This window comes from Homalodisca vitripennis, chromosome X (genome assembly GCF_021130785.1).
Source record: "Homalodisca vitripennis isolate AUS2020 chromosome X, UT_GWSS_2.1, whole genome shotgun sequence".
NCBI lineage: Eukaryota > Metazoa > Arthropoda > Insecta > Hemiptera > Cicadellidae > Homalodisca > Homalodisca vitripennis.
Genome location: NC_060215.1, coordinates 73,275,072 through 73,419,250, shown reverse-complemented (window position 1 = coordinate 73,419,250; position 144,179 = coordinate 73,275,072). Strand labels below are relative to the sequence as shown.

Sequence of the window (144,179 nt, the reverse complement as noted above, 5' to 3'; positions counted from 1 at the left end):
TAAATAATCTTTTTTGTCCGGACCAATTTGGTTTTTTCCCATGTTTAAACACAGTAAAAGTGGTTGAAACTGTAACAGAACAGGTTATTCTGAATTTTGAAAACAAAATGATGACATCTACTACCTTAATTGACTTAAGTAAAGCTTTTGATTGTATTCCTCATGACCTGCTTGTAAAAAAGCTACATTTTTATGGCATAAAAAATAATGAATTAAGTTTATTTTCATCATATTTACAAAATAGAAGGCAGATGGTTTCACAAAATAAAGATGTATCTGGTTTCCAAAATGTTTTACAAGGAGTACCACAAGGCTCAGTACTTGGTCCTTTTCTGTTTATAGTAGCAATAAATGATTTTTCATTTAATATGCCTTGTAGGTCTGTTCTATATGCAGATGATACAACTATTTTAAATAGCAATAAACATCTGGAAACTTTAATTTTAGAACAGGAGCAGGCAATGACTGAAGCTATTAAGTGGTTTAAAGCCAACCTTCTGGTGGTAAATAATAGTAAAACAGAAAATTTAATTTTTACTCTTGATGGAAACTGTGTCTTTGATAGTAAGTACACAGAACCTATTAGGCTATTAGGAATATACATGGATAATCGGTTAAATTGGGATGCACATGTAAGTTTTCTTTGTAAAAAATTAGCTAGGGTTACATACCTTATCAGGAAACTAAAGTATAGTATCAGTAGTGAAATGTTAATCACAGCATATTATGCCTTTTTCCATTCCCAGCTCAGATATGGTGTAACACTTTGGGGGAATAGTACTAGTGCTAAAACTGCTTTCATTTGGCAAAAGAAAGTAATTAGAATTATTGCAAATGTTGGCAATAGAGTTTCTTGTGTCCCAATTTTTAAAAAATTTAGAATTATGACCCTTCCATCCCTGTATATTTATTGTACTTTACTTAGTATCAAAGAACAATTAGACAGTTTTATTAGTAGACAAGAAATACACTTCTACTGTACAAGAAAAAAATATACGCTTGAACAGATGAATGTTCGATTGGAGAAAACCAAAGGCACTTTTATCTATATGAAGATTAAACTTTTTAATAAACTTCCTGAAAAAGCATGGAATATGTCCATTAGTAGATTTAAAAGTGTTGTGAGTAATTGGCTTGTTGATAATACATTTTATTCTTTAAATGACTACTTAACCTGTGGTATTAGTACTTGAATTTTTTAATAGTTATGTTTTTGTTAATAGTTATATCTATTGTTATTTATTTATTGTTGTTAAACCTATTTTATTGTAAATTTCTATTTGTTGCATTGTTATCTATTTATTGTTACTTTTTATTTGTTTTATTGTTATATATTTATTGTTTTATTTACTATTTAATTTATTGTATATATAATGTTTTAGATATGTTTTATATTTAACGAGATGCTGCTAAAACCATTTTTACTTTTATTTTCTTTTTAATGACCAAATTGTGGCGTTATTCACATCTACCATGTACATATAACATTTACTTTAACTTACTGTCTAATCATTACACTTGTATTATGGGATTTTAAAGGTGTGATAGGAGTAGGCCTTTTAGATATAAGAAAAAGTGACGTTGTCCATTGCATTGTCAAGTGCTTAAAGACAATAAAGATTTCTTGATTCTTGAATGATATTAATAAGTGTTATAGGGCAAATATTTTTTGTTGCTATGAAAGCGGTGCTGATACACCATGGCTTGACACACATAGGCTACAAACAAAAAGGAAAGGCACGCTTCTAAACGTCTAGTCTCAGCATCTGTAATAGACTGGAGATTTTTTGAGGTTATATTATACTCAGATTTTATTTTCAAATAATCGACATCCGTAAGAGGTTAAGTATAACCAATTTAAGCAATTTTTTAATGATCTCTATTGAAGATATTAGGCTAATAGAATAGAATTCAATTTGAATGAGGTTTAAACAAAACAAAAAAGGCTACGATTTAGTAATGTTAGTATGGCTTAATTAGCTGTTTAAATATAAAATGACGTTAAAATTAACTTATTTAAAAAAACCACAATACTATTTAATTTAATTTTTGATTGAGAAAAGACTTTTATATCATACTTTTACAGTTTTATTTTCTCAATAAACGGTTTTTAATCAAATCTCTTCCCAAAAATATTTTCATTATAAAGGTCTTAAATATTTTAACACCAATATATTTATTAACTTAAATATTGATTCTGGAGGTTCAAGGATTATAGAAAGTCAGACTGTGTTTAGATAAGTATTATTGAAATTCCCACTGAACACCAATGACATTAATAAGTGCTATAGAGTAAATATTTTTGCTAAAAGGTTTGATGAGCTTTTAACATTTCTACTAAGAACATTTTCATCGCGCCTTAACCCTTTAACAGTCTCTCCGGTTGAAAAATCAACCACCTAATTTGCCTTTGTATGGGCAAGGAAATTTTATTACTTTTGCGGGAACAGTCTCCGGTTAAAAATTCAACCATTTTACAATATGGTTCATAATTCGGAGGCAGAGCATGCAGTTGTCGTTCTTGTTGTTTCCAGTAGCTTGGTAGGTTGTATGGAAGCTTACTAATTTTGTTCAGCTTGCCTGTTGCTTCCTGTTGTCAGTTTTAATCTGAAGAGTGGCAAATGGTTGATTTATCAACCAGAGACCTTTCCAGCTCGCGAACCAAGCAGCAGTTTGGTGTGATAGCGAGTTAATATCAAATTTATCTCCTGACTGGTAAATATGAAGTTCTTTGTAATAACTTAATTTTATTTACAATGCTTTAGGCATTTGATTTATCAGTCATTCATCGTTGTCACCGTCACTTGAAGTTATTTAACTACAATTTTGTCTTTGCTTCTACACTTAACCTAAAAATCATGACATTGGAAAATATTTATAAAAAAATATATATAGTCCTCAGAGTTTTACATACATTAGTATAACACTTTAAATTATGACAAAAGATAAATTAGGGCGTTTTAAGATATAAATAATCAGTGCAGGCAAGATATTAGGCCAAAAGTACAATAATATGGTATTTACATGATAGCAAAATTTTACAAACTGTTATAATTTTCCACCATTACATAATTTTTCTGTTTGGAAAGGTATTTTATGCTAATAGCTACCAAAACAAATAGACCTATGAAATAGTAGATATTTCTGTAACAAATAAAAATTATTTTGTCTAAAAAATGTATAATTTATAGAATACTTCACTGTTAGCTGACTTTATAAAATGAAGAACTAAAAGGGGTGAAAAAGTTAAAGTTAAATGCCCTCAAGCTGTGGCCGATTATAATCTGTACATGGGTGGTGTAGATCATTTTGATCATTTACTGTCTAGCTATAGTATTGCCCAAAAGTCTAGGAAATGGTGGATTAAAATATTCTACTTTCTGTTTGGATTCTGTTATGGTAAATTCGTTTATTTTGTACAGATATATAGCTAAACAAAACAAACAAAACTGATGAAACAACTGATGTTTCGAAGAAAACTTGGTGCAGAGTTTTTAATTGGAAATTTTACCAGCCGGAAAACAACAAACTCGCCAGCGGTTTGTAAGAGAGGAAAGAAAGTTGGTGGAAGAATAGGAAAAAAACCGTCAACATTAGAAATGTGGGTGAACATTTTCCTGTTGCTACATCAAGTAGAAGATATGCCAGATGTAGTACTACAGCCAAGCACGAAAGATCAAGTATAGAATGTTCCACTTGCAAGGTTGCACTATGTAAGGCGTGTTTTGCCCCGTTCCATAGTACTGATTAGTTGTTCCAAAATAGTAACATTAGGATATCGTGACACAGAAGCATACGTATTATTTGGAGGACTTTTTAATTTTTTACTAAGTGTCATTTATACTTGTATTTTATTATCTAACTAATTGTTATATTTGTTTTTTCCTTTTTTACATAGGTACATTCATATATAAATATGGCCAATTTTTTAAATATGTTTTTAAAGGTGTAAATATGTACCACTGACAAGATTTTGTATCACAATATTGTGCAATTTTCAATTCTGTATAAATAAAAGGCAGTTTTAAAAATGTATTGCTAAATCTATTGTTTTAATTTTTCCTTCAATTTCATAAGTTTTCTAAGTGGTTGATTTTTAAACCGGCAAACACATACATAGTTCATTTGCGGGGACGCTCTCCGGTTGAAAAATTCAACCGCCCTCTAAAAAATTAAATAAACATAAAAAAAATTATTTAGTGATCTGTAATGTCTAGTGTTAGCATTTACAGTGAAACAAAATCGTTAAAAATGTAAAACATGGTAAAAAAGTGGTTGGTCATTTCAAGATTTTCAGGGTGGTTGATTTTTCGACCGGAGAGCCTTTCCAGCAAAATGGGAAAAATATTGTTTGCCCTATAAAGGGTTAAACCCTGATGTGGCATGTAATGTAGAAGGGACAGTTAGGGGAAGTTATCTATTGAACTATTAGGAAAAATCCATGTGCAGTTTTACACTGATTCTTTCTTTTGGAAATGTAAAGATAAATGTTAATTTAGCTAAATGCCAATACCTTAGGTAAGGCTCCCTAAAAACCCAGGTTTAAATTTTCAACAAAATCAATGTCAAGAAAATCACACAAAGTTCAATATATTTAAACCGGTTAATATTAACAACATTAAATCTACCTACAATTAAAATGTATTTATCAGTACATACTAGGGTAGCTGAAAATACTAACCTCCTTTTCAACCCTTCCAGTAATTTTATATTTGATTTTAGTAAACATTTTCTGTTCATCTGTATTGTTATCATGATCGACCTCCATTATTTCTTCGGTTATTGGTAATACCGACATGATTTATTAGGAATATACACTACATTGAAACCTTAAATAATACTTCATACTTGATCACAATCACAATATTCATACTGATTTGAGGGATTTAGTTCGTTTTCTTCTCACTCAAAAACCTCGCAAACCAGCGTTGCTTAGCAAATTTGCAAACAGAAGTATTTCACAAAACCTGAAATTTCCCTCAGAAATACAAACTATTCTCATTTTAAACCATTTAAACAATTATTGACTATGTTTTGATTATAAATCTTGTTTCATAACTCTTAATGAATATTTTAGTAGATTGGTCCATATATCAAAAGAAATATAAAATATCATATAATAATACTTATATGTATGGCGGAACATACTCTACTAGTAGAATTTTTGATTCCACTACTATATATAACTTAACTTTGGTCAATATAATACTTTCTGAACGTGTTGATAATGGAAGTAAGTGTATTTACTTTATTTATGTAACCTGTTGCACCACACACATTAATCCGCGATATTACAACAATTAATTAACTGTATTTTATTTTGAATGATCTGGACAATGATTACATTAGTTTCGTATGTTTCGCATATAAAAATTACGTTGAACACTGATGCAGTGAAACGTACTATATACCTACGTTAACATTTATCTTTTTGTATGCAAATTGTGAGTACAGACGTTTCGCAAAAGCGTAAGACTTTTTAACTACCGTTTGATTCAATAGCAATAAGCCCATATTTATAACATTCGTTAATTTTTTATAATTTCCTTTCACGGATTGGGTTACATGTATCTAACATAACTTACCCTTAACATAATGAATGCAATTCAAGTCTAGCATGTTAATAGCCCCGTTAAGTAAAATAATATTATGGTTCTTTCTGCTTGTAATTGCTGTTAGTACTATTTGAAGAGATTGTAGGCTACAAAAGTTATAAATCAATATAATAATTAGACAAAAACAGAACTAAATGAGTCCTATATTTGTACACCTGGGTTAGAAAAAATTCGAACTGATTTAATGTTTATATTCTTAAGTAACTTTAGTTCCAACTAGTGCTTTTAACTACTACTCACAAATCTGAATTTTTTCAGATTACTCTTTACGTTAATGACATAATTTATCACTTCGGTCACCAGTTTTCTTATAAAACCTCGTTTAAAAATTTTACAGATATTGTACAATACTTATAATGTGAATAAGGATTATTCACATAATGATGTCAATAGAATACAATGAAACCGAAATTTTTACAGCGTAGCTGAGTGAAGGTCCTGTATAAAGACGACCTTTGTGATACTGTATTTTGGCCTATCTGTAAGCCAGCAAAAGAACAGTTTCTTCAATGCTGAAAGTGAACTTTCTTTGACATTTTGTAAAAGCAGATTGAAATGATTCATTTCAGCATAACATAGCTTCTTTGAGAAGAAAAAACAAAATTGTGTAGTTGGGCATATTAAAATTACCATCAAGTTTTATGTTGTAGTTATGAAGATCAAGTATATAGACTGAGTCAGCAGTTAGAAATTCAGGGCTTCGAAACCCCTCTCTATAACTTTGCTTTGGTTGAAGACTAATCACAGACCAAATTGCACGTGTTTGAAGGACTAATTCCCGCCGTGAGTTTTCCTGCGATGGCCCATCCCATAATATTATATTGTATCTAAGATAATATCTAAAGAGAGTGCAGTTATAGTTATAGCATTCTTGTTGTTTCAGACATATCAATTATTATTTCACGCACTAAAAAGACTAACTGCTGGTTCTAGTGTAGTTTATCATGGAGAATAATCCCTAAGTGATTGATTGAAGTTTTTAGAAACACCGATGAATTCATCATTAATTTTTCTAGGATTAACTGTGTTTTTATTCATTGAAGAGGGGGTTGTTATAATGATTGTGGTCTTGTGAAATATCTACCCTCGTCTCACCTATTCTCTTCAATATGTACACATCTGACCTATTCCGTTGTGTGCAACATTGTACATACGTTCTATATGCATATGATTGTTAGTTAATATTTTATATAAAATTGAAAATAAGGAGCTTGCGGTTACTGATATCAATTCTGATCTGGACAAGATGGTCTGAAAGGAACGGCCTCAAGTTGAACACCAACAAGTGTTCCGTTCTGCATATAGCTCCATAACAAGAGATACAGTCCCTAAGCCAGCGTGGGGTGCAGGTGATGCTTGAAAGCCAGGCCCTGGTGGTTTGTGACAAGATGAAAACACTTGGCTCTTAACAAAGAGCTCAAATTTTCTGATCACGTCACCCACGCCATCCATCAAGAAGGGGTACATCCTTATTATCTATCCCAATTCATCGAACAACTACCTTTAGTGAGACGTTTACGGTTTTTGCCAGTTGATTGAGGAATGCTTTACCTGTAAACATCAGTGCCATTAATAAGCGCGCTCGTTTTGGGGCGGAGGTCAGGGCCTTGATGGTGGGGGCTCAGGGGGTATAGCGGTTGGTGGTTTTGGAGTGTGTTACTTAGGGCAATATAATGCAAGTTGAACGAATGCTAGTCTGCCTTGTTATAGTAGTGTAAATATGTATAAAGTTACATTAATTATTGATGCTTGTTTTTGAAACTAAGGTTCATTATATAATTTAAATAAATGGATTTATCTTTAGTTATAAATGTGTGTGTGTGTGTGTGTGTTAGATTAAGTTTTTATGAGGTTAGGTGGTACAGAGGACTTTACAGTCATAGTTTCACCTGTAATAAAGACATTTTTCATTTTATTTCATCGATCCCAAGGAAAACTGAGGGGATTATATAGGTATAGAAACCTGTTACCGTAATCCACCAAACATCAGCTCATGTAGTCAGCCTTTTTTTAATATTTTATTACTGTTATCCAGAATATGGGAATAGCTTCTCAAGGGAGCATGTGAAGGATTCAAAAGTTGCAAAAGATTGCAATAAGTTTCATATACTGCCTCTCACCTTTGTAGCCTAAAGGAACTCACGAGGCTGCTCACCTGCTTCCTGTGGAAGTCTTCTGCAGGATGATGACGTGCTGCATGGTTCACCAAGTATTGTCTGTAAAGGAATCACAGCACCTGAGTTAGAGACTTCGTTCCCAGGACGAGATTGGTGAACGATGCGTCCGTTAGCGTGGAAGGCTGCACTTTCCCAGAGTTAGACAAGATACTGGCCGGAAAACTATCCCTAATTTGGGACTTCTCTTTATAATGATCTTCACATTAAATTTGTTGTAGCTTGTAAAGCCAAATTTAAAACAAATATTATACCACTGTAATAGTTTTTAAATTGTTTAGCTGTTTAAATACTTTATTAGTTGTAATTTAGTTATTAGTTAAGCTAAGTTAGTTTTAATGTTACTTGTAACTACAGTAATTTATGAAAAGAGTTCTAAAAAACGTTTATAAACGAGAAACGCTCTTAGATAAAGACAGTTTTATTTATTCTCCGGCAACCTGGCCTGCTCTCTTCAGAGGGAGATTTGAATATGTTTTATAGCGCTGTAGCAGCTGGTTACGGACTACTGATCATCAAACCGGGGGTTAACCTTCCTGGACAACATTGGCTTTGAGAAATATAACGCCCATTTGGAGGCATTAGCTGGAGATGTCATAGACTACAACCGTTATCTTCCGTCTAGGTCTAGGGATCTCCTTCGGTTACTAGGACCTTTCCGAGAACTGAAAAGTTCATGGCCAAGAAGGATTCTATGTATGTCATGGACCTGATTGAAAAACCCTGGACTGTCGACCAAGGACTGAAGACTCATTGGCAACAAGGAGGATGATCGCCACTCTCCTGTGTTATCCATTCACGAACTGTTTGCACAGGTAAAGGATCAGAGTGCTAGGCGGTCCTAATGAAAAAAATCTTACACGCTAATTTGCAGGATTCTAAAGTTCTTAATGCTGTGCTTTGTAGAGGAAGCGGTTGATTGATCACTGATTCAAGAGCCCAGGGTCAGTAACAAAGGAATCACTAGGTTTGGCGCCTAGAGCACACCAGTGATTGCAGCTGCAGGTCCTAGAACGTGTATTCTGGTTAGTTGTAGACTAAAAAGTGCATCTGTTCTAAATTTTTGTTCTAGAAACCTTACTACAGTTAAAGTTTGTTGTAAGCATACTGGGAGACAACTTCAACTCGACGATAGATGATGCTAGGAATAACAGTCCAGCAGTGATAAGTAAACCGGATAAAAACGCAGCCAATCACTATCTTACCTTCGTTCTTGGCTGCAACTCCAACTCCTATAACGTCACCTAGGACAACAAGGACACCAATATAAGGGGCAAGCATCTCTTAGAATATATTAAATCCCCAAATTTATTGATTTGAGTTTGGGTGAAAAATGACCCTAGATTTTCAAATTGGCGGACAGAGGATAAATAGAGGAATACATGACTACCATGTTTCCTCCGAGCACCCCGATCGGTTCACATAAACACATTTACTTCAGGTTGTTTGAATTCTAACTTGATGTGCTCACCTACAGGAACCCCAGAAGGCAGACTGGAGATTGTATTAAGACCACTAAGGAATAGAACAGAATCATGTCTCATAAGATTCACTCCACTGGAAACCTGGACGTGTTGGATGATAACGTCAAAGGGCTATAGTCTCCTCCTGTGAGGGGTGAGGTCCTTTGTCGGTGAACAAGCACGGAAGTTTGATCTGGTGTTCTGATGACCTTGCCTCAATGATGAAAAGGGTTAGGACCCTCTTCAGGAGAGCTAAGGTTAGTGAGGAAAACAGATTTAGAACATTTGCCATCTTTATATGGTACATGAGGTATAACATAACGTTTCGAGGATTGAAATCTATCCTCTTCGTCAGGCGGGGGAGGTATTAATACATACAAAAATAAAGAACAGAAAGAAGGATATAAGGGAAAGAAATGGTTCAAACATACCCAAAAGCTGCTTGGAGTCTAGGCATTGTCACTACATACGATATGAGTCTCAAGCATAATTCACGAGTACGAGAGTCTAAGGCACAATCTACGAGTACTAAGGTTAGTATGGTGTCTGGAACACCTACATGGGGAGCAGACCCAGTATAATAAAGGAGAGTATCCTCAGGAAGCGATAATACTCTTAGTTATTACTCACTTTCCTGATTCTATTGCGGCTGACTTACTGCTCCTGCCGCATTGATGAAGAACGGAAAGAACACACATGCAACATCATCCAGATAGATGAAAGACAGCCCCGTATCGTCATCTTTAGTATGATAAGTTAGGTGATAAACACTTTCGGTCCTCTGAAATCTCCGTGTGCAGATGATGTAAATCATAACAGATCGTCTCAGGGTATAGACTCTCTTCTACCCATGGTATGTAAATTGTTCAGGGTTGGTTTGGCCTTGAGACACATTCCAATTGGAACCTGCCACGTTTAGCCATGCATACGGATCATAAATCATTCTTATCGATCTCCTTGTCATCTTATCTTCTGAAATCTCTGGAGATCTTGCTCAGGCACACCAGGGAAGGAGCCTTGAGAGTTATCAAAAGGAGCCTACACATCAGGTACATCCTGTGAGAGCTCTTCATCAATTGGTAAGTAGAATTGAGGAAGCGATTGAGAACAAGCAGGTGACTCTCCGCTCCTTCTTGGAAATTCAGGTGGCCTTTTACAACACTCATACCGCATCCATCACTAAAGTAGCTAAGACACATGGGTTGGATAAAATCTTCTGCGGATTGGCTGCTTCATACCAGGTATGTCATTGCATTTATTCATGATGCGAGTATTGTCATTATTTCCACCAGGGAATTTTCGCAGGGACGGGTTATTTTTCCATTGCTGTGGAACGTTGTTGTCGACGATATGCTCTAATGACTTGCTCGAGGTTATGCAAGTGATTTAGTGATCCACGATGTGGGTAGGCACAATAGGGTAGTCACAGATCTAACCCTATCCTTGGCATGAAAGGCCGCTGGTAGTCTAGGGCTGGTCTTTCTGTGAATCCTTCCAAAGTGACCACCGTTTCTTTTGTTAGGAGGAAGAATAAGGAAGGCATTGTATCCTTGACGGAGCAAGGAATAAATGTTCCATTGCAAACTCAGGTGAAGTATCTCTGGGTTACTCAGACTTCGTTGGAGCCAATACCTTAATAAGGTATTAGGACTGTAGTAAGTGAGGTCTTCTAATGTGCAAGGTCTTTTGAGGTCAATGTTGCTGCTGTGGCTGTTTACCTTTGTGGTCAGACTGGCGATGATGCATGGTACTGTAGTGCGGATGCCCAAAACGGAGATCATCCTGTCATGCAGAAAACTTGCCAGTTTACATCCATCTATTGGCTATTCATCACGGGTGCTGTTGGCAGCTGTCTCGGAGATGCCCAGGACTGTCTGTTGGATTTCGGCCAATGGACCTTTACATTCAAGTGGTGGCTATGCATAGTACATATCATATCAAATGTGAGAAGCTCGGGTGTGCCAGGAGCTCATTGTCACACCATAATCACTTTTTAGGTAAGTGGTAATGGTGTCTACAATATACCATCGGATCATATGAGAACCAGATATTCCTTCTGCAGACCATTTGAGATAAGTTCCCTCACAATTGATGAATGACTCACTGTCACAGGAAGTTTTTTCCACTAGTATCTTGAGTGGTATACAGTGACGGATCTAAGACTAAAAGGAGAAATGTTACGGGGATTCAAGAAGAAAGCTCTGATGTGAGGTTCTATATCTTCCTATGATTGAATACCCTATTGCATTCCAGGCGGAAGTCACAGTTGTAATGGAGAGTGTGCTTGTGAGAAGTGTCAAGGGCATGAAATTTGGCTATTTACATACAGCCAGGTGGTCCTCAAGGACCTGTCCTCTAGACAGTTCAGGTCAAGAATTGTATGGGACTGTTACATTTCTGTTCCCAAGCTGGGTAGACTCAGAAATCTCACTCTGTGTTGGGTTCCAATACGCACTGCTGTTAGAGGTCATTACCATCTCATTAGATAGCTGATGCATTGGCAAATAATGCATTATAATTAATTGAAGTTCATGGGACCTCAGCTGTTTTGTAGTATCCAGGAGTTATGCATGTCAGGTAGTAATCAAGTCCTGGTCAAAGGACAAGCATCGTGGTAGATAGGCCATCACGCTGAAATTTGGGATGAGTAAGCTTGTTTTAATCTCTTCTTCCTGAGTGGTTGCCCACTAGAATTACAGTTGGAGAGGCGTGTATTGCTACAGATAATAGTGCTTTTTATAGAGTACTGTCATCTGAGAAAACACCTTCCCAAGATGGTTGTCTTCGGAGACCCTGTGTGTAAGATATGTGGAGCACACGGTTTTTGACTGTGATGAGTGGGTGGGTGAGGGGGTACAGGCCTCTGGAACACTTGGTCAAAGGGCAGGTGATATCTCACAGGCAGCTCATTGGTAAGTTACAGCACTTCATTAATCTTCTTGGATGGCTTGGAATATACTGAATTTTTCTTTTTACTTAATGCAGAGCGAAAAAAGCCCTTGTATCTGGCTGATACTCTTAGGATTTTAGGTCCGTCCCTTTGGAATGAATAAATGCTGTTTCCTTTTCTTTGAAATAACAATTGTTTGAGGCATCCAGTACTTCACAAAAATATTGTGCATTGATCGCGCAGAAAATCAACATGAAAACACCTTGCCAATCAAAAAATATTATTGTCTTTGTTTTCACCAGTGCCCCCTCACCACTCTTCTTCACTCCATATTCGCGACTTTTGACTCAGGTGTGTAATGGTGTACACGAGTCTGAACACAGGAAACAATGTGATTTATATAGACTTCACCTTATTGGTGGAATCGATTCAAGAGCCGCCGTGAAACCCCCGATTGATGTCGCTTCATCCAATAACATATGATCATTCAATAACAGGAGTGGAAACCACATGGTGGACACTTTTTGATATCCCAAGTCTTCGGTTACGATCCGTTGGGGATTTCTGTAACTGATATTGAGTTCTTCATTTATTTCAAAGGTAGTTATGTGCCGATGTTTTTCAAAGAGATTTTGGACTGCATCAACGTTCACTTCGGCTACACCTGTCCTTGGGCAACAATCGTGGTTCTCGTTCTCAAACTTTCCACCCAGTTCAGAAAATTTATTGTACCAGGCAAACACTCGGATACTTGACAAGGTATTGTCCCAAAACTGTGCCCGTAATCGCCGTAAAAGTTTGGTTGGGCTCATTACTTCCTTGGCAAAAAATGTGAAATAATCCACTGCTTCACAGAGCCGTGCACTTCCTGTTCACTCATGATCTGTTTCAGTATTGAAGGGATCCGAGAGAGTTTCGGTCGGTTTCGTCTTCCCCTGTGATTGTTAGTACAGACTATCTAAAAATCAACTGATTGTAGGTAAATGACTCCTTCAGAATTTGTTACATAACATGATCCAATTATATTTGATACCAGAGCCGCAGCTACATATTTTTCCAGGGGGAGCAAGCCCTAAATTTGCCGCCCTTTTCCACCACTCAACATCAGCTGTAAAAATAAAATGTTTACTGCTTCTAAATCAGCATGTAAATAATCCAGAAGTACTTAAAATTATTATAATATTTGTTACTAGCAGTTACCTGCGGCTTCGCACGCAATTTTCAAGATCTAAGAGCGTCCTTCTTAGTGAAATCATTTACGATGTAATATGATGGAATCTTATGACAATTTTTTTCACTCAAATGTAGGCATATATCTGGTAGTTAGTATTTTAATGACCGTGGTTGAGATTTAAAAGTCAATTACAATTTTTACTGATTAATTTCAGGTTTTGCGCGTGTCGAAGTATATATTTTTGCTTTAATTAAATTACATTTCTGACCCCACAGTTTACTCCCTTTCCTAATATCCCAATCAAACAAATACAAACAGGTCTTAGAAACCTGCTTTTGTCAAAAACATATACTTCCGGCCCTTTTAATTGACATCCATTGAAAGATATCTCCAGTGTTTGCTGAGTTTGTCTTATTGTTCCATTAAGAAAATGTATATACCTACGAAGGAGTTAAAATATGGTCTACAGCCTTTTTACAACGAACGGTCTAAAAGCGCCTATTCCCACCGTGCATACAGTCTAATACGGTGCCACAGTTAAGTTTGCCTTGTCCTTATAAACAAAATATATAGCCTACACATGTTGGTTTTCAAGCCCTGCTTTTGTCAAAACGTGTACTACTGATCCTTGTAATCTATTTCCGGTCTTAGATACTTCAAATGCTATAATTGGGTTTACCTTTTTACTACGACGAAGAAAATAAATACGTAAGTAGTAAGGTTGAAAATTTACTGTGGTTAAATGTATTTATTTCAGCTGTTTTAACTCATTACTTGTCTAATTTATTCACAGTTTCATAGTTGAGTTTGCGTTGTTGCACCCATCACCGAACATTTGTACACATGTAGGTTTCGGAAGATAACATACATAAAATGCGTCTATTTCCGGTCTACAATAATTCTGGTAGTATATTTGATTTTTTTTTACCCCGATCAATGAAATATATGCATACAAAAGCTTAAAAAAGCTACTTTGGTCGCATGTGTTCTTCTTCCGGTATAAGGGTATAATATACATTGTTTCAACTATGTTAATTTCAAATTTCTAAATAATCGTTCATAACAAGCTATGCGGGATAGAATTTTTGATCTTTTTCAGATTGCAGTCTAGAAAAAAATGAGTCATTGAGGCATGTGTATATCCATTCCCCTGTTTTCCTTATATCGCAGTAAAAATATCATATACTAAGCCAAGTCAAAGGAACCAACCAGTTTCGATTATTTTACGTGCCAACATTCACAGCTTTGTTCATTAATGTGGCATTTATAATAACATTGAAAAAGTTTGTCCTATACATTAGATATTTTAATTGGTCACAGGTGAAATTTGTAATAAAAATTAGATAGTAACTTTGCCTTTCCAATCTACATAATACTGCTAGCACTGTATAGTTAGTATTTTCTAAAATTTGAGTAAAAACAAATGTTTCTGTCTGTTTGTTAACCTTTAGCTAAAGGTGTTTACTGTTAGTTAAATTTGGATTGTATTTGGTAAATATTATAATCATTATTCCAAATTGGAATAAAGTATTCCAGAAATTTGTTCCGATTTTCTCTCCATAAAAACCTTTATCGGCTCCAACGAATATTGTAAAAAAGAATTAGCCTTATTGGCCCAGTCATTTTCGAGAATAGCGCTTAGGAACACATTTAACGATTCATTTTTATCTATAAGATTAGAAAGATGAAAACAAACGAAAAGTTAAAAAAAATGCTATTTAAATTTCTTTCCCCATCCCGATATCCTCCCGCTGGCTACTGTTTGAGAACCGCTCAAATATAAAATTTACCATTGACATCTTTCAATGCATTAAAACTGGTGTTAATTTCAGAGTTGGCCTCCTCTTACATATCCCGAATATCCTGTCACTCACTGCATAAGAAAGCGTAAACATCCCATTAGGACTAATTGTAATGAGAGGTTTCTCAGCGTTTTGTGAAGAAAATTAATTTGAATGTTTGTTTGTTGAAAGGGATGTTTGTTCCCTTATTTTTATTGCCCAGGGTGGTGTTGCTGTTAGTCTGGCGATTTGTACCTTCAAAATGAGTAGGCGCCCGCCGCGGGAAATAAACAAAACCTTGAACTCTGTGTTAAAAATTAAACGTTTGAAATAGCGATTTACAAAATTACAAGCCTGTGATAATAACTTTAAGAGCTCGATTTAACGTGATCAGACTCTTTTGAACCGGTCGGTCAAGAGTAAAAGTTGATATGGTATTTTAATAACAAACGTTTTCATATGTCTAAAATTACGTACTAAAACAGTACATTTGTACCTATCTTGTATGAAAATTTGGTCTTAATTGGGAGATCTCAAATTTCCGAGTTATGAAATTTTAAAGTTATAATTTTGTTGATAACCACCAAAAAACGTCACTGGCACAACTGGAATATTATTCGTAAATAATTTATTTTATATGTATAAATGCAGAAATAAACAATCTAAATTTGTATTAATTCCCGCAATTGTAGTTCTGCTAGTTATTTTTTTATTAACTTTCAAACACGATTATCTTTATTTTTGACCCGATAGTAAAGCAATTCGCGCATAGATTAACCAAATTATGCGTAAACACCAGTTGCAGTGCAACGACTGGACCTTCTATAATTTTGCCGCCAGGGGCACACGATCCCCCCTGCCATCCCCACCCTAGCTGCGGCTCTGTTTGATACACCCTAGTATTTTTATCATATTAGATGATAATAATTAAGTTTTGGTCTTAGAGATGTTAATCTCTTTATTTGTTAAGACTTAAAAAAAAACACTGCTCTGAGCCAGTATAGAACTAAGTATTATTTTGTTTATGTTAGTAAAAAGAGGTTATGGCTTGTGTAGAGAAATTGTCAATTCTTGAGATGATTCTTTTTTTTATTCTGATAATTTAGTTATCTGTTGATGATCCCCCATTCCGTATTTTAACCTAGATGGCAAAATATTCATGCCTAAAATGAAAATGGTTAAAACTGATTAATTAAACAACAGTAAGCGCTTTCTGCAAAATAACAACTTGTGCTTGAAAATGGTGCATGTTTTTCAGTCTAACTTCTAGGTACAATGCCAACTAAATCTTTACTTGTCATTGATCACTAACAATTGAATTACATATGAGGTTATGAACAAATTAAATCATTTACCTGTGAATTTATGAAGAAGATATAACTTTTAATTGACACATTACTATCAAATTCTATCAAAGGCAGCATTTAGTTCATTCAAGTGCACATTCCTTATCCTAAAGGAAACAATGACAATCTTTAGGCAATGTTTTCAATTTAGTCTGCTTAACTTCTTGCTTTAAATTTTCATTCTATCATGTTTTGAAGTGAAATAAATTTAATAGAAAGATTTGAAGATGCTTGTCGCTTATTATAAAGCTTTTTCAGTTCGTCCCCTTCATACAGTACTCCGGCACACACATAAAGTCTGGGACTTATAAGAACCTTTGTATTCTTTTTTTATTGTAAATGAATATTAATGTTCAACTATCAAAAAAATGTAACAAGTTCAGATAAATAAAATACACCCTTTTATAAAAAGAAAACGATTTTAACAAAATATTGAAAGCATGACATTAAGGAGAACATAAACATTCTCTTGTTGTGTAAAACATTTTAATTTGTCAAAGAAAGAAATAATTAATCGTAATCAAATTTAAAACAAGTGTCCACTCATTGCATTTTACACAGACTTTCAACTAAAAATGTATCTTCTGCATGCAATCAGATGCCAATTTATGACTTGTATATAAGAGTGGCACATTCCCAGTTAAATATCACAGTAACTTATTCCTGACTAATTCTCTATGACCACTTATCTCACTCTGCTGTCACTTTCTGTGGTTAGTAGATCTTGTTAATGCAGGAATTTACTTTGTCTTGAAATTATTGGTAGTGGAGGATATAAAAACTGTATCTTCAGGGAGCATGGTTATAATGTGATGCAGACATTCTTGGAAATATACCAACAAGTTTTACCAATCAAATGTCATTTGAACAAAACTATGAACAACTATTCCAATTTCATTTATGTAGTACAATTATTTATTGAATATATCCTACTCATATATGGGAAAACATTCAAGAGGAGTTACATTTTAGTTCTACTTCAAAGTCACTGATTATTTGTCAATAATTGTGGGGAGAATTTTTCTCAAGCATCTATATTTTTCTGAAGGAATCTATTATAACTGTCACTTACAAGACTCAATCAACTTTATGCATAAATAACTTATTAAGAGAATTCAAAATACTTAGGGAAGTGTATATTTTGACTAGGCTATGTATTTCTGTGGCATATCTTGTGGCTGAAAATCTATTCTATTGTACTTCAATATTAATCAATACTATATAATTTTATTTAAATTTGTTGTGGTTGTAAATGTAACTCCAGCAATGAAATGTATATCGATCAGTGCGAATGACAAGAAGAAGTTTTATAACGGACAGCATAAAAAGGCTGTATAATCCAAAAGTTAAATAACTCACATTCCATCACAGTAAATCTGATTCTGATGTGTTTACATGGTAAGTGTGTACCAAAACATTGATTGGCGCTTATTCGTTCCATCCTATTTATATAATAATCGTCCCATGACCAAGCCAGATAATCTGTACGTCTGAATATCCGGGGATCTATTGTACTATACTTTCTGAACATTTTTTATTAGTAAGTTTTATATAAAGTAATTGAAACTAAATTCGTCAGAGTCATATTTTATGGCAAAGGTTCAGCCTTAAATGCTTGAGCCATTGCAGGACATTCTACAACTAATACCAAGGTTTTAATATGATTTTAACTCACTGGATGATAGGTACATTAAGTTATATAGAACTTACCTGTACATTATATGACTTCCGAGCTACTACTCATTATTTGGCGAGTTAAATAATCAAATTTGCCCCATGATTTTATTTACAACTATTTGATTGGTTATAATAAACAATTTTGCAAAATTATCTCCATAAAATCATAACATTGCTAGATGACACAGTTGGTGAAAGCCTCAATTCTACCAAACATCAATACAAACGGTATGATTTGTTGGACTGGTCTTGCGTAAACAAGGAAACTAAGAAAACTAATGTAGCCCTAAAGAACATTTGCGATGGTTTCAGTAATGTCACTCTTGTGGAAGCCAGCAAAGCCACTAGGGACCTCCACACAAGGCATGGTATGCACCTAAATCGTACGGGAAAGCTGTGGTTGGTGAGCAAGATATGTGAGGCGGCGAAAGAGAAAGCTGATTCACCGTCACCCCCATCTGAGGAACCGAGCAACAGCGAGCAGCCTGCAACAGTAGACAACACACCAGGAAGCCCTCAGCAGTCAGCAGTACCTGGATCTACAGCGGGAAACTTACCAATGGCAGTCCAACACCTGATGACCTAGTGTGCAACAAGAGTGATGATGTAAATTCTGTATATAATTTTAAGTCTAGTTTAAGTCACAAACTGGTTAATTTGAAATCAAATAACACCAAAACTGTACGCATCATGCATTTAAATATCCAGTCAATAAGGAACAAGTTAAATGAGTTAGCTGTTATTTTAGATGAAGCCAATTGCGACATTGTCCTTATTAATGAGCACTGGCTGCACAAAATGGAAGTCTCCTTGTATGTTCCTGTAGGTTTTAGTTTAGCTGCTGCCTTTTGCAGAGAAAATGCTTATGGAGGTGCTTCTATTCTTGTTAATGACAATATTGCTTTTGAGGTGATTGATATCGCCCATTTAACCCAAATTGGTTTACTTGAAGCTGTTTGTATACATGTAAATATTTGGAATGTAATTTTTATATCTGTATATAGGACTCCTAGCTCTATGTGCCAAATGTTTTTGGCTAATCTTGATAATCTCTTATGCTTTATTCAAAGAAAAAAGCCTAAATGTAAAATTGTATTAGGGGGGGATTTTAATATTGACATTCTAAAGAGTGGAGAGCAAGACACTGTAATGTTTATAAACCTTCTAAAATCATTCAATCTTTACTGCGTAAATAAACTCCCAACAAGAAATAACAGTTGTATTGACAATATAGCTACAGACTTAGATAATAATTTGTATAAAAACCGCTTATGGAAGGAGAGAATCTCAGACCATTCTATTGTTTATTTTGAATTCACTGCTCCACTTACTGTTCCCCAAACTGTTAAAATCTCTTACAGGAAGCTAAGTGATGAAACATTGCAAGAGTTCACAGAAATAAGTTCTTTATTAAATTGGAACTTGTTGTATAACATAGAAGATGTAGATATTGCATATGATTATTTTTTAAGTAAATTATCAATAGTATACAATAACAGTTGTCCAAGAAAAACTAAAAATGTTAAACAGAGAAATCAAAGTAAGAATAATACTTCTTGGTTTGACAGTGGCTTAAGAAAAATGAGAAGCACGGTAATTATGTTACAGGATTTGCTAAAAATTTCTCATTACAAAAACAATATATTACTTAAGAAGTGTTACATTGCCAAAAAGAAGTTTTACAGGAGTAAAATTAAAGAAGCAAAAATCTTGCATAATGAGAACATATTAAAAAATTCAAAGAATAAATGTTCAGCCGCATGGAAAATAATAAAGTCTGAGGCTGGTAGTTACTATAAACGGGAAAATCCAATACCACCTATTACAGCTGAAGAATTTAATAACTATTATATTGGCATTGGGAAAAATGTAGTTGATAGTGCTAAGGCAATTAATAAGAATAATATTAGTCATTTTTCCTTTCTAAGTAATGTTGAACAGCCTCCAGGAAACTTTTACTTGAAATATGTCAGCGAGCTTGATGTACTTAAGGTAATAAGATCATTAAAACCCTCTAACAGTGAAGATGTGTTTGGTTTTAGTAACAAAGTTATCAAACTTATTGCTGATGCTATTGTTAAGCCATTAACATTTTTGATCAATCTTTCATTTCACTGTTCTAAATTTCCAGATTGCTTAAAAAAGTCTAGGAGTATACCTCTTTTTAAGAAAGGTAATGAATCATGTATTGACAACTATAGAACAATATGTATTGTATCTGTGTTTTCAAAAATAATGGAGTCATGCGTTAAGAACCAACTGTTAGAATTCTTTGATCTATATAACATTTTAAGTAATAGCCAATTTGGCTTTCGTCCTGGTCGATCTACAACTAAAGCTCTAAATGAAGTTGTAACTAATATCATAAATAGCTTTGAGAACTGTGAATATGTTAATATGACTCTTGTGGATCTCAGTAAGGCCTTTGATAGTATATCACATGAAACTCTACTGAGTAAACTGAAATACTATGGTATTGATGATAAACCGTTGCACTTCCTTAAAACTTATCTTTGTGGCAGATTACACAAAGTCTCAGTGGCCGGTTCAGAATCCTCATTTCAGGAGGTCCTTGCTGGGGTTCCACAGGGGTCAGTTTTGGGCCCACTCTTGTTTATTATGTATATAAATGATCTGCCATCCAATATTCCATGTAAGACTATTCTATATGCAGATGACACTTCTTTTTTAGTTACTGGCAAAGTTTTCCAAGAAGTGGAAGCACAAAATGACCGAGTGATGGAAATTGCAAACTCGTGGTTTGATGTCAACCATCTTAAAGTCAATGGGGATAAAACTGAAACAATTTATTTCACATTAAAAAAGTTGCACATAGCAGAGAGCTGTATTAAGCCAGTGAAATTACTTGGAGTAACATTAGATCAAAAACTATCATGGGAAGCTCAAACTAACTCAGTAATTTCTAAACTATCTAAGGCTTGTTTTCTGTTACGTAAATTACAAAACTGTGTTGGTAGAAATATGTTGCTCTCTTCTTATTTCAGTGACTTTCACTCACACTTACTTTATGCCTCAATGCTCTGGGGTAACAGTAGTGGTGCCAGTCAAGTTTTTGCGTGGCAAAGAAAGGCAGTAAGAATTTTAGCCAATTTGGGTTATCAAGATGATTGTAAACAATGCTTTATTGACTACAATGTAATGACTGTTCCTGGCATTTTCATATTTCAAAATGTAATATATGTAAAGGAGAATTTTGAAGACTTTATCTGCTTTGATGAAATTCATGATTATGACACTAGGGGAGCTCGGGATATTGTTGCACCTTCCTCTAGACTTAGGAAAACATTAGTTAGCCATAAATATTTACAAATTAAATGTTTTAACAAATTACCTCAAACGTTTAGAAGCTTAGAACTTCAACCATTTGCAGCTAAACTGTCGAACTGGCTTATAAGTAAGGCATTTTATTCCCTTGAAGAATTTTTTGCTACGAATTGTTACCTTCCTTAGGCCTGGAATGGAGTTGTTGATTAGTTGTAATTTAATTCATTGTTTCAACTATTTATTTTGTTATGTATTTACTAATACTACAGTTACATTTTTTAAATTGACAAATACACTGTACGAATTAGTTCAATATATTATATCAGTTAATGACATTCAAATAAACTAAGTAGCCTTATAATATTTTTATTTATTATATTAGTTAAATTGACGTTGTCTATAGCAATTGTAATATTGACAAATGACAATAAAGATATTCTGATTCTGATTCTGATTCTGAAACGCTGAATGAATTATATTTTCAAACAAACGCCTGAGTAAGGAAAGACTGATTCTTCTTAATATACTGCTTATAATACTGCTATTCTTGGAAATTGTGGTGGGCGTTGAAGTGCCTTGTTTATACATTCTGGAAGACTATATGTGGAAGATTTATTTACTAAATAATGTGAAAGTATTTATACCCTTTTCTACAACTTTGTTTTATTAAAGTGTTCATCATAAGCCAATAGTTTTCCTGATAGTTAGTTCTACCTATAAATATTTATGGGTACGATAATAGCATAAAATATAAAATGATTGTATAAAGTTTTTTTTTAATATCAGACATATCATTTGGCTTACTAACTGTTTTGTATAACAATAATTTACAATAAACTTTTGAAATAGACATTAATATAAATTTTAACACGTTCAAGTCCAGTTAAATCATTAACTTCTAGTACCAATGATGCCACATGTATGTCAAATAGATGTCTTTGTTTATGTGGCAGAATATTTTACCATTTAAATACTATAATTTACTCACTGCTACGAATCTTATTCATTTAAATTACTAAAACATCAAGCTGACTTTGATTCTTATAAATTTGTGTCCAAATTAATGTAGTTTTTCATTAATTTTGTTTTGAATTTCACACTATAAATGGGCTATTCTGATCGGCTGACTCAGATTTCCATGTTTCTCAAATGTTTCATTCTAAATTGAGCAAATAGTAAGGAGTAAACTGTAACAATGTGCATTTTATTTGTCCTGATACAAAACAGTACAGCTAGATAGATGAATTGATTATTATCACACCCTGTTAATACATATGATACCATACATGTCATGTACATGTTTACATCTAAAAATGATTTATCAATTATAATACTAAATGAACATAATACATTTTACGTTAATAGTTTTATCACAAATTAGAATCTGATTGTTAGTAACAACTGTTAAAAACTTTCACTCTCACCGATTGTCCTTTGGATTGATTTAAAACTATGAAATTTATTTTAAGCTATGGAACATTTTTGTTTCGTTTTCAGCAAAAATCCCAAGAAAACTCAAGGCTGAATTATATACTGGCAAATAAACACAATTTTAATGAACAGCGTTTTGTATGTTCTTGAATACATTTAGTATATTATTGAGTTTTATATTTTAACCAGGATTATTATCAGGATGTTATGTTGGATTTTTATGAACATTAAAAGAGTATAATAATTTAAATAATTTTAACAAATAATAAAACAATTTGAAAATGCACATTTTATGGATTAATAGATCAAATAATTAAACTTAAACTAACATCATAATTTAGAAACTTAATTTTCTAAATTACAGACACAGTTAGCACACTATACTGGCTATTAAACCTTTCAGTTTTATAAAGTTATAATACAAAACAGAAGGTAACAAAATACAAGAATTATTATACAGAGAGGCCGCGCTAATACAAAATATTTGCTTACTCAAAACGTTCTGGATCATTAAAATGTTCCGATTACTGAGGAAATACTATTAAAACATCATTAATTTTAGTGTGCATAGTAACTTACGCATGTATTTCAGGTTGTGACATGAAATTCTAAAATTACTAATTGATTGCGACTGAAAGTCATCCGGACTAGCACAGTGTTCGAATTGCTGCGAGTTTGGATCAATGCAGCCAGTCTGTATATGTTGGTATTAAAAAAAACCTATAAAACATTTATAATAAATCAATGCAATATTTAACCACTATATACTTAACATATTCTTTACCTTGTAAAAACTAATTTTATTATTTCTCAATCTTGTCCCATTACGCATCCTATTATTAAAAAAGTATCATCACATTAAAAATTGTACAGAAAGTAACTTAAACAACATGTAATTTCAGTTCAACTTGTAATTTTTCTTGCTAAGTTGGAAGTAAGTTCAATTAAATCATTGTATAATAACATAAAACTAACACATGTGAAGAGAACCAGAAAATACACAAGTCTGTGTCTTTTTATTGCAATAATGATAACAGGATTAACATGACAAGGTGTTACATACATATCATTAGACACAAAATATTTCTCCACAACCTCTTAATCTTCCAGATGTCAAAATTGTTCTAAGAATTTTTTACATGCGTTTCTTCCACAACTTTAGTTCCATAAATCAGCCCTTTGCATGTGATCTCTACAGTATTACATTATTTTTAAATGGCTAGCCGATGCACCGTTGTGTCTCCGTAGACATAGTAACTTTGATAAAAAATCTATAAGATCATTGATAACAGACTGACACATTAAAATTTTACCAAGCAATTAAAAAAACATAGGATTCAGATGAAATACTTCCTGGTTTTCTTTTTCATTAAAATCTTTTAAATATTTATTACTTGCTTTAACATCTATTTTAATACATTGAGAAATTCCACCTCTAATCCCTTTTTCAAGGATTAAATACATACTGTAATTGTGAATCAATTGTAAAACTATTTTGGTTAATTTTAACATTGCATCCCAAGATAGATTTGGAGCAGTTAAATAATGTACTGGATCCAATTTATAACAACTTAAGCACATTGATCTACAATTTTCAGTTAGTATTATTGTAGATCAATATATACATCTTGAATATTGTATAAGTCTGAATAATTTCCTAGATTTTTAATTTGTTCGATGGACACAAATAATGTTAATACTCTTTTTCACAACTGTTCTCATATATTAAAATTGAATGAAAATTTGACATTTTTATTCTTTGGTATGATTACGTTTTTAAATATTATTGTTAAATTCATAAGGGAACATTCCTTTATCCAAAAGAATTTTAAAGATTTCTTCTTCATCATTTGGATTTTTTTCTAATATTTCATATGAGGAGAGGAGTGCTAATGACCAAGCAATTTAAGACGCTACACTTTGGATCTGAGTTAGAGATAGTGCAGGATGAATTTTGCCTGTGACCATTGCACTGGCACCATCGACTTTGTACTGTATCGAATCTCTCCCTTATTCTGTTTGATAATATCCTTTCACATGCCAATGGCCCATAAAGACAGGCAGAATAATGCTTAAAAGGGACTTAATATGGGCTCTCCTTTTTTTTTAAAAAAAAAGGCCATGGAAAGTAAACATGTTTGTTAGAGTATATTATACACAGCATCATAGAAGATAGGGATATACCTTTATGCACTTCTTAAGTATGCGATGAAGAGATATAATGATAGAAGAAGCTGTTTTGATAAATGAGTGATGAGTTCTGGGTTACCAATTTCATTTACCGAATCAAACTTTAGTCCATATTTTTAAAACTGTATCTTTAATACATAATACTTAAAAAAGACAAGGTTGATTTTATAAGATAATCACTGAAATATGAGATGATGAGTTTGAACCACACAAACTCAGGTTCTGGGTATACTACTGGGATTTAGGGAAATGTGATATTATTTTCAAAATGGTTGATTAAAAATGCTTTTTATAGCTTGCATGAATTTTATAAATTTACAATGGATGAATTTACATAGTAACAACTTATGCTAGACACAATGCTACAAACCTACAATTGCATTACATAGATAATTTAGTTTTACAATTATAGAATTAATATACATTTTTAATATTATTAAAGAGTATTTTTTATAACATTTGTCACTGCTCATTGTAGTTGTTTTGTTATTTCATGGCAGTTTAGCATTAGTATTTGAAAGCTTAATGTGTCATAAATACAATTGGGATAGTTTAAATTCAGGTTACTGATATATAACCACTAATAATGTACATGATAAAAATGGCACCTCTTCTTGGATGAATAAGTGTTAAATGCCCCTAAACTAAAATGAAATTTTAAAATAAGTACTTTAGAGTATGAAACTGAGATTCATTTAAGCACGCCTGATTGATGATTCACTACAAGAACCTTAGAACTATGAGCTCTACAGATTAATGCAAACAATGTATACATAATAATTGTATACCTCACTAGGGACGGCTATTCTATCCTAGAAAACACTTTGAATATGACAACATATACAAGATTTCGATAACGTTAAAAATTGTATCAGATCTTCTACAGTTCTTTGGAAAAAGGGTAGAGGAATGATACATGGTAACCCAATTCAAGAGTAAAAATAACAATGGTTACAAAGAGTATTTAAGGCCTCAGTCATAACTTCCTACCCTCAACTTTAAGTTCTTTAGAATACATTATAAATAAAGGAATGTTATATAGGAATATAACAAATAAACAAAAATTGCAATTTGTCTAAGTGCTGATTATCAACCATCGACTGTCTTTAAATAATATTATGAAAATTGATCTTCTGTTTTCTCACATCACTACTACAACTAAATCTCCCAAAACAGAAAAATAATAAATCACCAAACAACATCTTCATATTATAACTCGAAGTATCAAACAATGAGAGGCATGAACATTATCTTCACAGTATATACAGTACATGCTGTGAATAGTTACATATGTTACTTTACACATCTTCAATTAAAGGATATTTAAAAATAAAGCTAGCCAAAGAGAAAACTGATCATTTCTTCACTGAGTCTATAATCATGAGATCCTCTTCAGAGTCGCTGTTGTCATCATATTCTATGTCACTCTCATCATGGTAAGCATGTGTAACTAGTTTCCTGCTCTCACTCAAACCTGTTCCAAATTATATTTACTTTAATACAATACAAAATACATGTTCAGAAATCTATAAATAAGTCAGTATCAATAAAAACTGCTTTTGAATATATAAACACTGTTAAAAGTGGCCAACAATGTAAACCAGCGATGAGACTGGAACATTTTATACAAGCTTTACATAACATGTTCCTTATAACTCCATACATTGAATGTTCCAAAAGGGTTATTCAATACAAGAAAAAGGCTACCATATTATCTCTTAAATAAACAAGAGTTGACAAACAGTATGTTGAGAGGAATGCCTAACAAGCCATTTTGAATTAATATAAATACACATTGACAATTCATTATTAATACAACAAAATACAGATTGTAAAACAATGCTTACATAATGTAACAAATATTACTTGTGTATTTTAATCAATAGAAATTGTGTTTGTTTTGATTACCTCACTAGATAATGGGTTATATAATGGTTTTTGTTTGTTGTTTTTTCTTTACAAATACAAGGTAAAACATGTGTTTTTGGACTGATCCATTATTATATAAAAATACTATGATACCATACACTACCACTTAATTCAACCACCCCTAAATTGAATTATTGGGAGGGTCCTATTCATGTTGGACCCTCCCCCAACTTTTCCACAGATTATTGCCTAGAGCGGGAATTAGACCCACTCTCTAGAGAATCTCATTGGTCAAATAAGCTTTAGACTACTCAGGTATAAGCTTAAAAAAAGATATTAAGGGTTACAAAATATCTACTACAAAGATTTTTCTAGGTAGTAGAATATAGTATTAAGGAGCGTTAAATAATTCTAAACCAATCATCAGTTAGAAATATATTAAAATTAATGGAAAATTCTAATGAAAGAAAAAGCAAACTAGATTTTCCATACTATTTATCACAATTCCGATATACTTCTGTACAAGAGCATAAAATTTCAGAATTTTAATACAATTGTAACTTGTTTTACAGCAGTGTTAATGAAATACAGTGAATTAAAACTGAGTACCAGTTTTAGACATTGCTTCATCACCAGTTTTATCACCAATAAGGAGTGTGGTTTGGCTTCAGTTATTGCAATGACTCTAATATGAGAATACCTAATCTATGTATTTCTTTGGTTTGTGTTTCTAACTATCTATGTCTCGTTTTTTATACTTCTGATTTAAACTTCTATGTACATTTCAATACATACTGAAATTTGCAGTGATTTTAAACCTCACTTTGTGAGTAGATAACTTACTACCTTAAAAGATATTTACTCACTTAGAGTAAATAATCCTTTAAATAATTTACCTCCAAGTGGAGTTTTGAATAATTCCTTTTCTTCATCATCGTCGAAAAATGAATTGCGTTGAGATAAGAGTGAAAACCCATCCTCAGAGAGTTTACGTCTTTTGCAGACTAAGTAACAGCCCAGGAATATACCAAGAAACATCATTCCCACCATTCCTAGAACATAAAATAAGGAAAATTTGTCATTATAACTATCCGTGTAATCATCATAGAAATATATTGACATGGATTGATGTGACAGAATAGTATATAAATATCATATTCTTTAAATTAGTATTGGATTTATTTATTTGCAGTCATTATATAAACTGTTTGAAAAGTGTAACTGTTTTTTATTGGCATGCTTATATTTACTTGTATTTGCCATCATTAAGTGAAACAAAAATCAGTAACACTACGTTTTGAGATCTGCAATCTGATCTCTTCTTCAGGTAAATAACTCAGGCATAGGTGGTTGGTCGACGAATGCAGACATACTGTGACCTGTATTCTGTAGTTCAGTTTTAATAATTAGTGTTATGTTTAGTATTTCTATTAAGTGCTTGTTTTAGAGTTAGTGAAGTTGACACACAACATGGTGGTTGTGATTCCTGACATAGGCACATCACAATGCTCTGGTATTATTTGTTTATTTTAACCTAGTTTGTTATTATGTATTAGATTAGTTATTTACCTGAAGAAGAGATCACATTGCAGATCTCAAAATGTAGTGTTACTGATTTTTTGTTTCACTTAACAATGGCAAATGTCCGGAAAAATCCTGTTTCCTTCACAATCCTTCCATTGTCAAAAATAAACTTCAAACATAGTATTTGTATTTGTAACACAATTTCACAACGAAATGTTGATTTTTACAAAGGCTTTGCACGTTAACAAATTTCAAATAGACATATTAACCATTTGTAAGGTATGTTTCTTTCCAAATTATATACTATTAGTTTTTGCTACAGAACTCTTGATTCTTAAGTCCAGAAAGAAGTAGTATATAAATTGGAAGAATTAAACAATTTCAAATTATTAATGTTCTAAGATATGGTGCACAGAGTGTGCTTTTGTTACAAAGACATACAACATTAAATATATACGTGTACTTGTCAATAAAGAGATTATTAATTGGAAGAGTTACAATCAAAATTTGGAATTTAAAAGGTAAAGCAAATGTAAAGAATATCTTATTTCACTACGTGAAGAAAGCCTATAAAACACACACACACAAACATATATACATATATGAGAAAGCACACTCACCCGGCAAATGAGAGACCGGGTTTGAGTCCCGGAAGAGCAATACTATTTTTTATTCAATGTTTATTGAAATAAAATTAGGCTATTGCCACTTATACAAACTTAATGAATATATATATATATATATATATATATATATATATATATATATATATATATATAGTTATCAAATAAAGATTATGTCAAATCAATGTTGAAGTGATTAATAACTATAAAACTCATGTTCTATTTCATTTGTTGTAAACTTAATGTGTTCCAAAATCATGTAATCAGTAGTTCTTTTCTTCTTTAAATAATAATAAAATATATTTATAAAATGAGACTGAGTCAGATAGTGCATATTTACAGTAATAATTAAAGTTACATGGTGAAGCCCTAGCATCAGACCTCAAAACTAATTGAAATAATTGCCTGGACCACAGCACACCTCATCCGTATGAATGATTTTTCTCCTGTGTAACTAGTACAATCAAAGGTAGTTTTTTTCAAAACATTCTCATAACACAAACTTGGTTAACTACTTATAAGAACACATACTTATTAATTGATAAAATTATAAACACTAGTTCAATCTCAATAACACTTACGATTAAGCACAGTGAGAAATACACAATGGCAAATATGGGTCATGTGATAAATAGTGTCAGCATGGCATGTTGTTTTTGTTTGTTCAGAGACAAAATTCAATAATGCTGGGCTCAAATATAGACAGAAACAAAGAAGATATAGTCCTGCATCTAAAAAACAATATGACTACTCGAGTGTTCAAATACTAGCCCCTAGAATGCAGCAGTTTACGAGCTTGCTGACGGTTATATATAGCACAATATGACTACTCGAGTGTTCAAATACTAGCCCCTAGAATGCAGCAGTTTACGAGCTTGCTGACGGTTATATATAGCACAATATGACCGAAAAGGGTTAATACATAGATTTTGAGAATATGAAATGTAATTTTTCAGGTGATTAAACACTCATAAACGTTTTTTTTTATAAACCTTTAATATTTTTTGTTGTTAAATATTTGTTTATTATTTTTGATATACAAAAATTATTGACTACTATTATTGTTTGTTTATTGTTGTTCAGTCTTTTTTTTAACACTTTACATCTATATTTTTGTTAAATATTACATAGTTTTACCTCAGGTTATAATTATTTGTTATTATAACAAAAGGTATTTTATGCTTACCTATTAATGGCTTTAAAGGTTAATTTAAAAACTGTATGTACCTAAAAATAGTACAAGATTTTACTACTTTTAGTATTAGGATTTATATATTTGTTGACAACAAAAACCACTCTTACAGATTAAAGTAATATACACTTTTGAAATAATATTTTGTTCATGTCCCTTGTTTTCCTGCACAGTTCTTCATGTCTTTAAATCATGATAGAAATGAGGTGTACAAACAAAAAATATTTGTTGTGTTATATGAATACATAACCTATGACAATGATATTGTTTGAACTGAAAGAAGTTGGTACCTGCTAAAAATATGAAGACCAGTCTGGGCAAACCCATGACTTGTTGATCTCGAGTCAGCTTGAAGACAACTTTACTTGCAGCATGAGACATAACTGACACCAGTTTCGTGACACTGTTATAGCCTTCTGCCTCAGCATGTACAGTGTATTCACCTTAAAAAATGTATGATTGTATATATGTATACACATATATATATTTTATTATCTAGTTCTATAAATTGAGTACTACATATACATTTAATTAATTAATAATGTATTTAAAGATGATCTAATTGGATAGTCTTAATTTATGAATGTCATGAACAAACAGTTGTAAGGTATTTACTACACATAAATAACAAATATGTTGGTACTAATATAGTAATATTACAGTATTGTAGCAGCTAGTAACTCAGGTGTACAACCTGATCCTAAATACAGATTTTGATTTAGTATAGCGCAAAGTGTCAAAGGTTGCAGATTTTTTATATTGTTGTATTTCAATAATTTGTAAACATTTTCAGTTGTTTTCCTACAAATAAAAAATTTTTATTTTGTTTACTTGTCTTGTAATAATAAACAGTGACACACTTTGTATAAGTAATACCAAAATAAACTTCTAATTTAAAAATAAATTTCACTGTTAGACTTTCATCTCAGTATATTCTGAACCATCATTCACATGTGAGCTAATAATTCAGTTTCTCTAAGAAATTTATTTTTGACATACTCAAATTATGGTTGACTGAAACCATTCTACCCAACTAGATAACTAGTAATGTCGGCGATTTATACAGTGTATTTTGAAGATACAATAAGAGTGTGAATTCTCTGAATCTACATAAGAAAGAGTTACAACAATGTGATTTACTTTTCGTTAAAAGTTCTTTCTGGATATTTGCAACCAAAGCTTCAGTATATTTTCAATTACACAAACTTAAAAAGTATGTCCCATTAGGAATAATGCAGAAAAATATTTTATTTTCTAACTTTAAAAGACAGATTATTAAAAGCTGTGGTTGATCCTTAAAACGTGTATTGGTCTGAATTATCATGGTGGAAATCAGTGACATCAACACTCTCATTTTTTAGTCTAATCCTCAATGGATGTACAGTACAGTTTGAAAGTTTTATAATATGCAATAAAATTGACAAAACCCCACATGTGACTTTTTTAATTTGGAAAAGGTTTGTCTGGTCAAAATTTACAGGCATATTTAATTTCATACAGAAAAAGGTTGTTGGAAATTCAAGAAAGGGTAGATTAATGCAAACTACCAAAAAAATAGAAGGTTGGCTGAAGCTGTGAACATTCATTCATTCTTAAACTATTTTGTAACTGAAGTTTTGAGCATCATGTTATTGTAAACCTCAATGCCTTTAGTGTAAATCTTAATTAGACAAGGTTTTCATCCAAAAGCAGATCCCACCGCATATCTCACACTTACTGGAATCATCAATTTTGTCACACATTTTAAGTCCCACAGTTTAACAATAAATGTCTGTAGGCAATCATTTGGCAGACTTTTTAAATAGTTGTACTTTACAGATGATAATCTACTTCCATTTTACAGTTTAACATGAATATATTTATTACCTTGAGCCAAGGGTATCCAGAAAAACCCCTCCGTATCTGAAGATCCAGAGGTATTTTGGACTTTAACATTTGCATTTGGAACTGGGTGACTACCAGAGTCTATGACATATCCTATAACAAAGTAACATTTTGTTTTAAATTGAAAATTTAAATGTTTAGTATCATTTAAAAATAACATAAGAAAGAAAACAAACATAAACAAGACCAGATAGAGAAATAAATTAGGCTTGGGGTTGATAATAAGGCGGTGATAGTCTTATTATTTGAAATCAAAGCTGCAGCTACAAAATTTTCTGTATATCAATTGTAGAATGTGATTTGGAATATTCAAAGTGTTTTGGCCATGTGGTATTTTTGTGAGTATTTATTTCATATGTTTATCATATAAACTACAAATCTGAACCCAGAAAGTTATTACAAATGTAATTTGTAGTCATTTTTATTACAATGTATTTCCCTGAGATGTATCATTATGTCAGTGGATTTACTTCTCTTTACACATATAATATTACTTATGAAGTTTACACAAAGTAATACAAAGTGCAGTAGCACTTTAAAAATACTGAAGGAAGTTTTGTTGTACAAATAAATATTACTGGAACATTGACCAACAAAGACAGATATAAACCTTAATTTCTTTTCAAAAGGCCTGAAATATAAACTGGTCTATTGTTAGTACATTTGAGTTACCTAAATAACAGCAGGTCAATAATTAGTTCTACCATGATTATTACTTATTATATATCACAATAGTATTTTATTTGAATCACCAACCAATTGATGAATGATAGTACTATATAGAACGGGTCAAGTGTAAAAATAATACAAGTATTAACAAAAGAAAAGGAAAAAAAAAACGTTACTTACCACTAATACCAGTCAATTTTAAAGGTGTTTGGATGTCAGAGCTGTACACATTAACAGGCAGTCTTTTCATAACAACTGTGTATTCCAGCATCACCTTGGGTGTGACCACGACATCAACTAATGCTACCTCGTGATGTCTGCAAGTGAACTGAAAGCCACAATTCAATTTTCAAAACTAGAATATTCAAGGTAGTGAGAAAGAACAAAATCAAAACAAAACTAACTAACTCAAAGTTGGAAAGGATAACAGGATTTCAAACATTTGCTATCGTTATATGTTAAAAAAATTGTAACATTACGTTTTGAGGATTGAATTCTACCCTCTTCCTCAGGTGTCAAAAACCTAATATATAAACATATACTTAAAACCTAAAAAGCATGGCAATGGACTGCCACTTAAAAACATTAACATAACAAACTGTAATAACAATAATCAAAGTAAAATAAAAATGAAACTTGTTTATTAGCTTATCAAAATGGTGATGTTATGATAATGAAATAAGTTTCTAGGGTATAGATCTGTCTGTTTAACTGCATTTTAACCCTAGATTAGCCAGAGTATCTGTCAGACAAATATTTTGCTACTTCACACCACAATTGCACAACTTCCCTAGAAATTAAAAAGAACTGTTTTTATCTTTTAGATAAGGCTTAAAGAACATGTTTGTAATGACATGATGTTGTACTGCATCTGTAAGGGGTTTTTACATGACTCTGGATGACATTTAATTTAGAATTAGTTATTTGTACACGGGTTAATGAGGAAAATATTGTTGATTAAAAATATGTAGACTACCTCAGAAAAGCTTTACTATAAAACATTATTTTTATATAAACTCACCTGAAGCTGGTATGAACCAGGAGGTAGAATGATATTGTAATAAGCTAGGTTAGAAGTGACTCTATACTCATGTAAGGAGCTGTTGACCTGAATCCTGGCTTCTCTCATTACTTCCCCTCGATCATCAATCACACGCCCCTTCACACCTGGAAAAAGTAAAATTTACACTATGTCTACTAGTGTTTAGACTTTACTCTTCACACTGACCAATTCCTTCATTATAGTTTAGTACATCTGAATATTGTTTAGTAAATACTTAACACATATTCTATAAAGTATATACCTTTGATAGGTAAACACTTTAAATGTAAACATAGATAAGTTGCTCCTAATTTAAAAGTATTCAATAAAGCAACAATAATGATATGACAAACACGGAATTTGAATTAGACTGAAAAAGATGGTGGCCATTTAAAGATTTTGAAAATTAGACACAAAGCAAATAATTGTGCTTAGGAATTTTCAACACTTGAGATGGATTAAAAGTATTAAAAATAAATTAGACTAGGGAGAGCTATAAAACTATAGAGAAATTTTCTAATAATTAATTTAGGTTATAATCTCAATTTTAAAAACATAACAAAAATATGTGTTCATGAATAACAACAAATTCTATACCTACAATTTTGTTAATATAAATTAGTGCTATAAACCTAGGTTGTAGGACCAATCAAAGTAGTAAATGGATTTTGTTATTAATATGCTGCTTCATGATTCATGTGGAACTAAAGTGGAATACCTTGAGTGAAAGAGGAGAGCAGGCCCATTAAGGATGAGAGGGAAGACATCCAGAGATCCGGGACATCATGAATAGGAACAAAATGACAACAGCTCAATCTAGCTGACATCTGCATTAACAAAGTGTCAAAATCAATCCAAACTTAATTTATATCACCATTATAGTTATTAGTAGTAGTTGTCAAAGCTGATGATTAATTATAATAATAAAATTTATATAATAACATAAAGTAATTAATAATAAAAATAGTATGTAATAATCATTTAAGTGACAAATTAAAGCAAAATAAGAATTAATTTACAACCTAAAGAAAAAGTAAAGTAACGGATGTCTTATTTTGTCAGGCAAAATTAGGACAGGAGAGTGTGTTGAATATCAAATTGCTGCTTTTAGTTCTTTAGTCTTGAAAATGTATAATTACACAGAAAATTGTGTAGTTATATTACCAAAATACCAATCATAATAATAAAGTCTTGTATAAGAAGTGAAATTAAATCTGAAGAGCACAATGTATAACTTAAAAATATAATGCATAGTTATACATTATAGTTATACAATACACACAGATTAGGTTTTAACACAAAAATAAGTTACCACTTACTTACAAATTATTTTAATTAGTTATAATTATTATAAGCTACTTCAGCCATCTCAGTAGTGAGGATCTCTATTGAGAGGCCATAATATTTTAAGATTTAAATTGTGTTACCAATGTTTCAACATAGTGTGAGCCGGAAAATACACCGAAGATGGATATAACACAGATGGGATACACTGTCCCATGGAACATTTTTGAACTTAAGCATGTATTAAATGCACTAAGCAACCAGTAGATGATGTCAGATTTAAATTAAGATATAATATAATTTATATAAATCTGTATGATATTAACAGGTTCATAATTATAGGGAAAGTGAGTTCTGACCAAATAATGAAGGGCAGTCTAATTACAATGACCAATATTAGTTCAACGGGCAAGCCTGTGTGTCAAATGTCTGTAACTGATTGTCGCACTCCTGGAGGTTTTCATGCCAGTTTTAGGGAGGACAATATAAATCTATCACTACTAAATTTAAATGCCTCCCTTCTTAAGGCATCAAACTCATTTACAGTCTACCTGAAACACTAAATTTAGAAACCAATTCAAAAAAATTTTAAACCCAATTAAAACACTACCTGGTGTCTCGTGCTTTTTACTCAGTTGGCAAGTTCATGTAGCACACTCAGGATTGATATTCGTGGTAGTGGTGCAATCCTGGGAGTTGATCCCACAAATTTTGTATGTTTGTGTGTGTATGAATGTGTGCCTGTGTGGAACGGTTTGTAAGATAAATACCATGAAAAATTGGTATTATTGACTATGGCAATACAATTTAATATATATTGTCAACACAATAAATATATTCTACTCTATTCTAAATAATAATTTGGTTTTTATTTGAGTTTTTAAAACAGTGAAGGCCTAATTTACACACAAAACAATTCACACATTTTGCATATAGCTGAGGGGATGAAAACTTATTGCCTGCTTACAAAACATACAGGAAATTTAAAATTCTTGAAAATAGTTGTGAACAAGAAATTATACAAACCCAAAATGGAACGACGCTAAAATTAAAGCTCAAAAAGATCTTTTAGAAATAAATGCCAATTTCATGAAGTATCAAAAGCGACTACATGCTTCTAGACTTATATCCATAGTTGTAATAATCACCTTAATTTGTGTTTTAATTGTGTCTGTAGAGAAAATAAATTGTTACAAGTTTTACGACATTTTCAATCTTCACATACAGTTGCACACAAAACACTATTACTTTATTTGACTTGTTTATTTATTGTTGTTATAATTTCTTGTTATTAGAATTGATATATGTATATTGTTATTATTTTTATAAACACTTATGTACTTATTTATTTATTAGCTTGTGAATGTACGTGTATGTAGGCTTATCAATATGGTTTTAATATATTAAACTTGGATCTGGTATGAGCTGGGAGTCTGTTGTTGGCATACAGTTTAGTTTCATATTGTATAAACTATATACTAAATAAACACTTATAACACAAATAACAGTAATAACAAGATTTAATATATTCAGCATGTTATTTTGATTGGTAGTTGTGTTGTTTGTAAATTATATAACAAGTATGCTTTAGTTTAGGTAAGGAATAATAGTTATTCAACTATTTGAATAAACAAAGAGAAAAATTTGATTGTTAATATAATGTGCTGCAGCCGACCAAAGTACATAGAAAATTTTATGTTATAAGTGAACAAATTTTTTTATACGTGCTTACTGCACTTGACAATATAAAATTCCTCTAATATATGATGGAAATAAAGATTTTTTAACTGTGAACATTAGATACTCTATAATCTTGTTTAATTGAATTGCCTCTCTTCAACTAACTAAATCACTCTCAACAACTAATGTATTTTATATTTTTTATGCCCTCTACACTAATCTCTGTTCTCTTTCTTTAAATTCTCGTTGGAGAATTTTATTCTCCAACATTTTTAATATTTAAGACTTGGATCACTGATTGGCTGCTCCACACTGATATTGACCCCGAGACGTTGAGCTTGCCTGGCTGGGGGAAGACCTGACTAGAACCCCCCTCCCTTCACTATTTGCTAGTTTCGGGGTATATTCCATTATAATATATTTGCTGTCCATACTGTTGAGTTGATCATATCCACATCATAATAATTTTTGGCTTGTAACTCAATCATAATAAAAAATTAATCTTTCACACATAGTTAAATTTTCTTTTTCTTACTTTTATTGACAACATTTCAAACAACTCATGCCCGTGCATAGGCTATGCTGCCCATGTAGGCATTCCTTCAAATATAAGTTTTGTCAATAATGTTGTCATATTATATAATATAAAGTTCTCCTGTCTTATTTAAATATCTGATCTTATGTTTAGTTTATTGTGTTCATTGTGATGTAATGCTAATGAAGGAAGAAATGTATTTTATATGAGTTAATAAGACAAGCATGACAAAAGAACAACATATACAAAAATATACTTACAATAATTGATCTAGTCTGAATGTAGAGATTATTCAATAAACTTAATTTCCAATCCTTGCTTGAATCCATAGAACATTCATCTGAAGGCTGTAACAGCAACATATTGTAATAAGTATCATGAATATGTTTAAATTTAGGAAAACTCATACACATATCAGAAACTACAAAACCATTCACATTTGTCATCTAATAAAATTTATCTATATGATTTATTAATTTTATTTTAGTTCTCAGCTGCTTACACAATGAACTTGCTGTTCACTAAATTAGTTTAATTACTAAGTAAAATAAATAACTGCTGTTTGTGACTACAAAATCTGATACGGAAGTTAAATAAAACAACTTCATATATAATATCTTCGAACATCTGCAGTCTGAAATATTCTTTTGATGGAAGCATATAATATTTACAATTACAACATGCTGGGAGTGGATAAAGTACAGGAAGAAATAAACGTTAGTAATTTTACTATTTGTCGTTTGTGGTTAACATTAAAAGGTGAGAAGTAATATTAAGCCTATATAATATGAATTTAACTTTCCAAAATATATTACATTACCCTTATCTACAAATATATTGGGATGCAACCTTTTTCAAGAAAAGTGTTACTGTAGGTATAAGATTTCTACAATATTTGAAAAAAGTTCCAGTTGTACTGATAATCTTGCACTAATAAAACCCAAATTTATGATAAAGGTGCAACTTTAGTTTAAAAGACTGCAGGTTTCCCATAGTGACTTACCAGATGTTGACACTGTTTTTCTAGGCTGAAAACTTATTGTGATAATTGTTCATACATAGGTGGTGGTGGAATTAAGTGTTAAGAAGCGATTTCTGCTGGGGTACTTTAGCACAAACTGATTTAAAATTAAACAAAATGTTTTGATCAATTGATAATTGACAATTACAATCAATAATAATAAAACAAACAAAAATTATATATTAGAAAATGTTGAATTTGTTTATACTAGTGATAGTACGATAAACCTTTTTTCCAATGCTCCAAGATTCTACATTTACAATGTTGTTTAATTTAATTTTGTAATGTTTAATTTACTATAGTTTAAAATGTTTCTTGTGCCACTTATTAGCAAATTGAAATAGTGCTTGCTAAATATAAGACATTATAGTAAGTTACCATTTTTAATCTCTTTATCTCATTTGTTAGAGTTAATATAACTTTTGTTTGTGTATCTGAAGGATTTAACTGCAACAAACTAAAATATATTTTTGTACTCCTTCCAGTGCTTACCCATGTTGACCTCCACCAAAACTAGCTTGGCAGATGAAGAGTTCCTTTTTAAAAAGCTTTGTCTACCAAATTCATAAAAAATTTGGTTATTTTCTTTTACGGTTAAAATTGGCTTTCACCTCCTGGAAAATTTTAATATTTATACTGATACAATTATTCACTAAAACTAAAATTACTTACTTGGAAAGGAATCTCATTTGTACCAGAGACGAAGGCATGAGTGAACATTTCGTATACTTTTTGTGTGACTGAGTCAATTGGCTTTGGTGACCTATAAAAGGAGTTATACTTTGAAAATCTGTTTCTGGAAACTAATAAAACACATTTCAAAAATCAAATAAAATTATTTTAAACTAAAATAAACCAATACACCGGATTATGAAACGACATGACAGAATATAATGAAAGAGTTATCGCACAGTTGGACAGAGAAACAGAGGGACTGCCTTTTGACCCCAAAATCAGTAATTTCTTTCTCCAACCAAGAGGAATATATGTACCAAGTTTCAAGTCTCTGAAACCTTTCTATCAAAAGTTTTTACACATACAGACGGATGACTTGATTTTAAAAAAGCTCTGTTGGATCCTTAATAATTTAAATATTATACCCACTAAGAACCTCTATTTGCAGTAGGTTTAACAATTGGTTTTGGTTTGATATTGTATTGTAAAGAACACTAAATAATAATAATATTGTTAGAGAGTAGTAGAAAATCTATCAAAGTTTACATGCTCTCACACAAGCATTCCTGTGCATTTCTGTTCAAATGAGATGGCTTTTGAGTATTAACGCAAACATAAGTTTCGGGAGCTGGCAATAATGTTGGCATATCTCAAGATTATAAATAAATAAACCATGCTTTTTAGCAGAAGGATACCTGCAACGTAACAATACAATATAAGTGCGGTCAATATGTTATATAAATCAGGCAAGGATGACATCTGTGTCACTGACACTTACATTACATTCATATTACTTACTTACTAACATAGTAAGTGGAGTGCTGATGTTAATGGTTTAAACAACATAATTTTAGGCAGGTAATGGACAACCAATTTCCATCAACCCTAATTTGGTTTGCATCATAGAGCATTGGCTTAGGAATGAGGAAGAATTGTTTGCCTTTCCATCTGGATATCATTGTGCCAGTGCATACAGTAGAAATAATCATATTGGGGGGACTCACTCGTGTTTGTTCACAACTCATTAGAGTCAAGAGCCTGCGATCAATAGTTTCTGCTATGAATTCCATTTTGAAGTATCTGCTAACTTCATAGATGAATTAAGCATAATAGCAAAGATCCCACAATTTTCCTTAAATCTTTAGAAGATTTATTGAACTACTTTTCAAATTGGAGCAACTACACTATAGTGATGGGAGGCGATCTAAACTACAAATTTGATGTAACAAACGATAACGAAACTGCTCTTGCTCTCCAAAATCTTTTAAGACAATATAATTATTATTACCTGAATCACAGCCCTACAAGGCGTTTTAATTGCCTGGTCAATATCTCTGCAAATAACAGAATTTGTTTAGGTTATCCTACCGGACAAATTTTAGATTTTCCCTTCTCAGATCACAATAGTATTCTTGTGAATCTGGGGAGTATCACCAATTTCAAAATCCAAGAAAGTCAGTTACATATGACTATTAGCCTGAAAGCTGTTCTTCATAAACACTCACTGAATGAGCTTAGCACAAAATTGGCCTCTTATGACTGGGACAATTTAATTTACTGAAACAACCATAGTTCACACACATTTTTCAACAAATTTGGTCTGAGCTTAACAACACTTTATTATATTTTAAAAGACTGACAAAATCTGACTCAAACAAATAAAAAAATAAGAAAATGAATGGTATAACCATGATTTGGCTAAAATGAAGGCAAATCTTTTGTATTACCAAAGTATACAAAAAAATGATGTTAAGACAGCACTTAAAAACAAGTACAGAGAAGTTATTGCTTCAGCTAATCGCCAACATAATGAAAATTATATAAATCAGAGCAATACTAAGTGTAAAGCTGCGTGGAAAATTGTCAACAGCAACACTCGTCTTTCAGGTACCAATTGCAATAGTATCAACATTACTCCTGATATTTTTAATAATTTTTTCATTAACTCTGTCTTAGAAATTAAAGACCCTTTGGGAAATTCCTCTCATGTTGCAAAAGAATGCTTGCAAAAATTTAATATTAAACTACCACTAGAAACCTTTGAATGGACAGATATCAGACCCGAGGATATAATCGAATCTGTTAAAAACCTAAGCAACTCTGACAGCAGTGACATATACAACATGTCCAATATTGTTTAAAACAAAAAAGTATTATAAGAATTGTTGTCCCTATTACAATATGTTTTAATCTATTTTTAAATGAGAGCTATTTTCTTGAGGAACTTAAAATTTCAAGAGTTTGTCCAATGTTTAAGATGGGTTCAAAAAATAACCTGAAAGTTATTGCCCCATCTCTATAGTTCCGATTGTTGGTACACTCATTGAAATTCTGGTTTATAAGCAAATTTTTTAAACAAACAACCTTCTAAATTCTAGGCAATTCGGTTTTAGGAAAAATAAATCTACCTTTCAAGCCCTAGACAAATTAGTTAGCTGTCTCACAAGCCTTTGAAGAAAAGGCAATTACTCAGGCCACTTTCTGTAACCTTTATGTGTATACTATGGGTTGGGCTGTTTACCTCTCTCATTTCTAGAATCCTATCTAAGCAATAGAAAGCAAAAGGTTTATAACAATGGTAACTGGTCTCAGGAAGTAAACGTCACATATGGCGCCCCCCAGGGATCCATACTAGGTCCTTTGTTATTCTCGGTCTGTATTACTGACTTGCTGTCGTCAGTCTCTGCCAAAACAGTCTTGTAAGCAGACGACTCAACATCTTTAATTACAGGCAATAGCAGTGAGGAACTGAACATTCTAACACAAAATACTTTATTAGAAGCTACAAGCTGGTTTAAAAATAATGGTTTCCATCTACAAGTATCTAAAACTCAAAATATCCTGTTCAGTTTACGAAAATCTGTAAACTCTCAAAGCAATCTGTCTAATCATGCTAAATTCTTGGGAATCTTTACTGACAGAAATTTAAATTGGGATGATCATATTAATTATCTTTCAACTAAGTTGTCTAGAGTAATTTATCTTCTCAGACAGCTTACAATCTGTGTTAATACAAATTATGTGAGAACGGCTTATTTTGCCTTTTTTTTAATCCATTATAAGGTATGGACTAGTAGTATGGGGCAATGCAAGTAAGATTAATAATATTCTTATCCTTTAAAAAATCTATAAGAATTATTACTAACTCATAGCCACTTGAACATTGTAAACCTCTTTTTACTATTTGTAAAATTCAGACTATAATAAACCTGCATCTCTTTAATCTTATGAAATATATCTTTCTAAATCGTCAATTAGTAAAGCCCAGCAGTATAAAACACTCTCACAATACCAGGAATAAAATGCTGCTTCTATTAATTTTAATAGATTGAGCAAAACTCTTGAAAGCCATTATGTTATTGTAGTGAGGGTATACAACCACTTGTTACCCTTAGTCCTAAAGTACAATAAAAAAATATTTTTTAATAAATATTACTTATGGCTGTTAGATAACCTATTTTATGCACTGAGTGAGTTCTTCCGATTAAAAAACCTTTTATTTTAAATTCCCCAATGCTACTGGCTGTATTTGAGTATTGTATTTGTGTGTTTGCATATAAAATATAGATAATATAAGATTTATGACTGACTTGGCTATATTTATAATGAAAGCTGTAATGAGACTTTGTCAATGATCTTTATTTTATGGCAATACAAAATTGTTTATTGATTGTTGATTGATTGAACAATCGAAGTCACTCTGTCTCAAAAATAAATGTTGAGACCGTAATTGTTTTTAAATGTTTACAGAATCTGTGATGTTGTAAAATGAAGTTCAAGAGAGTTTAGTTTTATATCTGAGTTGTTTAGGGGAATCACCACTAGTATTTTGCATGATAGCCCTATTAACATGTTCACTATGACGTTTACCCCATTGGGTACACGCGATCTTTCACAACTGCAGTCATGTACCCGATCAGGTACACACCAGGCTTTCGTAAATTGTGTTGTGCACCCGAAGGGGTACACATTGCCATGAATTTGCTTATTATGTTTTTATTATTTGCCTGTCTTGGTGGTTTGTCAAATATGATCCAGCGCTTAAATAAATACCTTAGACTATCGTGTACGCCGTCAGGTGCACAATTGCTCAATTTTTAAGGTAAATTAATTTTTTAGGTACCATTTGGAAGTACACAAAAACCATTGAAATAATTTGTTTGCGCAAAATTGCTAAGCCTGTATACATTTCTCGTATACTTAGATATTTAACGTAAAAAAACGATTTTTTGCCATTATTATTGAAAAATTCAATGGCAAATAAAATAGTCAGGAAATAAGCCGTCATTATGATTGTGTTAACTTAAGAAAGTGTAATAAGACACCTACTGAAACCACAAAGCCTTCAGAAGTTCAGGTAGTTTGTCTAGCTATCCCATGTGTGGAAGTTTAACAGATTGTAAAACAGTCAGTATTGTGGATAATAGTGCCCTTCCAGGATACCATTGCCTGTTTTCACCCTATTTTCTTAGAATTTGTTTTAATTTTCATGGCTGGCAACTTAAGATATAAAACTATATTTGAAAAACTTAGATGCTATGACAATTTTGTTTATAACAATTATCGGTATAAAAGTGGTTTGAGTTCACTTAAGTTTGTATAATCTTATTCATGGGGCATTAAAAAAACAAAACACTTACACTATAGTAGTTGGCCCTCCACCTTCCAAGATGACTATTACATCAAACTTCTCTGCGTTGAGAATAGAAAGGAATAGGTTAGCATATTGGTTCTTGATTGTTTGATTTGAGAGTATTGCAGAACCAACTTTGTTGAGGGAAGCATCCATTAGACATTTCATGTTATGTTGAAGAGATGTATGTATCTCATCAATCTGAAAAAAAAACAACAGAAAAATAAAAACAAAGCTGATAAGAAAACTAACTGTACACTATAAGTTTCAAACGTAAATTAGACACAATACCTTGTACTGAAAATATTTGAAGTGTACAGAAACTGCATTTTACACAAATACAAAAAAAAAAAAAAAACACACACACAACAAAATGTATAAATTCAATACACACTAACCTCAGGGTACAAGTGTATGACAGAAGAGTTGAGTAGCTGAACAATGTGTGGAGGACTGTCCTCAAATCCTCTCACCAAGTGCCTAGCTAGGCGTATGCTCAACTCTCGACCTATTGGCTCTGTTGAAAACATTCCACCAATCACAGCAATCTTCACTTTCCATTCAGAAGGGCCTCCTACCTATCAAAACATACAAAAAAGATATGGGCAAACATACATAACAAGAAATCTCAGTTCATAAGCCAAATACTAAACTTATGACTCTTCATAGACAAGACATTAGGCCACATAAATACATAAAAAGAATCTTGTTTGGTCTAGGTTTGATTACAAATTATGTATTGGTCTACACAGGTGCAAAGGATTTATGTTTAAAAGGAAAACTACAAAATAAATCTTAAAATAAAAATATAATGAAATAGACTATGAGAAGCACTAAGAGATAACACGTTTAAAGATAGTATTGCTATGTACAATCCCTAGTTATCACTGAATGTTCATGTAATTTCAGAGTGGTTTGTGTGCCAAATGGAGTTTTGTAGAAAGCATTAATTTTTCAATGGTCATCTAGCTAATATTTTATCTACCCAGTATGTTGCTATTATCTAAATGTCAAAAACATTACGGATTTACTACTTAGAACTATTAGGGATGCTTTTAACGACTATATCTGGAGGAAATATAACTGCTGAACACATTCTGAAAAGTTGCTCAATTATTCTGGATTAAGCAAGTAGTTCAAGGTGGTATAATTCAATTAAGAATTGTTTTTTGTCCTTATAGTCTTATATTATCAATTGCAGGAAAACTATAACTGTTGAAAAATCTGTAACCTATATGAAGTTGTTGAAAATGAAATCTTATAAGGTCTCTTTTCTTCAGCCTGTCCTTATTCATATGAGGGTGAAACAAATATTAACTGGACTTTTCTTTAAAAAACTTGACAGATGAAGTGAGTGGTGCAATATCTTTATCTATGTTGGGTGAAGATATGTGAGGTGGGAAGGGGGCAGTATGGCTATTAGTAGCATCATGTCTGAGTAAGAGGTACACACATCTGTTGAACAACACATTACTGTCAAATTTTAGTTATGGGAGGGCATAACATCTGCTGATTAATTGTATCTTTACAGTTTGCTAAAATAAACGCTTTTGAGGACAAACAATTTTGCAATGGCCAAGAGTCAATGGAAAACTACAGCCATGCATGTTGACCTCAGAGCCAAACCCCAGAAAGCTGCCAGATTTTTGGGACTACACAGGCGTACGGCTCATTGATATTCTTCTTGAACTGTGTACAATTAACAATGCTTTCTATTGCCAAATGTTTGATACTGTGAAACTAAACTATTTCACAACAAAAAACGCAAGATGTGCATATTCAGAATGCAATTCTGCTTCATGACAGCACTTGACCACACTTAGCTGCACTGACTCTTAAAAAAAGTAAACTATATTCAATGGGAAACAATTGAACATGCACTCTACAATGCTGATATGTTGCACTTGTAATTTCCACACCTTTGGATGACTTACTGAAGAATTCAAAAGTCCCACTTTGATGATGATAAAGGAGTGGTGACACACGTGCCATCTACATTCTTTGATAATAGTTTTAAAAAACTTCTAATTTTGATTCTTTGGTGGGAAAAAATATGTCAATAAAAGAGGAGATTTGTGATATGTCCAAAAATAAGATGTGTTAAAAATTGTATTTTGAAGGAAAAAAGGATTTTTCCAGACATTACTGGAGAAAATTAGAAGAGTATGTAGAAAATACAACATTAGAAACGCTTTTAAAGCACACAAGTCTCGTAAAAACAAAACCAAAAAATGGCACACAGGATTCTAAAAACTGTGTTTACAGTATAAAATGTAGTTGCAATAGGGAATACATAGGCGAGACAAAAAGACCACTAAACGTAAGGATAAAAGAGCACAAAGAAAACATGAGGAAGGGTCCCACAGAAAAGTAAAAAATTGCAAACCATTGTTGGTCCGAAGACCATCATATGAATTGGGATGAAGCCAACATAATACACCGGGAACCACATTTCTTTAAAAGGAAATTAATAGAGGCAACATACATTAAATTGGCAGACCAACCAATCAGTAGAGATCAGTCGAGATTAGGCCGCTCTGGTTACAAATACTAAAAAATGAACTAAAAAGAAAACCAAAAGTATCAAACACATTAGATATTTGTAATAAACCAATGCGGAGTCACAGTATGGTTTCAAGAAGTTCATCTAGCATGAACCAATAATAAAAAAAGGGCCGATCCCTGTCTCCCTTCCTTTTTATTGCCACCATCTTGTTTCTGCTGTGACGACTGCCATTTGCTATTGGCCTTCGGTCAGTTGTAGGTGGTTGATTGACGAATGCACATGTATTGTGACCTGTATTCTGTAGTTCAGTTTAATAATTAGTGTTGTGTTTAGTTTTTTATTAAGTGCATGTTTTTAGAGTTAGTGAAGTTGACACACAACATGGTGTTTGTGATTCCTGACTTAGGCTTGTCACAATGCTCTGGTATGATTTGTTTATTTTAGACTAGTTTGTAATTAGTATGTGTTAGATTAGTTATTTACCTGGAGAAGAGATCAGATTGTAGATCTTGAATCGTAGTGTTACTGATTTTTTGTTTCACTGAACGATGGCAAATGTACGGAAAAATCCTTTTTCCTTCACAATCCTTCCATCGTCAAAAATAAACTTCAAACAAAGAAATTGTGTTTGCTCTACCAATAAATGTTCTAAAATAAAAGTCTGGTTAGTATAAAGTCTGGTACTGACCCTCGTACAAGTAACCCACCTACCTGTGTAAGCTTCATGTAATGTACATGTAGATGATGTAACTACAACCTTCACTCATCAAAGGATGACTATAAAATAGCATCTGCATGATGATCTTTTATAAATAGCAGATAGGTTCTCAACAATAGGATTAGTATTGATTTTCAACAAAATTTAAGTAATGAATTTATAAGAATAAAAAAAAGTAATGGTAAATACTACCACTACCTTTGCATATAAATATGAAGAAATTATAAATTACCTGATGAGAAACTTTGAGAGAAGGAATGCCGATGCCTGCAAAGTCACCAGTTCTATAGTACTGAGCTACCCGGGGCTGTGTCTGCTCTAGACGCTCCAACTCAGCAAGTATCTCTTCATCTCTTAGGTAATGGTCAGTAGCAAATACATTTTGTGTGATGCCAAAGTCATATGCGATTGCCCAACTGCGTGGATCATTACGGTCCAAAGTGAAGTTGAGTGAGACTCCTACAGTGTCGTTCAAAATCGTCACTCTCTGAGTATGGCTCAGATAGCTGTAATATACATTTCGTTGTCACAGTGTAATTGAACATTAACTCTTGCTACTTTACTTATGACTAATACTGACTGAATTTAATGTGTCCAAATATTGGTTACATATTCAAAACCACTTGCCAGCTCCAAACAGGATTAGGCAAATCTGATTGGATGTCTTAGATGTCGGACTGGGGTCTACCATGACCAAGGACCATGACAATCAGTGTTGTTGGGATATCAATCAGAGTGAGATTAATTTGAACCTCATTTCCTTGTTTCAGCCTTGTGTTATGTGCGTGACAAGATTTATAGCAGGCAATATATCTTTTTTTCTTGAGATTCTGATAGTAGCTGAGCTGGGATTCTGAGCTATACACATTCTAAATTGCTCAGAATATTGTTGAAATATAATTAATTTTCTTTATATAATTAATTACATTTTTTTGCTTTAATCCAAGTATTTTAAATTGTAATAATTGTGTTCTAGGCATCAAAATCTTAGAAATATCAAGACTAATTTGAAGTATGAAATATAAATGCAAACACTGACTGAGGATCTGGTACGTTATGGAATTGGACACTAAGAAGATGACAGCATCAAAACTTCTTCTAGCTATTCAGGATATATTAATGAAAGGATTATTAAGGTTCTAGAGTTTCATAATAAGAGGTAGCATGGCAGGGTCCTTGGAGGCAACTAGGAGCATCATTGGATGTGACACCAATCCCTACCACTTGGTGTGGATATTAACCATAGGTAAGAGTGTCTGCGAATACAATTCTAGTGATAACATGATGTAATAACACCCGTCTAAAATGAAACCTTGAAAACCTTTAGAAATATTATTCAAGAGCATACATAACATGTGCACAAATGACACAGAACCATCTTTTTATGATCACAATCATACTGTACTGTTTGACATTGAAACAACTGACCTTAGCATGATATTGAGTAGAGTTTCACAACTTATATACCAATTGGATGTTGTATCAAAAAGATCTACAGGTTTGTTTGGAAAATCAGGATTTGGCTGTTTGGTCTTATACAGTCTTAAACAAATGGTCGATAGCCAAAGGGATGGTGCTATCGTTTAAGTGATAAAAGCTGCCTTCCAAAGCAACAAATGGCCAAGCCAAGTGTGCCTTAATGAAACAACAATTTCAAATCTTTGGGAACAAGAGCAAGAAGGTTCTTTAACAAAAACAAGATACTTTCTTGGATACAAAGACAAAGAGGATATGGAGGGACTTTTGCAGCAGGATAAAAGACTCAAAAACCTTATTGTATTCTTAGACCAGTTGACCAGTTCATAAAGTCTTACTCTTTATGAGAAGCAGTGATGTCATAAGTGCCAGGAGCTAGAATACGCCAGTAGTCTCCATCCTTGGCTGTAGTCACTTTGTGATCAATTCCAAGGGCGGTTATGCTTGCATTTGCGATTGCATTTCCTTCCGTGCTTCGTACGAACCCGTGAACACCACGATGAATCTAAACATCAAATTATTTTACTAAGGTATCTAACAAATTTCTCAATTCTTTGGAAATCTTCTTAACTATGTGAAGATTTACTAGAAAGAGTGTAGTGACTAGGGAAATTAGTACTTATGTTTACACATAGCATCAGCATAAATTGCAATGGGTTCATCGATTCAATGATATACCAAACAGAAGTCTAATAAGGATCCTAATCAAGAATAGAATTCTTTTGACATTTCATGTTATTAAATAAATTACATTGGGCACAAAATTTAATTCGTACCATGTTTATAGTATTTTGTAGTTATTGGTGCTTTAATAGTCAAGATAAATCATGTTTTTAAAAGTTTGACTATTTTTATTTGATATAGTAAGGTGGATTTAGATGTTCACAGCTGTCTGTAGTTGGTATAAAACAAACAATTGTGGCTGTTTATTTTTAAATTTGTATTCTATTGGAATAAAATGGTTTTGTAGGCTCAAATAAGGGAGCCAAATGTCATAGGAGTAATAGAAAAAGATTTTAAAAATCTGTTATCTTTTCCAGAGGGCCGATATCCAGTGTGTTTACCCTAACATAATTGCAATTGGGCCGTATCCAATTTTGTATTAAGGCCACCAATACTGTAAACATACAGAATAGTTTAAAGTTATTTTTAACATTAATTTTTGTTTATAATCATAAAGAATACATTACAACAAATTATTACTTGCATTGTAGTATTGTATTTTGTTAGAGAATATAATTCTGAATATTTTAGTAACAGAAAAATAGTAATACCTTAAATAGGACCTGAAAAATAATTTGCTTTATACAAAATCAAACATAAACAAAGCGTTTTGCATGTGGTAGTATTGTAGACTTCAGCAGTTTTAAGAAATAATATTATTTTATTCAGGGTTTAACGGGTTGATCTATTGGTGTGGTATTTTATTAAGTCTAAAAGTCTGGAGGCATCAATCAATTTTGATAAAAACGAGAGTTTTGTACACCTTCACAATTTTTTTTGGTTGTTTTTAAAAGAACAATAAAATAAGAAACATTAAAAAATAATTACTCCACTATATTATTATAAAAGCTTGAAGAAAAATAACCAGCTATAAGGGGGCTTTAAAAATAATTTTGTAGAAAAAAGAAACAAAATTTAAAAGTAAAATATTGCTTTTGTAACACATATTATAAAAATCTACATAAAATTAACAATGATACAATTGTAAATGTTATTTTTTTTTTGTAATAATTTTTACTTGAAGTAAAATAGCTAAACATGCTATATGATTACATACAATTAAAACAAACTGAAATCAGAGATTAATGAATTAAACAGACAATAAGTAAAATGCAGAGCAATCAATATAAAAATTAGATTAACTAATCTCACAATATAGGTCTGCCCTAAAAAGTATCCGACCTCCGACCAGTAGGCGGCCGCGGCGTAACCGACCGGCTCGAATCGGTTATTGGAGGGGAGGGGCGAGCCTACTCCTTCCCATATTAGGCATTGGATATGATCCGGTCACTCAGTGAGTCACAGCGCTCTGTTCCATACTATTTCCGTGTGTGTGTCGCATTTCAGTATGACTGAACATGTTGAGCAGCGCATTTGCATTAAATTTTGCCAAAAACTTGGCCATTCAGCATCAGAGACAATTACTATGATACAAAAAGTTTATGGTGACGTGTCTATGGGTGATACACAAATGAAAGAGTGGTTTAGGCGGTTTAAAAATGGCTGCATATCAGTGGAGAGTGATGATCGATCTGGCAGGCCTTCATCGGCCAGAAACGCTGAAAATGTTGTACGTGTTCGTGCAGCAATTAATGAAAACCGTCGATTGACTGTCCGAGAGCTGGAAGAAGATTTAGGAATACCAAAATCGTCAGTTTGTAACATTTTACACAAAGATTTAAAAATGAACCGTGTTTCAGCAAAATTTGTTCCTCGGCTGCTGACAGAAGACCAAAAGAACTGTCGACTTGAAATCGCACAGGACAATCTGGATTTGATAAAAAGTGGCCCAGGGCTATTTAAAAAAGTTATTACTGCTGACAGTTTTTTTTTACCAGGACGGCGTTGTTCATCACGAATATGCTCCAAGAGGCCAGACAGTGAATAAAGAGTATTATCTTGAGGTCCTAAGGCGGCTACGAGATGCAGTGCAAAGGAAACGACCTGAACTGTGGACAAGCCGCGACTGGATCCTGTACCACGACAACGCGCCAGCTCATTCTTCAAATCTTATTCAGCGTCTTTTGGTCAAACACGACATCAACCAACTACGACAGCCTCCCTACAGTCCTGACATAGCTCCTTGTGACTTCTGGCTATTTCCGAAATTAAAAATTCCTTTGAAAGGTAAAAGATTTGACGATGTTGAAACAAATAAAACAAAATGCGACGAAGGACCTGTTAGCCATTCTGCAAAATGAATTTAAGGAGTGTTTCCGGAAGTGGGAGGAGCGTTGGAATAAGGTAGTGGCTTGTGGAGGGGAGTACTTTGAAGGGGACCAGATTGCCATTGCTGCCGAGTAACGTCAGTTCATGCCAGACGTCAAGGTCCGATACTTTTTGGACACATCTCATATCTTGGTTAGTTGTTATGCATTTACTTGATGTGCGTTCAGTACAGTAACATGTGCAGACCATGTAACCAACATGTAAAACCAACATTTGAGAGTTTGTTGTTGGTATTCAATTCTTGTTATGCACCCGTAACCAGTATGTATGGGGTTTGACAGAAAAGTACCCGATTGTGACTTTTCACAAGAACATGAGTCATTAAGCACTAACAGCAACCCGATTCCCTTTAAAATATTCCCTTCCATGAGAAACTACCGTTGTCCAATGCTCTTCAAACTTCCAGAAACATTCCTTGAATTCATTTTTTGGATTAGCTAACACGAATTTTTTCTTCATAGCCCTCATCAAATTTTGTCTGAATTTGTTGTACAACCTCAAATTTTGATCCTTTGTAGAGGAGTTTTCAATTTTGGGAACAGCCATAAATCTTATGAGAACTGAAGGGAGATGTCAAAGTTGTTTGATATCATGTTTCACTAAAAAGAGCTGAGTAAATCTTTATTATGAGCTGGTGCATTGTTGTGATGCATGACCAACTCACAGTTCAGTCCGATTCCTTTGCATTGAATATTATCGTATCCACCTTATGACACTAAAAATGATTTTAGTTGGCTGTCTATTTATGTTGATTGCTGCTGGAACACATCACATGTTTACAGCATTTATGATTGCTGCAGACCTGTTAGATCACTCTGCATTGAAATGAAACCATGTTTGAGTCACAAAAACCGCTCTTTTATATGTGTCATGCACAGACTCGTCACCAAAAGCTTTGAGTATAACGAACATTGTCTCTGAAGCAGAATGAACAAGTCTCTGACAAAACGTAATGCAAATTCTGTGCTCAAGATGTTCCGTCATAGTGAAATGTGGTGCAAGCACATGTAATAACGTAATAAACAAAGCGTTGTGGCACAGAGAATGTCTGACGGCGGTCTTGTAAGGGTTCCCCCCCTCTACTCCCATATTTGGTCTGAGATGATTGGTTGCATATCAGTCAGCCAGCACATGGAGGTCGGATACTTTTCAGACAAATCTTGTATATAACCCAATATATTAAGGAGATTCATCTGCTTCACCATAAACAAATTAAGACCATGTAAGACCATTATACAAATTTTATCGTAATCAAATTAAAGATTCTGTAAAAGACATGTATGCCATACCAACCTATAAATATGTTGTTAGAAATTTGTTCCTATACAGTTTTAGAAACCTGAAAGAATAATTAAGCACCTGTTCCATAAATCTAAGAAGAGGTTCTCTGTTGTCCATCCAGTACTTAGCGAGTTCTGTGTGGTTTGGGTACTTGAAACATCCCACTTCCAGAGTTATCTCAAGACAGTTGGAATGTTGGTAATTGTAATCTTGCATGCCACCTGACACGACATACCACTTTGCACCATTCACTATGCCGTCATGAAACCGTTCATTGGGTAATCCAGGGCATGGTTCACCCAAGTGCATTGTGGGATGTGCCTATTGAGAAAGATTTTGTTAGTTTAGCATAAGACAAATATACTAATAAATTTAAGTATATATACTGCCGAAGCAATTATATGAACATATAGTTATAGTAATGTATAATAAAATGTAATTAGTAATAATTTAAATTTATAACATACTTTATACTATTTGATAATTATTAAACATCTACTTGTCAGCCATATTTTTTCAACAGACATATATATGACATAATTTTCAAGCACCAGCAATTTTTTCAGACAGTGTTCTAGTAGTAAATATTGAGAAAAAATTCTCAGATGTTCTTTGAGAAAATAAAATGAAAATATTGAAACTTATATTTTTATAAATTGTAATTGTATTGAACAGCTTGAGAATGGCAAATTTTTAATATTAATTCTAAACTCTTATATTAATCTTAGCTAGGATAAATATATTTATAAAACAATTTGTATAATTAATTCGGGCTATATGCACTAAACCACATCTAACTGTTTGTGAGCAACCAGATTTTATAATAATTTTTAACGTTCACATTCAATTTCATATATTATCTGTGAATATGGAGCCAGCCACATCTTTTCAAACCCTTGATAGAATTCTCATTAAATAAATATAGTAGTAAGAATAACGTACAATTTAGAACAAGACAATTCTGTAAAATAGTATTTCTCAAACCTACACATTTTTACAGTGTATGGTTTATATATTTTAGAATATATTAAAGAATATAATTTTTGTTTCAAATTGTATGATAAGCTACATCCAAGGAAAAACAATTTTTACAGAAACCCCATGTACTCGGGAACAAAAATTAAAAAAACACACATACATTCATAAATGCCTAAATTTAGAAAAACAATGAAAGATTCTATTATTGGTAAAATTGTTGTTAGTTATTGTTGTGCAAAAATGAATGAAGATTGCTGTCTAATGTCTAGTACTCTGGGTATATTGATATTTAATTATTGTGAAATAAAGCCTTTTTCCTTTAAATTTTATTCATTGTTAAATAATATTTTATTATACTTTAGGTTATAAGTTTGGATTTTGTTAATAATCATTGTAGCTTTATTTTATATTAATATCATTATCACATCAAAATTACATTACAAACAGGTTAAAATCATTTTGACATCAAACTTGTGGGTTTTCCTTTCAATATTCTGTCATTATTTGGAAATCACAATTAGAGTTTGAATTATGATAATTTTTTATTTTTATCAATCAAAATTTCATGTATCACACATAAATTTATATCTATGTGTGATACCAAGAACAATAATTGGATTGCGTCAGATACAATGTACATGCCCAATTTAAAACCAGTTTCGTGAAAATCAATTAACTGATTTCCTGTTCCACCCAACAAATCATGTCAAAACATAATAATACTAAGAGCAACAAACAAATAATACCCCTCAATTGTGAATGTTGGGCAGTCCCAGTTTATACAAGTGTATCTTTAAAGTGGTTGTGCTCGCTTATGCGTTAATGGGTTTCATTGGAAAAAGACATGTTGGAATTGTAATGAAATTGTTAAAATAGTTGGTGTCTAGTTAATTTTTTATGACTATACTGGTTTTTTTGTTTTGTTATTTAACTTTTAAAATTTTCAATAGGCGGGTTTGTAATGAAATTGTTAAAATAGTTGGTGTCTAGTTAATTTTTTATGACTATACTGGTTTTTTTGTTTTGTTATTTAACTTTTAAAATTTTCAATAGGCGGGGTTTTGTTAATTTTAAAGAAAATAACACAATTTTTATTTTTTATTTTCCTTTTATCCATTCAAACCTATGCGCCAAATTTGGTTTCTTTAGCTTGAATAGTTTTAGAGACAATAATTTTTAATAAAAAAACAAAAGGCGACTAGTAGCTAAACGAGACATTTATCAACCTGTAATTATATGACATTTTTTGTTTCAGATGATGAGTACTATCAGCCACAGAAGTTTGTGACACCCTTTTGTGAACACTCTACATATTTTACAAGTAAACTTACATCAGAGTAGGTTCTGGCAAGCAATACAAAAACATCGTTATCAGGACTAAGATTTTCAATACCATTCCTCATCTCTGGATTATCATCATAAGGATAATTAGCAACTAAAGCACCACCATGTAAATTTGCTGATAACACGAATGGGTACTGGTGCAACCAATCCATGATAGCCTTAGTTTCAGGCTGCTTTAGTTTTTCAACCTGAAACATTTTAACAACTCAGAATCAATTTGCAGACATACAGGTAGACAGTATATTAGTAAACAATTGAATTGCCAAATACAATACAACAACTTAAATATTTTAAAACTAAAACATACTGCAATAATCCAACACCAGATCAATAAAATAATTTTATTAAAACTTGCTGAAGTCATTATCAATAAAATCTAAACATTTTTTTGTTACAACCTTTTCAAATGTAATATGTTTAGGTATTAAAGTGCTTTAGTTGCAGTGCTTTGTCTGTAGCAGTTCTTAAAATATGGGCAGTAAAGTAGGTTGCTTTCCCATCAGACTTCTCCCCTCCCCCCAAGTTGTTGACCACAATAGGGGAGAGGTGGGTTATCAGACTTTCAGTACATACTGGTACTCAATCCCTGTTGTCTCCCGGACTAGTCATTCAAGACTCCACAATATCAGGAAATATTCCAAAAATTAAAGAGGAATTGTTTATATCAACAAGAGGTTTAAAATAGAATTAATTGGTTTTGTAACAATATCAAATGATATATCATCATGTCCCATAGAAAACTGTCTGGTAGATACATTTTGAACTAAATTAAATATATTGTGTAATATACTATGTAATAAATTAAAAAATGTATTTTGGCTGGAGATAAACATAAATGTATTACAAAAGATATAATTTAAAACAAATTCAGTAACTTATTAAAAGTGGATAAAATATCATACTTGGTAGTTTCCAATTACAGTCACATATGATTCTCAGGCAGCCATAGATAACTTCACCACTAATATAGATTGTACAAAATGAAATCGATCATGTATCATAATTAAAATATCAGACATGATGCTCAACTCTTAGAATTTTCAGAATTAAAGTTTAATGATCCAAGTAATAGAAAACTATGTAGAAATTTTACTTTAAAAACACTGAAACATTTTAAGAGATATAGTAAGGGAGACATGGATATAAGTTAAGTAAACACAGACTTGTGTACAACATCAATGTTCACTGGAGAATACACACTTCTTGGTCGTCCTGTTGGTTTCTTCTTGATGGCAGACCAATCTCTTCAGAGTTATTAATCAAATATTTTATTGTGTGTTTCGACGGAACTGCATCATGGCATCCTAAATTATAAAAGCATTGAAGCTCCCTCTGCGGCGCTACCAAACTATCATTGTTTTGATAAAACATTTTTATGGATAAAGTACGCTGTTGTTCCTTCCACTGATACATTATTACTGAAATGGCATTTACTCTTTAAATGTCATGAACCCGCAGAGCTACCGCCTGCCCATGGCTGCCACTTCTCATTTAAAACATTCCTATTATTCTGTGCCACTTTGTAGTAGAGCATCTTGATGTTATCGTTGGTTAAATCATTTATTCATGCAAAGTACTCTTAATTTTATTGCAAAGCAAACTATTATGAAAATTTGGTAGATGCTAAAACTAATCAATAGCATAAAACATTTTCTAATTATTTGTAAAAGACCCTTTGCAGTTTATGAAATACTTACTTTTACAGGGGATTCATCCAAATACTGGTCTGGAAAATCTCTGTTCAGATCTACTTTGTTTGCGTTGTTTCGACCAGTCAAACTAGTTGCATCTCCTAAAAAACAACAACAGAAAATGGAAGAATTTATCGATTTATTAAAAAATATTTACCCGCAACACATGATACAATTAACCTGCACAATAAAAGAACATAGAAATTTTACAATGATATAAGAACATTGATTCAGCCACTTCAAACTTTCGAAATATATTCTATTGCTATTGTTACAGAGGTTTTTTGAAAGTGAACAACAAGCCGCATGGCACTTTTTATCACCACATAATTTCATAGAAAGAAATATAAATAGAAAAAAAACTTAGTACTCAATTATATTGCACTTAACCCTACTTTTATATAAGTAGAATTGTTTTTTGTTATTTATCATAAGTTAATTAATACAGTTGGTACCAAATACTTTAGCTATTTGTTTATAACTTTTTTGAACTTCTTAATTTTTAAATCTATTTGATTACAAGTAATTTGTGGACAAATGTTAAAGATTGTATTCACCTAGGGCTGCATATATTTATCTGTAATGGGCTGTATGAGAAATGGTCAAAACATATAATCTTTAACATTCATGTACAACAAATTTACCCTCTAACCAATTAGTTTCTTTCAAGTCCTAATATACCTTTTACTGACTTTTTGTCTATCTCTAAACTAAAACCTTCTTTTAGAGAAAAGAAGGTTACCAGATGAATGTTTCATATGAAAAACAACATATAAAGACAGAGCATTTGTTGAATATAGTAACTTATTTTATAGATTTAGCACATCATTAATAGCTAACTACAAGGGTAATAACTTTAGTTTCATAATGTTACTATTAATATCAATACTACACAATATACTGCATAATAAACATACATAATGCTACATTACATTTCCAGGTTTTTAATTTTTTCAGTTCTTTAATTCTCCTTTGTTTCGCACCCACTGAAACAGTTGGGTTCTCTGGTATACCACAGAGAGGATTTTATCCTAATGATGAGGTTGGTGATAAAAAAGGAATCAGAATAGGAGAGGAGAGAAAAAAGTGAGAGTATTGGCACTGAGGGTTGGAGTTATCCACACATTAAGAAAGGTACTTGTAATATTAAAGAAAAAACTTACCATGTTTAATCCTCAAATGTAAGCTAAAAAATGATTACAGTGTTACAACTTTATTATTACAATATTTAGTTGTTTTGTCAGTAAATTATGAACAAATAGATTTTTTTATGATAATAAGTATAACTAGAGGAAAATCCAGAGGTTGATCCTAAATTAACATTTAGCATAACCTGGCATAACAAGACTTTCTAAACCATTGACTGCCATTAACCTTTGATAATTATCTACAAGATAATGATTTTCCAAAATATTTATGTTAATGTCGCCTACAACTAAAAAACTTTTTTCCTTCTTAAAACCATCTAAAATATTAGTAAACTCTTTAATAAACGAATCTATTGTATATGAATATAATCTATATAGAGCCAAAATACAAAGGTCAAAGTTACATAATTTTAATGATATTTTTAATGCGTCAGCTGTTTGCATTTCTACTATTGTTGAATTTATAACAGTTATTGAATTTTTAACATAAATGATAACGCCACCAGCTCTGTAGGTATCATTACAGTTTGAATATAAAACATAATTTGGTATTTCATAAAAATTTATTTCTTTACTGTTGATCCATATTTCAGATAAAATAATTATATCGGGAAAAGTATTTCTCTGTTCAATTTCAAGTATAAAAAGATCAAAGTTTTTACGAAGGCTTCTTATGTTTTGATGGATTATTTTTACAGAATGTTGATTAGTCATAATTAAAGATTTTATGTTTATATTTACTTAATACTGAATACAAAATAACTAGTATACTTTATTCATTTTGTAGCAAAGGTGACCTACATAATATAATAATAAAATAAAAAATAACACTTAATATATTAACATACAAAAGAAATAGATACTGGTACTGAGTTTAACCTTCATACATAAGCTATTTATTTACATTTACCTTTGGCAGGTCAGCCTGGCAAGTTACATGAATAACTTTAGAAGCCTCCTCTTTTCGTAAAAAGATCCTTCCATCCCGCACCCAAACGAACTGATAATTGTTCTCACGCTTAAACTTCCGTGCCTCTGCCATGAGCTTCCTCTTCATCGGTGTCAGGGATTCGTTGATATAGACCGGCTTGTCCATTTCCAGGTTCATGTACCGCGTCGAGAAGTTACTTTTGACACGTCTTTTTCTTAGCAGCTCTTCTTTATCTAGTCGGCTTACAAACTTCAGCACTATTCCAGGCGGAGGACTGTTGGGCCCGGATCTTTTTCCCAGACGATGACAGGCATCAATCATTGTATTGGATATATTGAAGTCCAACGCTTTTCCCACCTCCTTTACGACAGACACGTCTTCATTTTTTTCCTGTGGGATACCATGGATTTCAACAGTGTTCCTTCTTGAATACTGCTCCTGCTCCTCGATGCGTGCTTCCAGAGAACTGATTTTCTCCCTGAGTATTTTATTCTCAGTTACTAGGCCATCAACTATTGCGAGGCATTTTTCCACTTCCTCAGTTTGTATCTTGACGGCTTCGGTACTCTCGTCGATTTTACTGTAGAGTGTTTCATACGACTTATTGAAGTTTTTCTCCATTTCTTTTTGGCTTTCTGCCACTTCAATAATCTTCTTCATAACGTCTTCTATAGTAAGTTTCCCCTCCGTTGCTTGAGACTCGAACCTCATACTCTTTCGCCGTTCTGAAGCACAAGGTTGGCATCTCCACACTAGGTTATCCGCTGTCACACACTCTACATCAGCCTTGCTCATTTTCAGACAACTTGCGTGAAAATCCTTAACACAGTCTTTGCACGACAACCTTATCTGCTTAACCGTAATTGTTTTCAGGCACATCCCACACATAGACATTTAAAAAAATTTAATTATGTGGCAGTCACCAAAATAAAACTCTCCAAATTAATTTGATGATGTACAATTAATTCTTGGCCTTTGGCCTAGTATTATTTCTTCGGTTTTCTCTAGGAATTGTTAGTTCCGACTGTTGTTTTGATGCTTTCACATCAGAATAAGACACACTAAACCTGCTCCTAGTTCAGGCTGAGTAATGACTGTGTAGATATTTTAAGCCGTACAGGTGGCTAATACAGTGATGTTTGTGTCCTCTTTGATTGTGGCTATGTTATATCTCAAAACAGTAGGTGAGAGTCATACTCATTTATTGCCTCTAGTCAAAGGCAAGTTTCTTAGTAGTTTATGACTGGTGAAATTCAAATTTATGTTTTATTACTATATAAAACTCAACTGGTTTTCTGTCTCTTATCTTATCTGTTATTTTATTTTAGTCAGTCATAGTTTGAGCCAAGTCATCACCTTTAGCCAAGTCTTACTCTATGTGTGAGGGAAGCACATATTGTAGTCAAATATCTGTGGTTCTTGTGTTGGTCATACACATCTTAAATCTCTTGAATTCATGTAAGTCAAATATGAGTATTTTAAACCTAGAATTTACAACTATTGTAAGTGTTCTGAGCATTCAAGGCCTTGGAATGATAAAATTCCAGTATGTAGTATAAATTAATCCTCTAGTCTTGCTGAAAAACCTGGTGGCTTTTCTGTGGGTTCTGACACTAATACTTGTATCTGAGTTTATTTTCACCACTGATGTGATTTGTATTTAAAGAATGGCAATATCCTAAAGACTTTTGATATGGAGTTTAAGAAAATTCAATCCAATGTAGCAAGACATATTAAAGATGACATTTACTTGAAGACCTAGTTTAGTGAGCTGAACTATCTTATTTCCTCCAGCTGACTTTCTGTTTCAATAAGTCTCCGTATGCAATTAAAGTCTGCAGAGACATTTTTGACTATATCATATTGAGTGTCAAAAATGTTTTTTCAGGAGATTCTTTCGCTTTATGTTAATGCCCTTGACACATTTCAAACTGTTTTTGAGGAAAGGTGATTTAATTAAAAATGACATTTTAATGATTGGTAACTTCAGTGCTCCAAGTTAAGACTGGATGAGCACTCTTTTCCCATGGATGTATTTTATTCCAAAATTAGAAAATATCTCTTTTAAGATTTATAGATTTTTAATTGTGTCACAGCTCCATCAAAGTCAGAATATCCAGGACCTTTTCATTACAACCTACAATCTAGCTAACGCCTACCCTGGTGTTGTTGCACTCATCAAGGAAAATATGGGCATCCTCCTCTTGAAATTTACATCCATGATGTCAGTTGGCTGAGGAATTCTGACACTGAAAACTACCAATTTCCATCTGGGGATTATTTAGGTTTATACTGCCAAGTTTCATCTTATGAGTCAGCTGATATGTTTCTCTCTTCTTCTATTAATTAAGGACATTCTCGATCAACATGAATGGTTGAAGTTTTATGAATAAATAAAATGCCTTTTATTGACAAGTAATTTTAATCTACATCTGGTTTTAAAAATAACTTCTAGTCATTAACTTAATAAATAACAAAACTAACCTATTACAATAAAATATTAAACACATGCACTCTACTTATTCTTATGACAGCTATTCAGGCGTTATACAATAATTAAACATTTTCTTAAATGCATTACAGGAGTTAACAAGGTCAAAGGGGAGGTTGTTTTACAGTTTTGGGCAAATAACCAAACCCTTCCTCCTTAACTCTAATAAGACCTTAGAGAAGTACAGCTTCCCACTCTGCCGGGTAGTTAATTCTTGTTATTTAATTATTAATAGTATTTCTTATTCTTATTAAAACTACAATGATATTATTCACTGTACCCATTGAAAAATACGTAAACATGTCAAAGTGTGATAAGTGCAGTATCAAGTTCTGTTTAGGCGAGGTCACACAGAAGTATGTGGTTTGAGATGACACATTTCATCTGGCTTACATACATGTTAGTGACATGCAAAATCTAATGAAAACTAAAACCAAATGTTTGAAATTTGACAGCTGCAAACAGATTCAGCCTTCATGCAAAGCAATGAATATTTAAGGAAAGAGAAAATCCATTCTTGATGCCCTGAATATAGTAACACTAGAAATTAATTCCAACGCCAAAGTGGGATGTATGGGGTCATGTCACATTTAACATCGGAGGAAGATCAGTATAAGCTGAAGGTGGTATGTAACATGAGTGGGAACAGGAATAAGCTGTAATGTTTTACTTGTTGCTTATAACCGCTTATAAAAATTCATACATAAAAAATACAGAAAATAAACTAAAAAGTAGCTAAGTCAGCAAGGAATATCATAACAAAATAATTCTAACAAATAAGAGTCTTTCTTTTTAAAGTTTTTACTACTTTATAAATATAAACTAAGAACAGGAAAAACCAAGTATTTTTATTTAATACACACTTCTCCAAGGACTATATTATTTACTGCCTGTAATGCTGTTACCTTCAGATGATACTTCAAAGCCATCAGGATTCATGGAGGGCATGAGATGTATACGAACTGAGCTGACAAGTCGAGTGACTCGAGGATCTGTCTGGTAGTTCTGGCATAAGTATTGAGCCAGAAGTAGTAGCAGTTCCCGTCCCACAGCTTCATTTCCGTGCATGTTGGCTATGTACTTGAACTCTGGCTTTCCTGCAGGGAATCAAATATGACATTATTCAATTTTTCAAATTTCTCTTTATCAAGCATTATTGAAAACCATTTACAGGCTTCAAGGATTCAAAGAATTCACGGTACCTTCAACATGTTGAAAGAAACATTTTTCTCAGCATTTTTAAACATCCTTTCTGTCACATTTTTCGACTCAATATTTTTAGAAGAAAATTACTAGTAATGTCGAGAACACAAAGTCCTCTTTATCTCAGATATAAAATGAGATATAAAGGAACTGTACTTAATTTAGTTTATAATTTTTAACATTTTAAGAAAAATTATACTCAAAACTTTGTTCATTATTGTGATTGTTAGTAATATTTCTGTGTTTCAGTGTGTATACACACTTTAGGTATAGCCTACAAGGTATCCTCATAGCTTCAAGTAGTGAATTAAGTATTTGTAATTGAATCTGGAGTGCATAACATTTAAAAGAACTAAGTACCATTCTTACATGGGACTAAGTAATATGTCTATTAGAGTCAAAAAATCTATGTAGCAGTCACTTTTATAGTAAATAAAACAATCTTTCAGAGATAGTGCTAATGGATCTTAAGGTCTCTCTGTGAAGGTAGAGAGCTAAGTGTCACACAGACTGTTGTTTGTGCCGTATGTACTGCCTTGCATGATAAACATGATATCGTATTTTATTTAGTTTTCTTTGTATAGGCAGAACCTTAACTTACTAGCTTGTACTACATTCTAGCTCATCTTTACGAGTAACGGTGGTATGCTTTCGCTTACTCGCCATAAGAATCAGCTCTCACATTTTCATTACGCACATAATCACAACAGTGGAATCGATGTTTGCTCGCGACCACTGCAGACTACAGCGCAATGTGCAGCTGTTCTATGAGTCAGTGTGTGTATTTTTGGTGTGCCGAGAGAGAGGGAGTAGTCTGGTGGACATGTCCATTGTGAGCTGTAAAGGTGAATTACGGTATACTGTAACTTACTAACTGTGCTTAGTATTCGCAGTCCAACACAATTTGTCGCATTAAATACTGTAAAACAGTCCAAAAACGTGTTTTAATAAACAATGTTGACAATTCTATAACCAAATAGACCCATTCTCACGCTTAAAACAGTGTTTTTCTGTCATTCCGGCTAATCCCAATTAGGTTCGGATCCAATTAGTTCAGATTAGCGGGACTTAACTGTATATATTTTGAACTATTTTATCATAAACTATTTTAAGTATTGAAATGAAATGAAGGATACATTTTTGGAATTTTCACATAGTACTTTTTTCTGAAATTCAAACCAGATTACGAAAAGTAAAGAATTAGTTCAATTGTGGTACAAATAAGTTTTTGGCACACATCTCCATTAACTCTTAATACACCTTTCATTTCTGAATTTCTCAAAACTAAAAATAAAGAAGAGATAATCAAACGTCATTCACTATACGTAGAAATATTATTACAAGTATATATTTTCCATTGCATGAATGCATCTTTTTATCATAAATAAGCATGTTTAATTATGAAATCATATCATTTGTTCAGAGTATGTGATATTCTCAACCCGGGACAATTTAGATTTAGGAAAAACAGGTCGACTATAGATGCAATTACATATCTTATAGAATCGGTTGTCAATGGCCTGGACAGGCGGGAACATGTGCTAAGCATATTTCTTGACATGTCAAAAGCTTTTGACTGTGTGCATCATGAGACACTGCTGCTCCAGTTAGCTTGCATGGCTCTCGTCTTATTTCAAAGACAGGGATCAGAGTGTTCATATTGGAATGTCATAACAAAAAAGGTTGATATGCCTTACGTTTTCCCTCAGGGATCAATCCTAGGGGCCAGTTTTGTTTTTGATATATGTAAACAATTCAAAATCGCCGATCCAAACTAGACGAATGGTTAAGTACTGTGATGATACAACTCTCTGTATTTCATCTAAAACTTTTCAGGATTTGGAAATAGATTCTGTTATAGAAATGAATTCTTCCATTCAAAATCTTTCCGAAATTAATCTGAAGACAAACAAATCAAAATCATAAGTTATCAAGTTCACTCTAAACCAACAGGAAAATTCAAAAGAACCTTGTGTGTTTGTGGAAGATGTTGTCCTCGAAGTTACAGACTCCACAACATTCCTAGGAATGTACCTTGATCAAGGTCTGACTAGGAATGATCACGTTGACAAAGTTTGTGCTAAGGTAACGTCAGGTATTCATGCATTGGGCATCCGGACGGGCATCTTGTCTGGAAGTCTTACGAATGGCCTATTTTGGCCTTGTTTATTCTCACATTTCATAAGGAATTTAACTTTGGGGAAGCTGTTCCCAACAACAATTTTCAGAGTATTTAGACTTCAGAAGAAAGCGGCCAGAATTCTTTCTGGGTTAAACTACAGAGATGCTTGAGTGTAGAGATGCTTTCACAGAGCTTGGGTTGCTGACATTACCCTGCCTCTATATTCATGAAGTGGTATTATACTGTATCTCATGGTGCACTTTAATGCAGGGCAGGGAGGTCCACAATTATGTGACTAGAGGCAGGGATATCTTACGTCTTCAGCAACACACAACTGTTTCTTTTGTGAACCTTCCCAAACAAGTTGGCGTCAAATTAATTAACAGGCTCCTTGAAGAGCTAAAACACACTCAACATTTTTATAATTACAAAGCTCAGTTGAAACACCTTTTGGTGTCAAATGCGTTTTATTCAGTCGATGACTTCCTGACATGCCACTGGGATAATTAGTCTCTAATTTCTGTGCGGGTGTGACGGTCCTAATATTACTGAATGAGAGAATAAATGATCACTTATGTATGTTTGAATGTATGTGTGAATGCCTTAGCTATAGGAGTTAAAACAAATGATGATTGCAATACAATGTAAATATTATCAAACTGCAATAAAGATTATTATTATTTCACACAGAATCAATATAAGTACTTAAGTACAGGCCTGAAACACATAAGAAACAATTCAGAAAAAATTTGCCAGTATCGTTCGATCTGTGCATCAACTGGTGGATATTTATGATTTTCACTAACAAGTAAAAAATAAATTTAATCTCAAATAAAACGAAGATGCTAATTTTGTACCCTTTTGACACTATAATTTTTTATGTAAGTTATCTAAAACTACCAAGGCACATTTCTTTAAAAAATGCAAATTGTCACATAAATAAAACTTTTAGTATAATTCAATACATTGTTTAATATTTAATAAGCTCAAAGTTATTTTAAGTCATTAAGATTACTTTATTTAAAAAAATAATCTTTTGATATGTTCAACTATAAATTGTACATAGAACAAATAGATTAATTAATTGAAATTACTACATGTCAATTACTTTTTAATGAAAATCTTTAATTTTTTTATTAAATTTACCTAAACAGGCTTTTTAACAATAAAAATGTATGAGTTATTTATATTATATTTATATTTAAACATTTAAATATAAATATAATATATTTAATGTCAATGATTTACTTAATATCTGTATATGGAGGGAAAAATATGAGCCCATTTCAAATTACTTTGTTGTGTTATTAGGTTGTATTTTAACATGCTTAGGCAAATTTAAGGTCAATTGTTTCAATCCTTGAAACACATAGGAGGTATTGGGATTATTGTATGGGAGTGCCAATGACCGAGTGGTCTAAGACATTGGACTTTGAGTCTGTGTTAGAGATAGCGCAGGTTGAATCCTGTCTGAGACCCTTGCACTTTTTATCAGTACCATCGACCTTGTACTGTATCAACTATCCCCCTTATTCTGTTTGATAAGATCCTCGCACAGGATCATGAGGACAGGCAGAATAAGGCTTAAAAGGGGATCGGCTTCTCATCTGAAAAAAGAATTATGGACTTATACGTACAGGCTTATGTGCTGCCAACAATATATACAAAATGCAAATACCACAAAAGTATTTTTGCTGAAAATCATACACATTGCAACAACCACAAACCTAGTTTCCATGTAAAATTGTCAATATTTAGTTTGATTCATGAAATTTCTAAATATCTGGATGGTAAGAAGTAAAAAAGAAATAAAGCCAGCAGTCGGATTAAATTTTAATTTGCAATTGAAATCAAACTGGAATGTTCATTATATTACAATAATTAGTTAAATATATTTACACCTGTAAGGGTTTCAAATCATAATTCTGCAATATAGCCATTTAGTTCAAGGAATACACAAACACATTACAGAGGGAGAGGTCACTCTTTTCTTAGCCTTATTCTGCTTTTCTCTATGCAGGCCTATGTGAGTTAGAGAGTACTGTGCAGAACAAGGTTGACAGCATTGACAAAATGTGATCATATCAAATGTAAGAAATGATTCTACACCATTCATCTTGGAATTCATCATAGTCTAAGTGTTTTTAGCGCTTGAGCATCAAATGTTCTGTATTAATGAAGCCAATGATAATAATGTGGAAATAATGTATAACATCATGTGACTCACCAACAACCTGATGAGTTTGAGGAACAGATGTAAAACCCCAGTCATTTTGCTTGTAACATGGTTTGCACATTAGTTATAGTTGTATATTTAGGATTTTTTTCACACTTCCAGTTCATAATACCATAAAAACTTAACAATCTTTTCAGTAATAATGTATTTTAAACAAAAACAATCTTAGACTGTATGTGCTATGTTTGATTAATTAATAATTAGTTTAATGTCAAAACAGTCTGTTCTACAGACTCCCTAATTGTCTTCATCCCATCAACACTAAAATGTCCTTTGTACATTCAAAATGTATGCTTAAGATCTTACATAAGCAGCCATAAAGAACAAAAATTGGTTTTCCAGTGCCTTATCACTAATGTTATCCAAATAAAATGCGAACCTGGTTGATGGACACCGGGACGGTCAGATATCTCCAGCACATAGAGTTGTCTATGTTGCACACTCTCACCAATAGAGTAGAGCCGAGTGATACTTGGATACTCCTCAGCCAAGTTCTGCAGTTCCTTCTCCAGAGCTGCATAGTGATGATGTGCAAATGTCTGTGGTATCACGAAACCAAACTGGTCTGTTCTGTTCCTGATGAGATGCTCCAGCTTTACCTCTAGAATAAACCATCCACGCTTTAAACATCATAGAACAATCATGAGTTGCAAAAAATCCTTAAAGTACAGAAAGATTTAGCAAGTTAGTTTTAAAACAGTTTCGTATTTTGCGATCTATTTGAAGTAGATCCAAGTTAATTCAAATAACCTAATTAAATAAAATATACATATATATGCAATATATATATATATAATAATTGAATAAAAATTGTTAATATTTGCAATAATAAATTACATTAATTCCAAAATAGAACCAAAGTGCATACATAACATAGTATGGGAAACTAAAAATAAAACATAGTATGTTGAAGTAAACAGGAGGTTGGAATCCTTCGATGTAAAGTAAAGATGTCTTATTTTACCAGGCAAAGTTAGGGCTAAGAAGCCCTAACACTTAACCTGACGTATCAAATTATAAAATCATAAATGAACAAAACTTGCTATATTGTCGGTGGCACTATGTCAAAGAAAGTATCTCTTTTTTTCATATATGGATGAAATAAGGATTTCAACTCATCCTAACTTACATGAGGAAATGTTTGTCTTTCAAATAATTTTTGACCGGAAGCTGATCATGCAACTAGCTGAGTCTGTTTTTGTAACTCCTTCAAACAACTAGTGTGTGTTTCAAGTTATCCACGTGATCAGCTTTCATCCTAGCACATGTGCCAGGGATTGTATTTTCGAACTAACTGTTCTTCTCTATCACTAGTATAGCATGTACTCACCCTGCTGAGTTCGGCATCCGAATTCTGTTACTACTACAGAGCTTGTGCGCAATCTGTTTATATTTAATTAGACCAATACTGAACTATATCGAATAAAGCTCCAAAACATAACAAATGTATAGATCTACCCTGTACCTTAGAGGCTGGTGGAATAATGTAGCAGATAACCACAGCAGCTGAAATCGGCGTGAAGAAGGGAAACATTTGCGCATGTCTGAGTCACAGGCGGCTCATGTCACACATGAGAACTAAGTATGTAAGCTCATGTGCCACCCGTGACTCATACTTAATAATACACTTCATTGTAATAATATAAAATATAATTATTGCCACTGATTAATCTGTTGAAAAATATATACTCACAAAATAGAGTAGGTTAGGTGAAATCTGGTAGGGTGACTTTGATTTCTCTTTCAATTGTAATATACTCTTGTCATAAAATTATCTTATTTCATCAGTAATTCTGTTCTACCAAGCCTTTTACTTTCTCTTAAATGTTGCAAATTCATTGAACTATATATGATACTCTGTTGAAAATGTTTGTAGAAATTCTTTAAATTTTCTTTTTAATGTAGTTTATATGAATGTTATTTTTGTTTAGGGAACTTTCCTTTACGCTCTATAGATATTTTTTTTCCTTTTCTACAAAAGTATTTTAATTTACAAAATTCAATGTACGAATATATAATCCACCTAAATACAAAAATAACTACATATAGTGGCAAATTTGTTAAAGCTAAAAATTGTTCTACTGTAAAAACATTCCAATACCTATGTTGTATCTCTGAAATTATAACCTTATTTCAAGTACGTTGCTTTGAGTAAAACACATTGTCTGATGACAAATTCAAAGGAATCTTAGTTCTTTGACTTTAATAGCCGGTGTAATGATTATCTTCGGTGTTTGGTTCACACTGAGTGAAAACATTGCTTATGTAATCAAAATCTTGAAATAATTTGGCCTTGATACGGAGAGCTATATTCTGTCAGGATATGTTAAGCTAAAACTGGCTGAGTGAACCATGCCATTTGCTTATAAGGATTTACAGGCAAAAGACTGGATTTTATAAAGGGTGTAAAGAGGATATTACCCACATCCACCAATTAATGCCCCAATTCCAGTTCATCTATTGCCCTTTTGGGGGCTCAGCATCTCCTGAGGTAAAAAATGTCACCACCTCTATTACACAGACACTCAGCCAGTTTTGGTCTATAACTGATATTGCTTTAATACACACATACTTATTGATTTTTTTTTTTAAAAAACCTGAAAGAAGATGGAATGTGTACCAAATCTAATGTCACAACTACAATAACAAAAGTGGACACAGTCCCGCAAGGTATATAAAAAAGAGCAGAAGTACATTTATTTAATTCAGTTTAAACAATAAAAACATAAATTTAAATAACTATTAAATTTGGTTGATTTGTAATTATTTTTATGTTATACCATATTACACATGATATTAAGATAGGAACTTGAGAAAATTTAATTCGAACTTAAAGCATTTCTAAATCCTTTAGTAAAGAGTGTTTATTTAAAATAATAAAAAACCAGGCTGCCAGAATTTTACTTGTTCAGACCACCAACATTTTAAGACAAAGGGTTTTCAATTTCAGACTAAATTTTTCCAATTGGCTGTAAATAAAATAGCTTCAAGAGTTATTTTTTAGGGTTTTATATTTCTAATGATTTTTGTGATCTTATATAATTTGTCTCATTATAACAAAAGTTGTTAACCGTAAAAGTTAGCAGCATAAAATCCCACTTGGTGATTGAGATACCCATAGATTTTTATGAGAAAAACCTAATTTATAATATTAACTATGGTCAGACACCAAATTTTGTGGTGTCCCATTAATGAAAATTACTTTGTTCTAATTAATTAAAATTAGTTTCATATGTTCCATTAAAGAGCTCAAGCTCCAAAAGGAAGCATCTGTGAATCCATATTTACATTAAATTTATTTCTTTGTCTTCTACAATTTATATCTGACAATTTATTTATTTATGTTTTATATGAATTTAAGAACACACAGTATAAAGGAAATGTTATTAACAACTTACTGTCCAAATCATTTCAATGATATGGCTAGAGATATTCCTTCTCTGTAGATATAAATCTGTGGTCGCTTTTAGTGACTGACTGTTCAGTAATCACTTCTTCAATTTAACATTGTTTTTTAAGTTTAATTGTTACTTTATTGTAAAAGTTATATTATTATTTAAATAAATAAGAATTTGCAACATAATAACACCAACAGGAACACAAGGCTTTGGCAAGTACAATCTTGAACTGGCAAAAAATAGACTATACCTACTATAATATTTGCAACTCTTGACTTCATTTTAAGGAGTGCAGTGGAATCAAGGCCAATAATAAGAGCCAAATTAGCCAATTGATGGGTCTGTCATGTCATAGTGCTGTAGCTGAAGTAAGCCTTAATAGACTAATACTAAACAATCACGTGAAAATGCAAGAGGACTACAAATAATGATTCAAATGTCATGGTGAACCTGGAATTTCTAGATCTATTCTTGAGAAAGTAAACTGCCTACTGACAATGAGACAGGACTTGTAATATTGACAATCTATAAAGTTTCATGTAGATAAATATGTTACATTACTGAAGGAAATAAATCATAATTATGAATAAAACAAGCAGCTGAAAAAGGAGTTCAAAGTAATAAAGAAAGGAAGGTAAACTGAAAAGATTTTCTGGATCAGCAACCTGTGAGAATTTAAGATCTTGGCCAACACGCAGCAGGGGAAAAGTGAGACACTACTTAAAACAAGCTGAATGCAAGAATAAGTCACACAGATTCAGATAAATACATGGTATACATGGGATTCAGATAAATGAGGTATCCTAAACTAGAAGAAATCATTAAGAATACTCTACAGTAAGTTTCAATATTACCTTTGTTAAACAGGCGATAAACCAAGCACATCAGCTATAGAAGAGAGGCAACAGGGAATTATCAATGAGTATCATCAGGTTTTTTTCAATGAAAACTGTGACAAATGACTCAGAGCTGGAAGGGAGACTATACCTATACTTCAATTAGAACCTATGTAATTATTACTTAGAAGCTTCGGAATGACATTTAACTAGATACAATTTACAAATTACAAATTACAAATACAAATACAAATACAATTACAAATTACAAATATACAAATTAGAGCTCATACCTACTCCTGTGTTTGATGGGATGGAAGAATAGTAATGATAAGGAGGAGAGAAGGTAATTAATAGGTATCAAAACTAAGCGTGATTTAAGCAAAATTGGTAATCACAAAGTTAGAGAATATCGATGCTCACTCTAATATTAACTAAAACTATATTACTATCTTTAATAATAAAAAACGTAAAGGAAAAATAAACTGCTGTACTTTCTTCACAATACTTTGTACTATTTACTTAGGTATCAAAGACACTTAATATAACCTACATCCTTGTTTTAATTATATAAAGACAAAGATGATGTATACTCAGTTTATCAAGACTATGAGTATATCAGGCCATTATACTATTTAATACAGTTTATAACCTTATTACATATTTATTATTAATTTTCAGAGATCATTCATCATTTGTATTATTCTAGCAGATAATAATTTGGATTTTAAACAATCGAGATTTGACTTTATGATAATCTTAACACTGGACATTGTTGCTTGTCTTCAGATGGCACAGAAACTGTAAATCAGTTATTTACATTTAAACAACGTTTGTACATAAGCATTGGAACAATTTTAAATTACAATTATTGATTCTTAATTAGAATTTTGGTATTATTATATTTGCAGAATTATTCCACATAGTTAGAGAATTAAATAAGTATGATATTGACATACGTATATGATAAATTGTATAATCTTAGATTCACTTAAGAAGGAGGAGGCTTACTATTATTCTTTGACAGAAGTAAATTAATGTGAGCCCCAATATATACAGGGTGTTCACAAAAGGGTGTCACAAACTTCTGTGGCTGAGAGTACTCATTATTCCAAACTAATAGCTGATGCTGCCTCTCAACTGTAACATGTTTATTTCTCCCAGCTTGTGCAAGAGTACCTTTAAAGTGGTTGTGTTTGCTTATGCGTTGATGGATTTTATTAGAAAAGTACCATTGGAATTGCTATAAAAATTTCAAAATACTTACCACTTTGTACATTTTTTATAACTGATACAAAACAGCTAATACCTTTCAACTGACAAAATCTTTGTTGCTTCTGGCTTGTGCAAGCATACCTCTAAAGTGATCTTGTTCATTTATGCATTGATAAATTTCGTTTGAGAAAAGTACTGTTGGAACGATAATAAAAATGACAAAATAGATGGTGTCTTGTATATTTTTTATAACTAAACTGGGTTTTTGTTTGACTTTAACAATTTTCAAGAGGAGCCATTTTGTTAATATCAAAGCAAATCAAACCACTATTTGTTTAATTTTTCTCTTATTATTATTTCCTATGTGCAAAGTTTGGTATCTATAGCTTTACTAGTCCTTGAATTTTTATTTTTTTAACAAAAAATACGAAATGGCAGATAGCACACACTTCTCGACTTATTATGTCTATGAATGATGAGTACTATCAGCTAGTTTTTGACACCCTTTTATGAATACTCTATATATAACTATGAAACTGTTGCTGTCATAAATATTTCATGCCAGCCACAACTATCCAGGCATAGTGGTAACAGATCTGTATGTTCATATGTATATATCACCGCAACCCCAATCTCAATCCAATAAAATACCTATTTCTGAAGTTTGAAATGAAAACGTAATTAAAATATGGTTTTTATCAATCATACAATCATAAACACAATTAATTAGAAAAATGCTAATGTAAGAAATATAAAACTATGCATATTTTGGTTGAAAGAGAGAAATATGAGGTTTAAGGGAGAGATATGAATGAAAATTCTATCTCACACTTATATCAAATATATTTACGGAAAAACTTGTAGAAGATATTCAAACAAACCGATTATATTAACTTTCGGTGTTAACCTTGTTTTCTTGGAAACGTAACTATTTTGTCTACGGACAGGCTAAGATGAAAGAGTGGTAATTGGATATTACACTGTACTATTAACTTTGCAGTTACTATTTAGTCTATTCATTGTTTGGTTGAATTTTGTTGTTTCTCTTGCGAATAGGCTGCTTGTTATATATGAGGTCTGTCCAAAAAGTATTCGACCGCCGACCAGTAGGCGGTCGCGGCGTAACCGACCGGCTCGAACCGGTTGTTCCTTACAGTTCTGCCGAGTGTGCGTTGCATTTCAATATGACTGAACGTGTTGAGCAGCGCATTTGCATTAAATTTTGCTAAAAACTTGGCCATTCAACATCAGAGACGATTACTATGATACGGAAAGTTTATGGTGACGTGTCTATGGACAATACACAAATAAAAGAGTGGTTTAGACAGTTTAAAAATGGCTGCATATCAGTGGAGAGTGATGACCGATCTGGCAGGCCTTCAACGGCCAGAAACGCTGAAAATGTTGAACGTGTTCGAGCAGTAATTAATGAAAACCGTCGATTGACTGTCAGAGAGCTGAAAGAAGATTTAGGAATACCAAAATCGTCAGTTTGTAACATTTTACATGAAGATTTAAAAATGAACCGTGTTTCGGCAAAATTTGTTCCTCGGCTGCTGACAGAAGACCAAAAGAACTGTCGACTTGAAATCGCACAGGACAATCTGGATTTGATAATAAGTGACCCAGGGCTATTTAAAAAAGTTATTACTGGTGATGAGTCATGGATTTATGGCTACGACTCTGAAACAAAGGCTCAATCTTCACAGTGGAAAACTCGCAAAGAGCAATTGCCGAAAAAAGCAAGACAAAGTCGAAGCAATGTCAAGACAATGCTGACAGTTTTTTTTTTACCAGGATGGCGTTATTCATCACGAATATGCTTCAAGAGGCCAAACAGTGAATAAGGAGTATTATCTTGAGGTCCTAAGGCGGCTACGAGATGCAGTGCAAAGGAAACGACCTGAACTGTGGACAAGCCGTGACTGGATCCTGCACCACGACAACGTGCCAGCTCATTCCTCAAATCTTATTCAGCGTTCCTCCCTACAGTCCTGACATAGCTTCTTGTGACTTCTGGCTATTTCCGAAATTAAAAATTCCTTTGAAAGGAAAAAGATTTGACGATATTGAACAAATACAACAAAATGCGACGAAGGGCCTGTTAGCCATTCCGCAAAATGAATTTAAGGAGTGTTTCCGGAAGTGGGAGGAGTGTTGGAATAAGGTAGTGGCTTGTGGAGGGGAGTACTTTGAAGGGGACCAGATTGCCGTTGCCACGGCAAGGTTGGTTGGTCAAGGTCAAGGTTGGATACTTTTTGGACACACCTTGTAGTCTCAAATTACTTGTTAGCTGTATGACACTTTATTATTAATTATACTGTTAGTGAATGTATTTTTTTCTCTATTTTGAAGAATAGAGATCTTAATGTCATGTACTTTGTACTTGGCAAAGTCAAAAGATCTGTTAAAATTATAAATAAATAAAACAACAAAATTCTGATAGTAATTTATACTAAGGAGAACCCTAAAATTCAATAATTTCTCTGAGATGTTTACAATTCTCTGAAAAATTAATTATTGTAATAAGTAAATGTAAAAATGCTATGATCATAAGAACAGATCCTCCCCCATAAATGCACTTTCTCATTATAAACCTTATCATGTATCAGATTACCAACCCATGTCAACTCTTGTTTCCTTGAATTTTCTCAAATGAATCAATCTGAGTGCTGAATTCATTCACAGAATATATTTTCCTTATTATTTTAGCATTTAAGCTTAATTATGTTTTTGAATTATTAATTAACTGTGTTGTAACAGCATTTTATGAGCACTTTCTTAGTCTTTGATGGATTCGAGGCTTTGTACTGGTATAGTTCTTCTCAACCCATGATATTACAGGCTGATGTGTGACCAGCCACCAGTCACTTACACCATCTTGCTTCTAGCCTATGCACTTTTTTCAGTAGATCATGTGTTAATTGGTGGTGGTTGTTGTTCAAGAATAACTTGATGTTCGAATGCTGCTCAAAAGAATACACATCAAAGTTTCTTAAATAAACACATCCTTTTCATAGAGATAATCTAAAAACCATGGTAAGTGGAATATTCCCTTCAGGCAATCTCTATTTGAATACAGTTAAAAAGTTAAAAGAGTGAACTGGTAACCGGGTGTAAAAACTTTGGATCTGAATTAAGAAATAGTGCAATTCAAATCCAATCCATGACCATAGAACATTCTATCAGTAATGTAGATATAGTACTGTACTGACTCTCCCTCCCCAATCCTGTTTGATAAGATCTTTGCACAGACCAGATACATATGGGGATAAATGAAGTAATGCTGAAATGGAGGCTGGCCTGTCCATATTCCAATAAAAAATCGTTTCGGGAATTATTAAAATCTATATCATATAAATAAATTTGTGATAACACAGTCGATGATGTTGAAAGCATCTCAATATGATAAACAGCCTCAAATGTATTGCTAATATTTGCTTAGTGATTCACACAGCCCCACTGTATGAAGTATGAGGACGGAGATGCTGTCTTGCTTGATTGTTGTCTGATAGTAAATGACAAGAATTAAAACATGTTGCCATGATAGATAGAAAACTTTCTTCTTGAAGTCATCTGATATTCACCTACAAGCATGTATTGGGCAGGCAATAAGCATAATAACTGACGTGTTAGATAAGATTAACCCTAAAAATTCTGACATAACTGGAGACATTACCATAAACAATCTGATTGACTCAAGAGATAGGAGAGCCTTCTCAGAAATTCTGGCAACCTAGGATGTTTCAAGAATTGAACTGCCACTAACCAGAATGACTGCTAATAGTGCAGCATCAATTGATATTTTTGTGCAAACATTGATACAGCTGGAGTTTCTATGGAGATTCTCAATACAGGAATATCAGATCACAAAGGCCAGTATTGTACCTTGCACATGAATGATACATACAACTCATCAAGAAAATATGTATCTTATTTAACCCATTGGAACTTCAATCACATGGAAAGAATAAGGCAAGACTTGACAGGAAAAAACTGAAAGAGAGTGCTGCAATCTGGAAAGGCAGATGAAGCATACAATAACTTTTTTGACATCCTGACTATGATAATGAATCACATATGTCCATTTAAAAAGGCCCAAAATAATTTAAACCACAAGACAAAACCTTTCTCTGACAAAGAAGCTACAGATTTAAAAATGAATTTGCTTAAAGCTCATGAGACGTATATTTTATCAGGCAAAGATGAAGACAAGCAGAAAGCTTTTTCACTTAAAAGACAATATGGTCAGAAGTTAAAAACACTTAGATGTGAAGTAAATGCAGATCATGTAAATAAGTCTGATAACCAAACCAAAGCAATATGGGATGTGATAAATGGCGAGAGAAAATCAACCAACAAACATTGTAGAGATATCTTCTATTAAAGTAAGAGAAGAAAAGATAAAGGAACCTATTTAAATTGCTACACTATTTAACAACTTTTTTCAACAGTCGCTGAAGAAACTTTAAAAAGCACTCAGACTTTTCACACAAGTGAGGAACATTCAACCATCAAATATCATAATGGCTCTGGATTCTTTTCCTAGGTCTACATCAAAAGATATAAAAAATAATAGGTTCTATTAAAGCCAAGCCTTACTCGTCTAGATGGGATTCCTTCAAAATTGATAAAAATTGGTAAAATGAACTTGTTATCCCCCTTCTGTACATTGTGAATACTTCACTCCAAAAAGGCCAAATTCCACAAAAAATGAAAATTTCCAAAGTCATTCCTCTCCATAAAAAGGGTAAAAAACTACCTAAACAATTACAGACCAATCACTTGGTATTCTAGCCACAGTATTAAAATGGATTAATAGTTACTTGATTGGACGAAGTCAACTGGTTGAAATAAAACAATCTGATAGAGAGATGATAAGTAACACGAGTTCTGACCTCCTACCAGTGACAAGAGGTGTACCTCAGGGGTCTGTTCTGGGGCTGGTTTTATTTGCTTTATTTACAAATGACCTTCCAACTTTCATTAATCAATTCAGTCATACAATAATGTATGCTGATGACACAGTACTTCTCTCTGCAAATAAATGCTTGAAACTGTTAGAAATTAATGCTTAGATTGGCGTCAATGTAGCCCTTGAGTACTGCAACAACGACGACCTTGTTTTCAATAAACAGAAAACAAACGGATGTCATTTGGTAGGAGGAAAGAGGATGTATCTGACATTCCTGGACCACAGTCTGTGACAGAATTTAAGTATCTGGGAGTTGTTATTGATAAAGATCTTTCATGGAAAAGTCACATTAATACACTTTGCAACAAGTTAGCAGTGCTTTGTTTGCAATTAGAAGAACAAAAGCAATCAGTACTGTAGAGGCAACTAGAACTGCATATTATACCCTTTTTAAAAGCCAAATTAGGTATGTAATTACTGTTTGGGGTGCCTCAGCAAATAAGAATTTAGAATGTGTTCTGATACTACAGAAGAAAGTAGTAAGAATAATGGCCAACTTGAATGGGCAGGAATGCTGCAGAGAGGTTTTCAAGGAATGTAGACTAATGACAGTTATAAATTTATATGTACTAAAAACCAGTCTTAGCCAACTCCAAAAACCTTCAGCAAAATGGTGATCATCATACCTACAAAACAAGATAAGCAGAGAACTTCAGCCTCCCAACTCACATAAAGAAGCTGTTTGATAAGAAACTTTCTTAAGCTGGTGCCAAGTTTTTCAATCGACTGCCAGGAGACATCAAGAGTAACGACCCGAAGATGCTGAAGCATAGACTGCTGAATTGGCTTCTGGACAGACCATTCTACACTATCAATGAGTTCCTCAACTGGGGAACACTGGAATGACTAATTGAATTTAATTTTTGTACTCATGATTGTATTTTTTATTGATTGTTATAACGCCATTTCAAATCTTGACAATTTCAAAATAAAGATTCTCTCTCTAACTTGAGCTGATGATGACCATGTGCATGATTTTCACTTACGGTATGGTCCACAAAGTTTTTAAAGAGCCAGAGTATTAGTAGAGGGTCTTATATGTGAATGAAAAACATTTGTCATACTTCGGCTCATTAAGGACTTGTTGCTCAAAAACATTTCTTCCAACATCATAGTTTGTACTATGTATTGGGCATTTTTTCTATTATACAAGCATGTGAATGACCTGTGATTAGATTAAAGTATTTAACAAATCAAAATAGTAATAAATTATTCTTTAAGTATTTACGACAGTACGAATAAGTCTCTCGAAGGGTAAGGGAAATCTAGTTGTTTCTATTTTTTACCTATATTAATTTTATTCCTTTTAAAAATGTAGTATAATAGATGTTTTTACAAAACAACAAGATTGTACTCACAAGTGTTATTGTCACATTGTCAAATGTTCGTATCAATCTTGTATCTCTAAAATTAATTGTTTAATCTTGATTTACTGCTTAAATCAGTTAATAGGTTTTTGTATCAATATCCACCCACAACAAACTATAAAGTCCAGTGATTAAAAAATACCTGGAAGTGAACTATTCTATTAAAAAAGCACACCATGAAGTATGACGCAACAAGCACAACTGTCAGTATTTTTTAAATGAAAACCTTAACAAGTTAATTGTTTAAAGGAAACACATTTTTCAGAAGATGAACATGCTGTCAACTTATGCAACTGTCAGTATTGCAATCAAGGAAAAACGTTTTGTTAATAACCAACTGTTCACTTAAAAAATGTTTTTTTTCTGACAAATGACATTTTTTTAATGGTGCTATAAATTACATACTGTTGGTCAATCACAATTTCCAATGTCTTCGCTTACTAAACATACACAACGAATTTATACAAGGTATGAGGTCCATCAAATGTGATTATTAGCAAACTAACTCATATTATAGTTCTGTCATAGTTAGTCACATAACACATTTTTAAAATACTGTAGGTGCAACATTATTATCCTTATTTGACTGATTTAGCCCCCCTTTTGAGCTAAACAGTAATTACGAAAAACCTGCTATGTGATCAACCATGCACTTAGCTGATATGCTTATGTAATGTATCAGTCTAATTGCATTCAGTTGCAAATAATTAAATACCTCAGATCTTCAAAGTAACCAAAAGTCTTAAAAAGATTTTCTTTCCAACTTTTGCCAGTTCTTTCAATGAAACGGCACAACAAAAAGACTTAAACTGGTTTTTTTGTTACAGGTTTTAGATTAATAACTTAAAAAAAAACAAGTTTCTAATATATGAGGCCTATCAAGAAAGTAGATTTCATTTCGTTCTGTAGTAGCTAGAGGCGGGCTATTTTGATGTCAGGGCATTTCTCCGTTTCCAGCCATGCTAGTGAAAGGTTACTGTCACTCCTTGTTGTTTTAAAATAGCAGTTTAAATGTGTCATACAATAGAAAATCCCACACGTTGTGAAGTGCAGTCAGTAATATGGTTTTTGTTGGCCAACTCTGTGAAGTTTATAGAAACAATGTGATTACTGAAGGTGGAGTGTGTCAGTGGTACATTAAGATTTAAAAATCATGGCACAACCATAAATACTGAGAGATATTGTGAAAACTGGCAAAAGTTAAGAAGAGCAATACAAAACAAGCACAGAGGAAAGTTAAGTTTGAAAATGTTGTGTTTGCACGACAACGCCTGACCACATACAGCAAATCGGACTCGAGAAGTCCTGGATGATTTTAAGTGGGAGGTGTTTCCACATCCGCCTTACAATCCGGACCTTGGATCCAGTAACTACCACCTGTTTCTAGCAATGAGGAGCTGGGTTGCAATGCAGTGCTTTAATGACATGAAACTGCGGGAGGGTGTGACTACCTAGTTGAAGTCTCTGGTAGCAGAATCTTATAAACACTGGAAGTTCACCGCTATGATAAATGCCTACATTTGTATGGTGACTAATTAAAAAAAAAAGTATTTTTAGTGTCACTTTATAATGTATACAAACCAATTTTTTTCTTGTATTTTGTTTTTGTTTATATCAAAACATAATCTACTTTATACATAGCTTTTGTACTTGAAAGTAATTGGTTAAACACAGTGGTTTCAATAATTTCCTCTTTCAGGTTGTTGACTATCACCTTGCAATCGGGTACAGGTCAACCAGTATATCCATAGTGGCCATCTATCCTTTCTTTTCAATTTGTATTGACCATATTTCTAATATTTCATAATTTTATGTATTAAGTTTAACAGTGACCCACTTCAAACAAAATCAGACAAATATTACTAGAAGGTAATTTTAAGTATCTGATCTTGTCTCTATACAATAAAATACACACATTTCAAATACATTTAGTATTATAATTACTGCCATTTAACACTGCAATGTATGCATTTTAAATGGAAAACTAAAAAAATTAAACACTGAACAAATGTTTTGTGATGTACTTAATTGTGTAGATATATTACTGAATTTGTTATATGTACATGCTGTTTAGATACAAGCAATAGACTCAGGTAAAACGCACAGAAACTGTGGACTAGTTGTAAAAGTTGAGTAACCATTAAATGTGTCCTACCTGTGCTTTGTGTGTGAATCTAATACAATTATTAGAGCTGAAAAAAGCAATTCTGTGATAACTAAACACCCTCCTGGAAGGCCTTACAGTCTCCAGGCTTCTGAGGTAACAAATAGTAATTAAAACAAATGTTTAAACTTGAAGTATGATGATTTTTGAAAAGTAGCTAATAGTTAACTTGCTCTATTGAGAAAACTTTTGTACAGCTATTGTGCCACCAACACCAGTGCTTCTGAAAAGCGCCCTTCTACAGAATTGATATTGCATTAAAGCCAAAGTGTTTTAGATCTGCAATACCCACAGAAGATCACACCATTTCACAGCCAAACCTCAATAAAGCGTATAAAAACCAGTTTAAAAGCGTGGGTACCAATATAAGTGTTACTTGAGGCATTCCCATGATGATCTTGTTAAAATAATGATTGAAAATGACCGAACTGTTATGTGTATTATAATCTTAACATACCACAAAGGTCAGTCAAAATATTTTGATTTATATTATGTGCATGAGTACATTAAATATTTTCAGCTACAACTAAGTCACTTTTATAATTAAAGTAATGTAGGTTTCATACCATTGTCATTGTGCAAAAATTTTTGACATGAATAAAATGCATTTTGAATTAAACAATCTTTTAAATTCAGTTTAAACTTCTTGACCTCTTCAATACTTGTTATTGTTTTTGGAACTGATTTCAGAGATTTTATTCCAGCATAACAATTTTGTTTGTAAAAATGCAGGCAGTTTAAGAAAATTGAGCAAGTGTAGAACTAATAGTACTACAATAGTAAATGTTTAAAATGAAAGTGCACAGAAAACAAATTATTTTATTATGCTGATTTTTGAAAGGGTAATTTATTATTGATCAATTATGGAATCAGCTGAGATTTGTACTAGTGAATTTTGTTGAATTTTTAAAAACTACTTTGGTATTTTTGGTTGGTGTAAGTTTCTAGTTTATGGTCAGGATTATAAAAACATAACATGAAATAAAGAAACATGTTCTACACGATAAATGGTTTATTGTTGCAAATGGCACATATAATTCAGTTACAAAAATATTTTTCCATACAACTATTACATCTTATAACACAGACAATGCTGAATGAATGGTAACCTACCAACAGTTATAATATGTGGTAACTCCAGTAAAAAATGAGTTATTCATGCATGATTAAAATGGAAAACTACAAAGTTAAAACAACTCAGAATTTAAAATAAGTTGAACTACTTTTTCACAACCATGTTGGTTTAAATATTGTCAAAAAGGCATTTGTACATTGCAGCAGGCACAGATAATGCATAATGTTTGTGCTACTCAATATTTAGAATTATTTGTTCAGTTGAAGTAAAACACCAAAAAAGCCAATCCTTAAAAGCAGAAACACTATCAAAAATGAAACAAATAAATTATTACATGTATGATATACCATAACCGCAAGAAGAAAAGAAGTGCTGATTTATGCAAGAAAACTTACTAAGTATAGAAGTAGCAAATAAATCCATATAAAGATTTTATTAACTTAAAAATGAGATACATTGGATATATAAAATATTGTATAATTTTTATAACTGCAGTCTTTATATAATCAACAATGTGCATGTCGATTTGAACACAATGTTAAAATTTAAAACATTAAATATACATATGGCATTGACTTTTAAAATTATTAATATTAATATTTTAAATTACAACATAAGTAAAAAGTACATTCACACAATATTTTTAATTATAAAATTACCTTAAGAAACCAGTATATACTTTGAACTAACAAGCATTTTCCCGGGATACAACTAATTCTATTGACAAATGCTGTAGTAATAATAAAAAGTGTAATAGGAGTAGTATTGTTACATAATCTATAAATAATCAACACATTTTTGTAATTGGGATATGATTCTAGATATAAAAACTAATGAATATTTTTTCTTAGTTATATATGACCGTAATCATATCATATTATGTACTTCATCCAGTCAATCTTTATTGTGTAAATATGTCAAATTTTTAAAATTATTCAACATCCTTAGCTGAAACTTGGCAATGTTGTTAATCAGGCTTCAACAGTTTTGACATTCACACCCATAAAATAAACTCACAATGTCAAAATGGTGGATATTGTTAAGGTAAATATTGTATACATTTCAGTGATTTTATAACATCCACTATTTTGAAACTGTTTAGAGATGATGTTTACAATGGTAATCAAGTTTTGACAGTTAAGTAAGCTTAACAATCCTACCAAGTTTCAACTTCATACCTCAGACAGAACATAAATTATTACTAACAGAGCAGTATGCTGAACATTACAGATATTAAACTCAACTGTATTGGATAAGGTGTTTCAGTTTTATGTCTAAAAGTCATATACCATCCTGACAATTTATTAACCCTAGCTTATTTATATTAGTATCTTTGTACTGTTTGAATAACTGGGAAATAACAAAAATAATTATAACAGCGTAGTTCTATGTTTTATATAATAATGTGATGTAATAAAGTGAATAATTTGTAGGAGAATGTACAGTTGTTAACATATGTACATTAAAGAACTGTAAGATTATTATGCAATTTAATGTTGCTTAACTCAGTATGCAAGACGATTCACTGTTGAATGAAAACTTACATTTTTGTACTACTCATTAAACTTAACTTGTAACTTATATCTCATGTATGTCTAGTCTTTTATGTAAATTATGAGTTTAATTGTAATTTTTTTAAATCATACGGTACATACCGATTTTATATATTCTTGCAAAAAAGAGGTGCACTAAAAGAATTCAAAAAAACTTAAATTAATCATTTGAGTTTCCAAAAAGTTCACACTTATATTTTCATCATAACTAGAAGACACTATTTATAAAAAAAGTAGCAATGCTTATATATGAGAGCCAGATTACCAGAATTTAACAGATTAGTGCTTCAGATCTTGGTCTCTTAATTGTATTATTTATTTATAAGTTTTGATACTTATGTATAATATAAGTACTTACACTACTAACTAATATAAAATGTCATTGCTATAAAACCCTTTAGCCTAAATAAAATATAAACAGCTGTTATAATGCTGCTTACCATAAATCTACTTTTATTTTAAAATACATATATTTTTTTATTCAAATCTTATATCTGTCTTTCTTTCAGGATTTATGCTTGATATAGCAACAGTCTTCTACAGCCCATGTAAAGGCGTTGAAATCCATACGGATACACCTCATAAGAAAAATAGCACAAAATAATGATGACCAGAACAGCTATAGACAATATTGCGTTCAGCAGCCAATTTGCATTCTCATTAGTACGATTATTTACTGGAAAAGAATAAAAACTTTTGACTTACATGCTTAATAATAATTAACACTGTAGAAAGTTACAATATAAAGTACGAGTAATATTAAGATAAATGCTATATGAAATTAAATGTTAAAAAATAAAATAAAATGTAATATTTGGTAAATTTTAAGACATGAAGTTCATAATTCCAATTGATTTTTAACAAACTTCCAATAGTAAAATTGGTTAAAGTACACAGATTATAGAGATAAGCCAATCATACCACAAAGCTCAACTACTTCCTTTCCACCTTGTTACTTATATTAACTGCCAATTAATTCAAAGGCAAATCAAGAGACAGATTAACCAGGAAACACAGAATATGGTCACATCAAATCTCTCTGAACAAAGTTAAGATAGCATTTACCAGTAGTAAACACAGTCTAACATTTTTCAAATACCTTGAAAACTGAACTAAACGACTCCTGATCAATGAAGAAAATTAGAAATAAAACAACGAAACTTCGAAACTACAGTGACACAGTAGTATATAATATAAAAGATGCTTTTCTACACACTCGAAAAAATACAAAATATCTGGAGAACTTGCTGATTAACGAAATAAGATGGATAAGACAGGCATCAAAAGCAAAACAAGTAAATAAAGCTGAAAACGCATCAGGAGCAATTTGAAAAATTATTAATCTAATTGTGAAAAGCAACAATAGAAAAGTAATCAATCCACATTAATATTAATGATAAAATAATAAAACCCCAGCAAACACAGCACACGAATTGAATAAATAAATTCCAAGCAATGCTGAAGACACAACAGAAACCACCAGCAAAAATTTATATGCCTATTAACATACTTCAAAACATCTAGATATTCAGCTGTAAATACCCTAACTCTCCTTCCCATCAATAAGGTGGCCAGATGATATTACCTAAAATAGAGGACTAACCAGATGTCTTAGCAACTACCTTAACAGAGTAAGTCTCTCAAATATAGCACTTTACCTCCTGGTCTCAGTAAGGTTTACTCAAACATTCAGGAGCTTGAACAAAATTAGGCAGCTATAGAACCATCTCTGTCATACCAAAGATATCAAAAGTAATCAAGAAGATAGCCCTCCAGAGGCCATTATACAATCTAAATGAAAACATGGTGATATTTAAGTCAACATAAGTTTCTCAAAGGAACAGCACAACCACTTTTGTGATAGAGCTTGTTAACTCAAATGAGCTTGTTGTATAAATGAACTCAAGTATCATAAATTCACAACAACCACTATGCTTTATTTCAGCAAAGCTTTCAATTCCATTGGACATGAGATAATCCTAACAAAACTGGACAAACTGAGAATACGATAAACTGCTAAAAACTGGTTCAGAAGCTACCTGGAGGAACAAACACTGGTAGAACAACCCCACACAAAAATGGTAATATGTAGAAGATCCAATCAAACCTTTACCTACTAAAAGAGTGCCTCAAGTCTTCTGCACCCCAGTGCTGCTTATTTTAATGACCTACAACTACATGCTATAAAGCTTATTTTATATTAACATGTTCACCACTGTTTGTTACAAATACACATTGTGCCCCACTTGTGGGTTACACAATGATGGTTTTATAATACTCTCTGAATATTATCCGCACACTATTAATTACTCCAGAACATGTTTATTAAAAAAATGACCTGTATTTTTAATTTTTGGTCAAAATTACATCATAACTTTAAAAATATGATAATATTAGCCGTCGTGAACGTGTTTAGGACTACAGCACTGCTAATGTGTGCAGATAACACTATACCTCTGTTACAAGTGAAGTCACCAGACGTTTAAAGTATTGATACATACATTGCCCTCTGTTATGTGACTTCTGATCCTTAAATTGCCTAGTGGCAACCCAGCATAAACAAAATAGGTGAACTTTGCAGAAGAGAAAGAGTCAAATACCAACTCTTCCACAGGTCACAGCAGAGAAATATGCCACTTTTCAGATAATCATCCTTGATTTAAACCTGCTATGGGACATACACATTTAGCGCCTTTTGCAGAATTCTGAGGTCCATTGATACTATTGCGAGATTAAAACACATCTGCAATACCACATTGGCTGGCAGCCAACTCTACTCTTATTGAATCCAATATATTGATAAAGTACTTGCTAGTATGTAGAATAGCACATTAAAAAGACAACCTTACAAGATTACTCATGATCTAGAAAGTAGTTATCAGGTTGTTGGCCTATCTCGAAAACAAAAATTAGACATAAAAATACTAAAAAATAGTTTACTGTATATTAAGCAGCCTACCTGATGTTGCCAATAGAGAAGTATCTTTTAGGCTGGATATCCCATAAATGGCACCTTGAGTAACATACCCACATGATATTATATCTCTAAAATAAAAATTTTACAAATGGATATGAAGTTGGTTCAAAGTCAACACAATTACCAAATGCGTAACTGATTTCACCTTACATACATCATAAAGTATTAATTACATTTCCTGGAGTGTTTATGATGTGTATTTTGAAATACAAAGATGAATTTGGAGGCAATTCCTTTGTTCCAAATGAAAATGAAATGGCACATTAACATGGGTCCCAAATAACTTCTACTCATTCTATTCTACTTGTCTGTCTCCATGAATTTATTTTCTTTTTTGTAATTATTTATAATTGGTTATTGTCTTGTAAATTGTTGTAATTCAAACTATACTTTATGTTAAATTTGAAAAATTCCTGATATGAATATTGCAAAATTGGATACAATTGGATTGGATACTTTTCTAAAAACTGTCCTGAGCAAGAGCAGATAGCTAAAAAACTACAAAGTTACTTGTTAAAGCACAAATTAATATTATAGATTTTTAAGGTTATTAAGTTTTTGTTCAAATTATATATAACACAATCAATGGGATTGTTATCGCTGCCATGATTTACATGTGTAATACTTTGTGAAAATAAAAATATGTCACATAATGGTGTCATAACAAAAGTTTTTGATTGAATTATAATTTATTAATTGAAAATACTGATTTGTGTCTTGGTATCAAATACTCAAAATCTCTCACAATAGAGTTAGAGTTAGAATATTTACAGTTAGATCAAATGAACTTATTTATATATGGGCTATAATATTACAAATTGTTAAATTATGACTGAACATTAAATATGGAAAGAAACAAAAATTACCAAAGCTAAAACGGAATATTTAGATTTAATGCCACTAGTAAAGGACAATTAAAATATTACCTAAATTGTAATGTTCATGAAAATTTTAACAACTAATTATTCTTTGATCAAATAAACTTTATATCATTTGTTGTTTAGCCTTTCAACATTTTTCAAAGAAATGGAAATCCAAATAATTTTGGACTACTACAATAATTTTTAGCTTGAAGAAACATTGGCAACAAACTAATGGCACTCCCACTCTCTGTAGTCTAGTTCTAAATTATCAACTAAGTTCTCTCTGTCTCACCAAAGTTTATTTGTTAGAACAGTAATTGACCATAAAGACCCATTAAGTATTGGTATATCAAGTAATTTACACAGTTATTAAAAAGTATATACAAAACGCTTTATTGCACTACAGTAAAACATTATAAATACAGACAGATAAATCTGGATTTTTTTTAGTAAATACCATTCTTAGTTACTAGCAGATAATATTTAAATTGCAGCAACATATCAGTGTAATATCAATTATGTATTATGTCGCATTTAGTATTTATTTTAAACAAACAACTTAAATTCCTACTAGTCTGTATTATGAAGTTTAATGGTTTACTGTAATTTTTGGTTAAGCTAGAATAAGCTATAAATTATATTTTAAAATTATAAAAAGACAAGTACATTATATCAAGCAAATTTCAATTCATCATATCAATTCATACAAATATAAATAAAATCAATTAATTTTTACTAATGCTATTACAAATAGAAATAATATTAGTTAATAATTATAACAGTCAACATAAAATACTATATTACAAAACTCCACCGTGCATAAAACTATGATATTAGTACAATAACAAGCATACATAATGAGAATATACTATTCTCGTGGTTTTAAATTAAAATTAAAATCCCTAAAGTAAACCCCATGTAATTAGAGGTTATAAAGAAGTAACAAAGAGATTTGAGAGTAATATCTAAGATTTGTACCTTTTACAAAGTCCTAACAATAAAACAATAAAGGACACAACAAATACATAAAATAAAGTACAGATCTGAATAAGAACTTGCTTAGATAATTGAAGTAACATTAAAAAACACTTGGTAGTAAGTTTAGAAGATCATAAATTGGTGGCTTTAGCCGTGTACATTTAACTGATGAAAAAAACTTTTTAGTAATGTACAATCCTCCACTCCTAAATATAATGCACCACTTCAATATTTTAAATAAAATGTTAATGGAATTATTTAAAAAATAATATTACTATTAAGCTGTCTGACACTTAAAGATATGTATCTGAGCATGTCAATAATATTTTTTTTAATTGAATACCATCTACGTTTTCCAGTTCACGCTATGTCAAAACATTGCAAACACAATTTATTAAAATGTTGAGATATTTCACGTCACTCTAATCACAGGACCTCATAAGTCAATTCTTTGTTGTATTGAGGAGTCGGTACTACAAAGTTTTAGAAAAATGGCACCATATAAATTGTGTAAATTTGTGGGTCATAAAAATATGTATAGTAGAGAAATTTTGCTTTAAAGCAGGAACTTATAAAAAGGTTAGTTTTGCAGTACTGCAGTTTTCATTGATTAAACTACAAACAAATTTTTGTTAACACATAAATTACATTTTTATATATTATAATATTAAGTTCACTTTCTTTAACTTTATAAATATAATTTTGTTTGCCATAAGATCAATAATGTATCAATTTCATATTACTCACCTTAGGAAAAGTGATGCCTTGTGTGTTTTAGTATTTAGATGCGTTACCTCATAATTCCTTGTATGAGCAGTATATAAAATAGTGTGTCCTCATAAGTTTAACATTAATATTATTGTTTATATTGAATACATTCTGTTTCATCATCCACAATTACTAAAAACACAGGATAAAATAGTCATGAAATTAGATTAATTTAAAGTTAATTAATTATGTAGCTTTTGTGCCTTCTGAAAAATGGAATTTTCTGACATACCATGTACCACTATCAATTGATATTAAACCAAGGTTTGGTTCATTATGCAAAATCACCAGGGATATGAACAGTAACAGATACTACTTTATAATTTACATGTATTTTGTCTTTCAGAAATGTCAATGGCCTCAATACTATACTTCCTACACAAAATAAGTTACTCAACACCCTCTATGTATATCTATTGTCACTTTAAAATTATTAAAATATAACAAAAAGAGGATGAAGTACACTGTATTCTTTATTTAAGCTGTGCCAAGTTGCATATTTGTTGAGATGTGATTCCTCATTCTGCGTTGAGTTGTATCTTTATTTTATTCAGACATTTGTGTCTTGATAATATGTTTAGGCATTTTTGTTGGATTACATTAAGTCATTTTCCAAAATGCCCTCAAATTCATCACTAACCCCATCTCTCACAAAGGACAGAGACGAAATAAGTTCACAAGAATCTTTTAAGAACTTAATTCTATATTCATACATTTTACATTCCGACATGTTGTAGAAAGAGTGTGTGGCACAGAAAATGTGTTTCCACTTTCCACTGAAGTATCCTGAGTCAAAAACAAAAGTTTTGAACCGAATATAAAGCCTTTAGTTATACTGATTGAACACAATAAATTATGTTAAGGAATAAGTAAAATTGAAATTAGGTTAAAAGATGAGAAATGGAGAGAAGACACCAAAAGAGCCAGTGAGAAGGAAATGTCTGATGTGAAGCTCCCACTGACTTCTGTGAGCAGAAAACACAGCAGGTGAGTTAAGTGCAGTGGTGATATAATCTCAAGCACAACAAATATGTTCCCCCACAGTGAGGTATCACACCAGTTAGTGAAGACTGTCAAACTTTATTCATACACGCACGCTTTTGTGAAAATGAACACTTTACTTTCTGGTTTCACGGTGCACCAGAAGTATATATATATATATTTCATCCATATTACAATGGATCTCTTCAGGGCGAGTCATCCTTTGCTCTGTACTGGCCATACGAGTTGCAAGGACAAACTACAGCAAAACTAGCGTGGGCTGTCTGCAACCTTGGTGTGGCCAGTACTGCTACCCTTTCGAGCGCAGAGGGTTAATACAATAATTTCATGATGGCAATCCAATAAGTATTTTCAAATTAAAAGTCAGTGCTTCACTTGTTAACTAATTTTCTACAGTAAGTTTTCATTTCTAACTTCTAAATTCTTAATAATTTCTTAATTTTTTATTTGAGACTGCTATGTTCATTGTTTGGACACACTCTGCCTCTGCTCATTTATTATAATTGATTTTTGTAATAATTTTAAAATTAATATATGTATTTCCAAATTAACAACTATTTCTAGTATATAAGATCATTTCCAAAATGCTGAAGCAGAAATAATGTAAATGACTTTTGTGTGTATCCCCATAATAATACTCTATATTGGGGATTCCTACATCTGATACCCCAACATGTTAAATTGCCTAATTTTGCAGAACATATATATCGACTTTTCAAAGTTAAGACATGAATGTTGTAAGAATAATAATTAGTGTAGCAGAAAATAGACAACTGAATCCTCCAGAAACAAAGAAGACAGGTATGACTATACTTTCTCTAGTTGTGCGTTCTTATTTTTCTTATACTTTTTCTATTTTGTACGGTTACACATGAGAGTTGAAATACCATTACTAACCACATTCAAGACTCAGGTGAGCTTTGAACAGTATGACTACAGTACATGCTGATTTAAATTTAAATATTCATTCTAAAAATAGGAAAATGTTTGTTGGAGCCAGAAAGACATGCAATGATCTCAGTGGATACAATAAAAGAAAATAAGCAATACTAGAAAGGAAGAGCATCAAGTATATGAGTTGTTGAAAAACCCACAAATAAAGATTATAAAGATAAAGTAAGCAACCACATAATTACAAAAAAAATATTGCATACAAATAAAAAATCAAGAGAGTTTCTGAGCATGCATCGGCCCTGACAGGACATAGTGTCTGCAGTATGGCTAGCAAACTCCAGCATTGTCTACTATCTCTAGGGGTTTAGATAATTACATTTTACATTACAAGCTATAGAGCACATGAGGTTTTCATCATTATGCCATATTGATTTAGGACAAAAGAATCACAACGTGACCTAAAACATTAATTGTACTCCTGCCTTATGTGGGAAAATCTGTTACAGCACATCTTCCAATCCTGTGCCCAAATGTACCTAATCACTTGAACAGGGCAGGACCGGACCCCATTACACCCTCTTACACTCTAACAAGATGCCAGTCTAGGGTTTGACTTTCAAATGCATTTCATTCTATTAATAGATGGATGGTAAGATGTCTCCAGTTCATCTTGTCAGAATCTGCAGGTACCATCTTCTTTCACACCAAGTTTACTCAGGTGCTCATTGAGATTGCAAAGCACTGAAATATGAACCAACTGTCAATACTCTTACCCTGTTCCTTCTCAGCTCATCCCCGGTCAGAGTTCCCAAGCAGTTTTGTGGTTTGTTTCGACTCCTAGAGTCCCAAAAGGCTTCTTCTTTGGCTAGTTGATCAGCTTTTTTGGACCTCCAGTTCCTGATGGCCCCGGCAACCAGAGGAAGTGTGGTGGGTTATCCAAAATTGATATCAAATAAATATATGCAGGTTTACTGCCAAATCCCAAAAACATATAGCATTATTGATGGCCTCCAGATTGTTAATAAATTCAGAGTTGAATTCCTTTGACAGCAGTAAGTTTTCCAGTTGCTCAACGCCACAGGAAGTTAAGTTTTAAATATTATTTAATATGGATTCTGGTCATTTTGATTATGTATTAAAAACATTTCATATTAAATTAAAGCCTAAAAACTAGCACTATTGTCCCCATTAAGAGTAAGATTTAATGTCTTTCAGCTGCTGGGCACTACAATTTAGACCTCTCATGCTCTAATAGAAGGGCAAAGGTTTTAAGATATATATAGAGAATTTTTGTGCTACACTTACAAAACATTAGGGGTTCAAAGTAATCCTCGCTGGAGATTAAAAGTAATGTCACTTTTGAAGTTGGATTTTCCACTTTTTGACAGCACCCAACCACTCAATTTTTGGAATGGAGTCAAAAGATTTCTCATTATCGATTTTGGCTTCCAAGGAAAAGCGACAACTGCACAAAAGTTTTTCAGATTAAAAAATAACCAAACGTAGTGCGGTTGGATGAATAAAGGGGATACTCCATCGTTTTGGCCAAAAACATCACAAAGTTTTTGCAATAGTGTGAGACGAGACATTGTCACAGTGCAAAATTAAACCCTTAATGTTCAAGTTCTGAAGAACTTCTGGCAAGCATTGTTCAGAGTACCAACTTGCTGTGACGGGATTTTGTACCCCAACTAAATAGCCTCAACTAGTCCTGTACTCCTGAAGAAATCAAGTGTACATTAATTTCTTCAGAGATCTTTGTTTCTTGAACATTATGGGGGATGGCTTGTTTTCAAACGTCCACACACAACTCTCACTTCAAGTTAGAATGTCATAAATGGCATGCACGTCTCATCACCCATACCATTATAAATAATCTAATGACCCCCACTATTAAACAGTTGGAGGATCTGCTTGTTGATTCTCACAAGGTCAGCTTTTTGCTCATCTGTTAAATTGTGAGTTATCCATTGGGAAACAATTTTTCTGATTTTTAAAATGTAATAGAATATAATTTACACTGCTATGGATCCAATACCTAGGAAAGCTTCAACCATTAAATAAGTGCAGTGTCTGACCTCTTGGATCATAGCATGCAACCAATCAAAGTTTTCTTGACTGATGGAGGAATGCGGCCATTCCGAACATTCCTAGTCCTGATGTGAATTAAGGCACCTTTGATATTCTGGATACCATCTAAACAGTAGTACAGGATAGTCCTTCAGAACCAAAGGCAAACGTTCCACGCACTCATCTTGTGACAAACTGACTTTAAAATCATAGCCCATAAATGCTCTCTAGATCTTTCCGGACAGACGACACAACTACACTGATGAACCCAAGTTGCTGTCAGGTACTGACTGGTGCTCGGACAATCAGACAAGAGTGATAAGATTATTGCAGTATCCACTATCTGCAAGTATCTCAAAACTTTCATAGTGACTTGTACAATATTGTGCCCTAGGAGCAGAAAATGTGATGCTATCTCTAAGGCCTATATCCCAGAGATCAATCAGTACATTTATAGTGACCAGCAGGAAGATAGGACTGAGGGTGTGCAAAAGAAAAAAGATGATGATACTAAACTCAGATCTCATAGGAAAGAAATAAATAAAAAGCAGATTATCAAATAGCAAAATAAAATTGAAGCAGTCTGAAAGATAGTGGAAAGAACAATGTGAGATAAGGACAACAAATCATTGTATCTGAACATTGATGTAGAGATGTATACTTATAAGAGTAAAATGCTAAAGGGTTATGGTTGGATAGAGTCTTGTGCTGCTTTGCTTGCATAGACTACGAGATACGTAGGAATTCTAATTAAGTAAAATTTGATTGAACAGTGTAGCTATTAATTTCATAAAGCTTTAGTTTGTTCAGACTCTAACCAGCTCAGACTTAAAAAAGATGCATTTTCTAAAAATATGGGGGTTGTTCAGAAAGAAAGTAGTTTTAATATATACATTACTTTTTAAATACGGTATGTAACATTTGCAGCTTTTTATTATATAATGTACATTTGAAAGAACAATTCTTTAACTATTTTCAGCATAGTTACCATTCACATTTAAGCACTTAATGAATGTAGGTTCAAGTTTTTAAGTATGTTTTGAATACAATTCTGCCACCTATACATTTAACCAGTTGCGGCGGTTTTCGTAGCAGCGAGGTGGGATCCTCCTCCACTGAATGTCTTTTTTTTTGGTGATCCATAACCATTAACTATGTGATTAAGAAACTTGTCACCCTCTTCATTATACAAAACTGAGCTGATCCAATTCGGCTTGTTTGAATTCATAAGTCAAAAGATTCCATCAGGCACAAATTTAGGATATCCAAATTCTTAGTCACAATTTCATACACCTCAATGCTTGATATAAGCAAACAATGCTGTGATAAATCTGTGATTGTGAATCTTCCATTTGCCTTAACCTTATGATTGATTTTTGTATGTACCATGAAACAAAGTATGTAAAAATAAATTGTCTGAATATTGAATATTGTTGACTATCTAATTCATAATTTCCTATCTGTGTTTTCATATTAAAATAATGTTGATGGGCAACGCACATTTAGACAACACTAAAATACTCTTTGGTATTGATGACATGTAACAATACACAATAAAGTCATACAAAACAAAAAAAGAGTACATGGAATAAAGAATGACTTGTGAACTAGTAAACATTATTTTTTTCTTCAATACACACACAAAAGCTACTTTTAATTACCAACATGTTTTACATCTTTATTAAAATTGTTCATAATATTAAAGATTAAATTTAAGTCTCAGTTTTTAGGCTTATGTGGCTCATTTCATAACTAACATCCAAGTTTTCCTGTTTACAGCACATCAAAACTTCCAGTACAACATCTATCTTTAATGAGTTTTGGTTAAAAATCTGATGACTAAAGATGGCTCTTCACAGCAAGGCTGAAATATTTCAAGAATTTCATGATGTTTTCAAAGTTTTGGTGCTGTTTGAACCAGTTATCTTATATGTTAGTTAAATTTAACTTGTTTAAAATTAAACAATCTGAGTGTAATATCATATTATCTGGTTATCTTTAGTAAATTTATCTTTTTGTTTTAGCAGGTATAAATTGTAATGGTATTGTGAATTTATTTTCATTATTATATCAACAAAACAAAAAAGAATATAATGAAAGATAGACAGTAGAAGACAATAAGAAAACAACTATCAGAACCTAAATATTTGCTTGTTTACCATGAAATGTGATGTAGTTAATTATCTACATTTAACATTTGATAGAGCAGACCTTTCTTCCATTCAAAAAGAATAAATTACACCATAAACCCCGCACTTGACTGGATCATTAATTTTGTCACACACTTGGAAGTCACAGAAATAAACCTTAGCCATACATTGTTAGTATCAGACTAACAAGAATAATTGGGAAGGTCAGTGACATGATGGTAGGGTTGGTGAAAGAATTGCATTGCTCATTGTATCAAAACGTTCCTGAGTTTCAAAATGATTCTCACAGCACATTGGAAAATTATGATTGCACTGCTGACTACTTTCTCTTAGTTTTTATGTACATAGATGATCTGTATAATGTTACTGCTCTCAGGTAGTTGTGACTGTTGTAATTATCAAATTACTTTATTGTACTTCAATCTCATTACACTAAAACCTCTTAAGTTCAGTACATTTGCTAGGCAATATGTTTGGTATTTTGATACTTCCAAACTATTTTTTAAACATGAACCACACCCACACCACAGCTTAGGTGCTAAATAGCTAGCAAATTATGTTAATGGGAATTACAAACATTCAGAATTCCACAATTCAGTACTACCCAGCAAACATTTGTGATTCCTAGAACACTAGTTAGAATTTTATTTGTCCTTTGATTTTTATATTTTTCTCAATGAATGGCCAGTCTTTTGAAGCCAAAGCAGAATGGCTATACAACAGTTCATCATTTAACTTTTCAAAATTGGAAATATGTAAATATTTTTTTAACTTATATATCTAAGTATTTCATATATGAAATCAGATATGAAACTTGTTAATATACTTATGAACTACAAACAAATTAAAAGAGAAACTATCAATTAAATTAATTATTAAATAGTTTATTGATGTTATGAGAACAATAAAATTATTATATATCAAAGAATTTTAAATTTGCATTTCAGAACTATTCGCATTTTTTTAAATAATCCAATAACAATTTGACAAAATTACACAATGCAATTTTTGAACATGATATGAGTGAACAGCAACACAGACAAGCAATGTTACAAGCCAAGCAGAACCCCTTTACCTTCTGGCAAATTTGTCACAGTAATGTTCAGCACAGAAGTTTTGTTTTCTTCTACTTTCACATGGGTCCAATTAGTAGCTTCATATCTGTTAAACATACCAATCCATTAAAATTTAAAAAAGAACATTTCATCTGCCATAGATTAAAGATACATAAAATTGTTTTTAAATATATATATTTAAAGTCTATATATATAATTTATATAATTTATATATAAATATATATAATTATATATATTTTTATATAATTATATATTATATATATATATACAGGGTGTACATAAAGTCCTGCACGGGTATAATATTTTCTGAACGATAACAGATAAATCAACAAGATTTGGTACATCAATACTACACCTAAAAATCTACTTTTTGAAGGAACTATCAGTTTTCTGTAATATCATGGGGACGTCCCGCAAGGAGTCAGAAGGAAATCTTAAATAGGAGCATAGGTCAATATGCACATCATTTTAAAGGGCTTATCTAGCAGAGTTTAATGCCGCAAACCGCACTCAAAAAGATTGATCCAGTACAAAATGGCGGCTGTTCAAAGGTTTTACTTGGTTACATTTTATTAGTAGCCACAATCCCAGTAAAGCAAAACTGCAACCAAACGAATACTTGCAGCTAACTACTACATTATGCTTGTCAGTTGTACAGAAGTGAATTATGACGTTAGTTATCCTCAAGGGTTACAAATTTGGTCCTAATATATTGATAACGGGGAAAACCTGATAACAGTAACAATTAGAAATCTCTTATCTTTGGGTCGCAGTTAGGACTTTCCTATTAGCCAGTCTATTCATAGTAGGCTATTCTAGTTTTCTTGTTTTAGTAGTGCTGTCCATCCTTTCTATCAGTGCGCTTTAGTACAAAAGAGTTTGTCGTATTGCTTGTAGTTCTATGTCGCTTGACGAACGTGAACGTATAACACTTCTTATGATGGTTGGTTGGGGAAATAACAGACGATCACACGAGGAAGCATGCCATTTATTTAATGACTACTTTCACGAGAGGCAGCCAATTTCTAGAACAACTGTAGGGAGAACTGTTCAACGCTTTATGGAAACAGGAAGTGTTTCCGATCGTCATAGGTCAAGAAGGCCCGCTACTGTGACAACTGAAGACAACTCTTTAGATGTATTGCAGTCATTTATTGAGAATCCGCAAGAGTCCCTACGCTCAGCGGCACAAACTCATGACATCTTTGTTACGTCTGTTAAAAAACTTCTGAAAGGGTCTAATTTTAAGCCTTATAAAGTTCATTTGGTGCACGAACTCAACGAAGGTTATTTCAATCGTGGTATAGAATTTTGTGAAACTATGATGGCCAAAATAGATCGCAACGAAATTGATGTAATCAATATTGTGTTTTCGGACGAGTGTTCATTTATGCTGAATGGAAGCGTAAACAGGCGCAATTGCCGTTACTGGAGTAGCGAAAATCCTCACTGGATACGGGAGGCTAATAGGAAAGTCCTAACTGCGACCCAAAGATAAGAGATTTCTAATTGTTACTGTTATCAGGTTTTCCCCGTTATCAATATATTAGGACCAAATTTGTAACCCTTGAGGATAACTAACGTCATAATTCACTTCTGTACAACTGACAAGCATAATGTATTAGTTAGCTGCAGTATTCGTTTGGTTGCAGTTTTGTTTTACTGAGGTTATGGCTACTAATAAAATGTAACCAAGTAAAATCTTTGAACAGCCGCCATTTTGTACTGGATCAATCTTTTTGAGTGCGGTTTGCGGCATTAAACTCTGCTAGATAAGCCCTTTAAAATGATGTGCATATTGACCTATGCTCCTATTTAAGATTTCCTTCTGACTCCTTGCGGGACGTCCCCATGATATTACAGAAAACTGATAGTTCCTTCAAAAAGTAGATTTTTAGGTGTAGTATTGATGTACCAAATCTTGTTGATTTATCTGTTATCGTTCAGAAAATATTATACCCGTGCAGGACTTTATGTACACCCTGTATATAATTATATATATAAATATATATAAAATATATATAATTTCAATAAACATTGAATCACAAAAAGTACTTGCTGTGCCGGGACTCGAACCTGGATCTCTCACTTATATATATTCAAAAAGCTACACAAATACTGATAATAAAACATGTAAACGGCCCCAACCTCTGAATAAGAGCCAGTCCTCTATCAAAAATAGGAGAAATCACTTCAGCATCTCACTACAAGTGGTCAAGAGTAAGTCAGAACAAAACCCCCCAAACCAGCCAGAAAACACAAATAAAAAACTCCCATTCCCAATATAGGAAAAATATTAGGATACAAAACTTTAACAGAAAAGCTTATTCCCAAAGAGAGAATTCCGCCAATGACAGCTAAGATACGCGCTGACAATGAGAGTGTGGAACACTTTTATGTGAAAAACATAGACTATTACAAAGAGGTAATCCACAAACAAAGCTCTTCAGTCTTGCCTTATCAGACTGTTCATCAAAACCCTGGATGTACTTCCCTACCAGCACAAGACAATGACAGCTCAAACCCACAAGCGTGGGAAGGAAGAGACAAGGATATGCAACAAGCGGTAACCTCATCAGATTAAATTTCTACTGGAATCGATCATTTTTTAGGAGCACCTCCAAAAAACAAAGAAAAACAAGAAGAACAATAACAATCTGTCACCAAAATGTACGAGGGCTAAAAAAAAAGGGGGAACGACTGAATCACTTCTTAAGCTCCGCTGAACCTACAATACTAATTTTAACGGAACATGGTCTCAATTCTAACAACCTTAAACTTACAAACATTGCAGGTTACTCACTGTTAGCACACTTCAGTAGAGGCAATCATAAGCTAGGGTGGGTAGCTATATACTTGGCAGACACTTCAAATATCAATGCAGAAGAGATTGATATATCTGACCATTGCTTGGAAGGCGAATGCGAATCTGCATTGGTCAAACTAAATCTAGTAAACCAATCAATCTACATAATAGGAATCTATCGACCACCAAGCGGATCAGTTAATCAAGCCATGGATATTCTATTAGAAATTCTCACTACAACGCATGCAGAAAACAAATCATTGGTAATAATGGGAGATGTCAATATCGACAGATTAAAATTAAACTCCGACAACAAGATCTTTGAAGAAGAATTACTTTCTTATGGAATAACAAGACTTCCCCTCCCAGCTACTCGAATAACGGCAACATCAAAGACCTCTATTGACTGCATTTGTACAGACATTCAACACGGCAATATGGACTATACAATAGTTGAAGCCGGAATATCGGACGACACAGGTCAAATATGCAGCCTTCCAACTACACTAGAAAATACCAGAAGAAACCCTAGTTCTTTTAACCGAAAATTTAATACAGAAAACCTTGACTGCTTCAAAAGTGAGCTTGTAAATGAGGACTGGAGTTGTTTACTCAAGGCTAACGATGCTGAAGAAGCTTACAACGAATTTTTAAAGGCTGTGACAAGAACTTTAGATTATGCATGCCCAAAGAAAAGAATCAGATTTAAACACAGTTCTAAGCCAAAATTAGTTTATGATGATGAGGCTAATCAGCTGAAAGGTGAATATCTTAAAGCTTTTTACAAGTATGAGATGACAAGAAACCCAAGTGACAAGGATACAATGGTATCTGCTAAAAGAAAATATGACAACAAACTCAGACATCTCAAACTAAACAGCACAGAAGAACTCATAAATAAATCAAGTAACAAATCAAAGGCTCTTTGGAATGTCATCAATGCAGAAAAGCAATGTAAGAAAAAGCAGGACCACCTTACTCGGTTAGAAGTGAATGGGAATATAGAAGAGGATCCGACACGCATTGCTAATCACCTTAACAAATATTTTGTGGAAATTGCCGACTCCACACTGAAAGAAAGTCGAAATCAGCTACACAACCCAGTTATTGTAACTCCTCTGAACAGTAACCAGAACTCAATTATCACCCCCCTTACTTTAACTCCAACTGATGAAAATGAAGTACTGAAGACAATAGCTACCCTTAAACCTACACTATCTTCTGGCATAGATGAAGTTCCAGCTAAAGCTATAAAACTCTGTCCGAATCAATTAGTAACACCACTGGTCTATATTATTAACAAATCATTCAGTTTAGGCCAATTTCCTTCTGGTCTCAAAATTTCAAAAATTTATCTGAAATTCAAACAAGGATCTACTACAGACCCAAAAAATTACAGACCTATTTCACTGGTTTCAACTTTCTCTAAAATAATAGAAAAAAATGCTCTACCAAGAATGTTGAATCACCTTGAAATGCATGATCTATTAACCAAAAACCAACATTGTTTCCTTAAGGGAAGATCAACCATAAGTGCAATAACAGACATAGTTGAATCTATTACAGATCAACTGGAAGTAAAAAACCTTGTTTCAACAGTGTTATTGGACTATAGCAAGGCATTCGACTGTTTGTGGCCCAACTGTTGTTGTGGATCTAATACTGCAAAAACTGACTGGCTTGGGATTTCGAGGGAAGGCAAGAGACTGGGTAGCTAGCTATCTGAATGAACGTAGACAGTCTGTGGAGGTCCAAAAAACATTTATTGGCAGAAAATCTATATTCAGATCAAATGCACTACCAGTAAAAAGAGGAGTGCCCCAGGGCTCTGTTCTTGGTCCTTGTTTGTGCTTTTTACAAATGACTTTCCCAGTTTTATTAAAAATGACAACATAGAGGCAAAAATGTATGCAGATGACACTACATTAATTATCAAAAGTAATAATTCACAAGACCTGGTCACAAACATTACCTCAACTACTGACAAAGCACTTCAATATTGCCTCCAGAACGATTTAGCTATCAACCCTAAAAAGACGATACATATAAATTTTAGTCACAGACAAGATGACATACCTGACATTCCTAACATTCCTAACATCTCTACTGACCAACAAGCAAGACTGCTAGGATTAACAATAGATGCAGATCTCTCATGGACTAGTCATGTGGATTTACTGAGTAAAAAGCTAAGCTCAGGAATCTATGTTATTAGAAGAGTGAAGTGGATAGGAGGTTTTGCTGCAGCTAAAGCAGCATACCACGCTCTAGTAGAATCCCATATCCGCTATGGGATAACTCTGTGGGGAGGGACATCTGAACAGAATCTAAACAGAATTCTTGTCCTCCAGAAAAAAGCAGTAAGGGCACTAGCTGACTTAAGCCCAACAGAGAGCTGCAGAGAAGCCTATAAATCGTTAAAGATCCTAACGGTCACAGCCATGTACATACATGCAGTGGTTGTGCATGGGGACCAACTGGGACTCCCTAGGGGTAAGGATATACACTCCTACAACACAAGAAGAGCTTTGGACTACCACCTTCCCTTGCACCATACCACCAAATACACAAAAGAGCCATCTTACGCGGGGCAGAGATTCTACAACTCGCTGCCAGATTTCTTGAAACGCCTAAGAGGGAAAGATCTTCACAGACAACTACAAAGCTGGCTGATAGAGCAACCAATATATACAACTCAAGAATTTTTTGATTTGATTTGATCTGTAAAGCAAGAAACCTCAAGATCATAAACTTTGTAAAATTGACGCCATTACATTTCCTTGTGATTTTGTAAATAAAGAAAAAAAAATATATATATATATATGTATACCTAAATTGTACAGAAAGAGGTATTACAAGAGGCAATATTTTTGTAAACCTTAAAAATGATCATATCCATCTTTTTTTCAAAAAAGTTGTGTTTATTAAAATAACACATACCACACAAATAATATAAAATAAAAGCTTGTTTCCTTGGTTAGTACTCAACCATATTAATTTATAGCTAATTATAGGAAACTGGTACCTGGGAAAAAATTGGGATTTTCAACAGTAATTCAACAATTCCACAGTAAGAATTAACAAAACATTGAAGTTTTTTTTTGAAGCCTGCATTTTTACAAAAAGAAAAATATATGTAAATTTAAGCAATGTTTAGTAAGGAAAAACGATGAATTAATTGAGTGTTCACTGTCAGCTTCCACCTGGGAACCCCTTTTTCAGGTTCTATTTCATCCTGGAGGAGATGGGATCTTCCATGCCCTTCTCCAATAGGGACTGTATTTTTTACCGGCTTTGCCTTTAGGTCAAGTTTTGCCCTGGGGCACAGTTCAAAACATTTACAGTGGAGGATGTGGTCTTTACAATGCAGGGAGTGGAAATGACTTTCATTGACAGGAGAGTTCACTTCTGACTAGTTTATACCTTCCAATTCAACTTATATTGGATAGACCAAAAACTCGTATAAAACTTATATCTGGGTACCTCCATAAATTTCCAAAAGCGGAACATCACTAACCATAAATATGAAGATATTGGGGTAAGAGAGTTGATCAATAGTCTAGTTTATTGCGGAGGATGACTATTAGAGTAGTTGTGGTTCCTTTTGCTGTTACAAATTTTTGCAAACCTGAAAATGAAGGAATATTGTTCCCCGACTGCTTTAACTAAAAGAAGCTAGAACAGAGCTAGTTTCCCTTTCTTCTAAGCTGGCATGAGTGAGATACAGTGCCTGTTACCTCTCTTCATAGTGGATGTAACAGGGGATTTCAACAGAAGATGGCAAGCACTAGGTCCTTGTAGAACAAAGTACAATTACAGGTTTCCTCAGCTTCTTGTCTTAAGCAAACAGAACAGAACCTTCAAATTGCAAATTAACACATTGAGGAGTTCTGTATTTCTGACCTCCTTCTGAACATTGATGTGTGATTCTTTCTCAACATTTTAGGAATATGGCCACAGTCTTCTTTAATAATTTTGTAATCTCTTCTTTGACTTCTTCCCAAGCTGCTGCAGCAGCCATATACATAACATATTAAAATATGTATATAGAATGATTTCTATTCACTCTCTTTAAAACTGTTATTATCTCCTTTGCCTCACTTCCTTAATCAATTTTGTTGTAGGTACGTTTCCATTAATACGAGTTCCCAGGACATGTTGAGCAACATGTCCAGGGACAAGTTACAAAATGACTGTACACACAATTTCCAATATTCTGCGACATTTACAATATTTTTATTTACAAAATACAGATATGTGTAGAACAATACTGCAGTTGACTTTGTACAGTAAATAAGGTCCAGTGTTATACAGTTGTGCCTGGATGAAAATGGAGAGCTCTGCTACTTGAACTTTCATGTTAATGGCAGGCACATATTAAGGAAGGAGCCTATAACTCATTGATAAGAGACATCATTTTCCAAATCTTCGACGGTGCAAGTTTCTACTAAAACTTACTACAGCAGAGATCATGGAAAGCAGATATGTCGAAAAACCAATTACTCCAGACGAAATGTTTGTGAAAACCCTTTCTTTTTACCCATAGATGATGACCACAATTCTTTAATGATAGCCACACAGAATATACATATCAATAATTTTTATAACCATTCTTAAGTTATACAAAACTATTTTTAGAGCCTTGAGAGATTGCATTAAAGTAAGAACTGTGAACAGAAGATTTTGATTCATAAAATAGTTCTTCTTAATTGTATACATTTATTAAAGAGGTATTCATTTTGATAAAACAAATCAAAGTTTTAAGAGATATTCTTAAAATGACAAAAGTTGACTTCACTCTCAATGTATGTTCTTAAATGTTGTATATGTTGCCAAGGAAACATCATGGAGAAAGAAAACAGAATATATCTCCAGATAAATAGGAGAAGGTAATATAATGTTAAAAACCTAACTATTTATCTTAAAATAATTTCTTGTAGATTGTGAATTGACAGTATTTCACATGAGCGAGTCCTGGACTTTGTTGCAGACTATTTCCAATCTTAAATGATACAAGTTGTGTGACATGTTTTGCTTTGCGGTTGCTTGAAACATGTTTGTTCTAGCACATGTCACGCAATATGTTGTTACAAATTTATTTTGCATGGAATGAATGCTTTTAAAATATACAAGCATGAATGCGTGGCAGTATTTAAAAAAAATATTTTTTTGCATTTCGTTCCTTCAATTAGACCCAACAGTTTTGTTGTTTTAAGCAACATTAGAGAAAAGTGTTATTCAAGTCCTGAGACTTTACCTTTTTTTGTCCCTTTGTTTTATTGTCTATTGTTGACACAACTGATTTAGCAGATAGCATTTTATAAAATAAACCTGTCTCTTCATCTTTGAATATTTGAAAGGAACTAAGGTTGTTCAGCAGCCTCAATATCTCGTAACAATATTTCTCTAGTGACCATAAGTTGGCGTACTGCATAATGATCCTTCCATTTACCACGCCAACTTTTACTTACTGTAAACGAAGGTAAAAAAAGACTCCTACAGAGTAACATCCTGACTGGTTTGTTACATAACCCAAATATAAAAGCCACATAATTGTAATAATTTAAAAATGGATTCATACCAACAAAGACTGGGTCACAGAAAACCCAAAGCCTTTAAAAGTAAGTTCTGTTCAAACTGATAATTCATTGTCCGTCCACTGCATTAAAGTAGCGCTTGGAAAGTCATTTTTGCAGAAAGTCCCTTTTCAATATCCACCAACTACAGCCTTCAATTACTGCCATTCCCTGAGCCCATCATTGCAAATATTGTACTACACTGAATGGGCTGGACACTCGAAAAGTGTTGCAACTACTACAAACATGTTTCGAATGTATAGAGCAACTGTTTTCATTAAAATTTTGAAGTAATATGTTTATTATAGGATTATTGTTTTATTTTTAGACCCAAGAACAGACAGTTAATTTCTGGATGGAACTCTACTTGACTAACAGATAGCCTTTGTGGGGAATATATTCTCTGAGGAATGATATATTTCTTGTAAATTTTAATTACCAAATTAATTAATTCTACACTTGGATTTGAAAATTCAGCCATTGACTGGTGAAGAAATTATCAGTGTGTATAAGCCAAATGCATAGGAAAATATTACTACTACTAGTAACTAACTACCTACTTACCCAGGAGCTAAAGCCCTCAGCTCATAATCTCCAGGAAGCAGAAGTCTCCAGTATTCCCCATCCATACTTGATGAAACAGTGTGGTTTATGCCTTTTACTTCTACTGTTGCAAATGGTATAGTTTCACCAGTGAATGATTCTTTCACATAACCTTAAACAACATTATTAATTACACAATATAATAACCTGCATATTAGTTTTCATACTAATTTAACAGAATTTTAGTAGTTTAGTATTTTACTGATTTAGTAATTTATAATTTGTATACTAATATTTTTTCTGGCTTACAGAATGTTTATTTATTGGATTTCAGAAATTTATACCGATTTTAATGTAAATTTAAAAGAATTATTCATTAATTTTATAAATATAAAATCTCAAGAACTGTTTTAGCCCAAAGCTGCTGATCAATTCAGCCAGTGTTGTGATCTTAGCAGTCTTAGCACTACTTTTGTGTACACACTTTCCTATACTTAGTGCCATTAGCACTACTTTCTTGTTAACAGGTGTTCAGACATACAGGTGATTGATTACTTATTATTTTTTTTCTTTTTAAAGGACGCTCAGTCTGGTATAAACTTTTTTAAATCAAATCAACAGCACATGTTCACAGTGTTTCTACATCAGTGTTTTAATGCTGCTTACTAACACAAAAATTATCAAAAAAACCAGTGATGATGTTTGTAAATATACAATATTTCACCTTGTGCTAAAGAAAATAGTGACATAAATATAGCACAATTTGTATAAAGGACATAGTTCACTATGATTTAAAAAAAAAAAAAATACAAAACCATGATGATAGATTGTGTTTATTATATTTTATAACTTTATTGACTAACAGAATTTATATTCACATTTCACCATGTTTCAATTTCCCTGTCAAGAAAGTACACAGTGGACTCATCGAACTGTCAATCAAAAGTGCATTTTTGTTAATGTATATCTGCAACTTTCTCTAAGAATCATGATTGTAATTTTTTATTTAGCTTATGTCTTGTTCTGGTTTTGAGAAAGCAACAAACTGTATATTAGATATCTTAACCCTTTGCACGCCACTAATAAATCCATTAACTTTCGTATAACACCAAGATAAGTAAAAACATTTGGTTTCTTTAAGTTCAAAGCTAATTTTTATTATAAATAAATTATAAAAGGTAAAAGCAACAAAAGGATAAAACTGGGCATTTTACTTAAAATTAATGTATGTATTGATAAATATAAAAAAATAACTATTTACAAAACAGTTTACTTCAAATAAATTTTAATTTCATTGTAAAAATTGAATTAAACTGAAAAGTTTAATTACATTTTACAAAAAAACAAGATAAATATTTCAAACTAATCACAACACTACCACACAATAAAGAATAATAATGAGATACATAGTAGACGCACACTCGTGACAACCAAGAAAGCAGTAATACACGCCATGGATATGTTTGGTTAGGGCTCTGTAGGAGATACAGAACTGACGAACAGATGGTCAGAATTATACAAAGTTATACCTGCCACACAGTGAAGGTCGTTTATAAATACTTCTTTGGAAAGCATGGAGCGTGCACCAGGCATTTCCAAAGCCTTTTGTGAACTAAAAAACTCCAAGAGATATAATTTATAATATTGGATGTAACTGTATTTGGCGTTTTGGTCAAAGTCTACCACTCTAATACATCCATTTACAGCATGGGAAGCGTTAAAGTTTTAAACTGTATAAAGAAACAGCTAAGAAGTTTCATGTTTGGGGCAAAATAATACAATTTTTTCATGGTTGCATTGATATTTTTTAATTGTATTACAGTTTTTCTCTTTTATTCCATGTAAAATTAGTTTAGAGCTAATTGCTAGTAAAATGTACATAAAAATACAGATTACTCCAAGAAATGAGAGAAATTTGTCATACAATATAATCAGTTGTTCAGACTGCAATATTTACAGTTAAGTATATTCCTGTGTGTATCACAAATATAAGAAAACTATCAAAAGCTAGGGAAAATTAAAAAAATAAACAGTGTTTACTAAATTTGTAACAGACCAACCGTGCCGATATGATTACTGTCCAGTTTGCCCATAGCTGGGATTAATGCACTATGCACCCTCCCCCCTCCCCCATTGGTCTATAAACTAACCGAGGGGATGGAGACATGTGATTGCTCGATCATCATTACTGAGAATTAGAAGGATAGAAAGTAAGAAAGTACGAAATTAGAAGTTAATAAGCATTAACGATAATTTCTTTGTCAAGAAAGTATACAGTGGACTGTCAATATCGTACTGTCAATCAAAAGGGCAAATCTGTTATATATAAATAAGTGAGTCGACTATTAGCCATAAACGAACGATTAGGGTGATCGCGTCTATCAATGCTTGAAAACGGTTTTTAAGTGTTATGTTGTAGATACCAGGCAATCTTGTGGCATCAACATTTAGACCTGGTTAGCCAATATAGATTCTAGATCTCAATAGAAACACATACTCAACCAATTCAAGCATAAGAAAGGCTTTGCTCTGACGTTTGAAAATTCAATCAACTCCCGGCCTTCCCAATTAAGGTTTGTTGACACCCTGTGATTTAATAATTTGTTACAGCTCATACTTAACTTTGAATATGTTTCCACAAAAAATCAGAATAATATGAAAAGCTCAATAACATGGCAGTTTGTTATGTGATGAACATAGTGAAGCAATCAATGTTTGAATCAGTCTGACAACAGAAAAGAAACAAAATGTAGGGAGACAACTGAGTTTGCCTATGACCCAGGAAATAATTGTGAACCAATATATTGTTTAGCATTTTGGAATGATGACTAAGTTATCCCAATAACAATGAAGGTGTACTTGTATAAATTCTGTAAAAGAGATATTCATTTTTTTTAACTCAAAAATTATTAAACTAAACTCATGTTTGTCGAGCAAATCATGCTGGTGAATAGTTAATTTGTAGGTAGGAGGGTACTTGGATGCGTATATATATGCAAACATGGATTTACTCAATTATTGTCATTACAGTTGGATAATTACACAAGTGTTGAAGAATGAAAGTGCTGCGATTACACAGTTTATTGTATTTTATATACCCTTTATTTTGGCATATTAAAACATTGTGTTTATGAAATGTCCGCTATTTTTTTAATTAATGCTCTAATTTATTAGAAAACCCAATATTAACACATTTATTAATTTGAAATCTGTTACAAAATGCGGTAAAGAAATTCAGTGTTGCAGCTCAATAAGCAACCTATACCAAAGTATTACATTTTATGCATTTCTCATACTATATATACTCTTGAAACCAAACTTTAGTCATAAATTACTGTTGATCAATCTTGCTACTTTTCACTGGAGAGCTCCATCAATTACTGTTAATTTCATATCAACTTACCAGCTCAACACTTCAGTGTATAGAGAGATACAGAGGGTGTTAATAACTATAATTTTAAACACTGAAAAACATTTACCTTTAACTCCCCAGAGAGCACCTTCGATAAAAGAAATCAAGGAATCCTTGTTGTCTTTCCAATACTGTGGTAAATCTGAAGCATTTGGATATTTACAGCAACTGAGCTCAAACGTAACCTCAAAACAGCTAGAGTTGACATAATTGAAGTCTTGCATACCACCTGAAAATATTTATAACATGTACTAATATATATATATATACAGGGTGTATATTATGTCTGGAAACACCCAAATATATATCCTTTAATAATTTTAAATATAAATTTGAAACCTCTTACAATCGTGATAGAGATTGGGCATCTACTTTTTGGAACAATGTTTTGTTATGTCACACCAAACGGGGGACGTCCTGCCGAGGGTATCGTGAATATTCTTAATGGGAAGCCTATACCTTGTGATACATAATTTTAAAGGTAATAGCTTACTGAATTAAATGCCACAAACCGCATCTCAAAGGAATTATTCTATCAGAAAATAGAGCATTTTTAGTATTGAAAATTTACTGATGTTCAACAATGTAATTTTAACATGGTTCTTTGCCACAAAATGTGTTACACTAATTTTTTAGCATTTTTTAAATGTTAAATTAAAATAAAATAAACAATTTATTTTTAAGCTGGTTTCATTAGTACAAATTTACCAAGTTTTTTATTACAATGAATAAAAACTTATGAGTCACTTTCTTTGATTACTTATGAATCTGTACTTGGTGTTTTCCAGTCAGCATGGAAGGTTTAAAGAGACAAAGGTCGCTAGCCCTATGAGAAACATTATTGTGTTATTAATCATCTGGTCTACAGGTTTCAGTTTGTTGAGCATGGAGCTTTCACTAGACAGGTCTAAGCTTGGGAATTACAAATGGACAAAGGTCATATCATATCCTGTCGAGTTAATCAGTGTCTCTGAAGCATTGCTGTCAACAAGTTATCTAATTACATTATTTCAGTTTTTATTTATTTGGCATTTTAATGGAATTGTCTGAAAGAGAACGAATTACTCTGTTGATGATGCGAGGATATGGCGATCGTCAAAGATCTTATCGGGAAGTTTGTAATTTTGTTTAATGACACATTCCCAGAAAGGAATCCCATAAGTTTTTCAACAATATCAAAAACTATTGAGCGTTTTTGAAATGACAGGGAGTGTACGTAATCGGACAAAGTCGGTAGGATACAATCTGCAACAGATGAAGAACATGCACTAGATGTTTTGCAAACATTTATTTGAAGACCCACATACATCGCTCAGAAAAGCTGCACAGCAACATGATATGCACCCTATGTTCTGTGAGTAAGATTTTGAAAATTAATAAAATACAAACCATTTAAAGTTCATTTAGTCCAACAGTTAAGTGAGGATGATTACGACAGAAGAGTTGAGTTTTGTGAACTTGTGATGCGCAAATGTGATGACAATAGAGATTTTCTGACCAACATACTATTTTCTGATGAGGCAACTTTTTTCCTAAATGGCAATGTTAACAGGCACAATTGCCGTTACTGGGCTAGTGAAAAACCCACATTGGATTACTGAGTCCCATTCACAGCAACCACAAAACTGAACGTATGGTGTGGAAATTTTAGGTAACAAAATTGTTGGACCCTTTTTCATCAATGGAAATTTAAATGCCGAAATTATACTACAATATGCTCCAAAATGAAAATAATCCCAGCTATTCAAACTGCATCAGGAGAATACTTTGATAATGTATGGTTTCAGCAGGATGGTGCTCCACCCCATTATGGGAGACAGGTAAGAGAGTATTTGGATTTAAGGTTTCCTCATAAATGGATTGGCCGAAGAGGAGAAATCGAATGGCCTCCAAGATCTCCGGATTTGTCACCAATCGATTATTTCCTATGGGGTCATTTAAAATCCAATGTTTATAGAAGAAAGCCTCATAATTTGGAAGACCTAAGAAACAGGATTATAGAGGAGATTGCTTTGATAACTGAAGAAATGTTAGGCAACTCTGTCGAATCATTTTACACAAGATTGGCTCATTGTCAAACCGTTAGAAGGAACACAGTTTCGAACAATTGCTTTGACACCAAATGCAGGTAAAACGTTTGTTGTAAGACTTTTCTAACAGCATACATTATTTTTTATTTTGTAATAAGAAATCAATACCATAAGTATTTTCCATAATTGTACTGTAATAAAAACTGGCAAATTTGTGCTAATAGAACCAGCTTAAAATGAAATTTTTTTGTTTTATTTAATTGAACATTTTAAAAAATGCTAAAAAAATTAGTGTAACACATTTTGTGGCAAGAACCATGTTAAAATTACATTGTTGAACATCAGTAAATTTTCAATACTAAAAAAATGCTCTATTTTTTCTGATAGAATAAATTCCCTTGAGATGCGGTTTGTGGCATTCAATTCAGTAAGCTATTACCTTTAAAATTATGTATCACAAGGTATAGGCTTCCATTAAGAATATTCACGATTACCCTCGGCAGGACGTCCCCCGTTGGTGTGACATAACAAAACATTGCTCCAAAAAGTAGATGCCCAATCTCTATCACGATTGTAAGAGGTTTCAAATTTATATTTAAATTATTAAAGGATATATTTGGGTGTTTTCCAGACATAATAATACACCCTGTATATATATATATATATATATATATATATATATATATATATATATATATAAATAAATAAAAAGATACATCTATAAATAAAACGTCCTCAAAGCACTTTCACTTTTTTTAAGAGGTGTTTCTTCAAACACGCACTTCAAGACTGCCTGATCTATTTATTGTGTTCTTAATACATCCGATCAGGCTAAGCTCATTGACTGGATCCTTTTCCTATAATCTTATATTCATCTTTTTTTTTGTTTTATTCTACTCTCATTTATAGAGGATCAACTGTTATGCACAACTCTGAACTTACATATATTCTTTTCTCAAATTGGTTTATTTTTTTGTTTTCCAAGCCAAGTTGGAACAGCATATGCTAAAGACTACTTGGTCAAGGGAGTACTTGATCAAAAATATGCAGACTCTGATGTGGGTGAATTTTAGTTCCCAAGCAGCTCGTGAGAATTCCATAGAAAGCCGAAACAAAATACCCTGAGAGATATATATATATATATCAAAGAGGTTGTGCACATTGATTGGGTGCCAAAGGGCCAAACAGGTTTGAGTATTACTGCATTAGTGTCCTGACTATCTTACGTGAATGTATATAGAGAAAACAGAATGATTAGTGGAAATTCAAGTCATGGATCCTCCACCTCACAATGCTTTGTCAATTAAGATATTTTTAGCCAAACACAAGATCCCTGTTTTGGACCATCAAACCTACTCACCTGACTAGACCCCCTGTAATTTTTTTATTCCATAAAGTCAAGTCAGTTATAAAAAAAGAAATGAGATTTAAGACTGTTAAAGTATTCAAAGAAAAAGCGACGGAAGTCATGAACGGGATAATGGTAAATGATCTGCAGTATTATGCACAGTGAAAATTTCGCGTGAAGCTGTATAGAGACTGAGGAGAGGGGAGTGCCACATCTCATACAGCCGAAAATTTTAAATTTAAATGAAATTAAAGGAATCAATATCCATACAAATTTTAAAACTAGATCGTTTAGCACTACAACGTGGAATACCAAGGTATTTTTCTAAATATTTTAAATCTCGGTCACATAGAGGTGTAAGAAACATTTGCTCTGGTTTAAATGGTTCGTTAATGACTCAGCACAGGGCCGTACAAGTAATAAAATCCCCTTTCTTACACCATCACTTCGACTGACACTGGTTTCTAGCGACACTGAAAAATATATTTTAAGCAGTTAGATGAGGCATGTTCGATCTGAGATGCTGTAGGCATGGTGCTGGCAGAGAAATGAATATGAGATTTTGTGGAAATAAATGGTAATAAGACACTTATTTATTCTGTTAGTTTTATGTTATGATTTATTAAGCAACATAAAATTTTAATTTATTTTAAATGATTTACTATTCATTGATTTATAAAAAAATGACTCTTACCTTTTACTTCATACCAAAACGCTCCATTAGTTATTCCGTCTGTAAAGTTGTCAGTCTCACAAGAGTTTCCTGCATGCATTAAGGGATTTTTAGATGCATATCTAAGAGCAAGGGCTTTGAAAACTGCATCATCTGGAGTTTTGCTCTCATGACAGCATTCGTAACCAACACTGCAACAGTAAAATTCATATGTACAGACAACTGCACAAAATATACAACTCATAGGCAATTGAAAATGGATCTTTTAGATAATGTAACTAAGAATTAATCAACAGATGATGTTTTATTTCAAACTTTACACAACAACATTAAAAAAGAAATGGTTTGTGAAACCAGAAAAGAGAAATTATTAGAGAGTAGGCAAGGCAAACGCTCCAGTATGAAAAGAAAAGCACAACATTTTTTTTTTAACTAAGTAAAATGTACAAACCATCCTCATTTATAGAAGATAGCCTAAAAATAAAATGTTATCCCAAAGTACCATAAAGGTTAACAACTAAAACTAAATTCAATATTTTTGCTTCTTCTCAGTAGGGGAGAGAGGAATGGTCTTGTTACTAGGTAAATATAACAATTTTCATCCTTTTTAGAGATAAGGGAACCGTGTAAGCTTTCATATTAGGTACAGACTAGTGGCAGCTGCTGGTTTTTGTATAACTGTGATTAAATCCATTTAAATCCTTTAAAATATTTAATTGGTGAATGTTCTTGTGTAATTTAGTTTAAAGTTAAACAAGCTTAATTTCAAACCATACTTTATTACCACGTTTTTACCCAAAAAATTGGTGAAACATGCTAGGACTACACACATTATGGTGATTGGCCGAACGGGAGTGGCGGCTAAATATGGAAGTGAAACAGATGTTTTAATCATCTGCTGGTTGGTGGAACCAAACAACGTCTCAGAGCACACCAAGAGGTATCTGAATCTCAAGCATACACATTTGATTAGGAAAATCATCTAAAAGTTCATTGGCGTGTATCGTGGAACTCATTTGGAATTTTAAAAAAAATTACACTATAGAAACAGGGAATGTAAATGTTTACAATATAGGCCTAAAGTTGCTAAACTATGGAAAATACAAATTTTATAACATTATTTGTATGTTTTGAGAGCATGGTACTTTTTAAAACACTCTGTAGGCCACAACCTTGGTTTCTTACTTATAACAATATAAACTTATTTATTGAAGAACTTATTTATATAGATTACACTATTATTGTTTTTGAAATCCAGAATCATTTTAAATGACTTCTAAAACATGAGTATATTGTAAAAATTCAGTAGCTCTTAAATAGAAGATTGATATTTTAAGTAGAAAAAAGTGAAATGTTTACAAAGATTTTACCTGGAATCATCATATGGATAGCTAGCAACAACAGCTCCACCATGCAAATTGCCAGATAGAACAAATGGAGTTTTTCTTATCCATGACATCAGAGCCAGTGTCTCAGGTTGACGACCTACATTCCATGAAGTGTGATCAAATTGATCAGGAAAATCTCTGTTCAGGTCCACATTATTCGCATTATTTCTACCTCTATAGGAATTATCAGATTCACATGATCCTTCCTAAACAAACAAGATGACATTACACAGATAATATCGAATTAAACAACAAATTATCAGTTACTTTTTGACAAATAATTTTAATCAACACTAATAATTATGCTAACAAAATACATTTTCACAATACTGAATTGACAACCCAAATATTCTTTTAGTATGTGATCTGCAGTAATGGGACTCTACTACTGAGAAGGATTTGATTTGTCTTCTTTGTTTCCTTTGGGAACTTTACTAGTGTAAATAATGTAAACCCTTATTTTCAGAAGTGGTTCGTGGAAAGAAATCATCTTCTGAGCCAACTCCAAAGCATTAATCTTTTCAAAACCTAACTCATCCATAATAATCTACTTTACAGACACAAGTATATAAATAAATAATAAATATTGCAATACTGGCAATCCATGTCTATAGTAAGTTTGAAAAACAACGTAGCTACGAAATAAACTAATAATAATAAAAATATGCAAGATTGCTTAACTCTACTGTAATTGTAATAAATAATAATTAGTAGCTGTATAGTTTGACCTTTGTCTTTTTAATGGAGGAAATATTAATTACTGTTAAAACTTTGTACCTCTACTATCCAAGATATTACTGTAAATAAAGGAATAATAACCAGTGTATATAGTACATATGATTTTATGAATAATACATAGAAAACTCGATTTTGACATAATTGTCAGTTGGAACCTTGTCAAACAAAGAGAGATTTCTTAATTCAAAATTTATTGAAATACAATTGGGACTTAGTTTCCTGAATATATTTTTTTCTTGACGTAACAATTATTTAATTAAAGTAAATTAAAAATTAATTCCAGACAAACAAAACTACAATCAAGGGTTGCAGTTCACTTTTTATACTGAAAATAAAACAATGTTATACGTCAAAATGAATGACAGTAGTTTTTTCTGAGGATTGTATATACAGGCATTAATACTTATATTGTTTAGAAATTGATTTAATGCTTTTAAAATTAAACATCATGTTTAAAGAGAGAGTGTTAGTTTGCTGATAAAAAAAAGAAAGCAGAACAAATAAATAAAGAGCTATGGTTAGGTTGGTTTTTCTCACTACTTAATTAATGAAATTTATAGTTCTGTTTTTTACATTATTTATTATAATTGTAAAAGTTAGACTTCAATTAATTTTGTTTGTTATTTTAAAATGTACTTTTAACTACACTGGCAAGACTTACATTGTAAAGGTTGTTAGAAATATAATTATAGGAATTTACAATATTTTTTTGCTCTCTAGAATTCTTTCTCCAAAATGGCCTGAGACATTCGTGATTGAACCCTCTGGAATTTTTATCTTTTAGTGAAAGGTACAAATCGAGGGATCTTTTTTTGTTTGTTGTGATCAGTGCGGGAAAACAAAAATGGTGCTGTAAGAACTTGAACTGATATAAGGAGACATTCATATTAGCTTGAAATTACCTATTCAAACAAGAAAGGTATGAGTAATTAAAAACATTGTTCTTCAGTATCAAAACTCCACTGAATTCAGTAGTATTGTTATTTATGTATCCAAAAAATGTGTGGCTGATGTCACCAACTCCAATATTACACAGTTGACTCACGCCACAACATTTGATTCAATTCAAATTCTCTTTATTACATTAATGTATAGGAATGGTGTCAAAACAATATATCTTATAAGTAAAATTTCTGCTCATCACAAATTTTTCATTAAAAATACATATGATACACAGAGTAAATGTAGAGCAAGGAAATGTTGCTCAGAGCAGATTCAATCATGTTTGCAACATATAGTTTTGTTACATTTCCTTACATTTTGAGGTATTATTTAAGGCTTATTTAAATGTATAAACTAAATTGAAGGGGGGGTAATATTTTTTCACCCCCTTAAAATCCTATTGACCATAGGCATTTGGCATAAGTTTTTTTATTCTCCCCTCCCCTAATAATATGAAGATAAAACATTTTTAGTTGATTTCTAGAAAAAAAAAAATGTTGTAAAAACCGCCAACTTTTAAAAAAGGGGAGGGGTTGTGGTAATTTTGCGAAGGGACAGAATTGGATAGAATATGTTGTATACTATATAGGGTCACCTGCTATAACAGCACTGCTATGGTCAGGAGGATGAGTTCAATAAGTTAAAATCGACCACATAATGATTTGTCACCCTAGACAATATTTTTATGTTAGGATACTATTTACTTCAGCCATGCTAATCCAAAACCATTTTAGCAATCTCTTAAAATGGTAACTTTCATTAACAGAAAGAATTTTTATACGCTGAGAGACCAATATTGCACAAAAATTATTAAAGTGTTTGAATTTAGGTAATATCTCAATTAGTTCATGAATTTAGGTGACCAGAAGAGTCGGGGTTTCTGGTTTGGAGAATAACCAATTAATTAGGGGATAACAGTTATCAACATTCACGTGAAAAAGGGCAGGGAATTTGAGCAGGGAGTAAATGTCCAACAACTGCATTTAAGAGTAATTAAAAAGGTTTTCAGAATTTTCACCTTGTTTCTCATAATTTTTACCACAGTTTGTATATAGGGAGGGAGGGAGAGGGAGGAGGGTAGGAAGAGGGGGAGGGAGAAAGAAATTATTTCATATTCTTTCCTGTCATTTTGGTCTTGTTTGCTATTGTACAACTTCTTTGGCATCTGTGTTGATTTATTAATGCATGTACTAGTGACTAGTACCATAAATGAAATTAATAAGTAAGTAATTATAATTGTTTAAATATGTCATATACATATGAAGATTTTTATATTTTTTTAAGTACATACATTTAAATTTGTATATGAAAACTTAATACTGTTGTAAATCACATAGTTAAATATAAATATGAAATTAGGATGTGATCATTGATGAAATAATATACTCCTAACACTAATTTTTTCTAGTAGTAATAGTAGTAGTAATAGATAGGCTAGTTATCTTTTACAACATAAGTATATATTTTAAATAGGTACCGTATTAGTGAGGTTAACAGCTGGAGTAGCCAATCAAAAACATTATTAATATATTCTGCTTGTCCGACTGAACAAAAATATGTGTGGTTTTAGTGGGTGCAAATAAAAAATAATTATTTTTTTTAATAATTGAAATATAAATGTCAATTTGTGTTTATATTTATGTACTGTACTTCTTGTCATCAAATTATTTTTAGCGTTATCTGCTTCCGTTAGCTTATCTGAGTGTTCTGTGGTCAGAACAGTTTAGTACAGCATCAACAAGCATCCCCTGCAGTAGTTTTCACTGCCTCATACATAGATGGCGTCCAATACTCGCATTACTTTAATACTGTCAATTAGTTTTGAAACTTACGTACATGTTTAATTGTGGACTATGTGAGCAGTTTAAATATTAGGTAATTAATTTATTCCATTATGTTTTGTCATCGTGTTTTTCAGAACGAGAGTATGAGTCGTCACTTAATTGTGGGGGTGGAATACAACGAATGCGCACTCATGAGAGTAGAAATAATTTATTTCCTTTCTCTTTTTAAAAGAAAAGTTGTTTATAAAAAGTTTGGAACACTAATATGTACACATCATGTTCAAACCATAAATTAAATTATTTAAGCAGTGAGAGTATCTCCAATCGCCTTGGAGTACTTTTTTCCAAATTATCTGTATTAAGGAATAATAGTTGATATACTTTGTACAATGAAATAGAATTAAGTTTTGCTTTTCTGTATATATTTCTATTTGTAACTGTGAATATTGCAATTTATTTTTTTCTTTAAATATTTTGTTGTTGTGTATGCATGAACTAAAGGACCTATAAGTCAGACTTGGCATTTAGTTTAATATAAATTATTATAAGGTTTTGTATTACTAATGATTTTTAAAAGAGTTTATTTAAGGGTATACATTTAAATCATGTTTGATTTGTATTGTATATTTGTAAGGATATATTGCTATATGTTGTAAGTCAATGTTATTTTTGACGTGACAACGTCTTAAATTAGGTTGCGGCTCGGAGTCACTCATGAAAAAGTGTAACGCCCGGTAACGTTACGATGCCCGTCCAGTGGGTCCGCCGCACGGGATAAAGCAGATAACTGTGGGTCTGCCGCACGGGATAAAGCAGATAACTATGTTTATTCGTGAAAATGTGAGTGCTTAGATTTGTCATTTACAACAACTACAACAATAAAGGTAAATAATTGTACACTGATATTTCATTATCGTAAACTATGATTGATTGATTAATTGTTAGATTGACACAAAAGTTGAGAAACTGAGTTTATAGGTTATGTCATACTATTGACAAATGTTGATAAAATATATTTCTATAGTTAAAATTTGTGCAATTCTTATTTTCATTCAATTCCTTGTTCCTATTGTGCAATTTAATAATATTCATATCAATAAATATTCTACTGAGAAAAAGACGTTGTCACGTAAAATCTTCGCCCGTAAAACCGGCTTTACAGGCAACCATAACTTTTTTCTACAGATGATATGTTACTTTTTGGAAATAAATATTATTATTATTGTCTTTAAATCGAGAAAGACTATTTTTAGTGATTGGAAGTTACCATGTGGTATGTAAATAGATAATACTTATATACAAAATTAGGAAGTAAAAGTAACGTTAGTTTTGCTTATTTATTAAAATTGTGTTTGTTTTTAGATTATTGTTTGAAAGTTGATGTTTGTAGAAAGTCTGGTTAAATTTATTTGCATTATTTTTTTATTTATTTTTAACGAAACCGGAAACATGATTCACGTTATTAACCTATTGCAGTTGTCCTCTTTAACAAATCAATATAAGGTTTAATGGGATGAAAATGACAAATAAATAATTTTAGGATGTTAAAGGTGGAACTACTTTTCTTGCAAGGGCTACAGTATAATAAGCGGCCACCAACACAATCGAATGAACTATCAACATTAAATGACCAATCTATTAATTACAATGATTTAAATCCTGTCAGATATGTTTACCCATAAGTACTACCCTGCTCAAACTTAGTAGAAATAAATTTATCTTATTTTCTACAATCTAAAATGCGTATAGATCCATTCTTAGTCTCGCTGATTGCACAAAATGGTCGATGCTGTTACTGCTTACAGAGTAACCTAAAACCAGAAACTCGCTATGAGAACATCAAATCCTTCAGCCTAGCTGTTACAGTATCCCGGTAATAGGTTACCACTGAATAACCTCTTACTGAGACTAATACTGCCCATCTGTAATTATAATGGCGATGTACGTGTGTTCTTTGTGTCACAAGGGGTCAGACATGCTTATCCTTGGAAATAGTAAAATATAAGAAAATGTTACATTGTTTTTCTTTATAAATATACATAGCTTAGATAGTTTTGTGTTTATCATTAATATATTAACTTTAAAGATGTAAACCAGCAGAACTGTTTTGTTATTTGATACCTATTACGTAATATGGTTTGACATTTTGTTTTCAGTATTTTTAGATAGTCATGATTATCGAGGTTTTAATACTAATGAATATCAAGGTTTCGATACTCATGAATATCGATGATTCGATTGTGGTGGTGGTCGCTTATTAAACTGAAGCTCTTGCAAGATACTGTAGTAGGAAATTATGGTTAGGTGAATTTACAATATTTGTTCGTTTTAAACAAACAGCACTTATGGCCAAATGCAATTGTGTCAGGCTGATGTAAACTTTATTCTTAGGAGGTGTAATTTATAAAATCGTCTTTTATCTGGATCAAATTCCTCTAATTTCAGCATTATTGTCATTTAACATAGGCCTACAATAAAGAAGACGTAACAGCTGACATCATCAGCAACCAATATGAGGTTGACTCACAATCATAACAGGACCACGTGACACCCGTAAAACAATGAAATATTACTTTGTACGAGAGTACTTCCACTTTTATTGGTCTATAACTTCGTTATTAGTTATGTGTACACTTTGAAACCTTATATTGTTTTGTTCAGGAGGACGATAGTAATAGGTTAGTAACACGAAAATCGTCTTATGCCACTCAGGCCATAAAGCACACAATTAACATATTGGTTATTAGTTTTATATATATATATATATATATATATATATTTAAGTGAACTTATTATCACCCCTTTTTATACGTAGAATAAGAATAGTAATCTTATATTAAAATATTTTGAATACTTAAAACTATGGACGATCTGAAATTAGGAAAGTACAGATCAGAAATGCCCCTGACCATCAGTGCAGGCTTTGGTGGCCCCCCTTTCTGGCGAAAAAAGAAATACTTACGTTACGATAGTACCCAAATTCAACCTTAAGATCATGTGTGTTCGTAATGTAAAATACTAGTAAAATATTTGTTAACTTAAACTAACTTTTCCACCACAGTGCACTGTATAATACAAAAGTCTCCATTTTCTATTTGAATAAACCTCGAATAATGTGAAGTGGCTTAAGTAAATATTGACCTGATAACCTTAATTTTATTACTTTACCTTAGATACAGCAAATCCATCAGGATTCATAGATGGCATAAGAAATATATCAACGGAATCAAGAAGGGCTTTAACTCTCGAGTCTTCATTATAATTGTTTAACAAATACTGTCCTAGGAAAATAATCAGCTCTCTGCCGATTGCTTCATCTCCATGCATGTTTCCAACATACTTAAACATAGGTTTCAGAGGTCTTCTTTCGTGAACATTGCTGGATACCTCCAAGACTAAAAGATCTTTTCCAAGAACAGACTTTCCTATACTGTGTACTTTTGTTAAATTGCTGTACGATTTCTCTAATGATTTAAAAAGTTCATCAACTTCCTCGTGAGTCAGATACTTTGGATGCGCTAAAAAACTGTCGTTTGCAAATGCATAACCAAACGTGGTCAACATTAATATTAGCAATAACTTAATCATTTTGTACTTAAATTCATAAGATTTACAAAAACACAACCTTAAAATATTAGTTACTTTGAACAGAATGAAGTGAACCAATTTAAACAATTTTAACAGAAAATTCGGATATTATGAAGTACCACGACCACTTTTCAGTTTCACATAACTCATTTCTAATTTCTACAGGTTTGTTTCTGTCACTTGTTCATTATTTCTGTCTCAATTTTTTTTAATCAACTATAACTACCACCTGTGGTATTTATCCTCTGTATGTTCTTTTTTTTGCTTAAAAACATCATTGTAACACAATGTTTTATTAATATAGAGAACTCTTTTGTTAGAAACAGCCAATGAGAATTGAGAAGGTATTTCATCTAAGGTGAAATATATTCAATCTGTTGCCGCTTGAGAGAATGTGCTTGCGTGTTATCTTGCAGTAAACGAATGAAACAGTGATTATAAATATATTACAGAAAAATATTAAACATAATATATTATATAAATTCTAGCAATAATAAAAATACAAGCAGCATTTTAAAATCGATGTATAAAAATGAGAACATTATTATTATATAAAAATATATAACTATTCTAAACTAAAGATCCAGAAGCAACTTTAACTACGCAACCAAGGCCAGTTTACTATCTACCAGCCAGCGAGTTAGCTAGTTGATAATAAACTAGCTCACTGTAATTATGTAAGATTGATTACAAGCTAGACTAGTTGATTGTAAAAAAGTTAGGGGAAAAGGTTGAAAGCCGTCCTACTTTACGCCAAGCTTTTGAGCGAGGTTGCTAGTAAACTAGCGTGCGTTTTGCCAACTAGCCAAGTGTAATCATACTTCTAGGAGTCGCTAGTCGAATCAATATATTGTCGAGCATGGAAGGAGTTTTGGCGGAAGTTGTTTTATTACTAAAAACTATTACTCGTAAAAATCAGTTACGGCGGAATGCAAAACGGAAATTGCTTAGAAAGAGAGAGTGAGTGAAATCGTGGATAGGTAGTCGTACAAAGTATAGTGCTTCGAACGCTTTGCTGAAAGAGTTGAAGAACGAATATCCTGCGGCGTATCGATAAATGTTAAGACTTACCAGTGAAGAGTTTGATGAATTACTGTAAACGGTACATAAAGACTTGAAGAAAGGTGATACGAAATTGATGAGCTCTATCCCAGTATCAAACTGAAAATAGCGCTACGCAAGTTCTAGCAACTAGTGACTGTTTCAAGTCTCTCGAGTACCTGTTTCGAGTTTCAGAAACAATGATATAGCAATTTATGCCTGAAGTACTTAAGGAGATTACTCTCGTCTCTTAGCAATAAATTGAGGTGGGCGAACAGAAAATAACTTTACCTTAAAATAAGGAACAAAGCAAATTATTTTATTCCTTGAAATTCTTAGCATAGTACTTAGTTATATAGATTATTACATAGTGTGTTAGTCCAAGTTTGTAAGTGTATTAACGATAGCTGAAAAATGTCAACATGCTCGTGTGAAGAGTAACTTTCCGAACTATATGACTACGGAGATTTTGTAAAATTATAATTGTCACGTGGTGGAGAGTTGTCGATTGACGACAGATTAGCCCGAATTATGCAGTCCTGAATGTCCTTCTGGAACAAGATGGATGCTCGGTGAGGTAATCGACGCAGTTCGGCAGTAGCATACTTTCCAAAATAATAATAAGGCTTGTCCTCTGCCATATTATGAGCAATTTTGTTCAATTCCTGAATTACTTCTGCTACTTCCCTGGTGGAGTTAACGGGTTGGGAATTTTTGTTGAAAATATTGCTCGCGTTCCACTTTTTACCCATCAAACATTACAAATAAACTTAATGATCGTAAAGTACACAAACTGAAAACTTTCTACGTTGTTTCTATATACTAGTAAGTTGGCCACTGAACGCGTGGGAACCTTATTGTGTAGTCGACCATTAGCTTACTCTTCGACTTGCTGGCTTCTAAACTTGCCGGTTAGTAGATAGTAAACTGTCCTAATGTAATAGACGCTTTATTGAACAAAATTTCTGCCATATAATCTCCATACAGAATAAGATATGTATTCTCTTTTAAATTTAAGTAATATCTACAATATGGCTGTTTCTTTTTCCACTAAGGACAAGAATCATCTTTGCGCTTGCTTCTGGAGTGGTAGAAGTTTCAGAATGGGTAAGGTTGGTGATAGAGGCCACCTCCTGTCGATAATATTTCATAACGATTGATTGTGGACTATTCATCTCAGTCATATCACTATAGAAAGTGGGGTCTGTTCCAGTCTCTTCCAGTCAAAGCAGATGGGGCAGAACTTCATCACGGCCAGGCTATAAACAGCCTTTAACACTAAGGGAGCCACGTCCACTCCAACAGTCATCATTGTCAGTATACTAAACCTATCAACAGGGCCGGCCCTAGCTAATTTTATAGTGTAAGCAAACAGTAGTTTTGGCGCCCCCCCCCCCCGATAAACCGTCATACACTACACCGTAGAACGGTAAATGTCACATACCTTGTACATAAATAGTAAACAAAGGGGAACAAATTAGGAGAAAAAAAATAGCTGACAAACCAGAGTTTATGTTTATTTACCAGTGTTCATTTACAAATACAGTGACACATTGTAGACTACAATTACGATACATTACATTATTAAGTTTAAGTTATGTGATGTATGATGGAAAACACAAAATCGTCTACAATCAATATTGTGTGTACAAGTCATTGTTAAACGTCAGGTTGTATTACAGACAATTCAAATTAAAAAATAATAGCCTAATAATTACAATATACTCAATGTTGCAATTAAAAAGGAATTCGTCTGGCTTTTAATTTTGAAAACTCTTGCAGTAGAATGTCCGTTTCCATTTCATTTAGGGCATCATTTTCAATCGCCAAGGTTGCTAGACCACTTAAGTGTTCTTGGCTCAAATTTGATCGTAGGTAAGTTTTTATCAGTTTTAATTTGGAAAAACTTCTTTCGCCACTGGCCACGGATACTGGCAGCGTTAACAAGATTCTCAATGCTACAAAAATATTTGGAAAAGTATCCACATAACCACGTTTGGTTATAAAAGACAACGCTCCAGCTGGGTGACTTGTAGGGGGCAGCATTGGTCCAAAGATTTGAAGCTCATCAAACAGCTCATCTCCGTTAATGTCATATTCTTTTGGTTTGTCATCTCCATCACCACCGCTCAAAACCGTTTCAAGGTGTTTGCAGGCTTTCTTTAACTCTGATTCACTCCATGCTTTTCCTAAGCTAGCAATATCATAGAGAAATTTAAAACCTTCACTATGGTTTTCCATCAGTTCAAATCTCTCCTTTAACGAGGATATTGCTCTATCACGCACAACAAAGAAGAAATTTACTTTAAACAAATCTTTACCAGAACTTGCAGCTTCATCTTCACTCTCGTAAGAAAATTGTTTTTTAACTCTTCTTGGTCTAACTGTTTTTTCTTGTTCAAAATCACCTGCAACATCAATTTTTTCTGCAAGTTCCTTTGCATCAGTAATGACGCTGTTCAGTCCTTCTTCAGATCTCATAGTTTCCAAAAATGATTTTACACTCTTAAGAAGATCTATTGAACTTTGAAGATCATTTGTGACCTTTTGCAACAGTTTACTAACCATGTTTGTTTTATACAGGATCTCATGCCAAGTTACAATACAACACAGAAACTTGAAGCTTTGCAGTTTTTTTACTAGTCCTACGGCAGTATGTCTACCAAATGCATCAAGGTTCTTGTCTTGAGAAGCTTCATATAATGCATCATATACTTCTTCAATATGGTACCTCAAGGGTAATAATGCCTCAATTCTACTTTCCCACCTAGTGTTGCAGAGTGGTTTGACTGTTAGACTCGAAACGTTTTTCAGCAAAATACTCCATCTTTGAGTAGAACTAGAAAAAAAGTTATATATTTCTTGTATGGTGCTGAAACAGTCTACTGCACTATTGCAAGACAGAGCTGCATCGTTAATTACCAAGTTCAGGGAGTGGTTTCCACATGGAACATAAAATGCTCTAGGATTTAGATCAAGGATCCTCTTCTGAACTCCAACATGCTTTCCCTTCATTTCCGAACCATTATCATAGCCCTGACCCCTCATGTTTTTTAAAGGAATTCCTCGTTCCTTTAGTTCTTTCAATAATGCTTCTGTGAGACCTTCACCTGATGAATCTTTAATAGGAATGAAACCTAAAAAATTTTCCTTAATTACCACATCTTCATTTTCAGTAATCTTCACAAATCTTATCACAAACGTCATTTGCTCAGTATGGCTAACGTCAGGAGTGCAGTCTAATATTATCGAATAATATGTGGCTTGCTGTAGGTCTTGCAAGATTTTATCTTGGATCTTGGCTGACAAGAACAGAATGAACTCGCTCTGGATATTTCTGCTCAAATAATGAACGTGTGTTTCTTTTGATTTGATCCTTCTCACATGTTCAGCCATAAAAACATCAAACTTTGCTATGTGTTCTACCAATTTTAAAAAGTTTCCGTTGTTAAGTTCAAAAAGAACATCCTTTTTCCCTCGAAAGGCCAGCCCCTGTGTCCCCAAAAACTGTACTATACACAGTAATCGTTTCAGGACTTGGTGCCAATGTTCAGTTTCAGCATGGATAAGTCTTTCATGTTCTTCATCAATAGTTTTGTTTAATCGTAAACGTACAGAGAGCTCACGCCAAAACGTACAGTTTTTAACATGAGCAGAGGATTTCTCGTGACTGGTCAAAGTCTTGTGTAGGTTTTGCCAGTCAGAATACCCTTGGTCACTAACAAGAAGAGAATTCGTGTTTCCAAACAGTTTGCAAGGAAAACAAAGTGCTGCATTTTTCGATATTGAGTATAGTACCCAATTTCTGTGAACTTGTTCTCCGTTGCACAGCTTCCTTGTGTAATGATTTGAAGAAAATCTCCTACCTTTACTGTCCGCAGGAAACTCTTTTGTCAGTGACTTGCTGAGGCCCTCGTTCAACAAGCACTTTCCGTACCTCGTCATTTATTTTGGGTGGCCACTTCCCACAATCATTTGAAATCACAGGTAATGTGTTTGTGTCCTTGTTCGGTTCCTGGAAGACAAAACAAAACATTATAGTTTGCATCGTGGTGTAATCGCAAGAGATGTATGATGTGTGATAACTCTGTTAAGTTACCCTTTTCAGGATTTCAAATATTTAATGCAATATTTATATCTATATTTTATTATAGTCTATAATAAATAGGCCTTCCTATTTAGGTTTAACTAAAATATAGTAAACATTTTTAAAACATCTTTTACACCTATCTATGTTATGGTGGTATAAAATAAAAATTGGTTTAAATAAAAGTCAAATAAAGGCTTAAACATTTGTGTGTTTTTTGTTTGCGGCCACCATATTGAAACGGTAGGCCTAATCATATCATATTCATGATTAATAATCCAACTAAGTTGGCCGAGGTTATTGCTGGACCTATTTATCCTAAACATGCTAAGTAAGTTAAATAAGTCAACTTACAATTTCAATGACTTGTTGACTATGCGTAACAACAGACGTAGATGAAGATGACGATGACATCACTGTATCAACTAATAAATCATCATCCACAACTTTGGTGGCGGCTACAGAATCGTCACAATCAATATTTGATGGTGGAAATGGTGTTTCTGTAGCTAGATAACTATGGAATTGACTGGTTGACGGTCCAGGCAGAACCTCAGATTCAGTTATTGGTAAATTATTGTCAACATCATGATCTAATTCGGTTGTCTCTACGCTTATTGATGCACTCGCACATAATGGTGGATTTGTTAAAAACCTTTGCAGTGCTTTACACTGCTTTTCATCTTCTTTAGATTGCTGCAACTTTCTTTTGCGGTTAAATGCTCCAGATGTTTTTTTCTTGCTCGACATTTCGTGTTAATTAAAAACGGCATTAATTTTACAACTTACTACAGTACAACGCACATCAATGTAATTATATAAAATAGTAAGACAGACAGCTGTCACGGCGAGGGTGCTTGCGAAGCGGCGCCAACAGTGACCGTAACGTAACTGCGAGACTCAGACTGCGAACAGAAATAGACATATAAGTCATGCGGACGGTTCCATGTCACTCGCGTAAGGGGTGGGGCGTGTGTATCGGGTAGCGGTGCATTAGTCAGTGCAGGGCGCACGTGCACAGCGCAACCACGGCGCCCCTCTCCTCGCGGCGCCACCCGCGGCCGCGTAGTTCGCGTATATCACGGGCCGCCCCTGCCTATCAAACAAATATCTCGATATTTGGGGTTAGTGATTTGCCGCTCCTAGACATCCATGTGGTTACACAGATGTAAGTGACATCTGTTTTGCTGCAACCAAATTAAGATATGGTTCATACTTATAGGGTAAGTACAGCAAAATTTTATTCTGCGTTAATTTTGCGCGTTAGTTCTGCGTAATTACTCTTGACCACCTGCCATTAAAGTTGTTTTGAACTGACTACCGTAATTAAAAGGTTTTAATTGATTAGCAATAATTAGACCAGTCTTAATTACACATTAAGCAATTAAGCCTTAAGCATCTCTCTTAACCATCTTTTATCAAAGCAATTTAAAAATGTTTTAAGCATAACAAAAGTAAGTTATTTAAAACAGCATTGCTCTATAAGAGTGATTAACTTGCGGTTTGTGGCAATGTAGCGCATAGTGGGAGAAACTGCTGTTTAGGAAATCCAAATATAATGATGCTTAAAAGCACTTAATTTTATGTTAAAATTTATTTGTTTGAGTACATATACACAACACAATACTTCCGAACTAAAATTAAGATTTAATAAACCGTTATTCTGTAGTTTAACATACCCTACACAAAATTCCATATTCACATTAATAAAAGAGATGCACATTGTACTATGTAATATATTATAGCTTTAAAATTTATCATATTATTATTACATATCATTAAATATGTATACTTTACATACAAAGTTATAGTTTTTGGTGGATTTAACTTAAGTTAAATTGTAAACTTAGGATATACAAATAGTTTATTGTGAAGATAACAAACTTTCTTCTTTTCTATTAACATACTGTTATACAGGGTGATTCAAAATTAAACGGCAATCTCTCGGGAGCTTATTCTATAGCTAAAAACAAGTAAAAAAGTTCATTTAACCATATGCCCGGAAACGCTTCGTTAGCGAGTTTCGCCTAGCGAAAGATTTCGCCCGGATTTCAGAACCCTTGGTGAAGTCAGGCCGTATAAAAATGGTAAAGGTACCTAGTTACAAAGATACAAATACGATTGTTTTTTATGTTTTTATATCTGACAAATTTATTAAAATTCGTCCCAGAGCTGTAAATGCAATACTTTCAGAGATATCTTACGTAAAACACAAAAATTGGTGCAAAGAAATAACACATTTTTGTGTTTAACGTAAGATTACTTCCATAAATGTTAAATAAAGGTCATTTTTTTCTTAAACAGATTTGTAGAACATTTAATTCTGGAAAGATTCATGTGAATTACTTAGGAAAAAAAGTAATAATAGGTATTGAAATTTAGCTTTATTTAAAAATAAAACAGACGCACAAAAATGCATATTCTTATCTGCATAAAATATCTGCGAATTGAAACTGGAAACATAATACCACAAATCTTATATTATTATCTTAAGTTTAATATTAATATTTTTTCGAACGCAATAGAACGAGATTACTTTATCACCACTTGTAAACAAATATTAAGTAATGTTTAATATATTTATAAGTAGATTTTTTTGCTTCAATTATGAAATTTAAAAAATATATAATTTTAGATAGCATTTTTATTTAATCTTCATTTGAACAACGTAAAGTTTAAACTAACTACAACAATTACACTAACACTAATCCCATAACAAAAACTATGTTTGCCATCCTTTACAACATTTTAGTCTATATCTGAGCTATCTTCATTCTTTTTCTTTCTTCCAGGTCTTAGAGGCCTAATAATGTTACAAGTAGGAAAAGCACTCTCTGCGTTCTCCACAATTGCAATATGGACACCAAACGTTGCTTTGTTCTTTTGTTTGTGGGTCCACAAACAGCACATAGTCTTTCTTTCAGTTCAGGTAAAGACAATCTGATGTATAAGGACTCCACTTGGCCCAGGAAATTTGTATAAATGGCAATAGCCGAATTTAATTTAAATAAACATTGAATCACAAAAAGTACTTGCTCCACCGGGACTCGAACCCGGATCTCTCACTTGCCGGTTGAATTTAGTTTGGCTATTTCAACGCATATGTGACAGGTACATTATTTTGAATACGGCCAAATACAAAATAATTAAATCGTAAAAAGTAAGGGCTCTGTGGTGTAATGGTAGCACATTCAACCGGGAAGTGACAGATCCAGGTTCGAGTCCCGGCGGAGCAAGTACTTTTTGTGATTCAATGTTTATTGAAATTAAATTCGGCTATTGCAATTTATACAAATTTCATTAATGTAAATAAATAAAAGTATATAATATTTATTATATACTTTTATTTATAATAAAAGTTATAGACTTTTATAAATAAATAAAAGTATATAACGATATATTATATCGTTAATATCTCTGTTGTAGAAGCCTGTACCAGGTACAGATGAAATAATTAGTCTGGGCGCGCGGCTCTGGCACTACTAGCCGTTCAACTAAATTAGGCTCGGCTCGCTCGAGGTTCTATTTCGCTGTCACGCGCAACGTTTCACAAAACTCATTCCATTCAACACATGAAATGAGCATTTTGCCATTACTTTATCGTAATAAAAGTTATATCAAATTAAAGAACACATTCTTGTCTTTCCAACCAATACGTATAAAAAATGTCAATTCTAAAATAATAATGTCTAAATTAGTAAAAACCAAGTACAGTTTTAGTTTGGTTAATTTTATGACATGAAATTTTCGCTCTGCGAGGAAGTTTTTTATTATCCGGTCAGTATCAAACTTCCCGTGGAAACGTTTTAGAAAATCGATTAAACTGCATTTTTTGTCTAAAAAACTTTTTTCTCCGACCGCTCATTCCGGGGGAAATTAAGCGTTATCTTAATATTTATAAACACTCGGCGCGCGAGCTTCTCCCAGTCTCAGTACGGTCTTCAGTTCTTTTAGCGTGAAAGCAATGACATTTTGGCTTACCTATAAACCTCACCTAATATATTTTCTTGGATAAAATACGGATAAAAGTTCAGTTTTCAGTTCACATTTTAAATCTTAAACTGTCTTTAAATAGCTTAAATATAAAGCTAGATCCTTACATAATAGAATAGAACAGAACAGTGTTGTATTCAACATTCTCCACAGTTTTTTAACGACAGAAGTAATTTAAAACATGTTAATAAATAATAATAAAATATGTACAAAGTTAATACATACGCTTCAATCCAAATCTTCAATGCCGCTTAAATCACCCAAGTCTTCAATGCCGCTCAAGTCATCTGGCGCGTTTTCACTGCTTTCACTGTCACTGCTGCCGAGTGAAATGATCATTGATTCCACGAGATTGTCGATTTGGGGCTCAGCTGAAGCATAATCATTTTCAATTTTTTTTCACGTGTTCGCACTTTCTGGCCCATTCCTCTGCACCTATAACTGAAAACTGTTCTTCCGCTAAAGATTTAATACTTGAAAAACTGCACTGAATATTTCTACTGGCTACGTAGTTTTTCACTTCAGCCCAAATAAGTTCAATATGGTTTAAGTCCGGGTGGGAGCCGAAGCACAACATGTCCTCCACTGCTGGTCACTAGTTCATCAAGCTCATACCTAACAAATCTCGGTTTATTTAGGAGAATAACCCTGTACAGCTCCGGGACTAGCAAATCATCCGAAAAAGGTATTTGATGTTTAGAAAGCCAATCTTTCATCAATATTGTTTCTTACTTTTTGAAGTAGGTGCTTTGTCTTTTTGTGCATTGTGATAGGGGGCGTTATCAACAACAATAACTGATCTTGGTGGTATGTTAGGCAGAAGTTTTTCTCTCATCCATTTCATCGTTGATTCCGTATTCACGTTATCGTGGTAATCACCCGAATGACTCGATGCCTTCCACATTGTCAATGCATTGGGAACAAAACCAGCTTCACTTCCTGCGTGTATCATGATCAACCGTTCCTCTTTCGAAATGGGAACACGCATTCCTTTAGTTGATTCGTCAGACCACGATGAACTTGACACATGACTTGTCAGTATATAAGACTCTTCTAAGTATATAATTGGACGTCCTTCATCTCTGTAACGTTTGAGTGCTCTTAAATACGAAATTCTTTTTTATCTTATTTCATTAGTCTCGATCAAAAGCTTGTGGTTATTTTGTGTCCTTCTCCATCGAAAACCAAGTTCTTTAAGAATGTTGTTGAGGCTTGATTTTGATCCTTTAAAGTCGATCCGCTGTTTCAATTCTTCATGTAACAAAGATACAATTGGTAGCTTGTTTTTTAGAAGATAGAACTCGTACACAACTCGCCTTATCAGAGCTTTGTCAAAGTCATCCAATCCTGTAATAGGCTTTTTACGATTCCTTTTCAATTTGTTTGGGGTGAGAAAGCTATTTTCACCATTGTCATTATTAACGGTTAAATTTTTAAGCTCTTTATTAATTCTTGAGATTTTACGTTCTGAGACACCTGTAGCTACTGCTGTTCGGACACGGGCCTTTGCCAAGGGAATACTTAAAGTTTTTTCATCAGCCTCCTTTTTCATGAATGTATATACATTACTGACAATTTCACGACTTTGACTGTGCAAAACTCTACCCTTCAGTTTTGATTTCACGCGGTCACACATATTGCTTATGAAATAAGCTTCTTACTAAAACAAAATAACACAATACAAAAACACTGAACGTGTTTAATTAATCATTCACAGTTAACTGCACACAGTAAATACACACAGCTTAGAACAACTCACTGTTAATACTGAAGTTTAACGATGCTCACTCTATGACAACAGATGTCACACTGGTATTATATTGTTTGGAGGGAAGGTTTGCTGGAGGGAAAGATGAGTCACAAGTAAGCCAAGCCCTTCCGGCTGGCCCGACCTTGAAGGCCGCCACCGTGGCGCGGGCGTGATGTTTTCAGGAATGAGCGATTCACACACCCCTCTTCCCCCCGCGCCGTAGCCTACCACCGACCGGCCGCGCGCCCAGACATATTATTTTATCTGTATAGCAGAGCAGGTCTAGCAATAGCCGTGGGCCAAAGATGCGACGAGCTCCTCACGCCTGAGTTTTAATGGGGCGATCAAGCCAGGCGGAGAGAAAGAGTGGGACAGAGCCGAGCAGAGCCGAGCAGTACCGATAAATCCCGAAAATTCCTGACAAACCCTGTACATGCGGCTGATAGCGACCTCAGTTTAGGGTGACCAAATCATTCACAGAAGAAAGCGGGACAGCTTCAGTGGGGGGTTGAGCACCGGTGGAAGTACCCCCAGTAAGTCGGGGGGTCCTCCCCCGGAAAATTTTCAAAATTTAAGTGTAAAATGACGCATTTTTAGGCCGATTTTAACTCTTGATCAACCGGAGTTCAGCATCAAAAATCTATGGGTTGACTCAAGAATTTTGACAAAAAAGTAAAAGGATTTTTAAGTCATTTAAATGTTTTTGTATTAACACATCACATCTGACCATTTGACCAAAGAATTTGAACGTTGAAAGCTATAACCTTTTAATTTTAAGTAGGGAAAGACTTTTAACCCTTCTGAACCCCTCCCGGGTACGGCCTTGGCTTCGAATTATGTACCATTTCCTCCCTCCCCATCATCACCAGGCAGCATAGTAGCCAACTGGTAAGTTGTTTCCCGGATAAGAACTTTATCAAATCGTCCCCTTTTGATAAAGTTCCACTCTTTGGAATAACTGTTACTGAATTTACAAGCACGTTTTGGCATTTTGCGGCTCGATACAATACTAATTAATAATACATGAGTTCATTAATTAACTAATAACATTAATTGGGTTCACTGACATAACCTCAATAACTAATAAACAATATTCTGACAGAAACGTGTAATGAATACTGGGGCGCTACCAAGCGGAGGTTTGTAAAATAACTTCGCTTATGTATACTTTACATTAGCCATAAAGTCAAAAACCCACAGGGTGAATGGCTGGACCCAGGCAGTGCTGCTACCTGTGGGTGTTTCAGCGAACTACGTCCACTCTTGTGGTAACGCAGCACAGCACCGCGCAATATTTTGCGATTCGTTAGACCGAAATATTTCATTTCGTTTGTGCCAATCGCGTTCGCTGCCGCAATTCGGGCAACACCCGCCGCCTGCCGCCCGCCACTCCGAGCAGCTAACGTGTTAAACAGAATTCCGGGACTTTTGGGCGTCCCGATAACATTTTTCGGAACATCGCATAACATGATTAAAAACCGGGACAATCCCGGTTTTCCGGGACGTTTGGTCACCCTACCTCAGTTCGGAACGGTTCTGATTTCTATTATCTTACGAATTAATGAGTCGTTTTATATCCGAATTAATGAGTCGTTTTATATCCGAACATATCTGCAAAACATAGAAATTATATCGAATTAATTATATTAATATTGAACTTTCTTTATAACTCCAAAGACACTTTATAAAATGTGAGATGGTGCACAACGAATAAAATGTCATAATCTTTTTGTGCTATTGGAATATATTCAAATTAATAGGGCAAAAGCAACATATTATAATGTGGAGTCCTTAATTGGTAGTAAATAAATTAATAATTACGCTACAAAATCTGTAATAAGAGTTATGTAATAGCTGTAATAAACTAAGGGTATTAAAAAAGAAACTTGCGAGTAAATATTCAACCAGAAACATAATTATAGAAATATGACAAAATCAATGACAACTACCTGACTTAAATATCTAACATAGCACGTGACATCATTAATAAATACAAAATGTTCCTAATTATATTATATTACTGTAACTGACAAATTCAGTTTAAGATCATATATGAGTATATTTTTGGTTTACAATTTTAAACACTTATATTTATGTAAGAAATATTACACTTATGTTACAGAAATATTTATGTAATACAGATGACGAAAATAATTTATTCCTACTGATCTCTAATGCTACGAATGTACAGATTTATGATACAATTACAATTACACAAATTTATATAATTTATTGAAGTCAGCCATTGTCACTCAGAAGGCTTAAGTCTAGGCAAATCTCTAACTTTTTCTCCTCTGTGAGGTCTCTCTGCGAGGATTTTTTGTTCTTTTTCGTGGAAAAATAACTTCTCTGTTTGGTAATATTGGTATTGCCTGGTTGCCTTCTGTTACACTCTTCTTCCTAAAACATAAATTCGATAAATTTGACAGAATTTTCCGTGGCATAGTTTTGAGCTCCTATTACTTGTTTTAAATGTAATTTAATTTAAGTTTTACTACTAAACAATAAATAGTGGTTTAATTAAAACTGGCCATAAAGTGATTGGACTTACCTTAACTGGTATCTGCGCAGTAGTGGCCATTGCATCTAATGTAGTTAACATTTGTGTGAAATGTTTATCAAAATAATCTTTTTGGTCTGAAGTAGTTGTTTGTCTTTTCATGTATTCCATCAGGATGTCATTTTTTTCGTAAATTCTCTTTGTGCGGGCCTCGTCATTAGGAGTGTTGTTTTTGTCACATGAAATTTCTTTTAGTACTTCCTCTTTGAAGTTTGTATCATCATCAATGTCCATTTTCAAATCCCCAGTCTCATACATTTCCAAAGGTGAGTCATCGGTTTTGCTACAGAGTGAGCGAGCCACCAAATGGGCTTGCACATGTTGTTTTTTATACTATTGTCCATACACGAACATATGTATTCATGAAAACAGGAATTACAATGTAGGCACAAAAGTACACAACAGTTGCATTCTTTAACTTTTTTCACTGAATAAAATTCTTGTGCTTTAGAAGATAACACTTGCCATTCATTTTCCAATGTAATGATGTTATAGTCGGCAATCCCATAGCTTTCTTTATGGCGTCTACGTAGAATTTTTAGTTTTGTAACTACTTTACCTTTTTCCAATTTTATTAGGCTGTCAAAAAGTTTGTCCCTAATCAGGTTTAGTAAAGCAAATAAGGTTTTATCCAGTCTTTGCACTTTTCTTCCTTCCAAATAAAAATATTTCAACACTTTATTGAAGCTCTCTATAGACATATTAGTGTTTATACCAGCATTCATGTTAAGTATTCATATTTTAATAACCTCAAATTATTACGATCAAGTTTTAACTTATAGCAATAGCAATAGATTTCTCTGTCTGTTTGTTGGATATATCGAGAATGAGAAATAAGCTATAGGCTTGAAATTGTGCATGCAACTTCGACCAAGCCTGATAAGTGTCATTTTGTGTCGTCTGGCGTACGCGATTATAATGCTGATCTGATCTATAGTACATGGCAATTATCGAATAATTTATAACTAATAGTAATGCAACCTACAAATTATATTTATTTGATTAAGGCAGTTGGAAAATGCAATGAACCAAATATAATGTTACGAAACAATTTTATTGGTTTACATTTTAATACAAAAGATGCAATTAAAAAACTCAACTTAATTGTTGATTTTGTTTTTGGAGACCCTGAAGATCATTCTTTAACTAATATGCTAAGTAGGGCTCTTTTTAATCCTCCTGGATGTTTAATCCACCCTCGAATGTTTTATAGCTACGCCACTGGATGTAACGAGGTTACTTTGTTACATTAGACTTCCTTACGTCTTTTTTGGTCTTTCGATACTCCGTTGTATTGGTTTATTTGTATGTAGACAAGAGTAATTGCCTGCCATAAATTACGTTGTAAAATCAAGGTTCAATGAAATAAATTTAATTGCGCTGCATCCTGCAGCATCCAGCTTTGAAAATGTAATATATATATATATATATATATATATATATATATATATATATATATATATATATGTTGTTGTACCAAATTACTGAAATGTGTTTAATTCAGAGTAGAAGCTAAAAACACAGTGGTACATTTTAAGAGGCTTGTCACATTGATTGCCTGCAATTTAATTGTGCTGCATCCTGCAACATCCAGCTTTGAAAATGTAATTTAAATATATGTATGCTGTACTAAACTACGGAAAGGGGTTTGAAAATACAGTGATACATTTTAATAGGTTTGCCAGGTACTGAACTAAATTAAATTCAGAGGAGTACAGAGCGAGAACGCGCGGACTGCTCATTCCACTATTCTAATACACGGGTTATCTGTAGTTGGCAGGAGGGGCCCCTCCATCCCCACTCTTTCTCTCCGCCTGGCTTGATCGCCCCATTAAAACTCAGGCGTGAGGAGCTCGTCAAAGATGCGCAGTAGCCTAGAGGTCAGATGTAGGAGTGGGGGTAGCAGCCGGCTCAGTTCACTGCTGTCAGGCGTTGGAGCCGTGTCGTTCCGTTGTGCTGACATCTAGTGTTCACATGGCCGTGCTGTCGTTGTTGTAGGTGTTATATAGTGGTTGTGTTATTGTTTGTACTCATATTAATATGGAAGCTCAGCAGCATCGTAGACTAATTGGTGGACGAAAAGTATTGCATAGCCAAAGTCGAGAAATCATTGCAAATGTGTACAAATTTATGAAACGTGAAGCTGAAACTGGAGCTGCAATACATTTAAAACAAATTCAATGTCGTGTAGCGGAAGCCACGGGTTATCACCGACGTCTGTAAAGAGAATTATTGCAGAAAGCAGAACCGTTGTTCAGACTGAAACCCAGTTTTATACGCCAAATAAAAAAAGACATAGAGTAAATAACAAAACGGAGTTAGATGAGTTTGATTTGTGCGTTGTCAGGCGAACTGTAAATGAGTTCAGTTATTAAAGCAAATAAACCAAAGTACAAAATATTTAAAGTAGATTCTATTCTGGCAGAAGCCGGCCATTCTGTTTTAAGGTTACCACCATACCACCCAGATTTAAATCCTATTGAAATGGTATGGAGTTTACTTAAGGAAAGTGTAGCCAAACGAAACGTTTCGTTTAAATTAGCTGAAGTTCAACAACTGGTAGTAGAGATATGTAGCCAAATAACACGAGAACAGTGGAGTTCTCGTGTGAACCATGTAAAAAAGTGGAATTGGATTACTTGGCATTAGAGCCGGAAATCGACGAAATTAGTGAACAAATAATAATTAATTTGGGAGAATATTCCGACACAGAAGATGACAATGATGACAGCCATCCAGAAAGTGATGATGAAATGGATGACGTGGACTTGAGTGGAATAGAACCCCTGATTTAAATAACTGTAAGTTTTTTATTTTATTTAAATAGTTCTAGGATTTTATATAGGCTGGATAATATTATTTCGTCTTATATAGTTTAAAGCCATAGATGATGTAATTACTAATATTAATATTAAGGTATAAGTAGTTATGACGGCGGTTAGAATGTCGTATCTGTGAATAGTGGTTGCTTGTGAGCACGTCGGCGCCGCTCGGCGAGGCCAGGCAGGCGGCTCAGTGCTTCCCTCCCTCTCGCCCCTCTATGCCCTACTCCACTTCCCCTCTCGCGCCGGTCACGGCTCTTGCTAGACCTGCTCAGTTATAGGTTGCTCTACGTGGAGTATGCTAGAACGGTGAGGCACGCCACTTCGCCAATGTTGGCGGCATTTAATTTGCTAAACAATGTTGCCGATAGTTTAAATATATCTTTAAATACTATGGAATTTAAGAGAAAATGTTTTCATATTATTTCGCAAACCTTATAAATGTGGTAATGTTTTTTATTTTGTAGCTCTAGTATATTTATAATACAATATAATGGTATATTTTATATACGTACATTGTTATTATAAAATTAAGTCCTATATTGTAATATATGTACGGTATATATTTTTTTTATGATAAAAGTAATAAGTTTATGTTAATTTGACCACTATTATTTTTAGTTTGGCAGACTCTTTTACATAGAAAGTAAATTTCTTTTAAAAGTCTTTGTTCTTTCGATTTAATATAAGAATTTTATTTAATTGTCGTTTTACCGGGGAGGCAAACCTTAGCATAGGGTAACCTAATAATTGGACTTCATGCCTGTAAGGGTTACCTCTTGCGGGAATTTACAGATTTATATTACATATTTTAGCAGTAATTATTGTTAGTTGTAAGTAATAATTGTATATTGATGAACTGTTGAAAGAAAATGAGTTTGTGTATTCCTGCAATAAAAAGAGAGTTTTATATTCTATTCTCAGAGAGTTTTAGCTTGAGACATATATATGATGTATTCCTTTCAGCCACATAACCTTTGACTTCGACACAAATTAACTCAATGGATTGAGGTCTGGGTGGTAGGGTGTGTAAGTCGTATGATGCCATGACCCTCCAGCTGAACAGTTTTATGCAGGGCGTACCGGGCATGTTTTGGTTTTATTGCTGCACAAGTTTATACAGTTCATGTAAAACATATTTTATTTACTGAATGGCATTCAGTTTTTTTAAAACCACGCCTTCTGTCTTGCTTCATACTTTTTTAAGTAGGAGCTTTATCAATTTGTTTCTTTTTGTAGGGCGTGTTATGGACGATTCGTAGTGAATTTGATTCTAAATTCGGCAACAATTCTTCCTTCATCCACTTCATAAATATTTCCCTATTCACGTTGCGTAGTAGAAGCCACTTTGGTTGCTTACTTCCAACAGGTAAAAGCATTAGGCATGAACCCTTTTTCTCCACCCGCATAAATAATTATCAGTCGCTCACCCTTGTAAATTGGAACGTATAACCCTCTATTTCAGCCATCAGACCAAGTTTGGTTAGATACGTGAGACGATGGTATATAAGACTCATCTAATTACATAATTAGGCGACCTTGCTCCCCGTAATGTTTTAATGCTCTGAAATATGTTATTCTTTTGTCTCGGATTTCTGATTTTTCAATCAATAATTTCCTCTTGTTTGCTGTCCGTCGCCAAATAAACCTCATGTTCTTTAATATCCCCCTTAAACTTTTCACACAGCCTTGGAAGTTTATTTGTTCCCGTAGCGCCTCCCTCAATAGTTTTGCAGTCCATAACCGATGTTCTACAATGTACAACTCTTCTCACTACACACTTATCGAATCATCTAAATAAGTATCTGTTCTACGTCGTTGGCTTTTTTGTGTAGTAAAACTTGCCTTACACTGATTACTAACCTTCAATTTTGAAACTCACCGTTTATTAGAATCACAACTTATTCTAAAACACCAGTTGTTGGAGCAGTTCTTTGATGTGTCTTCGACAACGGAATATTAACGATTTGATGATCTGTCTCTTCCTTCATAAATTTATAAATATTACTCACAATTTCTAGAATTATTCTACCTTTGAATTTCGATATTACCTCATCAGACATTATCAATAAAAACAGAAATCCATAAAACATTTTCGAATAAGTATAATAGGTTTACGGAATAAAATAATTTTGGCTGCCTAAGTTGGCCGAATACCCCATTATGCGGCGGTAACGTAGGTTATAAGCTCAGTAACTGCGGCTTGTTCATGTCGAGTCAAGTCATGTTTCTGGTTGAGTCTTTTTTTTAATTTTTCGCTTTCTAAATATTACTTGAAGTTATATTTGTATTTTTTGCGTTTTAAGCATTGATATTATTACAAATCATATTTTATGCTGTGCTATTAAAATTATACTGTGGTAAATTGCTTGCTACTTATTTCATATTAATTAAATTATTTATATTTCATATTAAATTAAAATTACTATATGCAATAACATATACAATACCATATTTACGAAATACGGCTATGTAAAGTTTCTAAGAACTCACAAAAAAGAACAGATGTTTTTAGATTGCTCTATAAGCTCTCCTTATTAACTAAAGTGTTAGGAAAGGTGTCATTATGGAGCATGTTTTCTTTTTACTTTTTCCACTAATGTTATTTATAACATAATGTGAGTTATGATGAAACACATTTTTTAACACATAAGAAGATTTTAATAATTTATTTTTTAATTGCTAAATAATTTTAAATTGGGAATTAAATACTTAGTACTGTTGTAAATAACATATAGAAATATAAATATGGAATGAGCATGAGTTCAATATTAAAAAAAACATTCCTTACACTGGTTTGTCATACGTAGCCTGTTTTTATTGAATAATAACAATCATCTTATAAAAATCGATATTTTTGACTCGATGTCTTTCCAAAAGTATATAAATAAAAGGAATAAGTATTGCCTATAATAATAATTAACTGTAGATGAAATCATAGCATAACATGATTAAATCACTAGTATCATGTGTTATGTTACATAAATATCCATAAGCATTTTATATGTAGAGAAACAGATTTACAAACAGACTTTGGGTTGTTCGCTACGTGTAGAATTTTAGATTTCCTTTATGTTCATCCAATTAGATCTACTATTCAAATTAAATTGGTTATACTTCTTATGGTCTATTTAGTCTGTCCTTTTCTTCCCTGTTTTTTTCTGTATATCCTGCATGGCTTCTAAAATGTATGTAAGATCTCTATTCACCATGCTTCTGGCCTTTCTAGTATAAAAAAAATTGTGGAAGAAATAAAATAAGCCATTATGAAAATGTTCTAGTTTAATAGCGTTAACAATTTGATAAGTAGGTTATTCTTTTCTATTTTAAGAAAAAGGAAACCTTTCTTTATCCAAATTTCACAATACAAAATAACAATACATTAGTTTTGTAATAAGTAAGTGGCCTTGCATTTGATAATAATAAATATGTGTATAGACTTCTATATTTTACCAATATAGAATTACAAGGTTCGGCTTTACTGGACACAATCTCTACTGCATCATTTTATAACAGAGACCTGAAGATCGCCACTTCCGATCAAAAGTACTCACAGTATATACGTATATATGTATATATATAAGTTATTTTGAACTTTTTAAACTGACTAGTATAAAGCTCACAAACGTTTTGAAAAGAACAAAAAAAGGAAACTTTTGTCTTTCCATTATGCAACAAAGAATTGGTTATGATTGTTTGGTTGATGAGAGAAAAATGCTTTAACTTTTCGGTGGGTTTAAGAACTGTTCTGGTCTAGTTCTGGTTTTCTACCCATTCCGGATTGGTAGATATATTATCGTGACTATATGACTACAACTATCGCATTTTTGTGTAAACCGAAATATTTGAAAACCGCACTCCAAATGTATGTGTGTGTGTGTGTGTGTGTGTGTGTGTGTGTGTGTGTGTGTGTGTGTGTGTGTGTGTGTGTGTGTGTGTGTGTGTGTGTGTGTGTGTGTGTGTGTGTGTGTGTGTGTGTGTGTGTGTGTGTGTGTGTGTGTGTGTGTGTGTGTGTGTGTGTGTGTGTGTGTGTGTGTGTGTGTGTGTGTAATATCAATCACATGTAATATAAATCATCCCAACCGTGTGGTTTATTATTTTTAATCGATTAAGAATTTTTTCTCTATATTATTCTACAATAAAGGGTGGCGTTCATAATTATTATTTTGTCTACTTAGTGTTATTATGTAGGACTAACTGATGTGGATAGGATATAGAACTTAAAAGAAGCATAGAATGAGGTGCGGTTAAAGTGGTTTAGGCGAAGCCGAGCTGTTTTCTAGTGAACCAACTGATGTTAACGAGCGCGTGTGCACTTCATTACTGAATGAGAGCCAGTACGAACAGTGGTTAGCTAACGACTGCGCAGAAGCATCTCCTCCCTCTCCGCTCCACGCTTAAGCACGTGGTACGAAGTCAGTGGCAAACGTAGTGGTTTGTTGCTCTTTTTCTTGGCGTGCTTGTTCATTTGTCGTGCTATGTAGTTACGTCTAGTTTTTCTAATGATATATTTCTGCTGTTAAAAATATTCCACTAAAAGAAAACATGCTTAATGTTGAACTGTTCGAGCTATTGTATGTATGTATATATAGCCTAATAGACGACATATTAAACACAAATGGACATGACATTTTGATGCTGCCTCCTTATCATTCAAAGCTTAATGCTATTGAGCTAATCTGGGGGGATGCCAACTTAACAGGCCACAACTTTTATAGAAGTAGAGACATGCGAGCGAGTCTCTGTGATAGAACAGGTAGACGTACTAACAAACACAACGGCGCGGCGTCGGCTTGTTTATTGACTGTACGTCGTCGTCGCGCCGTGAGAGAGGTTCGTTTTGTTTTCCACAAGTGAGTGGTGAGTGGTGGCGCTGCAGACACGAATACTCCCTGCTCTGCGGTTAGCACGAAAGTAGGCTTCGTAAAAACTCGGAGGTTCTCGGTAGTTCCGATCACTTCCACTGCTCTAGTCTAACGGCTTCCCCCTCCCCACAACAGCTTCAACCGTTCTTACCAGGTTTGGTTACCTGCAGCCTCAGTGTGAACCCAGTCACGAATGGGGGAGGTTATTCTGTTTACAGTGTATTACTATGTGAATTTTAAATAGTTGACGCTAATTGTAATTTTAAAGATTATCAATAACGAATGTATGGTTCTGATTTACCATGTGTAGTACATTACCGGTTTGTCTGTTTCCTTTCACATAAACCGTTTTGGGATAACCATTTTGGTCCATTTTCTCTGTTGTTTACGGATAAGAATCCGGTTGAAGTACAAACAGTTCTGATATCGACATTTTTGAATATTGTGTGAGAATTGGTATATTTGCTATGAGGGTCGTGAGGGGGAGTGTGGATTATTTTGTTATATAATTAAATATTAAAAAAATAAACATAAACTGTTACGCGAGTGACCAGCAAAATATAGAGCACGGACTGGACAAAGACGCCGTCTTTGAAGGAAAGGAACTACCACAATAGTACCTGACAGTAAATGATTACAATGTATTCGTGAATAGTTTTGACAAAATCGAAAAGATGCTGTCAGCTTATATACTAAAAACAAAGAAACAAAATGAGTGCTAAAACTAGGAATTTAATCTCCTGGTAAATGTTTGCATATACAGTATACATGTTTTTCGAGTCAAATAAAGGAAACTGTTTTAACAGTCACGTGCAATTATAGATCTTAATTAAAAGTTCATTTTAGTAACAAAACTTATTCACATACTGTTTACATTTACCCAACGGGTGGTATTTTGAAAGAATTTCTCTTTTCTGTATTGTAAAATATTATTTTTAAGATTTTCATTAAACATGTCCTTGTGTTAAAAGACTATGTATGACTATCATATCTTGTTTAACTATCATACGAGTCACAGTATGTGTGATTCACATTATGTCTTGTTGCTATCTTCAGCCTACTCATGTTTTTTATATATAATAAATTGTATTCATGTAAATTCTTATGTTACTTAAACTGATAATAGAACCTGTAATTATACTTGGGTACTCAATATAAAAATAACTCGTTTCCTAAAAGTGCTGAATTTTTTATGAAAAATGTCAATATTGGTCAGGTCTAATTGGAGATTTTGTAGTGATTTAATGAAACAGTTTTAATATTTATATTTAAAAAATGGTTTTATTATATTTTTAATTGGTTTGATACCTTGGCCTCATGACTACTACTAACTAAAAAAAGATAATTTTGTACTTTCTAACAACATATTTTTTATTAGCTAAGTTTTGACAGTTTAAAACATTAATCCTTATTCACTTTACATTTTTGTATTTCGACATATGTCACTCGACTGGATTATAAATAACAGAATAGTGTATTTGAACCCTTTCGATTTCGACCCTTTTTGCAATATAAGCTATCTTTCAAAAATTCCGACAACTGCAAAATTTACAAAACATTCCAGGACTATTTTTTTCGCGTTGAAGGTCTTTATAAAAACGAGTGTGAATTATTTTGATACATAATTAAATATTTTAAAAATAAACATTAACTGATACGCAAGTGTCAGTGGGAAAGGGAGCTGAAAAACCAGCGAAATATAGAGCACGGACTGGACGAAGACACCGTCTTTCAAGGAAAGGAACTGTCACGATTGTACCTGACATAGTAGATGATTACAATGTCTTCGTGAATGGTTTTAATACAGTTGAACAGATGCTGTCAGCTTATTTACAAAAAAAAAAAAAAAAAAATAAAAGAAAATGTGTGATAAAAGTAGAAATTTAATCTCTTGATAAATGTTTGCAAATGTGTTTCGTGTCAAATAAAGGAGACACGACAAACCATATATTTTCGGAGACTTCAGTGTAGAGGATTGTGTCAGAATACTATTACGAAATAAAATATACAAATATGAAGATTTTTAAAAGTACTCATCGACTCATGCGGTGCTACTTTCCTAAATTCGTACTGGGAACAGAGAAGAAAGCATGTACGGTACCAAGCACGGTGTCTGGCCGGCAGGAGTCGTGGTAGAA

At 32.8% G+C, this 144,179-nt stretch overlaps 2 protein-coding genes and 1 long non-coding RNA gene across 5 annotated transcripts in view; all 3 read right to left on the bottom strand.

Annotated features, from left to right (window-relative positions):
- Window positions 1–4,884, bottom strand: part of LOC124369209 (PAX-interacting protein 1) — a 121,101-nt gene extending 116,217 nt beyond the window's left edge. For both annotated transcript variants that reach the window (XM_046827046.1, XM_046827047.1), the window contains exon 1: window positions 4,682–4,884. In XM_046827046.1, the coding sequence (XP_046683002.1) occupies window positions 4,682–4,798 (117 nt within the window). In that variant the 5' untranslated portion in view covers window positions 4,799–4,884. The remainder of the gene's footprint in view (window positions 1–4,681) is intronic.
- Window positions 4,885–25,298: 20,414 nt separating this feature from the next.
- On the bottom strand, window positions 25,299–121,172 carry LOC124369207 (carboxypeptidase D). 2 transcript variants are annotated; one of them, XM_046827044.1, is made up of 25 exons: window positions 120,504–121,172; window positions 113,854–114,077; window positions 112,505–112,674; window positions 108,500–108,661; window positions 105,042–105,192; window positions 96,095–96,180; window positions 86,277–86,330; window positions 67,114–67,335; window positions 62,079–62,270; window positions 56,610–56,704; window positions 54,900–55,100; window positions 52,669–52,911; window positions 48,696–48,862; window positions 47,114–47,387; window positions 44,056–44,235; window positions 43,665–43,858; window positions 39,022–39,112; window positions 37,589–37,675; window positions 34,548–34,656; window positions 33,809–33,954; window positions 32,968–33,115; window positions 32,101–32,211; window positions 30,525–30,677; window positions 27,792–27,947; window positions 25,299–26,500 (listed from the first exon to the last, which is right to left on the bottom strand). In XM_046827044.1, the coding sequence occupies exons 1-25, from the start codon at window positions 120,921–120,923 to the stop codon at window positions 26,382–26,384; spliced, it is 4,155 nt and encodes a 1,384-aa protein (XP_046683000.1). In that variant the 5' UTR covers window positions 120,924–121,172; the 3' UTR covers window positions 25,299–26,381. The 2 variants fall into 2 exon arrangements, with proteins under 2 accessions (XP_046683000.1, XP_046683001.1); XM_046827045.1 differs by lacking the exon at window positions 86,277–86,330 and having other exon boundaries at window positions 120,504–121,171.
- LOC124369208 lies at window positions 89,587–96,087 on the bottom strand. Its single transcript, XR_006923052.1, has 2 exons — window positions 91,573–96,087; window positions 89,587–89,868 (listed from the first exon to the last, which is right to left on the bottom strand). It is a non-coding gene; the product is annotated as an uncharacterized LOC124369208 (long non-coding RNA).
- Window positions 121,173–144,179: the final 23,007 nt, after the last annotated feature.

Bases quoted from the DNA above. Each gene is read 5' to 3' on its own strand.
- LOC124369207 (XM_046827044.1), bottom strand. From the start codon at position 120,923: ATGATTAAGTTATTGCTAATATTAATGTTGACCACGTTTGGTTATGCA. The intron at 52,912-54,899 runs GTAAGTTTACTT...CTTTCTCAATAG, and splicing joins TTGCCAGAACCTACTCTGAT to GCACATCCCACAATGCACTT. The intron at 30,678-32,100 runs GTAATAAATATA...ACATTTTTTAAG, and splicing joins CTGGATACCCTTGGCTCAAG to GTGAATACACTGTACATGCT.